Here is a 126,886-nt window from a genome sequence, read left to right as displayed (position 1 = left end):
CCCTACTCCATCCTTCAGCCCACCCAATTTTGCTGAGGGCACATTTTTAAAGGTTTGAATTTTCTGGATTTTGTTTTGGTTCTGTTCACATTGTGTCAAGGCTTTTTGGAGGGTTTTTAACAAGCTCCCTCCCTATAACTTCCAAAACCTGCCTTATTTAAATACCTTCCCATGGCAACTTTCATATCAAGTCCCAGCCCTATCTTACCAGGCACCATTCCTGGAACAACTCTGGAGTAACACTGGCATTCTCCGCATCCGCGCCATCTTTGAAAGGCCTCTGTGTACACAGGTGAGCACTGGCATTCCAAGCTTCCCTGCTTGTTGACTGGCAGAATCTGAGCATCTCAGAGATGGGCCTGATGGCGTCATGATTCTCTAACAGGGACCTGCAGGCCACGTCAAGGGATAGTGCAAAAGAGGGGTGTACTTTTCCTGAAGGACATGCAGAGGCGGTCATGCCACCGGACCCTGGTCGCCTGAGCTGAAGTTGCAACCACAGTCACTGCCATCACATGTGGAGGAACGTCCAGCAATGCCATAAGAAGGTTAATGACATTCTCCATTGCATCAGGTTAAGTGCCAGTGTAAGTCTTTTCTACCTCACACTCACTGTCTCTGTACCACTCCAGCCAGTATGGAAGAATTTAATAAATAATTCGTCATGAGCAAAAATGCTTTTTCTTTGCCACAGAAGTTAAAAAAAACAATAATTATGGTACCTGTGGTTAGGAATAATTTTGTGGAACAAAGGGGCTATAATGGTTGCTCAGCGGTTAGCACTGCTGCCTCACAGCACCAGGGACCTTGGTTCGATTCTAGTCTGGTGGCATGGTGGCTCAATGGTTAACACTGCTGCCTCACAGTACCAGGCACCCAGTTCAATTCCACCCTCAGGTGACTGTCTGTGTGGAGTTTGCACATTTTCCCTGTGTCTGTGTGGGTTTCTTTCAGGTGTTCCAGATTCCTCCCACAATCCAAAGACGTGCAGGCTAGGTGGATTGGCCATGCTAAATTGCCCGTAGTGATTAGGGAGGTGTAGATTAGAGGTTTGGGATAGGTGGGATGTTGCTGTGGATTGTTGGGCCAAAGGACCTGTTTCTACGCTATAGGGATTCCATGAAAAACAGAAATTGCTGGAAAAGCTCAGCAGGTCAGGCAGCATCTGTGGAGAGAAATCAGAGTTAACACTTCAGGTCCAGTGACCCTTCCTCAGAAATTTTGAGGTGTTGCCAGACCTGCTGAGGTTTTCCAGCAATCTCTGCTTTTGTTTCTGATTTCCAGCATCTGCAGTTATTTCGCTTTATGTACAGTTTTGTGGAGTCTTTATTATTCAAATATGACGGAATATTTTCAAGTAGTGTAAAAAGTAAACAGTGATGTGTCTTCAGTGATATTTCCAGTCAAAAAGTTCTGTTTTGTTTGTTGCCAGAAATCCAGCAATTATTCTATTCGTGCAAAATGTTTATAGTATATATCACAAAGCCAAGATTTTTCTTCACTGGAAACCACATTTTGAGATGTTCCATAATTCTTCTTGCCGCAGAAAACAATTTGAAACTTGCAATGTTCGGCTCCAGGCATTGCTAGCACAGCTTTCAAGTTGACAGAGACACTCCATCATTGTTGATGTCATTCAAATGTTATGTCTTTCTTCAATAGATGTGGCAAACAGGTAAGTACCAGTGCTGACATTTCGAACAAGCCTCCAAGAAAATCCATTCATGAAGATATATTTTTCACATTTTGTCCTAGGCACAGAAAAATCCAAACTAGCCCTTATTTTCACTTCTTTAGGTGCAACTTAGCCATGTCCCACAGTCTGGGTCAAATAAATCACTTTTGACAAATTCACTTTCAGCAAGATTTGTAACAAAATGGACTCTTTGTTGCTGATCAAGCAAGTCAGGTAAGACAACAGTAGAAAGAGCCCTGTCAACCTTACAAAGGCCTTGCGCCTAACATTTGGGGTCTAGTGCCAAAATTGGGAGAGCTGACTCACAAGTTAGTCACACAACAGCCGAACATAGTCATCGTCACAGAATCATACTTTACTATGTTCCAAACTCCACCATCACCATCCCTGGATATGTCCTGTCTCACTGGCACGACAGAGATAGCAGAGGTGGGAGAACAGTGGTATACAGTCAGGAGAGAATTGCCCTGGGAATCCTCAACATTGACCCTGGGCACTATGCAGCCTCATGGCTTCAGGTTAAACATGGTAAGGAAACGAGTTTTAAGATTTGTAGCTCAGGCTGAGGTTCTGGATGTGAGTTTGCTCGCTGAGCTGGAAGGTTAGTTTTCAGACGTTTCGTCACCATTCTAGGTAACATCATCAGTGAGCCTCCGACGAAGCACTGGTGTTATGTCCCGCTTTCTATTTATCTGGTTAGGTTTCCTTGGGTTGGTGATGTCATTTCCTGTTCTTTTTCTCAGGGGATGGTAGATTGACTTGGAGCCAATGTGTTTGTTGATGGAGTTCCAGTTGGAATGCCATGCTTCTAGGAATTCTCGTGCATGTCTCTGTTTGTCTTGTCTTAGGATGGATGTGTTGTCCCAATCAAAGTGGTGTCCTTCCTTATCTGTATGTCAGGATACGGGTGATAGTGGGTCATGTCGTTTTGTGGCTAGTTGATGTTCATGTATCCTGGTGGCTAGCTTCCTGCGAGTTTGTCCAATGTAGTGTTTGTCACAGTTTTTGCAAGGTATTTTGTAGATGACGTTCGTTTTATTTGTTGTCTGTATAAGGTCTTTTAAGTTCATTAGCTGCTGTTTTAGTGTGTTGGTGGGTTTGTGGGCTACCCTGATGCCAAGGGGTCCGAGTAGTCTGGCAGTCATTTCGGAAATGTCTTTGATGTAGGGGAGTGTGGTTATGGTTTCTGAGCCCATTTTGTCTGTTTGTTTGGGTTTGTTGCTGAGAAATCGGCGGACTGTGTTCATAGGGTACCCAACAGTGTGTGGTGGCTCGTTGGAATTACAGCACAAAGGGACTACGCAGAGCAGAGGAAAATCATCTATACAGCGTATTCAAAAAGAATGGGTACCCTTTGAACACAGTCCGCCGATTTCTCAGCAACAAACCCAAACAAACAGACAAAATGGGCTCAGAAACCATAACCACACTCCCCTACATCAAAGACATTTCCGAAATGACTGCCAGACTACTCGGACACCTTGGCATCAGAGTAGCCCACAAACCCACCAACACACTAAAACAGCAGCTAATGAACTTAAAAGACCCTATACAGACAACAAATAAAACGAACGTCATCTACAAAATACCTTGCAAGAACTGTGACAAACACTACATTGGACAAACTGGCAGGAAGCTAGCCACCAGGATACATGAACATCAACTAGCCGCAAAACGACATGACCCACTATCACTCGTATCCTGACATACAGATAAGGAAGGACACCACTTTGATTGGGACAACACATCCATCCTAGGACAAGCCAAACAGAGACATGCACGAGAATTCCTAGAAACATGGCATTCCAACCGGAACTCCATCAACAAACACATTGACTTGGAACCAATCTACCATCCCCTGAGAAAAAGAACAGGAAATGACATCACCAACCCAAGGAAACCTAACCAGATAAATAGAAAGCGGGACATAACACCAGCGCTTTGTCGGAGGCTCACTGATGATGTTACCTAGAATGGTGACGAAACGTCTGAAAACTAACCTTCCAGCTCAGCGAGCAAACTCACATCCATGGTAAGGAAACTTCCCACTTATTAATACGTATCATCCTCCCTCCACTATGGTGACATCATCAGTGGAACCTCCAATGAAGTAATGTTATTCTACTCGGCTTGGGATTTATACTGTCCGCTCAGTCCATTATGGTGAGCACTGTCATTGCAGGTTTTGATCTGTATGAGTTTGTTAATGGGGTCCAATTCTGTATGTTTGTTGACTGAAATATGGATACTGCTAGCTGTTGTTCATATATTCTGATAGCTCGTTTCATTCCTGTCTGTCCATTAGAATACATGAACAGCTTGCAGCAAAACGGGACGATGAACTCTCCTTATATCTGTACATTCAGACATTGAAGGCCATCAGTTTAACTGAAACAAAATAACTATAGTAGCCTAAGCCAAACATAGACACGCATGGGAATTCGTGTCTATGTTTGGCTTAGGCTACTATAACCCTATGGTTCCCCACCCATACTTCAGTCAACAAATATATAGAATTGGACCCCATATACAAACCAATACAAATCAAAACCAGAAATGACACCACTCACTATAACGGACCGGACAGTATAAATTCCAAGCAGAGTACAATAACATCGCTTCACTGAAGGCTCCACTGATGATGTCACCTGCATGGAATTTGTGAAATAATGACTTAACCTTAAGTAGTATTAAAAATATGTTCTCATGGTCAACTACTGATCTGCCTAATCCAACAATTAACCCTTACTTCAGCTGATGTGCTGCTTTCTCTTGCAAGATTTGATGGTTTGTTGGACCAGCCTAAGTCTGGCTTTGCCTGATATTAACAAAAGTATTCTTTTTACATCATTTAAGACTATTGGAGTGTCTCATGTACTATGTTTTCTGGTCATTTATTGAGCTGCCATGTGTACATTGTTTCTGTGTACAATTTGGCTGCTGTGTTTTCTGACTTAACATGAGTGGTTACACTTCAAAAGTACAGAATTGGCCGTAAAATATATTTGAGTGACCTGAGGTCACAAAGAGTGCAAATTCAATTTTTCAGAGAATTTAATTGCAGCAATTGTGCTATTACATAAGCCCAATAGCTTTGTGGTCATTGTTACTGCTATTACCTATTTCTAACTTGCACATTTTTTTGAAAAATACTGAATTCAGATTCTCCAACTGCAGTGTAGGATCTAAACTCATATTCTCTGGATTACAAGTCGAACCCAAGCAAATGCCCTTTTTTATTGTGGGGAATGAGTTTGTGTGGCTTAATTGTACCAGCCTTCCTCACTACCCCTGGCAGCTGATTCAGTATGTGCACCACCCTCTGTGTGAAAAAGTTGCCCTTTGATCCCTGTTAAATGTTTCCCCTCTCACCTTAAGCCTATGCCCTCTAGTTTTGGACTTGCCTTAAGGCTGTCCTTAAACTATTGATTCCTCTAACTGATAGTTCAACGTTATCAGCCTTTCCTGGACAGCTTTTCTCTCATTCCCACTTTAATTTGTAAGCCTAAAATTGTCATTCTAAAATTGTGTGAGCACTTCTACAAAGATGGCTTCTTCAAAACATTCTGTGCTTGCAATAGCACACTGATTGTCTGCAAATTCATATTTCCAGCCACAAGATAAAAGAGGAACCCAAATATTGTTAGAAATATTCAATGGGTGTTTACCAGCCTCACTGAAAAACACTAGACATCTCCAACAGATTGCGGTCTTAGTTGAGTTCAATTGCATCCAATCTTCTAACATTTCAAAAGGTTTGCAGATTGAATAAAGGCTTAAAAGGCCATGATTTTGCTCTTTCATTGTGTCAGCATCACAGAGTAATATCAATACTTGACTAACATTTATATAGGCAGTACGTACTGCAATTGTTATGGCCTACTGACTAATAGCACTAGTAATGAAAACTTTTAAATGGAAATAATCGCCTTAACTGATGGGCCTGTGACTATTTTCTTTGGTACTGTGCTCCATTGTGGAATTAACCTCAAGGTGAAAGATTGTTGATGCACTGACCTAGAAATGTACGACCTTTGCATTTTGCATAGATGACTACCCTCATTTTGTTGCTGCCAGAGAGCATCAGCTGCTAGTTTCTGCCGATTCCCACCAGTCCATTCCATTTGCTGTGAAACATGTTCAGTCTGTCTTTTCTTCTTTTGCTGAAGTGATTCCCATTCCCAATTTTTGGTCAAGGATGTGACATTGGTTTATCTCCCATGCTGATTGTGCACCAAAGCTTCGGGTCCTTTCAATTTTATTTATATCCTTCCTCAAATAAGGATCCTACGTGCAAACTTACATACTCCGGGACTCAAGGAGTAAATGTTTGGAAAGCTTTATCTCTGGCATTTTTATTGCAATATTATGATTTCTCCTCAAAGGAATTCTGTTTGGTTTGGGTGTTGACTGTTGAATGTGGAATCCCCAATGAAGATTATTTTAAGACATGCGAAGGCTGGTTCAATTGAGACATTCATGAGGGCATTGGGTAGTTACTTGTATAGAAATGGTGTGCAGAAATATGGAGAACAAGCATGAGCTTGACACTAGTAACTAAAGCAGCTGAGCTGAATGACCTCCTGTGCTGCAGCAAGTATGCGATTAAAAAGGTTTCTTAGGTGGATATGTATATATTATTTTTTTAAAATTGTTGGCACTACTCTGTAAAAGTGCAGGGCTGTTCTCCTCAAAGTTCATGACTCAATTAAAACCATTCAAGCCAAACGATCTGGTTGTCATATCATGCTGTGACCGTATAGAAGTTTATAAAATCATGGATAGGGTGAACAGACAAGGCCTTTCCCCTGGTGTGAGGAGGTCCAAGACTAGTGGACATAGGCTTAAGGTGAGAGTGGAAAGATTTAACAGGCATCTAAGGGGCAACTTTTTCACACAGAGGGTGGTGCACATATGGAATCAGCTGCCAGAGGAAGTTGGGAAGGCTGGTACAATTACAACATTTAAATGGCATATGGATGGGTACATGAATAGGAAGTGTTTAGAGGGATATGAGCCAAATGTTAGCAAATGGGACTAGATTCATTTAGGATATCTGGTCGGCATGGATGAGTTGGATAGAAAGACCTGTTTCCGTGCTGTACAACTTTGTGGACGTAGCCTTTTATCGAAAAACTGAAAGAATTGCAGGTACTGTACCCACCTATTGTGTTCTCCCTACCCGATCCCCCCATCCTAGCTTCTGCATATAAACCAACATTTTCCAAGCTACCAAATAAAAACCAAAAGAACTGCGGATGCTGTAAATCAGGAGCAAAAACAAAGTTGCTGGAAAAGCTCAGCAGGCCTGGCAGCATCTGTGGAGGAGAAGACAGAGTCTGTTTTCTCCTCCACAGGTGCTGCCAGATCTGCTGAGCTTTTCCAGCAACTTTGTTTTTATTTTCCAACCTACCATCAGTTCTGGCGAAGGGTCGCTGGTCCCAAAACATTATCTCTGATTTCTGTCCACAGATGCTTCTAGACCTGCTGAGCTTTTCCAACAATTTCTGTCTTTGTGTATGGTCTTTTATCTACCTGTTGGAAAATTTCATTACAGAACTTAAAGCTGTCTGCTACATATATTTTGTAAGTAATGTATATGACACAGTTAATTTTTTGGCAGTGGATACCATTACACAATGCCATTTTTGCAATTCCTGATCATCTTGCAACGAATTGATATGATATTGATTTTTCCAGATGCATAAACCGTGAAATCAAATGCAAACTGTCAAACCTGTTTTTAACTCTTTTGCAAAATCTACTTCCATGACCATAATCATCACTAAATTAGCTGATTGCATACATTTGTGGAATATAATGCCATGAGAAAGAGCGACCCACACTCATCAGACAGATGCGTCATACTGAACTTCAGCCAAAACTTCATTGTTTCATTTTTGAATGCTGCACATTACTCTTTCATAGAGAGGATTGCCTACACTTAATATTTTCTGTGTAAGAGAGTAGAAGGGGACAAACTGAGTGGAAAATTTCATTTTTTTTTATCAATGGTTACAGAGTATGTTAGAATAAACCTGAGGGCAAGCTACTCCTCCATCTTCCAGTTTCAGATATCATAAACTTTAAGAATCCAACACCAATATGATTTAATGCTATACTGCATCAAAATATAAAGTCTTTCTGTATGCGCTGTGGCACAGAGATTCATGTATATCACAATGATGCATTCATCACATGACTGACATCAGTAAGAAAGTACACACCATTCTGAAAAGAGTATAAAGAGGGAGGTCTTAGACACTCCACAAGAGATTTATATTGGATAACCTGCACTATATGAATGTAAACAAAGAGTCTTGCAATATAAAAGGTGTTGGAGAGCCTTATTTTGAAATAAGGAGTAAGCAGCCACGGGAACATCATATGTACAGACTTCATAAGCTGAGATTTTACAGACTAGCTTCTTACTGCTAATAACAGTATTGGCTTAAAGCATGAAACAAAACATATACATTTCTTCATGAACTTTTAACTGAGCTAATAATGCAAAGGCAAAAATTCATCAGTGTTAGCTACTTTCTAAAAGAATGCCCATTTTCATGACCCAAAGAGTATGGTGATAAGAAACTCTGGCTAAAGCAGCTCATAGTATTGTATTGTGGATGATGACTGAGTAAATATCCCAGAGAAGAACCCTAATAAGTATCATAGGTCAAGATCGTTTTGCCAAATATCTCAAGTTTTAAAATGTTGCATAAATTTAAGCGGGTAACCAGAAAGTAGGCAGAGGCTGCTAACAGCAATGTTTGACTAACAAAAAGACCACCACCAGGAAGATTGGTCTCACCTTGATATAGAAGGCTTTGAGTTCAGTCTGACCTAGTAAGCATTGATATTGCAATAATTCACATTCCCACCTGCTTGAATGCCAGAACCAATTACTGATCCATATATTTATGGAGCATTATCTCATGAAATGCCCCTTCACTCTCCTGTCTTGGTTCACAGAGCGTATCCAAGCAGTTCTTTTCAGATTCAGTTAAAAAAAAAGATTTGACAACTGCAACTTGCTTAAAGATGAACATTCATTGAATAATAATGAAAGATAAAAAGGAAAGGAACAATTATTAAGTAAATACAAAGAATGAAAAATACAGGAAAGAAACAATAAGCCTCGTGCCCTTCTGCACGACGGGCACTGTTCAGTCAGCGGCTGGTCTAGAAGCTGAGGTTGTTCCTGGCACCGTTCACAATCCTGGTCCAAGGTGAAGTCCAGTGACTTGGAACACAACTCCCTGTGTCTTGTACAGTGTAACAAACAGCCAGGCACAGAAAAAAACACTACCTGTCCCGAAACGTCAGCTTTCCTGCTCCTCTGTTGCTGCCTGGCCTACTGTGTTCCTCCAGCTCCACACTGCGTAACCGCTGACTCCAGCATTTGCAGTTCCTACTATCTCTACAGAAGACAAAACTGTGACCTAGTAGAGAAAACACAGTTACAGAAAAACAAGCTGCAGTGCTGTCTTCTACTCGTAAAAGAATGTTCACGGACTTGTTCAAGGTCGTGCAGCTTGTCGATTATCTTCATTAACTTTCCCAGCCTATTTTCCCATCCAAAACAATCTATTTACTCAAGCGGCTGTCAAATATCATTATTAACTTTTAGCCTGTTGGCCCATCCTATACACATTCAGTCGACTAACATTTTGTCAACCAGATTGCTGTTAAGTACAAACTCATAATATCTGGGAATTTGCTGAATGACAGGACTAACATTTTATTGCCTCTATCAATTATATTTAAAGGTTGAGAAAGAAATAGAGGCATGATGGAGAAGGAACCAGAGTGATTTAGGTGAAGTCAGATAGAAAAAGACAAATAAAGAGAGGATTAGACCAAAAAAACTGGGGGGTGGGGGAGAAAGAGTGAGGAAGGAAAGCTAATTTTAAAAATCTTGAATGACCTATTCACCTTCCTACCTGGATTTCACAGTTTAAACTCTTCCCTTTCTAAACCAAAGCAGTTGCATAGCATCAAAGGAGTATCATTAAAACATTATACATATTGTTAGGGAGCAGGCCAAAATAATTTGCAGCAAGTTTGTTTGGTAATTAATATACAAAAGCATCAATCTCATTAAATTCACAGTGATATTTGAGTGAGGACAACGGCAGATTTGTGCTAATCCACCAGAAATTTGTGTTGAATTCTGATTGACAACGTACCTCTTCCTCACATTGAAATATCAACAGTGGCAGTCTGCAGCATGGTCATGGCTAATCCTCCATCTCAGTGCCATATTCCTGCATTCTCCCCACATCTCTGATGACTTTAAAATCTAAAGAATTATTGATTTCTTTTGTGAATATATTCAGTTTCTTGGCCTCCATGGCCTTCTGTGTTAGAGAATTCCATAGGCTCACCACCCTCTGAGTAAAGAATGTTTTCCTCATCTCAGTTCTAAATAATAACTTGTATCCTGAGACTGTATTCCCTGGCTCTGGACTCTCTAATCAGGGAAAACATCATCTTTGCATGTGATCTATCCAGCCCTGATAGAATTTTATACATTTCAATCAGATCCCTCTCGTCCTTCTAAACTTCTGTCAATCCAGGCCCAATGGAACCAATCTCTTGTCATAGGACTGTCCTGCCTTCCTCAGCAACTCTACTGCACTCCCCCAGAAGTACATTCTTTCTTAGGTAGGGAGACCAAACAGCATGCAATAATCTAGAGTTAGTCTCACTAAAGCCCTACATAACTGCAGTAAGACATTCCAAGTTCGGAACACAAATCCTCATGCAATGACATCTTAAATGAATTCATCTTCCTAATTGCTTGCCACACCTGCCTATGTATTTTGTTCCCGTTGTGGCCTCCTCTACATCAGGGAAACCAAGCGGAGGCTTGGGGACCACTTTGTGGAATACTTACACTCAGCTTGCACTAAACAACTGCACCTCCCAGTCATGAACCATTTCAACTTCTCCTCCCATTCCTCAGATGACATGTACATCCTGGGCCTCCTGCAGTGTCACAACGATGTCACCCGAATGTTGCAGGAACAGCAACTCATATTTCACTTGGGAACCCTGCAGCCCGATGGCATCAATGTGGATTTCACAAGCTTCAAAATCTCCCAGCCCGCTACCACATTCCAAAACCAGCCCAGCTCATCCCCTCCTCCCTAACCTGTCCTTCCTCCCACCTATCCTCTCCTCCCATCTCAAGCCCCACCCCCATCTCCTACCTACCAGCTTCACCCCGCCCCATTGACCTGTCCGTCCTCCCTGGACTGACCTATCCTCTCCCTAACTCCCCAGATACACTCACCTTTACTGGCTCCATCTCTGCCTCTTTAACCTGTCTGTCTCCTCTGCACCTATCTTCTCCTCTATCCATCTTCTATCCGCCTCCCCCATCCCGTCCTATTTATTTCAGAAACCCCTTCGCCTCCCCCATTTCTGAAGAATGGTCTAGACCCGAAATGTCAGCTTCCCTGCTCCTCCGATGTGTTCATCCAGCTCTGCACCTTGTTATCTCTGTGTATTTTCATTGACTGGTGCACAAGGACAACTAGATCTCTTTGTACATTTGTATTTCCCAAAATACCATTTTTTAAATAATTCACATTTTTTCTGTTTTTCACAGCAGAGTGTATAACTTGACATTTAGCCATGTTGTACCTGCCATGCATTTGCCGCTCACTCAACTTGCCTAAAGTCTCCTGCATCTTCCTCATAACCTCACCTAGTTTTGTGTCAGAGATAATGGGAACTGCAGATGCTGGAGAATCCAAGATAACAAAGTGTGGGGCTGGATGAGATGAAGGGTCTAGGACTGAAACGTCAGCTTTTGTGCTCCTAATATGCTGCTTGGCCTGCTGTGTTATCCAGCCCCACACTTTGTTGTCTAGTTTTGTGTTATGCAGGTTTTTGTATAAGTTACACATTAGTAATAGTGAACACCATTTAAAGCAAGTATTAATTCTGTATTAAGGCTTAGGCTAATATATTAAATAGAGTCTGATATGTAAAAGACAAAGGCCTCTTGAAAGGAGCTTCAATGTTCTTTACTCCAAAGAAGGTGATGGTTAAACCTGGGAAACAGCCTTCTCAATTCAATTTGTTGAGCTCAAATGTACTCAGATATCATAGCAATGAAGCAGATCTCGTAAAAGACAGATGTTACACAGTTTTTAGAGATAATGGGAACTGCAGATGCTGGAGAATCCAAGATAACAAAGTGTGGGGCTGGATGAACGCAGCCGGCCAACTGTGCTCCTAAGATGCTGCTTAGCTTGCTGTGTTTATCCAGCCCCACACTTTGTTATCTTGTTACCCAGTTTTGCTGTTTTAATGTTGAGACGTATATTGAGTGTAAATTTAATATTGTTTTATATTTATTTTGTTTCTATTTAAAATTAACTCTTATGACAATGAACTGATAATTTAGCCTGAATTATATTTTTGAGTTTCATCGATCAGAAATAACAGAAGCACATGGTGAACAAATCACAAAGAACTTCAAACTGAAAAAAATTAGTAAAGTGGTCATTGTTAATTCTGCAGTATTCTAATCAACTCAGTTCACAAATAAAGTCAGATGTTTGTAACTATGTGAGGCCTGATGCCTTGTGATCTGGGCAGACAGTTAGAACAATCTGTAGCGATAACAGATCAATACATAAGAAGAAAAGTAACATGAAATAGAGTGAAGTGAAGATGGATGGACACTGATGTGGAGCTTAAACAGAAGCATGTAGTTGTTGGGCCCAATGACCTAATTCTCTTCTGTGATTAGATTTGTAGTGCATTGTAACACTGCTACAAACTTCCCAGCATGAAACAATATCTTAAGGAATAGAAAGGAGAATTACTATTAACATAACTAGTTCATTGCTGTAACCTTGTGTAAAAACCAGTGAAGACCTATTCTGCTGACTTACTGACTCACTGTAAATTCAATGCATTTCTATGATTGTTGAATATCAAATGGTTCATCGTTCATTCAACAAGAGATTCAGCAGATCAATTGTACCATTCCTGACTAGGTAAGAAAGCAGTTGCTAATTTATGGGGCAGGTTTATAAAACTCAGGCAGATGGAAGAAATTACCCTTCACAAAAGGAACACACCGATTAACTGTACAGCTTGTCACATAACAAGGATTCAGTGGAATCAAAATGGAAGTCTTTTTCCCTCCAAAACAAACATCAAATATTATCAGGGGAAACTGTTCAGTTTCAGAGTAAATCTTCCAAGATTCATTCTTTTTGCATGAGACTCATTTGTTTCTGTCCCTAAATATAGTGGATATATTCTCTTGTATCTCACATTGGTAGTATATTGGTAAAGAGGGGCAATGACTGCGCTGGGGAGGAAGAAAATAAAGAATACTGACAACCAGAAATAGTTTAGAATCTAGACCAGATTTATCTAACAAAAATTTCTATTCTCCACCCATGCTAATAAATTACTACAAAAAATATTTCCTGCAGCATTAACTCAATTCCTGATATGTTCGCACATTTCCCTTGCCATTAAGTCCTGTTTAAGTTTAACGAACTGAAACTGAAGTCCAAATCGACTTTGCATTTCAAGAGAAATAAAGTTCATGAATGAGATTTGAGCTATGGTTAGACACCTCTATTGCAGGACACATATTTTCAAAAAAAAATCCCCTGGTGCTAGGTAGCCTATGAAGGACCCCAGAAAGAAGGTGATGAAGTTTCCACAGTCAACAGACAGTATTAGTCTTGGCTCAATACTAGCTGTTTGGCCTCTGAGGTACAAGGCTGCGGTTTTCAGTCACATTCCAGAAGTTTGAGCACATAATAACATGGCATTTCAGGGCAGCACTAGGGAGTGTTACATTGCTAGAAGTAGCTTCAACTGACAGCTACTGCCTTTCGGACGCAACATTAAATTGTTTCATTGGGAATCTTCATGAGGATATGACTAAATCGAAGTAGTCTTGATAAGTTCTGGGACACTTGCCCACATAAAAATTTGCTTATGTAAACATTATCAAACACAAACAAGTAAAAGACAATGCCTTGTGGTGCAATGGTAATGTCCCTACCTATGTGCTAGGAGGTCCCACCTACTCGAGATGTGTCACCATGAACCATTGGTTGATTAAAAGCATCCAGAACAATGGCCAGGTGATTGTTTAAAAATATATTTTTATTTATTCCCATTTCTGTACGTGTGGCCTAATTGATTTTTTTAAAAATGCCCATACTTAATATTTATTTGAGACTGCATTTAGTTTCACTTTTGTTTAACTTGGTTGGCAATTCATACAAAAGAAAATTTCCTTGTTGATCATTATTTAAATGAAATGAAAACTGAGAGTGCTTCTGCAAGGTGGAAGAATGTAATATTTCAAGTAGATCACCTAGAACATTAACCCTATATTCCTCTTTCTGCAGAAACAGACTTTCCTACTGAATGTTTCCAGCTTATTGTTATTCATTCATTAAATGTGGGCATCGCTGCCTGAGCCAGCATTTATTGCCCATCCCGAGTTGCCCTTGAGATGGTGGTAGTGAGCTGCCTTCTTGGAACCGCTGTAGTCCATGTGCTGTAGGTAGACCCATGAAGTCCTTCAGGAAGGAGTTCAAGGATTTTGACCCATTGACTCAGTAGAAATGGTGATTTATTTCCAAGTCAGAATGTTGGGTGGCTTGGAGGGGCACTAGCACATGGTGGTGCTCCCATCTAGCTGCTGCCCTTGTCCTTGAGATGGGAGTGGCATTGGGTTTCAAAAGTGCTGTTGGAGAAACCTGCTGCAACTGAAGGTGGAGGGGGTGAGTGTGATGCCTATCAAGCAGGTTGCTTTGTCCTGATTAGTGTCAAGTATTGTTTGAGTTGCACTCATCCAGGCAAGTGGCGAGTTTTTCCATGTGTTAAAAAATCAAAATAATGTCGACAAGTGTGGGGCTGACCATGTGTAGAACAAGCATAGGGGATTGCAGTACTCCCTGTGTTGAGATTTCAAGCCATGAGTTTCTCCCTTGTGCTTCCACCTCAGAACTTGGCCGAAACACGGGTCACGTGATTTTCGGTAAAAGCTGACAGCTGCGGGCTTGGTGACCTCACAACACGTGTCGAAGGATGGGAGCGGGGGCGGGGGCGGGGCTGGGGCTGTGATCGACAGGCCGCGGATTTCCCGCCCACCCACAAGCCGCGGTCCACCAACAATATCGAACGGAGACAAGAGGGTATCGACCGTCATGGGGTTTGACGGGAAACTGGCAGAGGAATCTCTCGCTTTGGTGCTGCATTAATATTTGTGGAGGAAGCCGTTTGAATTTAGGGGGAAACGTTTTAAATATCGTCTGTCTCCGATGTAACGGGAGGTTTTTTTTCCCCCTCTCACGGAAATCAGGTAATAATAATAATGATGATGTTGGAGGGTGATGAGGAAGTGCAGTGCTTCACTGGGTGTTTGTGGGGACAGGCTCAGGTTTGTTTTGACCGTTTTGCAATGGTGTAAAGTTTTATTTTAATACACAGGTCACCTCTTAAAACTTGCCTGTGAAACGCCAAAGTGTCCAAAAGACAAAGGCCCAGGTGAACTTGATAACATTTCAGTATGAGTGACCCACAGGAAAGGGGTTCTATATTTATTGTTATTTCTGCCGGCCCTGGGAGGAAGAGCTGCTCGTAGGCTGCGCCGTCCAGAATGAAGTGATAAGATTGTCACAACATATTAGTTTATATGAAAGGGAAACAGTTTAAAGCCAGTGATAATAGGAACTGCAGATGCCGGAGAATCCAAGATAAAAAAGTGTGAAGCTGGATGAACACAGCAGGCCCAGCAGCATCTCAGGAGCACAAAAGCTGACGTTTCGGGCCTAGACCCTTCATCAGTTTAAAGCCATCCAGGATAACAGATCGAACACATCTTCAAACAAGTTTTGAGGCGCTATTAAACAACTTGACTATATCTTTTTCTTAGATCACAGCTTTTTCTACTACGGGTTCTTGTTTCTGTTTCTCTGCAACGTTCGGACCTGGCGTTGTTTTAACATACGTATATAAGATCAGAAGTCACACGACACCAGGTTATAGTCCAACAGGCTTATTTGAAAACACAAGCTTTCGGAGCCTTAGTCCTTCTGCAGGTGTTAATCTGAGTCTCCGAAAGCTTGTGTTTTCAAATAAACCTGATGGACTATAACCTGGCGTCGTGTGACTTTCTGACCGTGTCCACCCAAGTCCAACACCGGCACTTCCACATCATCCGGATATAGTCGGTGACTTGTATTTTACATAATGTCTTTCTTTATTTAAAAAATGCACAGAAGACGAATGATGGCCAAGCTGTAAGAGTTTGATCCCACTTAAAGATGTGAGTGGGAGGATACAAGATGGAGCTAAAATGTAAGAGTTCCAGAGTAGGACATGGCGATTGACATTGGTTGGAAGGTATGAAGTTGTGCAATATTAATAATTTTAAGGAAGCTATAGTTATGTTTGTCAAATGTGACTGAAAGTGCATTCTATTTTGAATTATGGCTCTCTCTTAATTGCAGCCCTGTTAGTTGACAGTTTGATACTGCAAATCAGGTAATTTAGTTGAATTTCCAATGGATTAGCTAGCAAGCATGCCAGCACTGAAAGGCATGCTTATAGTCAGCTCAGCCGTTGAGGTTTAGTTTAGGAATGTCTTGGTTCTTTATGAAGTAATAAAAGCACATCTTTAAAGTTAATTAGATTAATTGTGACAATTTAAGTGATGTGAAAGTCAACTTTTCAAATTAAAATGTTTATGTACAAATATTCTAGTTTGGAAATCCTTGACTCAGCAGCGTGAAGAGATTCTAGAAAATATAGCTTTCCTCAAATTTACACTTAAGTAAACTATATTTCCTTATAGCATCTAGCTCAAACTCCCTTGCTGACTTATCTTAAATTTATGTTCAGACCTGTTCATAATTATCATCCAATCCAACCATCCTCACGAATAATCCTGCTGTATTTCACTATGGCCAGCATGCTAAATAACAATCATGCTCAGGCAACAGCTATGTTTCTTCAAGTCTGTGAACGTTACCACCTAAAACAACTTGGGTAGCAGATCAACGCTCAGATGAAATGGGGGTGACAAGTGAATTCACCCCAAAATGCCTGAGAAAACTACAATCGCAAGGGACATCAGTCAGAGACCAACAGAATCAGTGAGGAGCTTCTCCAATCATGGACTAGTTCTCTCTTGCCTTTACTGATATGTTTTCTATGAAAGAAAATGGCAGAAATTATTTTGACCCATGCCACGGATGTGATCCCTGCACTTGCAAGTTCTGCTCCAAGCCATATGCCATCTTAGCTTCTAACTACGTGGCAATTCCTTCACTGTCAGTGGGTCAAAACACGAACTCGCTTCCTGACAACAATGTGGGTATACCTATTCACACAGGTGTCTGTTTACTTGGTTGTTTAAATGGCTGGTTTGCAACACTGATAACAGCATAGTTTTAAATCCTGCACTGCAAAGTCACTGAAGGTTCTGCCCCCTCGACCATGTCCCCTCACCATAGGTGCCTTTCTCACGCTCTTTTCCATGGCATGAGGGTGTCTCCAAATAGACAGAAAGGGCCCCACTCAGGAAAAGATCAGCGAAAGAGGCTAAAGACTTAAAAAAAAAAAGGAGCAAAAGTAATAGGAGAATTCCGAGCTGGTGCAGTTCCCGTGTGCCAAATAGCGCTTCAGCACTGTAACGATAACATGTTGAGGATTTTATTTATGAAGGCCAACTTTCAGAATTCAACAGTGCAATTTACTTGAAGAAAAACTATTTTCACCTCACAAAATATGCTGTTATTTAAAAACTGGTCAAGCTTTTAAGTTTAGTCAACTAGTGTCAAACCAGTCATCTTTCATCGAGTCTATTAGGTAAACCATGTTGAACACTGGAGAGAAATAGGGTATCTCTGTCAAAGGGGATCTTTGATTCTGTGCATCAGGAAAAAGTTGAATTCAAGGGGTTCCAAAAGGGAGTAACACTACACAGCAGGCAAGTAACAATTTTTTTTAAAACAGTGTGGCAAAGCAAATTTGAGTGGAGGATTGTTGTAAACGATAGGGAAAGGCCTCATATAGTATCCTTACCTTTATGAGCCAGGAGGCCCAGATTCAAGTCCCACCTGTAGCAGAGGTGTGTGATGACATCTTTGAGCAAATTAATTAGAACATATTCAGAGATAGTAAGAACTGCTGTTGCTGGCGGAAACAGAGCAGGAAAGTTGATGTTTCGGACCTGGACCACCTTCAGAAATGGAACTCAGGAATTAAATAGAGGAGGGGTGGGGCTGGGGAAGGTAGGTGAGAAGGTGATAGGTGAATGCAGATAGGCAATGATGGGGGTTGGTCAGGTGAGATGGGAGGAGCGGATAGGTGGGAGAGAAGATGGACAGGTTGTGTCAGGTCAAGGAGGTGGGGATGAGGTGGTCATGGTATGAGGCTGGGGGTTGGGACATTTTTTAACTGGTAAAGTTCACATTGGGCTGTTGGCTCCCAAGGCAGGATACGAGGTGCTGCTCCTCCAGTTTGTGGGTGGTGTCATTGTGACACTGGAGGAAGCCCAGGATGAATATGTCACCTAGGGAGTGGGAGGGGGAGTTGAAGTGTTTTGCGACTGGAAGGTGTTGTTGTTTGTCACAAACAGAACGCAAGTACTCTATAAGGTGGTCTCCGAGCCTCCGCTTAGTCTCACCGATGGCGAGCAGGTCACATCGGGAGCAGTGGATGCAGTAGACCATGTTGATGGATGTGCAGGTGAACCACTGTCTGATATAAACGTTTTGTTTGTGCCTTGGATGGAGGTGCAAAGGGAGGTGTAGGGGCAGGTGTAGCACTTCCTGCGGTTGCAGGGAAAGGTGTTGTGGGTGGTGGGGCCAGTGGGAAGTCTGGAGCAGACGAGGGAGTCGTGGAGAGAGCGGTCCCTACAAAAGGCAAATGGGAGGGGGGAGGGAAATGTATCTTTCGTTGTGGAGTCAGAATGTAGGTGGCGGAAGTGGCGGAGAATGGTACGCTGAATCTGGAGGTTAGAGGTGTGAGATGTGAGGGCAAGGGTGATTCTGCCTTGGATTTTGTTGGGGGGAGGGGGTGTGAGGACCGAGGTGTGGGAAACACAAGAGATGCAATCAAGATCATTTTCAACCACCGAATGGGGGGAATTTGCGGTCCTTGAAATAAAAGGACATCTGGGATGTTCGGGAGTGGAATGCGCCTTCTTGGGAGCAGACATTGTGTAGGCAGAGGAATTGGGAGTGGGGGATCGCATTCTTGCAGGAAGATGGGTGAGAGAAGGTGTAGTCCAGGTAGCTGTGGGGGAAAAGGTAGGAATGATGCATGCGGAGAGAATCATTAGAGGTGTCAAAGATAACATAGGTTAGCATTGCAGTTACTCCACCACCATGTTTTGTGTATGATGAGCTTTCATGAATACTTGATAATGAAAAGCAGTTGGTTGAAGCCTTCCTGTTAACCCTATCTGGAAATAGTCAGTTAATCCAGTGCCAAACTATTATAAAAGACTACAATAGGAAATGAAAATTCTGGCATGCTCAGAATGTTTGGGTTTAGGTTTTGAGGAAGGGTCACTGCACCCAAAACGTTAACTCTGTTTTTTCCTTCACAGATGATGCCAGACCCGTTGAGCTTTCCAGCAACTTTATTTTTGTTCCAGAATGTTTTGTTGTTGTGGTCAGTTCGATGTTCTACAGAGCAAGGTGTATACCTTATCCATGAATGTGCAGTTGAAGTTAATTATGATCTAATATAGTGCCTGAATTCTTGTAGTTAATCATGGGACTGAACTGTAGTTATTTGTTGAATAGTTACATTCTTACTACCATCACCAGATATTGAGTATATAAAGTTTATGTTTTCTTTCTTCTTTTCATATATGTGATGAGAGGGTCACTGGCAAAGCTACCATTTATTGGACATCTCTAAGTGCCCATAGAGTTAAGGATCAACTTTATTGCAGTGGATCATAGATCATAGAATCCCTACAGTGCGGAAACAGATCCTTCAGCCTAACAAGTCCACACCGACCCTTGGAGCATCCCACCCAGACCCATCCCGCTATAACCCCCAAACCCATGGACTATGGGCAATTTAGCATGGCCAATCCACCTAGCCTGCACATCTTTGGACTGTGGGAGGAAACTCACGCAGACATGGGAAGAATGTGCAAACTCCACACAGACATTCGCTCGAGGCTGGAATCGAACCAGGGTCCCTGGTGCTGTGAGGCTGCAGTGCTAACCACTGAGCCACCATGCCACCCCCAGCTGGATCTGGAGTCACATGTAGGCCTAAAGACAATGGTGAAACAGAATATTTTGGGGTTTTTTTTGGACAATGGATTCCTGGTCATTAAACTCTCAATTCAGGACTTTTATTGAATTCAAATTCCACCATTTGCCATGGTAAGATTTGAACCTGTGTCCCAAAAATGTTACTTAGATCTCTGGATTAACAGTCCAGTGATAACAGCGCTAGGCCATCACCTCCCATGATTCTGCTACGAAAACAAATTAAGAAGGATCTAAAAAATAAAGAAACTATCCAACGTATTATGCATAATCCCTTACTGCTCTGCTGTCAAATTTCTAATTGACGGATTGTCATGATTCAAGAAAATTTGTGACTTGACAGAAAGAGCTAACAAATTAATGCTTATCCATTGCAGCTGCTACTTCAGATATGGTAACTATATTTCACCGAGAGTAGTAAATGCAAAGTAGACCAAAGTTGAAGGAACTGTAACAAGAAACAGCCAGAAAATTTTGTACAAGTATCGGGTATTACATAATTTATTAGCTCAAAATCCTCAGATGCTGAACCAATCCATATTCTAATGTGGACAGTATCCAGACTTAGAGATAATGTGAACTGCAGACGCTGGAGAACCCAAGATAACAAAGTGTGAAGCTGGATGAACACAGCAGGCCAAGCAGCATCTCAGGAGCGCAAAAAGCTGATGTTTCGGGCCTAGACCCTTCATCAGGGAGGGTCTAAGCCCGAAATGTCAGCTTTTGTGCTCCTGAGATTCTGCTTAGCCTGCTGTGTTCATCCAGCTTCACACTTTGGTATCCAGACTTAGGCTAACAGTAATATTTACACTAGGCAATTGACAGGTAGTGAGCTTCTCCAATAAGAACAGGTCTAACCATCATATGTTGATATTCCATGTCATGACCATAGCTGAACCCCACCTCCCTACCCCCACCCCCAACAAACTTTCAACATCTGGGATTTCCCTTGACCATAAATTAAACTGGAAGAGCAAGATAAATATCCATGTGACTACAAAATCAGGTTGAAGTCTAAGAATTCTGCAGAACGTAAGTCAGCAGCTGACTTGTCAAAGCCTGTTTGCCATCTATAAGGCCCAAGTCATGATGGAATACTGCCCACTTCCCTGGATGAGTTTAGCCTCAAAACCATTGAAGACGTTTGTCACCATACATCATGAAGCAGCTTGTAGTATTGGCACACTATCTACCTCCATAACAACACACTGTATTAGCAATGAATACTCTATACAAAATCCACTGCAACAATTCAAGAAAGGTCCATAAAATAACTTCCAAAGCCATGATAAAAACCCGAAAGAACTGCGGATGCTGTAAATCAGGAACAAAAACAGAAGGTGCTGGAAAAGCTCAGCTGGCCTGGCAGCATCTGTGAAGGAACAAATTAGAGTTAACGTTTCGTGTCTGGTGACCCTTCCTCAAAAACCTCTGACATCAGAAGAACAAAGGTAGCGGATGCATGGAAATACCACCTGCAAGTTCTCCTCAAGCCGCACATCATCCTGACTTGGAACCAGATTGCTATGCCTTCTTTATCCCCAAGTCAAAGTCCTGGAACCCTCTTTTTCTAATGGTACTGTGACAGTAACAATTCAAAAAGGCCACTTTTTTCCTGGGGATGGGCAACGACTAGCGGAGCCGGTGATACTCTCATCCCGTCATAAAATTTTTTAAAAAGGCTTACTTGTCTGCACTTCGTTTAATTTGTTTCAGAAGGTGTAGAGCTTTCAGTATGTGAGGGAAATCTTTTGAGTTGTCACACTGGAAAGCTGCACCAAATTTTTTTTTATTCCTGATTGAAGTCATCCCATTCATATGGCAGGTTCATTAACCAATTTAATCAGGAAAGATTAGTTCACGTAGAAAATAAATTTCTGCTTCAAGAAGCTGGTTAATTTTGTTTTTTTAAATTTATATTTGCAGAGGACTATTCTTGGAACTCATACCTTTTAATTATATGATATAATCAATTACACTTTCTAATTTATTTCCTCAGGATGAATGAAGGAGAGTGCTAATGTTTTAATCAGCCACAATAATGTTTATACTATTGGGCCTGTTGTGTTTTCATCAAATTCTCAACACTGGTAAATATGCAATATTTCAATGTAAAATCATAACTGATATATTTTTTGGTTGCATAATTATCTCTACTTTGTAATTTTCCGGCCAAATACTTATTCAAGGATTTATATTTTTTCTCCTGGAACATGTATATATTGAAGTTAATATGTTCCATGTTTAGCTTGCAGAATAAATTCCGTTTCAAACTTAGCAGTATTTGCAAGCAAGCAATCTCAGTTTGTCCTTTTGACAAATTATGGGAAAAGTTGTTGATTTCATTTTGATCTTGAAATATTTCTACCTTGGATGTTACTGTTGGCTTGGTTGTAATGCTCCTGCGTCTGGGAGAGATCAGGGCTCAAATTCCTTCCAGAGATTTGAGACCTCTATGCATATCTTGGTGCTGTATTGTTAAAGGTACTGTTTTTTGCATGAGACTTTGAACCTTGGCCTTCATTCACCCTCACAAATGGACATGAAAAATAAAACTGTCCAAGAAAATATAGAGAAATTCTTCCAATTTTCAAAACCCAATATCGCTAAATTAGATTATCTGATTGTTAATTTTATGGTTTGTTAGTGATGCTGTTTTCTGCAAAATTGACTACCACCTTTCACTACAACGGTGACTGCACTTCAAATTAATGTGGTTGACTGTGGTGCACTTTGTGGTGGCTCTTTTCCTAATATTGTGACAGATGTGATAAAGATGCAAGCTCCTCTTACCATTTCTTCCTCCCCATCCTTTCTTAAAAGAACTACTCAGAATCATGTAACAGCATAGTTGAAAGAAATAGGTCTGTCAATTGCTTAAGCTCTGTCCATTGCTTATAATTATGAGCACTGATAATTTCTCAAGACATTAGCTGCGTCAAGCTGAAGGAAATGGTGTGCCACTCGGTTGAGAGGGGTTGTTGAAATGTTCGTAAAGCCAGCAGTTCCTGAAATTATTTTTGTGGTAGCAGTTCCATCCTGTGGAGAAACAGAAAATAGCAGCTATTATGTTTCAGATAATATATTTTGATGCATTGCTGTGCCTCCACCTTTCAGTGGTCCTTGCCTCTATCCATATTCCAGCTTCAGTTTCACTCTTTCGTCTTGCGCTAAAGCTCATGTGACACTACTAATGCCAAATAACCGTAAAATTATAGCTTCAAACTCAAGTCTTAGATTCTAGCTCCTAACCTTCACTGTAGTCCCAGAGGTGCACTGTATTTCTCAGAAATGCTGTCATTCTCCTGAGACGCTCCATTTAGACACTAGTTACCAACTTGGATGGCTGTTCGTTTTTAATCTTACAGCATTGTTCAGCATCGTTTAAAATTCAAAAATGCTGGAGAATCTCAGCAAACCTCTGAAGAGATAAACGGTTAATGTTTCAAGTCCGATGTGACTTCTTTACGACAGACCCAGTACTAACTCCAGCAGTGGACATTGGATCAGCTATTAATTTTTATTTTTTTTTTGTTTAGCAATCTCCGATATAAAATTATCTAAGGTATTAAAGGATGTGGGCTCAAGACAGGAATATGGATCAGCCATGATCTCATTGAATAGTCAAATAGGCTTGAGGACTGAAGGGTCTACACCTGTTCTTGCATCTCTGTGTCCCCCTATCTCTTACCTGTTTATCTCTCCATAGATGCTTGTAGACCAATTCAGTTTCTCCAATATTTTCTGTTACCTATCTGAAATATTTTGCTTTTAATGCCATTTAATTAACTCATTTGGGTTATTTTCCATTTACAGCTTATAGGATCTAGCTTCCCCCATCCCCCCAACCATATGTTCTCAATTTGCCTAAGTAACAGAAGAGTCAATACTATAAAAAGTTGAGGAACACTTGGAACATTCTGTTTCCATTTTTGTATAAATGATAGACTAATTTCCCCGCTAGAAGTTTGAAGTTAATTAATCAGATTACCCCAAGCATTCTGTTGGCATTTTGACCAGTCTTCAAGTCTTTTTAGTCTTTCTGTGCCACAACATGTACATTGAAAATTGTGTGTTGGAACTGCAGTCACGTAATAATGGAACGCGCTTTTTAAAAGCTAAGCAGCAAGTTAATATTTCAATCTGTTTGAAAGACAGTATTGTGCCTGTTTAAGCTATGTATCATTTTTATCCTCTTGCAAGACCACAGGCAACATTTTTTCCTTCCAGTTTTCATTTTGATTTTATTTTACTTCAAGTAATTCACTGCTGGAAATTTTGCAGTATATTTCCTATTATCTAATATCAAAATGAATCTGGTGGGACAGGTCAACGTATGTACTTCTAGCCGACAGTATTGTGCAGTCTTCTGGTGGCTGGCTAATGCATGTGTCTATCTGGTTGAATTTCCTGCAATGATACAGAAATAATCAAAATCAAAATGCAGGTAAATAAGGCTTTCTTGTTTTGATAACTAAACAATGTGCAAGATTTCACCCTGGGGAATAAAATTGAAAAGCATGAAGGTTTGCTAAATTTCAGTAGAACTTCGGTTAAAAATAGAGCAGTTACTTTTTCTCAATTGGATCCCAAAATTAGGGATCATTAATGTAAGATCACAAATAAATCCAGTAGATAACTCGGGAGCAACCTTTCTGCAGTATAGATTTTTTTTAGAAGAAGCTTGATGAGAATAGAAGCATGAGCTGACAGAGACAGATGAAGCATGAAAGCATGATCTGATGGGCTAAATTGCTTTGCATGCTGTAAATACCCATATGCTTTGTAATTGAAATAAATTATTAGTTCCACTAGTTATAACTAATTAAAAGCACACGGATGCTCAGCATTTACTATCTGATCACATTTGTCAGTATAGGGGAATTTGAGGCTTTTACACATAACTGATTTTACTTCTGACTTTTAAAATGTCATTTGATGCTTATTTGTTTAAATATTCCAGTTATTGCTGTATTGCCTCCACCTCTCAATCTGTCATATGAATCAGAAAACTACCATCATGTCTTGATGTGGGAATCAGGGATAAACCAGTCATTCCCTACACGCTACACGGTGGAATACATTGCTTTAAGGTTTGTATAATACTGGTTTCTTCTAATCTTTTCCTACAGTAATTTATAAATTGGAATAATTATTGTGAAAATTAACCTGTGAAAGTCAAATTGTGCATTTGGATGAATACTACAGTGGACCAGCTTTCAAAATGACTAGAAATGGATAAGGTATATTCAAAGCAAGGGAATAAAATTACTTCACTGTTTTTGTTAATGCTTCAATAATCAATTTAAAAGAACAAAACAGTCCCTTCCTGCTATTCCCTTTCAGATTTGACATCTTCAGCATTTTGGTCTTGCAAGTTAACTCTGTTTCCAACTTCTTACCCCCAGCAGTTCAAGCATTTTCTGTCTACCAAATCCATCTCCACTTTGCTGTAATTCCATGTTTAAAACTCCGCTGTTACTTCCCTACCGTTTCCACAGCATTAAAATCCGTCTAATTAAACAAATAACATATCATGAAAAACAGAAAATGCTGGGGATACTCAGCAACTTTGACAACTCAGCTCAAGAGGGAGAAACATAATCAATGTTTCAAGTCAATAATTTTTTTTTGACTAATTCTTTGGTCACCTTCTTAATATCTCCTTACGTGGTTTGCTGTCTTTTTTTATTTGCCTGACTCGGAAGTGAAATGTCATGGGGCTGTCTGAGTTGGAGTGACTTTTGAGTAAAACAGAAGCTACGACCTAAAAAGAAAAGATGAAATCCCACATTACGATAACAAGTCTTAAAGTATTTACATGATCACTGACATCTGACATTTGTATTAGTTTTCAAGAAATTAATTGACTGGCCTCAGTTGCTTCTGTTACTTGATGTGCAGATTTTCATTTGTGTTTGACCACAGTTTGTCTATTCATCGGGTTTACCTTGTTAATTCTGGAAGTTAGAGTATTGAGATGATGTTGACTGTTTAACTTACTGAATCTTCTACAGTAAAATGTCTTATGTTTGCTTAAGACTGTGGAAACTTGTAATTTTATTTTCTTAGTTAATAAGTGCAATTTCAAATTTTTTCCACAATCCAAAGTTACTGGTCCCCAGCTGGATCAGAATAAAATATACGGGGGTCTCATCTGGGCTCAAGGCAAATTTTAGGGTATCTGCTGGAATCATAAAAGAAGGCATCAAAAGCCAGAATTGCAAAAGCCTAGATAATTTGGAGGGTTGTGAAATCGGAAGGAAAGGCAATGCAGGAATTTGAAAATGAGGATTCGCATTGAGACATTTCATGATCAGGGTTTTGATGAAGGTCAGCAAATGCAAGGATGATAGAACAACGGGATATACTGAAAATTAAGACAGGGCAGCACCATAATAAATGATGTGTGACACAGCCAGGAGTGCCTTGATATGATTAGGTCTTAGAAGTAAAAGCCTGGATTTCAACAGCAAATGAGCTGAGACCACAACAAAGTCAAGCAAAGTTTTATAGTGCAGAAAATGGGTAATCTTAGTCCAGTAAAAATACGATGTTGGAAACTCATCTGAAGATAAGCATGCAAATATCATTTATTACAAATTTTTTTGTATTATAATATTGTTAAATTCTCATAACCTGAGATTAGATTAAAGTTTTCCAATGTGTTTGTAACCAAACTCTCTCTCTGTCCATGTACTGGAGAGAGTTAATAAACAGTGTAATCATGGTGCCATTGTTATCCTATAATAAACACTGAAGTGTTTAATAAATAGCAATTTATAGTATATAAATCTCTCTATTTTTCAAGAAATCACTACCTCTAAAATAAATTTCAGAACTAGGGGTTTATGGTGCCAAAATGTAATTTTGTTTTGATAAATCCTATTTGTAAATTTCAAAAGACACGAGCTTGGTGGGAACAACAAAATAATCACAAGGAAACAGTAGTAAAACTGCAGAAGGGCAAATAATCAGCAAATGAGGTTGAACACTGATAACTGAGAGGTTGGAAGAAGATAAAAGTTGCTGATTCCTTTGGCAATGCAAATCTAAGTGGGTACGAAAAGAAAGGAGCATAAAGGACAAATATATCCATCACTTGTTGTGTGCCACAAGTTAACAAGAACATTTCTTTACAAAAAAAACAAGCTAGCCTTTACCTCCATACTATTCAGTTCAGTCGAGATAATGTTAAACATTTACTGAATCTTGGTCATAAACTCTTAAGTGTTGCCTCGCTGCCATATTATTAGAAAAGATAGAGGTTCTGGAGAGCGTAAGTAATAGGTTTACAAGCGTAATGTCAGAATTGCACAGGTATACATATCAGGAAAGGTTTAACAAGCTGGGTTTCTTCCTTGAAGAAAGAATGCTGAGTGTTTGCATGAGAAGCATTTATTCACAATTATGAAAGGGTTGAATGCTTGCACGTATGAAAACTTCATATTTCAAGGCAATCAATGTATGACATTCACTCACCAAAAATCCAATATGGAAGTTAGAGCAAATTTCTTTGCTCAGACAGTTGTAAAATGTTGAATTTGATGCCACGACGAGTGGTTGAAATGAACAGCACACATTTATTTAAGGGGATGCAAGATAATATGAGGGAGAAGCAATAGCAGGTTACAGTGATAGATTCAGATGAGGAAAGATGAGGCTCAACTGAAGTGTAACCACCAGTATGGATTGCTTGGGTCAAATGGCCAGTGCCCTTTATCCTTAATATTATTGATGTGTTCTAGTATAAATTGGCTTATTACTTATTCCTCGTTGAACTAAAATAGGCAATAACATGATTTTAGTTTTACATATAACTATTTGAGACATAATAGCTAAAAACATCTGCAGAATATTGTTTTCATGTATCTCCCTTGTTTGTTTAAATGCTAAATAGCAAAGTTGGTGCAGAAGATGATTCACTGACCACAAACCAAAAAGATCATCGAGGTAATCCGTGGCTTGTTGTAGAAAACTGTTCACTGATCACAAGCCGAACATGTGATCTAACCAATGTCTTCACTGATGTATACGATTCTTACTTTACTCAAGTTAAAGCAGTCACAGAAATGGATGAATCTGATTGGTCTTTTTCAGTGGAGTTCCAACCATTTCGAGACAGTAAGTTTTTTTTATCTTTTTTTTACCTTGGATTGGCGCACAAGCATTTCTTTTGGCAATATTTTTGTTTGAATTATGGTTTTTTTTTGTTCAATATGTGCAAAATCTTTTTAACAAGTTCTGTTCACTTTCTTTGCACAAATTCTCTGATTTTCTGCCTGTTTTATAATTTTGTAGTTTGCAACCCCCCCTCCCCAGACTTGTGGAATCTACAGTAGGGAATGTTATTCAGATGTACATACTAACTATACACGTATGTGCATGTAAACATTTAAGTTCATTTATGCATAAATTAAGTTTTACAACTAACCCTTGTCATTCCCATGTCTAGTTGCTCATGATGAAGATGAAAGTAACCCTTAAAAATAAGTCAACTTATTTATTGATTAAATTTTAGCTTATTAAAATAAAAATCAGGTTTCAAGAATTGAATACAATGTTTTCAGGTCTGTTCATTTCTCAGACCAAAATACTTTGGTTTTTTTAAACCAAACAAGTTCAATCAAAGTTTCTTTCAATTTCAAGTGTTTGAATTTTAATAGTGTAATGTTAACTTGTAAATATTTTTACTTAACTTTAATTCACTTTTTTATTTTTCTTCTACAGCAAAGATAAGACCAGTTAATTTTCAAATCATGGAGAGCCCTGTTGGAGTCCTCAAAATTAATTTTGATTCTCCTGCGACCCCAGCCTGTATTTATAGATTAGGATTAAAATTTGTCATTGATCTCCATGCAACATTGGGGTATCACATTTCAGTATATAAAAATGGAGAGCTGGAAAAGGTATGATTAGACAAGATTAAATAACAATCACATGTTTTAGACTAAGACAATTTCAAAGAGTGTACTGGACATAATTTCTATGTTAGGTGACTGGATCATTGATTTTTATTCCTCACTTCTGATTGTTTTAAGTACTATGTCATTCTCTGGGAAACCTTCCCATGCAGCTCCAGTGAAATCATGGAAAACTTAACGTGATTGTAAAAGTGGCCCATTTTGAACATTCATCAATTGAATCTTTAATTTTTTAATAATTTGATCTTCTGTTACCAGTTTTCGTAAAGGAGGCTTTCAAGTTTAATTTAAAAATATTTGACAAAATAGCTAAATTAATTTATAAGATTGTGCGACTTAAACGTATCATGCTTCATCTCCTTTCTCAGTCAAAAGTTTGTTCACTCACCGCTACATGTTGGAGCTTTGAACTCACATTGTGAAATATTCAATTCCAAATTGTAACTACAATCTGTCCTTTTAACGAGTGGAATTGCTGAAACACCACCACAGCGGAACAGCAGTAGTTCCTCGGAGAATAAACCCGCCATCCTTTCTCAGGATCGCAACATTTTTACTCTTGGCGCCATTGTCACCAAGCCCAGACTGCTGCTGCTGTATGGAAGCAGTGCTATTCAAAATCAGACGTGCTTAAGGTTGACTTCCCAAGGGGCCATTTACGATCTTGCCACCTTGAAGGTATTGAACCAGGCTAGGTTAATTGACAAAGTTAGTTTAAAATGTCTATTTTTGTTTTTGCATTGTGTCCCAGATGATCGGTAAATAAGTACTGTAAGCACAAGTTGTGGTACTGTTCCTGGATTTGGGAGTTGGAGTTCACTGGCTCATCTGATTGTGATAGCAATCAGCCACAGCCTGACGGGAAGAGAACTATTTTGGTTGCCTTCTCCTTTTTTGACTCGTCAGCTATGGCTGTTCACTTTTTACAAGAGCAATCCCTTAATGGTGAGGGTGTGGTATTGTCAGAGGGCAATAAACCTTGAGAATTGCTTTGGAGAGTACTACAGTGTTTCTCCAGTGTGGTACAGGAAGCAAAATTGTCACTTGAACAATCTAGTCTACTAATGTGGCTCCAGTCAATAGCATACAGCACTATGTGGAAGCCTGCTTGCTCCATCCTTGACCCTGCACTGAAAGAGCAATTGTGACTGCAACAGTTGACTGATTTCTGTGAGGGCCTCCATGGGTGAGGTGAACAATTTCACATACCACTTTCTCAATGAGGAAGAGTAGGAGAATTTGCGCCATGTCAATCCTGGGTAGATATGTCCTGTGTTCGAGAAACTTGTTGTCCTTTGGTGTCATCTTTGCTCATTCTTCATGCCATACCAGAACAAAAGGAAACCGGCAAAATGGCAGCAGGGTAAGGCACTCCACTCCGTTTGTCAGTTCCCTTTCTTACCTACTGAAGGAGTCGTCAGGTCGCAACTGGGAACCATGTGGTGAGAGCTGAACACACAGCTGTGTCTTGCAGCTGTGGATCAAATATGGGCCAGAGTGATGTCGGCGGTGACAGTGGGCTGGTGAAGGGGCAACAGGCCCAGTGAGGCAGCGGTGACGGTCTCCTGGATGTCCTAGTGATTGAAGTAGTGCCATTGTGGAGATGGGTCTCTGAGATCTGGACATTTGTTTTGCTTGCTTACCTTTTGGCTCTGTTAAATCTTTTAATTCTACTTTTTGTAACCATGTGGGCACTAGTGAATGCAACTTTGTGCACTTTTCACTGTACTTACGTGTTCCTATACTTAGTGTATGTGACAAATCTGGATCTAGAATTGCTGCACACCCATGGCTGTGCAGAACCCTTGAAGTGGGATCCAAGGCCCTTATGTTCAACACCATTCCCTGTAGATTACACCAATTTTAAATAATAGTACCTCACAAGTTCTTGGGTAGCAGTCAGAAATTTATTAGCAACTAACAAAGCAGCTGATGAGCTCTTAACCTAGTGATGGTAAGTGATGAGAGATCTTGCTGTTGTTGAATGTGTGTTCAGTTGTGTGTGGTTAAGAGGGTGTTAGTTGGAATTCTTGGGTCACAAATCACTCTGGTATGTCAGATCGCTACTGAACACGATTTGCCTGTGCTGCATGTTTCCAGTGTAGGCTCCCAGTATTTTTCAGTAGTGACTACCTAAAATGGCACCCAAGAGCAGTCTGTACATGAAATGTACATGCACGTTGTAGCTGTCATCGTAGTAGTGAAAACATCATCCGTGGCACTGATAATATGAAAGTTGTGTATCCACAGTTTATGAACCTTACTCATGCAATTAATGCATAGCTTATAAAGTTACCACAACAATTTGTTGTTTTGAAAGTATTTTTAAAATAAATTATACTCCAGAGTTTTGAGTGATGTAGGTGGTATAATTACCATGTTAGTGAGGTAGGACTTAGGTTAAATCCACTTAGTTTCTTGTTGAATGGGTCCACAATTTAAAGCAGACAGCATTGCTCAGATATGTTTTCCTGGCCATCATGGAAATTGAAGGATTCACATTGATTCTGGTGTGACAGGTTGAGCAGAAAAGAGAGCTTTGATCTACAGCTGTTATGTGCTTACACTTGACTGAGGCTGGTGCTGGTGTGCTTCGATGGAGTGTACCATGTCATCTTATATTAAAGTCTCCTTCTCATGGGATGTATGGTGTTCATCATTCTATTTAAAGAAGAGGAGAGGACTTCGAGTAAATATTTATGGATAATTTAATTCTAAATTACCAATTAATGATTTTGATGCTGTATAAAATGTGAAAATTATAGCTACAGTCTTTGAACAAAACTCTAAGTTTGTAAATAGCCTGCTTTCATTACAAAGTGCGTAAATGTAGAGGTCAGGTTTGTGGCAAGAATTCAAGAACACCCAGATCCCTCTGCACAATCGTATTCTGCGCAGTCCATGAAAACAATACTCTGCTTTGTTCTCGCTGTCAGAGAGGACAGCCTTATGTTCTCCCACATAAGACTCCACCTGCCAAGTCTAACCAGTTTATATCCTTTGTAGCCTCCACACAACTTGCTTTCCTGCCTGTCTTTGCATTATAGCTAAATTTATTAATGACACAGTCCTTTCGTTCAAGTCACTGATAGTGGATTGAAAATGGTTGAGGACCCAACACTGGTTTTTCCTGAAAACTCTCTTTCCTGTTAGATCTGTCCATGCTAAAAGTCCTACTCCCAACTTATTGTAACACCATAAACTTTATCTTGTGTAGTAATTCTTTTATTAAATGCTATTTGGATTTCCAAATAATCTGCATCTTTGTAACATTGTACACCTTATCTTTGAATTCTGATGCCACCCCCAATCTCCTTAGTCACATACGGTGCACCTTTCTGGTATAACAAGGTGTAGAGCTGGATGAACACAGCAGGCCAAGCCCCATCTTAGGAGCAAGAAAGCTGATGTTTCGGGCCTAGGCCGAAAGGTCAGCTTTCCTGCTCCTTAGATGCTGCTTAGCCTGCTGTGTTCATCCAGCTCTACACCTTGTTATCTCGGATTCTCCAGCATCTGCAGTTCCTATTATCTCTGCATCTTTCTGGTAGTGGTTTCCTTTGTAAATGGAGAGATAAATGAAGTGATCCCAGCTGCTGGTGTTGGGGCTATATGTAAGTTGGGATTTCAAACTAAACTTTCTACATGTGTGAGCTGTTCAATTCTTTGTGGAGGCTTAAACTTGAATGGAGAAGAGAAAATTTCTAAAATTAGAACAAATTAGTACTGCTGATATGTGTACTGAAATTAAATTACGATTGCACACTACAAACTAGTCTTCAAACATTTGAATGCCATATTGTGTTAATCACCAGAAGATTGACTGACTAAGTTTGGAAGTTGAGCTACAATGCTACACTTGCCCCCACACCTCCTCCCTCACCCCTATCCCAGGCCCCAGGATGACTTTCCACATTGGCAGATGTGCAGGTGAACCTCTGCTTAATGTGGTATACTGCACCCACTGTACCCGGTGTGGCATCCTCTACATTGGGGAAACCAAGCGGAGGCTTGGGGACCGCTTTGCAGAACACCTCCGCTCGGTTCGCAATAAACAACTGCACCTCCCAGTTGCAAACCATTTCCACTCCCCCTCCCATTCTTTAGATGACATGTCCACCATGGGCCTCCTGCAGTGCCACAATGATGCCACCCGAAGGTTGCAGGAACAGCAACTCATATTCCGCTTGGGAACCCTGCAGCCCAATGGTATCAATGTGGACTTCACCAGCTTCAAAATCTCCCCTTCCCCCACCGCATCCCAAAACCAGCCCAGTTCGTCCCCTCCCCCCACTGCACCACACAACCAGCCCAGCTCTTCCCCTCCACCCACTGCATCCCAAAACCAGTCCAACCTGTCTCTGCCTCCCTAACCTGTTCTTCCTCTTACCCATCCCTTCCTCCCACCCCAAGCCGCACCTCCGTCTCCTACCCACTAACCTCATCCCGCCCCCTTGACCTGTCCATCCTCCCCAGACTGACCTATTCCCTCCCTACCTCCCCACCTATACTCTCCTCTCCACCTATCTTCTTTTCTCTCCATCTTCGGTCCGCCTCCCCCTCTCTCCCTATTTATTCCAGGACCTTCACCCCATCCCCCTCTCTGATGAAGGGTCTAGGCCCGAAACGTCAGCTTTTGTGCTCCTGAGATGCTGCTTGGCCTGCTGTGTTCATCCAGCCTCACACTTTATTATCTAAGTTTGGAAGTTGTTATCTTGTTGATTTGATTGTAATTCTGATCTGTTTCTTTCAACAGAATAGAGAAGTGTTAGGTAGTACAAGGGAAATTAGTGTTAAAGAAGAGGTTGACAACTTGCAACCTAACACACAATACTGTGTCTCAATAAAAATGTTTTCTTCTGAAGAAGATCATTCTGACCCCGTGGAATCAAAATGTGTACGCTCGCAACCCTTAAGGAAAAGTAAAGGTAAAGAATGACAACCCCAGCCCTTTTTGTTTGTTAAATTTTAAAACCTTCATGTGTGGTTAAGAGAGCCAATGTTTTCCATCTTTGTCATGTTTTTGTGATCTCCGGTAATTTTTGAGTGCTGGATGAGATTAAGACCTATCCCAGATAGTTAAAGTTGATATATGGTGACTGAAACTCAGGAGTAATCTTAATCTTACATTCCTGGCTAGAAACTAATTGGATTGAGTGGAATGCCGGTTTCATACTCAGTCAAATATTGCTCTCGATTAAATTCAGTTAACTAGTGCAAAACCAGCTTTAGTGCTGGTTTTGATCCCTTGTGCATGGAAATTTACTCAGCACACTTAGTAATATCTATGCACACAATCAGTCTTGTCTCTTGAAGTAAATAGTATCTTGCATTTTTATGGCAGTTTTCACATTCTCCAGCCCCCCTGAAGCAGTCACTGAAGAAATTGAGTCTGTCTGCTTAGACAGAGCAGTCCAAACCCACAATTACTGCCTCTAGGGAAACAGATACATACATGTTCTTCTCCAAGTCGCTCACCATCCTGACTTGAAAATATATTGCCTTTCCTTGAGTAAAATTCCTGGAACTCAGTCCATAATGGCATTGTGGACACACTTACACCCCACGATTTGCAGTGGTTCAAGAATGCTGCTCACCACCTCCTTGACCTCCAGGCCAATTAAAAGAGGTCATAAATATCAGATCAGCCAGCGACACTCATGTCTCCCGAATGATTTGATTTTAAAAAAAAATTATATCATAGGAAATGCAGCAACTATCACCCCACCACCTCCCACAAGTAGCTATAGGATTTTCTTCAAATCAGTCGGTTCAGAGATATTATGACACTCCTCTGGACGAGGTAGGACTCCAGATGGGGTCTCATCACTGCTTGTAGAGTTGCAGTAAGACTTCCCTACTCCAACCCCTTTTGAAATATGGACCAACATTCCTTTAGCTTGCCTGATTACCTGCTACACCTATGTGCCAGTTTTGTGTTTAGAGTACAAGTACTGCCCCCCCCCCCCCGTCCCTTTGTGTTTGCAGCTTTCTACAGTTTTCTCTATTTAAATGATACACTGTTCACCTTCCAAAATGAATTTCTCATTTTCCCACTTTACATTCTATTTGATCATTTTTTGCCCATCTACTTAACCTTTTGCAGTCATTTCCAAGCATCATCTACAAGTTCAAAATTGTAGCCCCTTTACACAGGTGCAATTGTCCTAAAACTGACCCCTGATGCATTTCACCGCATTCCTTAGTCTAAAATATCCATTCTCTACCCTCTGGCTTCTGCCTGTTGACTTGATAAATAGTCAAGTTATCATTGACCCTTTAATCCCCCATGTTTCCATTTTGCCACTAAACCAGTTCAAATTCCTTTTGAAAGTCCACATTTCTGCTCTTTGTTGAAGATCTCAAACCAGTTAGTCTGACCATTTTGTTTTTAACAATTCTATGCTAGCTGTAGTTTACTAATGCGTACTTCTTGAAGTAAATATTTTATCCCTGAATGGCTTCTAGGTATTTTCTCACCACTAGTATCAAATAACTGTGTGGTAATGATGAACAGGAACCTTGGATGTCCCTTCTGTCATTTGAACCAACACTTGCTAACTCTACACAGTCCTATTCTAATACTTATATTATCTGTGTTGCTCAGGGATTCACTGAGCATGTGGTTGAGAGAACTTGAGGTTGGGGTCAGCACAAAAAGAAGTTATAGTTGTAATTGGTCAATGCAGCCACAGAATTAAAGCCATGTTAAGCTGGAATCCCATTATAGTTGAGCTGATGCTTTTTCAACATGTGTAAATATCTGTCTTAAAAAGAAGTCTTATTCCTGGCCATGCAATCGAGGTTGTCACAATATACGTGGCTTTGCATAAAAACTACAAAACAGCAAAGTGGTTTGGTATGAAGAGGCTGATATGCTAAAACAATATTTGGCCAACTTTGCGCACAACTGTTAGTCACCAGTAATATTTCTTTGGTATTTTAACATAACAAAACATAATATAAAGAAAGGTTATCTCATGAACAAGCAATTCTGGAAAAAAAATGCCTTTATGTAATGAGTGCACATTTATATGAAATTCTCTACCACATAGAAGTAATTGAAGCAAATGACATAGATATGATGAATGGGAAGTTAGATAAACATGAAATAGAATGGACTAAATGACTGTGACAGATTTAGGTGAGGAAACATAGAAGGAGGCTCGAGTGGATCATAAAAGCCCACTTGGACAGGTTGGATCTCTTTCTGTACTAAGAGTAAAAAAAAGCTTGTAAAACTTAGATGCTGCCTGACTTGTTGAGAAACTAAGTTAAAAATTTCAGTTTGACCTTTTCAACAGATGTTCCGAAACATTAACTATTACAGTCAAATTTCCAACCACTTCCGTATTTTGCTTTTGTATTTGTGTGGCCTGTTTCATAGGATACACGTATCCTATGTAATGTGATGTAATATTCAAATTCTAATGTTAATAGTGTGTCTTCAGATAGTTTCTTCAGTCCACATCAGCTGAGTTTTTTTAGAAAAAAGTCAGATTACTTTTACAGGATTTAAATAAAGAAGTGAGACATGCGACTGGTTTAATTTGCATAGTCCCAAGAATGAGAAACTGGCATAAAAGAATGTTTCTGATATATCCTATTCTTTTGCAGTACATCACATTCTAATAGCTCTTTTGATCATCTTGGTGTTTGGCTTCGCCATTATCTTCTTTGTGCTATACAGCGGAGGTTTTCTTGGTTTTTTCAGTAAATATGGTCCACAAGCTCTGGTATGTAAATTGTCAATCAAATTATCAGATAGAAACTGCTGTTTTTGCATTAAAGTTATCATTTTTAGAAGTTGTGCACAATGTACAGTTTTAGATGATCAGTCCTCCATTTGTCCTAGAAAGAGAAGCAACCTTTGGATAATTTTGAGCTTTAACTTTGTTTTCAAGATGCCTGGTTGCTAATGATTCCTGATGTACTCGTAGGTTCTCATTGGTGCATGTGCTAATCAAGAAAGTTACTGACGTTTAGCCAGCTGAATTTATAAAACCATCAACAAATGAATTAAGTAATGGCCTGCATTAGAGATACAAATAAGAACAAGATCATGTTGCTTATGAAAGACACTTTATCTATGGTACTGTTTTGCAGGCTAGTTATCCAACTGGGGTGGAATACCTCTGGCTATCAGAGACTAGTGAGCTATGCAATAATGATATTTCCTGGGTACTGGGAATTTAAATTTTGCTTAAAAGTTGTGGGGAGTGAAGACATAAAGGTGACCTGATTAAATGAATTTAAAGCAAGTTGTTCATAGTTGCAAATAAAAACAAAGCTATATATTAAGATGGGATTGATCTTTGCATAAAGGGATAAAGCTGTTGAATATCACGGCTTACTAAGTATCCTATTTTGCAGATGCTGTTTTTAGACTGCGCTAGAATGACAGTAGTGTTTTATGACTTATTAAAACTTATTATTTGTTTTTAATGACTACATTTTGGTGGCACGGTGGCTTAGTGGTTCGCACTGCAGCCTCACAGCGCCAGGGACCCGGGTTCAATTCCCACCTCGGGCGACTGTCTGTGTGGAGTTTGCACATTCTCCCCGTGTCTGCGTGGGTTTCCTCCCGGGTGCTCCGGTTTCCTCCCACAGTCCAAAGATGTGCAGGTTAGGTGGATTGGTATCCCCAAGTCACTGTTTGTAACCATCTTGGTTGAAATACCTCCTTCAATGGATAAAAGTGCCTCGTGATGTCCCGTGTAATCATACAGTCAGAAGGGGACCAACATGATCTTTCCTGAAATTTGATGACCTTGACCAGATTTGCCAAATTATCATGAGGTTACTGTAATTAATTTAAAGTACCTAGAGTAAGTATTTAATGTTCCCGTTTCTGTGCAAATAAAAGGGAAGGCAATGGCCTCGTGGTATTCTTGCTGGGCTGTTAGTCAGAGACCCAGAAAATGTTCAGATCCTGCCTTGGCAGATGGTGGAATTTGAATTCACCTAAGAAAAGTCTGGAATTAGCTGGTCTACCAATGACCGTGAGTCCATTCCTGATTTTCATAAAAACCCATATGGAATCACTAGTGTCCTTTAGGGAAGGAACTGCCATTTCAGCTACATGTGACTCCAGACCCACAGCAATGGGGCAGCACAGTAGCTCAGTGGGTAGCACGGCTGCCTCACAGCGCCAGGGATCCAGGTTCGATTCCACCCTCGGGCAACTGTCTGTGTGGAGTTTGCACATTCTCCCCATGTCTGCCTGGGTTTCCTCCTAGGTACTCCGGTTTCCTCCCATTGTCCAAAGATGTGCAGGCTAGGTGATCGGGCATGCTAAATTACCCGTAGTGTTCACGGATGAGTAGCTTAGGTGGGCTATGGGGGTGAGTCGGGTGGGATGCTCTTAGGGTCAATGTGGACCTGTTGGGCAGAATGACCTGTTTTCACACTGTAGGGATTCTATATTTCAATGTGGTTGACTTCTAACTGACCTCTGGGTATCAGGGATGGGCAATAAATGCTGGCCTAGGCAGTGATGCCTACATCCTTTGAATGGATTTTTTTTTCAAAAAAACTGCTGAAATGAATATGTCAGGCAGAATTGGATATTTAGTAAGTGGGTGAAAATTCAGAATGTTCGAATATTCACATGTTTACATGGTAACATGTAAATTGAATGTGTCTTATTTGTTCTGTCTTATCAGAATAATTTGAAACACATCCGTCCTGTCTACACTTGTAATAATGTGCAAGAAAAGCTCAGCACTTTGGAACAAGGTTGTTTTAATGTAAAGAAAATTGACAATATTGAAGAAGACAGTGAAGAAGAGCTAATGAATAGTAGTGAAGAAGCTGGCTATGAAAGTAATGCACTGAATATACCTGTACACAGCACTCAGAGTTGTAGTGCATCTTCTAAAGCAGAAACAGATGATATCGACACGAAATTTTGTGATGATCAATGGTGTGATTCAATGCCTGAACATATTTTCACTAATTTCAATGAGTGTCAAGTTACTGCACCAGCTACAATGCAAACTGAATGCCCAGATGCGGAGTCCACGACGCAGATCACCCACAGCAGAAGGAACAGTTCAACGTCTGCAACAAGTAACATTTCTGATGTCCCATTGTGGTCTATCCAAATTCAAGATCCAGACTTTTGCTTTGAAAACTGCTCAAAAGAAAATTTGTATGATCAGAAGGCAGATGAATCTGATATTATGGAACATGATTTGAATGACTTGCTGTCTAAGGTTTCTGAAAATATGGTAATTTGTGAATATGAAAAGCCCAATGTCTCTTTTATACCAAGTAGTTCATCACTTCTCCAGGCTTTGAGTGCTGATATGAGATGTTGATATATATTTTTGCATGAGATGTGATAATTACTGCAAAATTGTTCAGAATATCCTCAGCTTGGAATGGCAAAAACATTGTTGCTTGGTGTCAGTGTCTTCAGCTGAACACTTTTCAAGTGATGGAACTTCCCTTTTGGATCTTCATATAACTGCCCAGAGCACTGAAAGCTGCTGTGAGGACTTCTAATATTTAATCCAGCTTAGCCAAACAAATAAATGTTGAGTATTGATTGTTTCATGCAACTCCATTGAACGTTTGATTTATTATTTCAATTTCAGCTTGGTACTGGCATATTTTATCCAGCTGTATGTTTTTAGTTGATCTGCTAAAGCTTGGGATCAGAAGGAAGAGATTATAAGTAACTTACACCTGGAAAGAAAAGTGTTCTTTAGATAAGTAATAAGCTGCTGCAAAGTAGTGAAAAGTATTGATGAGATGGACATGAGAAGACTATTTGTTATGATTGAATAATGAGTACCCTTGCACATGAAAATGATATGCATTGCAACATAGTCCGGCGATGGAATAGGACCTGGCTATCACAAATTTGTATTCCTTTTACCAATTGTCATCCTAAAATATGATGAAAAACAAAATAAAGGTTATCTGAAGCTGAGGAAATGAAATGAGAATTCCCTAAAACCAAAATAATTAAATGATCTGAAGTGACACTTTTATATTTGCATTTTCATGCATTGTAATTGAGTTGAATGGTCTTTCGCATCCCTGGATTTTCCTGTCTCTGTACATTCTGTATTTATTTACGGCAATCGAGAATATATTAAATACATTTTTAGTCATTTTTAAAAGGTTTCATTTTGACTTGTTCCTCTAAAATACGAAGATGCATAATGTTCGTTTTGCAGAAAGTTGATTTTCAAAATTTTGGATTTCTTTGCACTGGTATCATCGATTCCATCTTGGAAAATTGACAAATAGTTCATCATCTTCTCCAATGAAGTGTGTTTCTAAACTGAAACATAAACGTAAAATGCTGGAAAGGTGGCATCGTCCATGGTTGACGAAGGAAAAGTCAATGACTTTCTACTGTATGTTAATTTGAGTTTTAATGACATCAAATGTGGGACTTTTTGTTCCCTGCTGAAAAAGTAGCTTCATTCTAATTACCCTCTTTTATCTTGAATAAAGAAGTCTTCACTGTTTACTGCTGTTGGAGGACGGATGTGGTGTGGTACAAAGATTGAATCTTTGTATGGGGTTATACAATAGGCTTTGATATTTTTATAGACCAACTTGTGTGAAGTTTTATGTGATTTCACTTCAGAATTTGTAAACTGTTTTCAATTGAATTTAAATTCTATTAAATATGGAGGGGCACAAAGTACCTCGTGACGAGGTGGACCCTTTCCCTGTTGTGTCCTGACCATTCTCCTGTAGCTCTCAGCGTGAGGAAAAGTTTGCACTTGCAAATCCAGTTAGCCTGACAGTGGTTATGGGAAAAGAGCTGCAATCGATTGTTAAGGAAGCCCTAATGCCCGTAGAAATCATAAAACTATGCTGACTGTTCTATCGTATTATAAAAAGTAAATCATGTTTGACAAATTTACTCATGTTTCTGGGGATGTGACTAGGAAGTTAGGCATAAAGGAGCTTTCAGTACTCTTGGCTTTCCAAAAGGAATTCATTAAGGTGCCACACAAAGGGCTAATTGGAAGCTAAGGGCTTGTTGAGTTAGTGACAAAGGATTTACACAAATGAAAGGTTGGCTAGCAGGCCAGTTGGGAAAACAGGGCCATTTCATGCTGGCAGGCTGTGATTGGAGTGATGGAAGGATCCATACTAATGCATTGGCTGTTAGTGACTTAAGCAAATAGGCTAAGAGTTTGCCGCCTGGATGGAAATGTATGTGTGAGGATGTCAGTAAGAGTCTACAAACAGTCAATTTAATTCAATGGCTAACAAAGTGTATAATGTGGGTATGCATGAGGTAATTCACATTGCTCCTAAGAATAGAATAGTATTTTTCAAAAGGCATTAAACTTTGAAATGCTGATGTTCAGAAAAATTTGGGCGTACTCATGTAAAGTAGGCAGATGGGTACAGCATGCAGTTAGGAAAGCAAATGATATGTTGGTCTGCCTTTTATTACAAGTGAATGGAGTATTAGAATAAGGAAACTGTGCTAAACTTGTACCAGGCTTTGATGAGAATACTAGAGAATTGCAAGAATCAAAAACTCCATATCTAAGGAAGGATTTTGTTGCAAAGGAAGCAAAAGGCAAAAGTTCACTTAATCAGGTCCTGGGATGATAAGGTTATCCTGTAATGAAATGCTATGTAAATTGGCTTAGAGTTAAGAAAAATGAAATGTGAACTATTGAAACATAAGCCATTCTAAAGGAGCTTTGTCAAAAATTACATGACACTAGGTTATAGCCAAACAAGTTTGTTTGAAAACACAATCCTTCAGAGCCTCACGCATCCTTCACACGAAAGGAGTTTGACAGTGTAGACACTGGTAGTTTCCTGAGACTGGACAATTAATAGACTAAGGCATAGCTTCATTATAATGGTTTAATCGCTTTGAAGAAATTTCTCCTCATTCTCAATCTAACAGTGAATGTTTGGAATTGTTTACCCCAGAAGGCTATGGATGCTTTGGTGAAGCATGTTGAAGACAGATAGTTTTGTTCCCTTGCGAATAGAAGAATAAAGGAAATAGAACGTAGAAGATCAGCCACACCTTTGTTCAATCAACGGTGGAAGTACAAGAAGTTGTCTGATCGACTCTCAAAGAGATAAGAAATAAGGGAAGCAGAGCAGAAATGAGCATTCAGGTGTTGTTTGTCTCAGTGTGCTGCACAGTGGCAGATCGAGACATGGGGATATAGAAGTATTTGTCTTCACTGGCTCCCAAAGTTGTCATGCATCCTTAGTCACCTCAAGATCTGATAATAACTCAGTGGCTGGACAGAAATCGGGCCATACACAAGTCAATCCAAAATAAAAACCTGAAAGATCTGCTGATGCTGTAATTCAGAAACAAGAACAGAAATTGCTGGAAAAGCTCAGCAGGTCTGACAGCATCTGTGAAGAGAACTGAGGAAGGGTCACTGGACCTGAAACGTTAACTCTCTGATTTTTTTTTCACAGATGCTGCTAGACCTGCTATTCAGCCCAACAACTCCACACCACCCCTCTGAAGAGCATCCCACCCAGACCCATACCCCTACCACTGTGTCTCCCACTTAACCTAAAACATCCCTGGGCACAATGGGCAATTTAGCATAGCCAGTCCACCTACTCTGCACATCTTTGGACTGTGGGAGGAAACCAGAGCGCCCAGAGGAAACCCACACAGACATGGGGAGAATGTGCAAACTCCACACACAGTCACCTGAAGTTGGAATCAAAGCCGGGTCCCTGGCACTGACCACAGACCCACTGTGCTGCTAGTTAATGTGTTACAACCAAGTCAGAAGCATATGAGCAACAAACAAGAGTAGGCCATTTAGCCCTTTGGGCCTGCTTCAACATTCGATAAGATCATGTCTGATTCGAATTTAACCTCTATTCTAAATTCGTGTATATCCCTGATAATCTTTCATCCCCTTTACAATCTCAAACTTATCTACCTTTTTTAAAAATTTACAAATTCTGCATCCACTACCTTTTGAAGAAGGCAATATTAAAGACTCAACTCTTTTGCGGGGGTGGGATGAGTGGGGGGGGTGTAATTCCTCATCTCAGCTTAAAAATAAGCAGGTGGCCATTTAGGCAATAACCCCTGGTTCTAGATTCTCCCACAAGAGGAAACCCCCTTTCAACAGCAGTCATGTCCCCTTAGGATCTTGAATGTTTCAATTAAGTCACCACTGAGCCTTCTGAACTCCAGAGGGTGCAGGCCTGACTAGTGTAGCCTTTCCCCATAAGGTGCTGCATTTCAGGTATTAGTCGAGGATGGTGACCTGTATGGTACACAGTATTCCAGGTACAGTCTCACCAATTCCCTGTATGACTGTCTTGGATCACAGTTGTATCCAAGTGGTTCTTTCAAATTGGGTTAAATGTAGCTAAGAGAAAGCTTGACAACAGTGGTTTGCTTAAATATGAAAATTTATTACGTAATAATGAAAGAGGAACAAAAACAAAGGATTGAGTCTCACATCCTCCTGCCTTGATCGATGGTTGGTCTGGAGGCTTAGGTTGTTCCTGGCACTGATTGCAATCCTGGTCCAAGGCGAAGTCTGGCAACTTGAAACAAAACATTCTCTAATACAGAGCAACAAACAGTCAGGCACAGAAAAAACAACTACAGAAAAACACATTGCACTGGTTTCAGCACATACAGAAATGTTCACAGGACTCTAATGGTCGTGCAGCTATTGAATATTATCAAGTATAGCCCTCTAGCCCATTGTATACAAATAACTAAAACATCACATTCCTACTCATGCTTTCAATTTCCCTTGCAATGAACCATAAAATTCTAATAGGATAGCCAGATCTCTGTATAACCTTACAACACACAGATAATGTGCTTTTTTTTGTTCTGCCAAAATAGACAATTTCACACTTTCCCAGTTTGTACTGCACTTGCCAGATCTTTGCTGTCTCACTTAACCCATCTATATTCCTGTATCCTTTTCACAACTTACTTTCCAACCTAGCTTTGTGTCATCAGCAAATTTAGCTCCTGTACTTTGAATCTCTTCCTTCGTCCAAATCATTCGTATAAATTGTAAAGAGTTGAGGCTCCAGCAGTGACCCCTGCTGCATACCTTGTGACAACCTTGCAAGCTGAAAAAGACCCATATTCCTATTCTTGGCTTCTTGTTAGCAAGCCAATCTTCTATCAGTGCCAATATAACATCCCCTACACTGATTTTTTTTAATTTCTGCAGTATGTAACAGATGCAAACAGATTACTGTTCTTGTACCATTCCTCCACTGATCACACCAACGTTTCAATTTAAGAAGTGATTTTGTACACGTATCGTACATTAATCAATTCCATAAATGTGTCAGCCAGATTCCTTAAGTAACAAATTATGAACAAGATTTTGCAATTTATTTCAATCAAAGATGTAAAGATTATTAACAAAATGTTCAAATGATGCAAGTATATTTTTCCTCTTAATGCACAAAAACTCCCAACCTGTGAAAAAATATAAAACTGCAAAATGTTAAGTCAAATGTAATTTGCCCAAATAACTTTATATTCAGAGAAGAGTTCTTCACAATGATTGAAATGTTGGCCTGCTGAAGTCACTCTTCACACCAGTTGTTGGCTCTGGGATTTCTTCCTGGTTCAGTTCTGGCTGAATTGGCTTTTCACAGAGACAGAGGCAAATTTTGCTTCAAGAAGGACCCTTCACTAGTGTTGAGGTCTGACAGTAGGGTTTCAACTCAAACTTTGAGATGGATTTCAGAGAAAAGAGAAAGTAGACAATGTTGCTGTGTCTGCATTGAAAATTCAATTGTTTTGTTATTCCCATAAATTGGACCATGTAACCTCTCTGTGAAAGTATTGTTAATGCATCTTGTGTTCTTTGCAAATGCAGTTTTCTTTTCAGCAGCCAGACTCTCTTGCTTTTCAATGATTCATGTAATGTTTATGTACTGTTTTACAGATGATCGTAGAAACACAGAAAATAGGCGCAGCAAATAGGCCTTTCAAGACTAATCCACCATTCTGATCATCCAACTCACTACACTGTTCTTGCTTTCTCCCTATGCCCTTTAATGCCTTTCGCCTTAAGAGCTATATCAAACTCCTTCTTGAAAGCATTCCGTGTTCTGGCTTCAACCACATTCTGTGGAAGAGAATTCCACAGGCTCACCGTTCTCTAGGTGAAGAAATTTATCCCCTTCTCAATCTTAAATGTCAACACTCCATCCTTAGACTCTGACCCCGGTTCTAGATTCCCTGTCCGTCGGGAACATCCATCCTGCATTTATCCTGTTTAAACCTATTAGAATTTTATAAATTTGCAAAGAACAATACAGCATAGGAACAGGTCCTTCAGCTCTCCAAGTCTGCACCACCACATTTTGCCCTCCCATACCAAAATCATCTTCACTTACAGGATCCAGATCCCTCTATTCTCTTCCTATTCATGTATGCATCCAGGTGCTTCTTGAGTGCTGCTACTGTGTCTGCTTCTACCATTTCCTCTGGTAATGCCTTCCAGTACTCATCACCCTTGGTGTGAAAATCTTGCCTCGCACATCTCTTTTAAACTTACCCCCTCGACCTTGAACCTGTGTCCCCTAATAATTGACCCCTCTACCCTGCGGGGGGAAAGCCTCATATTTTCCACTCTATCCATGCCATTCACAATCTTATAAACTTTAATTAGGTTGCCCCTCAGCGTCCAGCATTCCAGTGAAAACAAACCCAGTCTATGCAACCTTTCTTCATAGCCAAAATCCCCCACACCAGGCAACAACTGGTAAAACTTTTCTGTACCCTCTCCAAAGCATCCACATCCTTCTGGTAATGTGGTGACCAGAACTGCACACAATATTCCAAGTGTGGTCTAACAAAATTTCTATAAAGTTGCAGCATAACTTGTCTATCCTTATAATCAAAGCCCTTTCCAATGAAGGTAAGAATGCCATTAGCCTTTTTTATTACTTATCTACCTGCGCTGCCACCTTCCGTGATCAATTCTCCAATGACTATAGTTCTAACCAATCCTGTTTATCTTCTGTTATAAAGTGGAAGTTGATCCCTCTCTGATAATTAATACTGAAACATGCAGAGAAGCTGACCTCACCTAATAATCTGTTCATGGAAGTGTAAAAAGTGGCATAACCCGCCTCTCACCCCCCAATCTGTTATACAGGAGAAGTTAAATGAAATAAGCTCCTAACACTCACTCTATAGTCAACATGTAACAATTTATTCATCTACCTCCAGTGAACAAATTAACAGAACTACTAACAAACCAAACAATTCACCCTTAACTACAAACTGTTCCCAAATAAAACAAAATTTAATTCTAATGGTGTGCTGTTCCAATCAATACAAGTCCGACGTATATAAACAAGATTTTAAAAAAAACTTAAAACTTAGTCTCTCAAAATTACAGCCAGGATGCATCTTCTGGAATGTTCAGTGCCTTCTCTGCTGTTCTTCAGTCAGGAATGCCTTTCTCTGTCAAATTCACATGTCAGGAATATAAGCTAACACTGTCACTGTACATTTAGTCAGATGATGGTTTTCTGAGAACTTAGAGAGTTCTGTGAGAACCAGTAATTTTCTCTCTAGGGCTGCTGGTTGTTATCTCTAGCGGATGGCATTTGTTCTCATACCAATTTTCAATTAACCTCTTCTTTTATACCCTTGATGACACATCAATTTCTTAAAATATGATTAGTCCTAGGTTGTTAAAACCATCAAATTTAAATTTAATTGGTTTTAATCTCCAAGTACCTGGTTTAAATTAATTGGTTGATATTCAAACTGATTGCCTTAATAACAAAACAAGATTACTGCCTCGGTTACTAACTACACAGCCTTTTGATAAAATGTTTTAATTTCAGGAACTCTCTGTGCCTCATACTGCCCGCAGATTTTTTTTTTAAACCTCTAAGTCTAGATAGAACATAGAACATAGAACATAGAACAGTACAGCACAGAACAGGCCCTTCAGCCCACAATGTTGTGCCGACCATTGATCCTCATGGATGCACCCTCAAATTTCTGTGACCATATGCATGTCCAGCAGTCTCTTAAATGACCCCAATGACCTTGCTTCCACAACTGCTGCTGGCAACGCATTCCATGCTCTCACAACTCTCTGCGTAAAGAACCTGCCTCTGACATCCCCTCTATACTTTCCACCAACCAGCTTAAAACTATGACCCCTCGTGCTAGCCATTTCTGCCCTGGGAAATAGTCTCTGGCTATCGACTCTATCTATGCCTCTCATTATCTTGTATACCTCAATTAGGTCCCCTCTCCTCCTCCTTTTCTCCAATGAAAAGAGACCGAGCTCAGTCAACCTCTCTTCATAAGATAAGCCCTCCAGTCCAGGCAGCATCCTGGTAAACCTCCTCTGAACCCTCTCCAAAGCATCCACATCTTTCCTATAATAGGGCGCCCAGAACTGGACGCAGTATTCCAAGTGCGGTCTAACCAAAGTTTTATAGAGCTGCAACAAGATCTCACGACTCTTAAACTCAATCCCCCTGTTAATGAAAGCCAAAACACCATATGCTTTCTTAACAACCCTGTCCACTTGGGTGGCCATTTTAAGGGATCTATGTATCTGCACACCAAGATCCCTCTGTTCCTCCACGCTGCCAAGAATCCTATCCTTAATCCTGTACTCAGCTTTCAAATTCGACCTTCCAAAATGCATCACCTCGCATTTATCCAGGTTGAACTCCATCTGCCACCTCTCAGCCCATCTCTGCATCCTGTCAATGTCCCGCTGCAGCCTACAACAGCCCTCTACACTGTCAACGACACCTCCGACCTTTGTGTCGTCTGCAAACTTGCTGACCCATCCTTCAATTCCCTCGTCCAAGTCATTAATAAAAATTACAAACAGTAGAGGCCCAAGGACAGAGCCCTGTGGAACCCCACTCACCACTGACTTCCAGGCAGAATATTTTCCTTCTACTACCACACGCTGTCTTCTGTTGGCCAGCCAATTCTGTATCCAAGCAGCTAAGTTCCCCTGTATCCCATTCCTCCTGACCTTCTGAATGAGCCTTCCATGGGGAACCTTATCAAATGCCTTACTGAAGTCCATATACACCACATCCACAGCTCGACCCTCATCAACCTTACTAGTCACATCCTCAAAAAACTCGATAAGGTTTGTAAGGCATGACCTACCCCTCACAAAGCCGTGTTGACTGTATTTGATCAAGCCATGCTCTTCCAGATGGTCATAAATCTTATCCCTCAGAATCCTTTCTAACACCTTGCAGACGACAGACGTGAGACTTACCGGTCTATAATTGCCGGGGATTTCCCTATTTCCTTTCTTGAAGAGAGGAATTACATTTGCCTCTCTCCAGTCCTCAGGTACGACTCCAGTGGAGAGCGAGGATGCAAAGATCTTCGCAAGTGGCAAAGCAATTGCATTTCTCGCTTCCCAAAGCAGCCGAGGACAAATCTGATCCGGGCCTGGCGACTTGTCAATCTTAATGTTTGACAAAATTTTCAGCACATCAGCTTCCTCTATCTCTATCCATTCCAGCATGCACACCTGCTCTTCAAAGGTTTCATTCACTACACAGTTCGATTCTTTCGTAAAGACAGAAGCAAAAAACTCATTTAGGGCTTCCCCTACCTCCTCAGGCTCCACACACAAGTTCCCTATGCTATCCCTGATCGGCCCTACTCTTTCTTTGACCATTCTCTTATTCCTCACGTAAGTGTAAAATGCCTTTGTGTTTTCCCGGATTCCTTCTGCCAAGCCTTTCTCGTGCCCCCTCCTGGCTCTCCTCAGACCATTTTTGAGCTCCTTCCTTGCCTGCATGTAATCCTCTCTAGCTGAACTTGACCCTAGCTTCCTCCACCTTATGTAAGCTACCTTCTTCCTTTTCACTAGAAGCTCCACCGCTCTCGTCATCCAAGGTTCCTTTATCTTACCCCTTCTTGCCTGTCTCAGAGGGACATATTTACTCATCACTCCCAACAACTGTTCCTTAAACCATCTCCACATGTCTATAGTTCCCTTACCATGGAACAACTGCTCCCAGTCCATGCTTCCTAACTCGTGTCTAATCGCATCATAGTTTCCTCTTCCCCAATTAAATATCCTCCCATTCTGCCTAATCCTCTCCTTCTCCATAGCTATGTAGAATGAGAGAGTGTTATGGTCACTATCACCAAAATGCTCTCCCACCACAAGATCTGATACCTGCCCCGGCTCGTTTCCGAGCACCAAGTCTAGAATGGCCTCTCCCCTCGTCGGCCTGTCAACGTACTGCGTTAGGAAACCCTCCTGAACACACCTTACAAAAACAGCTCCATTCAAATCTTCTGCTCGAAGGAGGTTCCAATCAATATTAGGAAAGTTAAAGTCACCCATTACAACAACCCTACTGCGTCCACACTTTTCCAAAATCTGTCGACCTATGCTTTCTACAATCTCCCTGTTGCTATTGGGGGGCCTGTAGTAAACCCCTAACGAGGTGACTACTCCCTTGCTGTTCCTAATTTCCACCCATACTGACTCAGTAGGCAGATCTTCCTCGACAATGGAAGCTTCTGTAGCTGTGATACTCTCTCTGATTAGTACTGCTACACCCCCTCCTCTTTTTCCCCCCTCCCTATTCTTTTTAAATGTTCTAAACCCTGGAACATCCAGCAACCATTCCTGCCCATGAGAAACCCATGTCTCTGTTATGGCCACAACATCATAGCACCAGGTACTGATCCATGCTCTAAGTTCATCACTTTTATTCCTGATACTCCTTGCATTAAAGCAAACACACTTTAACCGATCCCTTGGTTCCTTCCCAGGAAAATCCTTCCCACTAGCTGGTCTACCTCTTGCTACTGCCTCACCTGCATCAACGCTCACCTCTGGTATACAGCTCAGGTTCCCACCCCCCTGCCATACTAGTTTAAACCCTCTCGAACTACTCGAGCAAACCTTCCACCCAGGACATTGGTCCCCTTCCAGTTCAGATGCAACCCGTCCTTCTTGTACAGGTCCCACCTTCCCCAGAAGGCATCCCAATTATCAACATATCTGAAGCCCTCCCTCCTACACCAGCTGCGTAGCCACGTGTTCAGCTGCGCCCGCTCCCTGTTCCTCACCTCGCTATCTCGTGGCACCGGTAGTAAACCAGAGAACACTACTCTGTTCGTCCTGCTCTGCAGCTTCCATCCTAACTCCCTGAAATCACTTTTTATATCCTCAAACCTATTTCTGGCTATATCATTTGTGCCAATATGTAACACGATTTCTGGCTGTTCACCCTCCCCTTTCAGAACTTTATACACCCGATCGGAGACGTCCCGGACCCTGGCACCAGGGAGGCAACATACCTTCCGGGAATCCCGATCTTGCCCACAAAATCTCCTGTCGGTTCCCCTAACTATCGAGTCCCCTACCACGAGTACTTTTCTATTCTGCCCCCTTCCCTTCTTTGCCACAGTGTCAGGCTCAGTGCCAGAGAACTGACTACTATGGCTTTCCTCTGGTAGGTCAACCCCCCCAGCAGTATCCAAAACAGTATACTTATTGCTGAGGGGAATGCCCACAGGGGATCACAGGGGATCTTTATCTAGCACAGGGGGTGCTAGATAAAGCACATTGTCTTCTAAAGGGGTCATGCACTCTCGCCCCGCCCCCAACCCCCATCATTTTACAAACAAATTCTAACGCCCCACTAACCCAACTTTGCAACACTTCATACATCAGTCCTGCTTTCCCAGAACTCAGACTGGTAAATCTTTGCACTCCTTCAATAGCCAGAACATAGTTCCTCAGATAAGGAATATAAAACTGTGCAGAGTACTCCAGGTGTGATCTCACTCAGCCCTGTACAATTGTAGCAGGACATCCCTGCTCCAGTACCCTAATCCTCTTGATATGAAGGCCTTCATGGCCTGCTGTACTTGCATGTCATTGGTATACAAGGACACCCAGGTCTCATTGGACCTCCTCCTTTCCCAATCTATTACCATTCAGATAATCTGCCTTACTGTTTTTGCTGTCAATGTGGATAACCTTGCATTTGTCCAAAATATAGTTCACTTCCATGGATTTTCCCACTCACTCAACTTGTCTAAATCACAATGAAGCACCTTGGCATCCTCTTCATACCCTCCCACCCAGCTTTGTGTCAAGATATTATACTTAGTTCTATCATGTAAGTTAATAATACATATTGTGAATAGCTGGGGTTCAAGCACTGATCCCTGTGGTACCCCACTAGTCATTGCTTAACATTCAGAAAAAGATACCTTTATTCCTACTCTTTGTTACCTGTCTGGTAATCAGTTCTCCACGCATGTCAGTACTCGACTCCAATCCCGTGCATTTTAATTTTACACGCTAATCTAATATCAGAGACCTCATTGAAAGCCTTCAGAGAGTCCAAGTAAGCCATATCCATCGGTTCCTCCTATCAACTCTACGAGCTCCATTCTCTCAAAATTCCAGCAGATTCGTCACACGTGATTTCCCTGCTGTAAATTCATGCTGACTGATCCCATCACTGTTTTCCCAATGCTCTGTGATTAAACCTTTTGCAATGGGTTCTAGCATTTTCCACACGCCTAATATTAGGCTAATGGGACTATAATTCCCTGGTTTTTTTTTGGTCTACCTCTTTTTTAAATAGTGGAGTTATATTAATTACCTTCCAATCCATACGAACTGTTCCAGTGTCTGTAGGATCTTGAAAGATGGCCAACAATGCAACTATTATTTATTGGACCACTTCTTTGAGTATTTTGGCATGTTTTTTATTGGGGCCTTAGGATTTATTGGCCTTTAATCCCATCAATTTCCCCAACACATTTTCCCTACTAATGCTGATTTATGTGCTCCCTCTCACTAGACTCTGTGTTTCCCAACATTTTGGGAAGTTATTTAGTCTTCCTTTGTGAAGAAGAACCAAAGCATACATTTAATTGGTTTGCCATCTTTGTTCCCCATTGCAACTACCTCTACTTCTGACTATAAGGACCTAGATTTATCTTCAATCTTTTCCACTTCACGTACCTATAGAAGCTTTTTCAATCAAGATGTAAGCTTACTGTTGTGCTCTATTCCCCTACCTCACCAGCCTCCCACCAACTCTTTGTCCTCTTTTGCTGAATCTTAAATTGCTCCCAATCCTCAGGTTTGCTGGGGGGGGTTTTTTAGCCAATTTGAATATCTTTTCTTTCAATCTAATTCACCTCTAACTGATAGCCATGGCCACTTTCCAGTTTCATTTTTATATTGGATAGAAAAAAGCAATTCTTGCAATCAACATTAACAATTACGTAGCCTTACACAAATGGATAATAGACCATAGAAGTCTAATAATATGTTAAACATAAATAAAACTGAATTTGAATTGGTGAACATTAAAAAAAATGAATATCTTCTACAGTTATATGCAATTTTCCAAAATGTGTTCTGGTCGATATAACATCATTCCTAGGTCTGTCTGACCCATCATTGTAAAATGTTTGGCAGCTCTAATCTAGTCTCTAATCTAGTTTTAACATTTCCCACAGAATTGTTCCATTGAATCCCGGGTCTGTAATTGCAAACTGTTGCAATGTAGAAAATTAATGAAACTAAATGAGCCTTCCAGTTTTCAGCACTTTCCAAACCTGCAGTCTCTATCATCTGGAAGGGCAAAAGCAGCAGATGCATAGGAACACCAATTTTTGGTCAAAACTAAGAAAGGGAATTAGACTGCACAACCCAAGTCAGTTTGACCAGATAAAAATTACAAAAATAAGCTTTTCAGTCAGTGGTAGAGGAAACAAAAACTCGTTGCATAATAAATGAATCAAAAAGAAATGTATAAAACAAAACACAATAAATAGTACAGGCATTGAAAAAGTAGAGGAAAATTTTTTAAAAGTCGTAGAATTGTATAGGATGGCACGGTGGCTCAGTGGCTAGGACTGCTGCCTCACAGCGCCAGGGACCCAGGTTCAATTCTGCCCCACAGTGACTGTGTGTGGAGTTTGCATATTCTCCCTGTGTCAGCATGGATTTCCTTTCGGTGTACCGGTTTCCTCCCACAGTCCAAAGATGTGCAGGAGAGGTGGATTGACCATACTAAATTACCCGTAGTGTTCAGAGATGTGTAGATTAGGTGGGTTACAGTGGTATGGGTCTGGGTGGGATGCTTCAAAGGTCAGTGTGGGCTTGTTGGGCCAAAGGGCCTGTTTCCACACTGTAGGGATTCTATGATCTAACTGACACGGCTCAGAGGGTGACCAACTGGCTCATAACACAATGTCTACACCAGCTCTCCGCAGGAGCAATTTACTTTATGCCATTTCCTTCCTTCTCCACTGCTTCATCAGTGGAGGAAAAACAGAGTTAACATGACTTCTTCAGAACAAGTATTTGGAAAAAGAGTCATACTGGAATCAAAACATTAACTCTGTTTATCTCCACAGATGGTGCCAGATCTGCTGAGCTTCCCTGTTTCAGATTTCCCACACCTGCAGTATTTTGCGTTCATTCCAGACCCTAACCTCTCAGTGTGTGGGGTTATATTTTTGCATAGATGTACAAAGGAAAAGGAAACTAAAAGTCAAAAATATTAAAATTAGAATGGGAGATTGTGTTTATCACATCAAATCATCATGCATATCATACTTTTAAACTAAATAGCTAACCTAAATTTTTCAATCCCATGGCTCCTCATGACTTGTCCCTCACTTTTAAAATTATATCAAAAATGCACTGTCCATCTTATTTTGAAAACTTAAAGTTCTCAAAACAAATATTAAAACTCAAATTTGTTCCCCAGTAATATTTAATCAAGTGATACTCCTCACAGAACAAACAGAATTTATAGCAAAAAAGACAGACCCAGATTGATTCCACTTCTAAGTTCCTGTTTTATAGATCTGTTGCACATAGTAATAACATTTGAGACAGAAACAGTACAGTAGAAAAGTTCTAATTTAGTTTAAATATATGTGGAATCTGTTTTTAAGAATGTTTACAACAGAATTTTAAGAATTGTTAGTATTTGGAAAGAAACTTGTTATAACCTTCTGAAATAGTAAGAAATGCTGGTCCATGTGATCTGGTGACCCTTGGCATTGAAGCTGTACCAACTGGAAGGAAATTGAGGTACAAAAAGTCATATGACCAGGCTCAGAGAAACAAAAAAGTTACTGTTGTAAAAGACAAAGGAATTTAGCAAGCTAGAGAGCTGAAAGATGAAGCACCCAGACGCAGATGCCAATATAATAATAAAGCATACAGAAAGAGAAATCCAGAATTTGTGTGAGGAGAAGCCAACAAAGTACTTTGAAAGAGTATAAACTGGACAAATTCAATAGATCTGGCTGCATATATGGAGAGAACAACAGTGTTAACATTTTGAGTTAAATATGACACTTAAGTTCCATGAAAGGATTAGTTTACTGTGTGAGAGTAAGAATAAAAATAGAATTCCAGAAGCTCTTGGGGAGCTGATGAATGAGTGAGCTAAAAGAGACTGAATCTGAAAAATATGTTCAAATACTTAAGGTTTGTAAAAGATCTGACAGAAGACCAGGCTAAGAACCAACTGTTTTTGGTTATGTGACTGTAAAGGCATTCTGAAGAGCTCCACCAACAGGACTTTCTTGGCCTGAGGGAATACAGGATTCATTGAAATATGTCTTATCAATGATAATCTTACCAGTCAAACTCAGAGGTGAAAGTGTTAAAGTAGAAATACAGAGAGTGAAATCTTGGTGGTAATTTCTTTATCTGAGGTCATTTAGTAAAGTTAGTTATTTTAGTTTATGGCTCCTTGAAATTCTCCCTAAAAAGCATGTACAAAACTGTACACAATACTCCAACTATGACTCAACGAGTGTTTCTAATAGTTCCAGCAGAAGTTTCCAGTTCTACATGCTATAGAAAAGTATTCCCTAAGCTTAACTAAGAAAACATTTTATTAAAGCTTTTCACCCTACATTCTTTAGGACATTTCACAAGTATACAAATTTAAGGGGAATACCAACATTTACATCACATGAGAGGAGAGTGCTAATTGTTTGGCAGTAGACTCTGATTGGAGGCAGCATTACCATGGAGAATGCGTGCTGATTGACAGTTAACAGTCAAATTTGTTACATTTTAAACAAAGCATTTGACTATGATACATAAGGGCATTGCCCTATGAAAAAATAACACCAAATGGTTGTTAGAGATAATGGGAACTGCAGATGCTGGAGAATCCAAGATAACAAAGTGTGAAGCTGGATGAACACAGCAGGCCAAGCAGCATCTCAGGAGCACAAAAGCTGATGTTTCGGGCCTAGACCCTTCGTCAAATGGTTGTTACTTATTTTGTTCAGTTGAAACAGATGCAGCATACTTATATATTCTTTCCATCTGCAAAGAACAGGATTGTAAATATGAATTATTGTAGCTTCCAGCACCACACGGTGAGCCTAAACAACCAATCCTAAATTGATCATCAGCATAATTACTCACACTAACAAGATTTTCCAGTAAATGTTGTCCAGTTGCAGAATCAAATCTCATGTTAGGTACTGTGTTACAAGTTTTGCAAGCATAGATTAGTTGGGCGTGGTTAGTAACTTGCTTGTTGCAAACAGCCTAAAAAATATGCTGTTTGATATGATACACTAGTGTTTGGGACATAAGGGCCCATGTACTTGGCGTTACACTAGTAATAACATTCATATACCACATTACTCATCTGTGTGACAAGCCTCCCAAACAGCAAAGTATTACTTTTCTTTCAAGAAACCAGATTGCTTGTTCCTAGTTAGCTCTTTGCTATTAATAGTATATCCCTAATGGTTTCTCCTGATACCTATTTCTACATTGAGGTGAAACAAATAGGCTCAGAATTGTTGTTGCATTCTTCCAATGGTTATGGGTGTCCTAATTATCCTGGAACTGATGGTGATGAGCTGCCATCTTGAACTGCTGTAGTTCTTGAGGTGTAGGTATCCCCACAGTGCTGTTAGGAATTGAGTTCCAGGATTTTGACTCAGTGATAATGAGGGAACAGTAAAATACTTCCAAGTCAGGATGGTGCGTAACTTGTGAAGCCATTTGTGGTTTTGTATATGGTAGCCCCTGTAACATATGCCACAAAAGTCGGGTTCTTGAGAGACAGATGTCATGAATTTTATTTACAAAACTAGCTATTTATAATGATAAAATAATAATAAATCCAAAGATTAGAGAACTAATGGAAACTATCTGTGCCTGTACAGTATTTTAAGAAAACTGTATTTCCACAATATTGCAGACTGGCACACATCATCTAGTTTCTATGTTTACTGTTAGTCAGGAAAAAACACCTTTTTACAACTTTATGTTGTGCTGCCATCTTCCCAGCGTTTACTGTCCAATTACTACCATTAACTTCCTGTCATGACAAGCTTTTAGTACCCAATTGCTGCCACCATTATGCTATTATATATGTTAGCCATGTAATACATACCATAGAGAATCAGGTTCTTGTTAATCAGATGTGTTTTTTAAGTGATTGACAATGCTAACTATATTTACAAAGCGGCAATATCACAGCCTTACTGTCTTCATTTTGTAGTTAGTTGTCTTACTGCATGCTACACAGCTAATGGACTACACCATTATAAAGAAAAACTGCAGGTGAAGTGGGTAACTTTATACCAGAATGTCACATGTCATTACGTCATGTAACTGTCTTAAAGATACAGTCCTGTATAGTCTTGAATCTTTACAGTAATACAACAGGTTGGAAGGGAATCTACAGGAGTTGGTGTTTCCAGGCATTGCAGCTCTTCTCTTCCGAGGCGGTAGAGATTGTGGGTTTGGAAGGTGCTGTAAAAGGGGTTGATGTTTCTGGAGCATAAACAGTTTTTAGGAGACAGCATTAACATTTCATGTCTAGCAGCCCTTCACTGGAGCAGGATAATATTTTAGATGTAACAGATTCAATGCAGGTGCTGAAAAAGAGGCAGGGGGTGGACAATAACATGAGCCCACCTATACTGTGGCTGCAAACCCTTCCCATAGCTTTTGCAAGAAGTATGGGCATATACGTAAATAGCAAATGTTTAAGACTAATGGTAGAAAAGGGTTGAACAGAAAAAAATGTACATATTTCTTAAGACAGAAGGATAGAGCAATAATTTGTTAAACTAGGGCACTATTCCACCAAGGGATGATTACAATTTTTGAGTATAGGCTTACCACTATGTCTCCTAAATTAATTCTAAGACCCACATTTAAAATGTTGGGTATGAAATTTTATTTTAATGCATTTAACAGCAGCTTTTTCTGTTGTCTCTGATTATTCTACTCCTAACATGAAATACCATTAACATCACGACCATTTCAGCTTCCTTCCCAACAATTATTTATGTACATTTTGAAGATCCCCTAAATTAAGCTAAAGTAATAATAAATCCAAAGATTATTGTGAATTTAATCTGTTTGTGTCTGAATACTATTTTAAGAAATATGTTCAAATCGTATTCATTTCAGTTTTCCATTGGGAGCATGGGTTTAATTCCTGCACTACCTGATGTTACTACTAAAGTACTGCCTTCTCAATTTCAACCCTTGTTCCTTGCCAGGGGAGTCATGACCCTCAGATTAAACTCACTACCGGTCATCTACCTCATGAGAGAGCAGCCCCATTTCCTCTGAGATTATGGTGACTTTCCTTTTAACTTACATTGAGGGCATTTGATTATGAAATGAATCAAACTGAATTAGCTTTATTGTCCATGTCAGCTCTAAGGCAATGTAATTTACTTTGTCACCAGGCAAACAACAAATCTTTTCAGACTTGCATTCTCAGCTATAGAGAACAGCATCTATCCCTCCAACTATACTCTCCCTGACAACTGCTATATTTCTCTTTCTTCGCCCAATTTAAATTGCAATTTGTACCATGAACCTGTGGTTTCCACATTTTCCTGACCCTAATCCCTGGTCTTACCTTCAAGTACAAACAGAAAGTGCTGCAAATACTCAGCGTGTCTAGCAGCAACAATGGAAAGAGGAAGAGAGCCCATGCTTTGAGTTGAATATGATTCTTTTTCAGAGCTGCAGCACAAATGCCATGGCCAACAGGTGTAAGTGACAAGGTCAAAGTAAAATGGCAGAAAACAAAATATCACTTTGATAAAACTGCCAAATCATTACTGGAACTGAGCATTGGAGAGCCAGTTACAGTGCAAACATTATACACTTTCAATAGGAGCCATCCCAAATAGCAAATTGGAATCTTCATACAGCAGTGGTCACCTCAATCATACATGTAGAGTGTGAATAGACAGCTCTGTCATCACATGTTCAGACAATTACATGAAACAACAGAACCTGCACCTTCACTGAAGCCAGCTGATGAGCAAGGTGTGAGCCAGCAACTGCAGACAAAGCTGTCCCAGAGGTCCACCATTCTCCAACAATAGCAATGGATAAGCAACAATCGTTACCTTGGCAACAACATTTGGCACACAAATGGCATTCCCCAGTGAAAAACATCACTGCAGGAACTGCTTTAGAAGAAGTTCATAGAAGGTTCACTTGACTGGGTGACCACTTCCGTTGAAAAGTCTAAGTTTTGTCTGCAAAATTGATATCCACTACAAGCCCACCTATTCCCACAGTTACCTGGAGTGAATATCCTCACACCCTGCTTCCTGTAAAGACTCCATTCATTCTCTTTCTGACCCTGAGCTTCTGATTGCCCACCACTTTAACACACCACCATGTTCCCTGGCCAACAGCTCTGTCACAGGCTTGCTGCAGTACTTCAACAGAGATCAGTTCAAGCTGGAAGAACAGCATCTCATCCTAAAATTGGGGAACCCTCCAGCCTTCAGTACTCAAATCAAGTTCAATAATTTTACAGCCTGAACACCTGCTTTCATGTCTTTACCCCAACCCCCTCACACCAGACCCTGTCATCACATGGGCTGCTTTCAACACATCCAAACCATTTTCACCTTCTTATAGTTCATATGATTAGCTTTTCTTTCTCCCTGACATACTATCATCTGTCCCCTTGTCTGTCCAATTGCCATACTCTCTCTGGGCTCTGTCTCTGTCTATCCACTCACCCCTCCTCTCCCCACCCCCTGTCTTCAGCTTCCATAACACCTTCTCCTAGCTGTTATTAGTCCTGAAGAAGGAATCACTGACTCAAAATATTAACTCTGTCTTCTCTACACAGATGCTGCCAGACCTGCTGAGTTCCTCCAGCAATTTCCATTTTAGTTTCACATTTCCAGTATCTGCAGTTCTTTGGGTTCCAAAAGTAGGGAGGTTATGCTTCAGCTATACAAGCTATTAGTGAAACCACATCAGGAGGACTATGTGCTGTATTGGTCTCTTTAAATAAGGAAATAGTTAACTGTGATACAAGCAGATCAAATATGGTTTACTAGAGAAATACCTAGAATGACATTTGTCTTATGAGGAAATATTAGGCAGGATCAGCTTGTTTTCACTGGAGGTAGGAAGAATAACAGGTGACTTTATTGAAGTATAACAGATCTAGAGGGTCTTGATAGGGTGCCCTTGGGAGATTCTAAAATGTTTAAAAATAAGGGGTTTCTCATTTAGAAGGGAAATGTGGAGAAATATCTTCTCACAGGTTTTGAGTCTTTGGAACTCTCTTCCTCGAAAGGACATTGAAACAGTCTTTAAATCATTTTAGTGAAGAGTTAGGTAGATTCCTGATTTTTTTTAAAAATTGGTCTGGAAGGTTATCATGCATAGATGGGAATGTGGAATAATCAGATCAAACATGACTTGACCTTATTGAATAGCAGGACATGTTTAAGGGGTGAGTTCCTGCTCCTAATTTCTGTTTTCATTTCATCTTATTGAATGGTGAAGCAGACTCAAAGGGTGAAATAGCCTACACCTGTTCCCAAGTCCGATGTTTCTAAGAATGCACTGAAAGCAGTTAACAGTGTTCGTATATCATTAGGATACCTGCAGACTTGAAAGATACTTTTGCAATGCATGTGAAGGGACAGTCAAGTGTGAGAGGGAATAAGTGGAAAATACTTTATTTTCCATGAATGATAACTTTGTTGATTTACTATTCATAAGAGGTTACTTGTAATTATAAGTGATAGCGCAATTTATTTTGTGCAAAGGGAGATGTTCACAGAAAAGCCCAGCATAAGAAATGTTGATAAGTTGCACAACAGATCACCTGCAGATGTTCATAGCTACAAATTATGGAACTATCTTGGAGAGGGTGACCAACTGACCCATGTTTTTATTTTGACTCTTTGTCCCATACCTTTTGAGGAATGCATGTTGTCCCTCTCTTCTGTGTAGCCTGTGTTAAGTGATTTGTGCAGGCTGCCAGTTTGAGTCAATGTAGAAATGATAATGTCATAACTCTATGTGAAAAGGTGTATGCTCTGATTGCCTTAAAGAGCACGATGCACACTATCTCGCAGCCACACACCACAACCCCAACACACCACCCTCCCAGCCCCGCCACCACTTCCCAGCTGTTATGGGTACACCATCAGTAGGTCACCAGAAACCCATAGTTGAAGCTTATCTTTCTTTATTTCATAGGAGTTGGTCATGCCAGTACTGGGAGCCTCAAACAGGGAAATGTGTTTAAAATAAAAGCAGTGGATTAAAATATGATAAGTGTGAGGTCATCCATTTTGGTAGGAATAACAGCAAAATGGATGATGTTTTAAATGGTGAAAAATTGCAACACGCTGCTGTGCAGAGAGACTTGGGTGTCCTTGTGCATGAATCGCTAAAAGTAGGATTGCAGGTGCAGCAGGTAATTAAAAAGGCAAATGGAGTTTTGTCTGCCATTGCTAGAGGGATGGAGTTTAAAAAGAAGGAGGCTATGCTGCAGCTGTATAGGGTCCTGGTGAGGTCACACCTGGAGTACTGTTTTGGTCTCCTTACTTGAGAAGAGATATACTAGCACTGGAGGGGGTGCAGAGGAGATTCACTCGGTTGATTCCAGAGTTGAGAGGGTTGGATTATGAGGAGAGACTGAGTAGACTGGGATTATATTCATTGGAATTCAGAAGAATGAGGGGAGATCTTACAGAAACATATAAGATTATGAAGGGAATAGAATAAGGTGGAGGCAGGCAGGTTGTTTCCTCTAGCAGGTGAAACTAGGACTAGAGAGCATTGCCTCCACATAAAAGAAAGCAGATGTAGGACTGAGGTCAGGGGGAACCTCTTCACCCAAAGCGTTGTGAATCTGTGGAATTTCCTGCCCAGTGAAGCAGTTGAAGCTGCCTCACTGAATGTTTTTAAGGCAAAGCTAGATAAATTTTGAACAGTAATGGAATTAAGGATTATGGTGAGTGGGCAGGGAAGTGGAGCTGAGTCTCAAAAAGATCAGCCACGATATTAAATGGCGGGCTCGAGGAGCCAGGTGGCCTACTCCTGCTCCTAGTTCTTATGTTCTTATGTGGAAAGTGGTCAGTAGAACCATGGCCTGGATTTTTTTAAAAATCTGACGGAATCCTAATGGTACACAAGCACTGTTCGTCTGCTATCAGCTCATTTTTAAAAACATAGGGCTTGGGAACAGGAGGACGCCATTTGGCTCTTTCAGTCTACTTCACCATTCAATAAGATCATATGAAAACAGAAATTAGGAGCAGGTGCTCACTCCTTGGACCGGCCTTGCTATTCAATAAGGTCATGTTTGATCTAATTATTCCATATTCCCATCTATGCATGATAACCTTTCAGTCCCTTGTTTATCAAGAATCTACGTAACTCTTGGAGCAGTTCAGGGTCTATTCTGAGCTTCCTGTGGCATTGGATTTTCAGGGAGGGGTGTCGTAGGAACAAGGGTACTTCTCCCTGCATCTCATTGTTCCAATTAACGTAGGTTTGGACAACAGCATCAGACTTGACACCAAGGTCATGATTTACAATGCTGTGGTGCTACCCACCCTCCTAAATAGCTCTGAGATGTGGACTGTCCACAGCAGACACCTCAAGGCACTGGTGCAGTATCACCAATGCTACCTGAGTAAGGTCCTGCAAAACCACTGGGAAGGAAGACACACCAATTACCGGCTTCCTCGACAAGGCCAACATCCACAGCATCGAGGCACTGACCGTCCTTAATCGGCTACAGAGGCTGGGCACATCATCAGCAGGACTCCCCAAGCAGGTGCTCTACTCCCTGCTTCAAAACAGACGCCAAGTCCCCGGTGGACGGAGAAAGAACTTCAGTGATACCCTCAAGGCATTCCCACAGACACCCAGGAATCATAAGACCATAAGACATAGGAGTGGAAGTAAGGCCATTAGGCCCATCGCGTCCACTCCGCCATTTAATCTTGGCTGATGGGCATTTCAACTCCACTTCCCTGCACTCTCCCCATAGCCCTTGATTCCTTGTGCGATCAAGAATTTATCAATCTCCGCCTTGAAGACATTTAACGTCCTGGCCTCCACTGCACTCCGTGGCAATGAATTCCACAGGCCCACCACTGTCTGGCTGAAGAAATGTTTCCTCATTTCTGTTTTAAATGTACCCCCTCTAATTCTAAGGCTGTGTCCTCGGGTCCTAGTCTCCCCGCCTAACAGAAACAACTTCCCAGCGTCCACCCTTTCTGAGCCATGCATTATCTTGTAAGTTTCTATTAGATCTCCCCTTAACCTTCTAAACTCTAATGAATACAATCCCAGGATCCTCAGCCGTTCATTGTTCGTTAAACCTACCATTCCAGGGATCATCCGTGTGAATCTCCGCTGGACACACTCCAGCACCAGTATGTCCTTCCTGAGGTGTGGGGCCCAAAACTGGACACAGTATTCTAAATGGGGCCTAACTAGAGCCTTATAAAGTCTCAGAAGCACATCGCTGCTTTTATATTCCAACCCTCTTGAGATAAACGACAACATTACATTAGCTTTCTTAATCATGGACTCTACCTGCAAGTTAACCTTTAGAGAATCCTGGACCAATACTCCTAGATACCTTTGTACTTCTGCTTTATGAATTTTCTCACTGTTTAGAAAATAGTCCATGCCTGTGTTCTTTTTTCTAAAGTGCAAAACCTCACATTTAGTCACATTGCATTTCATCAGCCATTTCCTGGACCACTCTCCTAAAATGTCTAAATCTTTCTGCAGCCTCCCCACCTCCTCAGTACTACCTGCCCGTCCACCTATCTTCGTATCATCGGCAAACTTCGCCAGAATGCCTCGAGTCCCTTCATCCAGATCATTAATATATAAAGTGAACAGCTGCGGCCCAACACTGAACCCTGCGGGACACCACTTGTCACCGGTTGCCATTCCGAAAAAGAGCCTTTTATCCCAACTCTCTGCCTTCTGTCAGACAGCCAATCCTTAATCCATCTTATATAATTTTTACATAATTAATCCATCTAATATATAATTTTCCATCTTTTGTCTTGATCCTTTCTTAAACAAGGGGGTTACAACAGCAATTTTCCAATCATCTGGGACTTTCCCTGACTCCAGTAACTTTTGAAAGATCTCAACCAACGCCTCTGCTATTTCCTCAGCCACCTCCCTCAGAACTCGAGGATGTAGCCCATCAGGGCCAGGAGATTTATTAATTTTTAGACCTTTTAGCTTTTCTAGCACTTTCTCTTTTGTAATGCTTACCATACTCAACTCTGCCCCCGACTCTCCTTAATTGTTGGGATACTACTCACGCCTTCCACTGTGAAGACTGACGCAAAGTACTTATTAAGTTCTTCAGCTATTTCCTTATCTCCCATCACTAGCCTTCCAGCATTAATTTGGAGCGGCCCACTGAATCACAGTGAATCACTGGCCCCTAGACTAGCCAAAGTGGAGGAGGAGCATCTGGGAAAGCATTGGAGGTGCCACATGAACACCTTTTCCCATGACTGCCGCCTGCTCCAAGTGTAACAGAGCCTGCAAAAGCTGCATTGGTCTGTCGAGTCACCTACCGGATCACCCTAAGAGTAGAACAGGCCCATCATCATCCGCAAGAAACCACCAACGATAACGGTGAGGTTTGAACTGCAATAAACAATGTCAGTGACTAATATCATGGGCCCAGGTAAATATCTGTGTTTTTTTTATATTTGCTCCTGGGATGTGGGCCCTGCTGGCAAGCCCAGTATTTTTGGCCCAGCCTCCGTTTCTCTGCAGAATGGAACAATGAAGTCAGCTGTGTTTATAAAGGAGATAATACGCCGAGAGCGTTCTTCTTTGTTTCATATACCTGCACTTACGTCTTGCAGCAATTTGTCAACAACTACCTTGGTCCAAGGGTGAACACTGACCGCATATTTCTGGGAGGTGTCAGCGCTGACTGTTCCAGGAACTCTCCGCCCAGCACCGTAACCCTTGTTCCAGTTTTATTACCTGCCTTGTAAGAATGAGGAAACGCCGATGTCAGTAATCCAGTCAGCCTTTACGCAGTGACTGGAAGGAGAGACATGGCTGTGGACAAAACCTTGCTTCGTTCAGGGCTCACAGCAGCTTTAATATTTACAGGTTAGTCACCAAATGTATCGTTTAAAGGACTGTCAAGTGGTGTCATCTTCACGATAGAACCGTGAGTGACGATATTTGGGAAAATAATACAATCGGGGAATTATAATTTCAGTTTGTTGTCACTGTCCTTGCCGTCACTTTGGATGCATTGTGGATCTTGAGTTGTGGAAGCCGTTAAAATCCACAAACTCAACGTTGTGACCTGTTTACGGTTTCATGGTTTACTTCCCCATTTCCATTTTTAAACCAGATCCACGAGGAACCTCGTTAAATGGCCTGTCCGTGTGTTGGGAAAACTTACTGAAAGATTTTAATTGAAAAATGCATAATTATAATAGAGACCATCACGCAAACACGCTGTGATAGTACACGGAGAGTTGAGTTCTGACCCTCTGGATACAAATCAGTTTCTGACCGGATGTACAAATGATAAGACCATCAGATTCCCCATAACCATTCTTGCATCAATGGCTATCGCAGGATAGAGAGTGTCATTTTACATGGGAGGGGAAGGCTCCCAACGATTTAGAAGTGCAGTTACTGTTGCAGAGAAGTAGTTCACCAAAACATTTTGTTTAAAAGAGAAATTTTAGGCGATGGCCCAGATTATCCTGGGCCGATGGCAGGGAGTGGTAGGGGTGAGGGAGGGAGGCTGGTGGAATCAATCTACACCTGGAAGATGCATCTGTCCATTAAAGTAATGGCAGGAGTGACCACTACACAGTCCTTCTGAAGATGAAGGTGCCTCTACTGTATCGCCCCATCAGCCTCCTCTTGATCATCAGCAAAGTGACACAGAGGGTCATTGATATGACTGTTAAGCGGCACTTAGCAAGAACTTACTCATTGATAAGAAGGTGTAGAGCTGAATAAACACAGCAAGCCAAGCAGCATCAGAGGAGCAGGAAAGCTGACGTTTCAGGCCTAGACCCTTCTTCAGGCAATTTTCTGATGAAGGATCTAGGCCTGAAATGTCAGCCTTCCTGCTCCTCTGATGCTGCTTGGCTTGCTGTGTTTATTCAGCTCTACACCTGGTTATCTCAGATTCTCCTGCATCTGCAGTTCCTGGTATCTCTGAAACAACTTACTCATTGATACTCATTTTTCAAGTACAAGAGGAGGCCAGAAGCTCAGAGAACTGCGGCGAGTAACTCATCTCCTGACTCCTGAAAGCCTGTCCACCAACTACAAGGTGCAAGTCAGGAGTGTGATGAAATATTCCCCACTTGCCTGGATGAGTGCAGCCTCAACAACACTCGAGAAACTTGACTAAGCCGCCCACTAGTTTGGCACTACATCCACAAGCATCCACTCCTTCCACCACCAATGCTCAGTAGAAGCAGTGTGTACTATCTACAAGATGCACTGCAGAAATTCACCAAAGATCCCCAGACAGCACCTTCCAAACCCACAACCACTTCCATCTAGAAGGACAAGAGCAGCAGATATAGGGGATCACCACCACCTCCAAGTTTCCCTCCAAGTCACTCACCATCCTGACTTGGAAATACATCGCCATTCCTTCACTGTCGCTGGATCAAAATCCTGGAATTCCCTCCCTAATGGCATTGTGGGTCAACCCGCAGCAGGAGGACTGCAGCGGTTCAAGAAGGCAGCTCAGCACCACCTTCTTAATGGCAACTACGGATGGGCAAGAAATGGTGGCCAGCCAGCGACACCCACATCCCACAAAAATGAATAGAAGAACAAAATCCACCATAACCAGATAGCTATATAACCTGATTACAGCTTTAGTCCAAACATAGAATGAAAAGTTAAATTGAAGAGGTGAGGTCAGGTGGCATCAAGGAGCCCTAGCAAAACACGGGTCAGTAGAGATCAGGAAGCCAATCTTCCCTCTGAACTTCAGGTCTCTGCTGCTCATAGACCTTGGCATGGGCCTCACTAAGTCCCTCACCAATACATATCCTGATCTGTCTTAGAACGATATCACCATTCCCACACTGTTGCTGCGTAGTGAGTTTAGTCTGAGGGTCCCCGTGCCAGGGACTAAGGTGATAAGGCTGGACTTTCAAAGCAACAGGCTCAGATTAACATGCTTAAATGGTGTTTATTACAATTACTGTTGCACTCACAATAATGTTAACTCATTCTTTAATCCTAAATACAACATAAGCACTAACATAGGAAAATACTTTTTATCATATAACCATTGTTAATTGTAAAATCATCTGGTTCACTATTGTCCTTTAAGGGGTAAAGTCTGCCATGCTTACTTAATCTGCCTTATAACTGCCCTTTGAAGTAGCCTAGCAGGGCATTCAGTTCAAGAGCATTTAGGACAGGAAATAAAAGCCCCAGTCAATGACACCCGTGTGTCACCTGTAACTCCAATGAATGAATAAAAATGTTTATCTCTTCTTGTTTGTAATTGCAGTCTGAATGGTAATTGATTTTAAATTTTAATTGGGTTATTTCACTGTTACATTTTCACTTTCTTCACAGTTTTTAAATTGAGTCACCTAACACTCAAAACCCTATGTCATATGACCAAATTTTTACCACTTTACCATGCTTCTACCATGCTCACCAGAAAATGTCAGACCAGGACACTAATACTAAAATTAACATCAAAAATAGAAGTTGCTGCAATAGCTCAGCAGCTCTGGCATCATCTATGAAGAAAAAAATTCAGACTTAACGTTTAGGGTCCGGTGACCCTTCCTCAGAAGACAAATGCTAAAATTAACATTTTGAATTTTATCTGCAAGTACAGTATTAATCTGAAGCAAGAACATGCAGTAAGAATTTACTTATATAATATTCGACAAATTAAAAACTTCCTAAATGCTAAAAAGGGAGATGGTAAGGGAACAAAGATACGTTTAGATGAGATGTACATTGTAATAGCAGATACTCAACCATCAGTTCCTGCCTGAAAAGTAGGGGCAGAGATGTGACGTGTGATTGTTGAACTCTATGTTGGGCCTGGAAGGCAGTAAATTGCCAGTTTGAAAGATGAGTCATTGTCCATTGAGCTTACACAGAGACTGATTGAAACTGTGTGGGACAACAAGCGGGCTCAGAGTGGAAGCGCAATGGAGAATTGAAATGAAAACTCATTTATGCTTGTGGAGGAAACAAAGCCGCTCCATATAACAATCACTCAAATTTGTGTTTGCTTTCCTCAATATAGAGAGGAGGCTGTATTATGAGCTGTCGGCACAGAATATAAAATTGCAGAAAGTACAAGTAAATTACTGTTTGATTCAACTGTGTCTGGGGCCCTAGATTGTGGGAAGTGGGGAAGCAAAATTACAATTAGTATTTTCTGAGTTTACAAGGGAAAGTGCTTTGGTAAAGGAGATGGAAGTTGAGGACAGTTGAAGAGTGGAGAATGAAGTATTGAATGTAGAAGATGGTGAATTGGAAGATGAGGACAAGGGGAATGCTGTTATTCTTCTGGGAGGGAGGAGTAGAGATTAGAACAGTGGTGTGGGAAATAGAAGACACATCAGAAACATTGTTTTCACTGTCCCCTCAGAATTTCCCTTCTCTGACCTTGAACAGTCAATCTGCAGCATCCTTTCTTATGTAACCAGCATGTGAATTTTGAGATCAGGACAGTGAGAGATTTTTGTCTGTCTCCACTTCCTTGGTCAACTGCCCCATTCCTGCCTGCACAGCACCTGCTTTCAGAATTCCTGCTCTATGTGACCCGTCCCTCTGGCTTCTTATCCTCACTAGATCTTTTCCATCTGAGATTAATGACTTCTTAAGTCTGAAGTGGAACCTTTGCCTTTGCAACTCATCTATTCACATGTTAAACCAGCTGCAGTCCTATTTCTGATGACGGTATAAGGTTCAAGCAATCACTAATAGAATTTCACACCTCTGAATTTCAAAATTAAGGAATGAAACTTTGTGTAATATTCACCGTTACTTCATGAGTTATGTTTGACAACTTTTTAAAATGAAAATCTGAAGTATAGTTTGACTTTTGCCATCATTAAAAAATTAAAACACAGTCTAGAAAGCTTTCAAACATTACTTTTCACCTATTGCAGTTATTTTTGGAGTAAAGCCAAAGTAGTAAGGGCAGACTTTCTTAAGATACTTTCACACCAACTACATCCACTCAGTTTTGGTAATCTTACATTGGACTAATTTGTAATCTCTTGGTAGTGTCCTTACTCCTGAGCCAGGAGGCCTGGGTTCCAGTCCCAACTGCTCTAGATATGCGTTGTAATATCTCTGAGCAGGCTCATATAGCAAATATCTGCATTGCACTAACTATAAAATTAGCCTGAAGGTAAACCTGCAACCACTACCCATAGAAATAAACTGTGTTGTAAAACAGTTTATTACCTAAACCAGAAACAAGGACGTGGTTTGTGGATTGTTTCATGTCATTGATAGTATTGAGTCATCTCACTCTTAATTGTGAGCTCCTCTGAAATTGATGCGCCCTTGGAGTAATTCAGCATGAAAAGCAACTGGACTGTTTTTGCTGGGTTGAAGAATACTACAAATTAGAGAGGGGTTTTGTGGCCAGGAGTGAATTGCATGTCCCTAATGGGATTCACCTGATTTCCCATCATAAGATCATAACGTGCAGGAGCAGAAGTAGGCCATTCAGCCCATAGAGTCTCCTGTGCCATTCAGTCAGATCATGGCTGATCTATTTATCTGAATGTGTGAAAAATACCAGCATGGGTCTGTTATGGACATGCAATTGTTTCTGGTTTGGTTTGGTTTGGTTTCACTTTGAATAGTGCTTGGATTTCTCTTTGGAAAAATATGTGGCTCTTTGGGAAATTTCCCCTCTACATTTAGGTGACTTAGATTAAACCCTGGTATGCTTATTCAAAATTCCTGTCATTACATAACTGTACATTCCATACTGTAGGTACATATTTCCATCTCTCTTTTCTGACTCTTGCACAAGACTACCAAAGTCACCATTCCAACATATAGCAATCGCATTACCATCATACTATTAACCCAGTATTGTACACTTCCAATCCAGTTTTGTTTTCTGCATTTTTGGCAATCCTTTGTACCATAGACAATAATAGAAAACAGGTATTATAATGTCCATATTATATTGAGCACATCTCATGAATAAAGATCAAATATAGGCTTTCATTTTTATTGGAAAATCGACATTAACCATTTTCTCTTATTGAGGCATTCCACTCGTGGTGGAGTAGGTTAAATTTCAACAATCCTCTTCAGGACATAGTCTGATGGAACAGCTCAAAGGAAAGGGGAACATTACTTTGTCAATTAAAGTGTAGATTGATGGTACATATGAAATAATGTCAAATGTCACAGTGTGAAGTCACTTTAATTAATTGAGTCATATTAATCACGGTGTGAGTATTTGATCCCAGTCATCACCAGAAGTGGAAGCAAAGAAATTCCACATGAGGAGGAAATATAAACACATAACATCCCTGTGTGCCTCCCAACTGTTGTTTCCAGAAGTCAACTGAAAGAAACTGGGGCCACCCTAGTTTTCCTCTCAGTGGAGTGAGAGAGATTGAGGAAGATATTTTCTTTGGTTAAAATAAAGATTATGTATGACTTTATGCCAGTTCATCCAAAGCATACCTATAGAAGAACCTGGTGGAGTTGCAATCCAAAACAATATTCCTTTTTGGAAATATACACATATATATAAACTTTTGTTTTATCATAAATACAGTTTTTGGAAGGCTACCAGCGCCACAGAATGTGAGAATGCATTCCATCAATTTTAAAAATCTGCTTCAGTGGAACCCGGTCATCTTCCATAAAGGCAACATTCATTATTCAGTAGAGTATCAAAGGTGAGTGACAACAAGGGGACTGGAGATTATAATTACGATATCAATTGGTTATTCACTGCAAATTCAACTGCCTAGCAAGTGTGGAGTGGCTAGATAGAACAAATTAAAAAGATGCTTTCAGAATGCCCACTCTTTATATCAAAACTACAATGAAGCCAGACAACTGTCAATATTGAATGAAAGCATGCTAATTAATGTTCATCTATTGTTGCCTCTGTTTAAGTCTCAGCCTGTCTCTTTGGTCGCATTTTCACTCTGAATTAGAAGCTTGGAGTTCAGAGGCTTGATTATATAACTCTAGTTGACTCTCCAGTGTAGTACTGAGCAGACAGTATGCAATCAAAAGTGTTGTCTGCTGGATGAGAGACTAAAAAGATCCTGTTAGGTGTATATTAAAGATTCAACTAACTGTTTGAAGATCAAAGGTGTTATCTGTGGTGCACTGAACCATATTTAAGCAACTTCACAAAATTATCTGATCATTATTGGATTTATTCTTTGTGGGACCAGCTACGTGCAGATCCGCTGTCCTGTTTACTGACAATACAGCAGTTCCAATAACGACACTTCAACATTAATAAAAGCGCCAACTTGCATTTGTACAGTGACCTGAACATTATAAAACAATCCAAGGCACCTCTCAAGAGCATTATCAAACAAAATTTCTAAACAAGGAGTTATTAGATTAGATTGTTTAAAAAGGTGTGTTTTAAGAAGCATCAAAAAGCAAAAGAGAAAAGTTAAGAGATGGAAAGGTTTGGTCAAGAAATTCCAGGATCGTACAGCCTTGGCTGCTGAAGGCATTCTTAATTAATGTGGCACATTGAAAATCAGGGATTAGAATTGCATCTGGAGTTTGTACATATACAGAGAATAATATAAATAAATGAATTTATAAGTTAAGTATTAAATATTAGATGTGATCTAATGCCACATCTGTGAGATGGGCGGCAAGAAAGCTCAGTACTAAGAAAGCAAATCCATACCACAAAAAATTATATAAATGGGGAAAGAATAATTGTCATGTGCGTTTGTACACTGAGTGTTTTTACTGTACAGTATTCATCGGAAGAGAAGGTTGTGAGTGCTGTTGCGTCCAGCGTACCTTCAACACGTTACATATTCACTTAAAAAAAAGGTGAATATTGTAGTTGGCTCGCTGAGCTGGTTCACTGTTCTGCAGATGTTTTGTTACCCTGTTGGGTAACATCATCAGTGCAACCTCCGATGAAACGCTGTTGTGTTTTTCCACCTGTTATTTATACTCTGGAGTCCGTTGAGCTGGATTACCTCACTTCCGGTTTTCCTTAGCAGTGGAGTTTATTTAAGGCCTAGCTCTATTTGTTTAGCGATGACTTTCTTAGTGGAGAACCAGGCTTCCAAGAATTCCCATGACTGTCACTGCTTTGCGTGTCCCAGGATCCTCAGACCTTAGAGAAAGGTGAATAGTTTGTTCTCAATGATGTTATACATCAGGTTAGTAAAACTCAGTGATTGGTGGAAATGGGAGCAATCCAAATCCAGATCTATGATCTATGAAATATGTAATTTAAGTTATGAAAATAAGAATTCTTACTTCCATGATGTAACTTGCCTGCAATATTCATCAAGAACTTTAATGAATGCTTGCATTTGTATAGAAACACCCATGGCCATGGGACATCCCAATCATCAAATGCATTACTTTTGAAGTGTGGTCATTGTTGTGATGTAGGAACAGCAGCCAAGTTTCACCTAGCAAGATCTCACAACCAGCTACATAATAATAAGATAATTTGACTTTCTGATGTGATTGAGAGATAAAAAGAAACTGGGCAACATGGGAACTGCAGATGCTGGAGAATCCAAGATAACTTGGATTCTCCAGCATCTGCAGTTCCCATTATCTCTGATCACAATTTTAACCTCACTGTGAAGCCTCTTCCAGGGATGCCTAACCTGAAGAAGTTACCCTTCTCTCTCCGGACCAACCTCAGGGAATCTCTCTCGCACTGCAACTCTCTTGTCTTCTCCTCTATCCATCTTCAGTCCACCTCCCTCTCTCTCTCTATTTATTTCAGAACCCTCTCCCCATCCCCTTCTCTGATGAAGGGTCTAGGCCTGAAACGTCAGCTTTTGTGTTCCTGAGATGCTGGTTGGCTTGTTGTGTTTATCCAGCTCCACACTTTGTTATCTTGGATTCTCCAGCATCTGCAGTTCCCATTATCTCTGGGCAACATGGGAAAACTCTTTTCTCTTTCAAAATCACAGGAACAAGAGAAAAGCTCAAGTCTATTCCAACATTTAATGAGATCTTGATTGATCTGCAACCTAACTCCATAACTGCACACCAACTCATCTTTTCCCTTATCTCTCCATATCTTGGTTGAATAAAAATCTATTCAAGTTTTAAAATTAATCAAACATCAATTTGCACTTATGGTTCCAAATCTCTACCACCCTTTGCAGCACCTCCTGTAACACAGCATTACCTCAATGTCACCAAGGATAGCCAGTGTTGATTTTTGTGATTGAATCATGCAATGGAATGTGAGGCCAAACCCAGAGACAGGAGTTCATTCAAATGAGCTGCCACTGGCACACAGAAACAATGTACCTGATGATTTATTTTCCATTTTATTTTTAGCTATTATGACAAAGATTTTAAAAAACACACACATTTTAAGAAAGCCTGCACAAGCATCAGAATGACAGAATGTGACTTGTCCGTACTATCCATTATGGTTGGTTATTTCCTGCGTGTAAGGGCTGAATATGAAAATGAGACATCAGAATGGGCTGTTATCGATGAATTTGAACCTTCCATACACAGTAGGATGCCTTTTGCTTTTTCTGGTTTTTTTTCTACTTAATTTTCTTTGAAATTACCTATTTGTCATGATTTTCTAAATGGATTACTAATGTAAACTGCCTTTGTGACATAGCTGAAATTGGACCGCCTTCATCCGTGGTTGTGAAGCCAAGATTAGATATGCTCGATGTCAATATCATTGGGCCCATAAATGAGAATAATAATATATCTTTGCAAGAATATTTTCTCGACATGACTTACAAAGTGTCCTACTGGAAAGTTGGAGAGGAAGAAAAGGTAAGCTTCAAAGGAGTAGAAGAGAAGATTTTTTTTTCTTTTATTTATAGGTACAACTTCCTTGTAATTGAAAATTCTGATGAGCTAGAAAATCTTTAGTCATCTTACCAGCTCTTGGGGTCCAGCTCAACTGAAGTGTCAATTCTGGTGAGCATGCACAATATGCTCAATATGCCAATAATCATTTTGCCGTCAACTACAATTGTTTAATAAGTAGTTTATCAGAATCCATTGGTAAAAGTTCTTACTAGCTTATTAAATAACATACCCTTCCTGCAAGCATTTTTGCTACTCATATCCATCCTCACTGATGTTGTCTCACCCTTGCGAAACGCAATTTTCCGATAAGGATGTAATTGCAGGACACAATAATTATCTGAAGTTATAGCTGCAACTAAAGCCTGGTTCTACTTGTTTGTGAACTTTTCATTGCCAATTTCATAGAATTTAGTAAAGAACGAGGCCATTTGGCCCATTTTGTCCATAGTGGCTGTCTTCAAAAAGAAACTCATGCTTTGTGATTCTTTTCTGTTTGGATAATTATCCAGTTGCCTTTTGATAACCACAATTAAATTTTCTTCCATCACATGTCAATAGATTACATTCCAAATTCTTCCACTTACTTCTTGGAAATGTTTAGCGTCATGTGGTTTTTTTTTAGCCATTCATCCTTAAATTGGTGTTCTCTAGCATTCAAACATTGTGCCTGTGGGAACAGTTTCTTCCTATCTATGCTGTACAGGCACCTCCTGATTTTGAATGCCTTTGCAAAATCTCCCTTCAACCTTCCCTTAAAAGAACAGCTTTCCACATTACTTTTCTATTCATTCATGTGAATGTTGCTGGCAAGGTTAGAGTTTATTACCCCTCTGCAATTACCCATTAGGAGGTGGGTTGTGCCATCTTCTTGAAAGGCTACAGTACATATTATTTAGGTACACACTCAGAGATGGTAGGACGGGAGTTCCAACACTTTGACCAAGTAATGGTGATATAGTTCCAACACTGCATGATGTGTGACTTAAAGGAAGTCTGCATGAAGTTCCCATGAGTCACCTCATCAGGAAACTCAATCAAGGTGTAGTTTTCACAATTTATGATTTAATTACAATTACTTGATTGTATTACCATGTAGCAACTGGCTGACTGTTAGATATTGCTCTTTTATTACCTCTTGTTTAATTGGTTTATTGGTTTCACTGTTCACAAAAATGGAAAATCAAAGTGTTCAAAATAATGTCCAGTGAAGTCTGACTGTATGTTGTACATGGTGTTCCAGAACCTCTTGATATGCCCCTGTTCACTGCACATTGTCCTGAGTAGAATATATTGATGGTAAGAACGAGAGAAAGTACAACAAAAAGAAATGAAATTTATCAATGGAGGCTGCTCTTTTTAATTAATTACAAACAGTTTGCACTTTTGTCCCTATTGATAAAGGGAATTATTGACGGCTACAATTCTAATTCGAGGAAATTCTCAAAAGTGCTTTTTCTGTATCTCCAAAGATAATGGCACAAAAATTTATTAATTTGTGCAGTCTGAGCATTAAAATCTTTTAGACTAAATGCACAAATATCCAATATGTCAATTCTTAAACAGTACCACCTTGTGTAACAGTTTCAAAGCTGTGCACCAATGCAAAACTAGGATATAATTAAGAAAATTGTATTCTGTTCTGGTTGCGGTGGACTTATGAAACTGATCAACCCATTGAAACCATAGTTTCCATGGATTCAGCAGTAATATCAGTAAAGTACGTATATTGAAAAGAATTGTGCCTGTTGTATCAGTCTACAAGTAGCTTTATGAAAATACTGATGGTAATTCTTTGTAATGCTTCCATTAAGTATGTTTTATCTGACTTGCTTTGTCTATTTGGATTTTGCAACCATTTAATGGACCTTTCGAATTGTCATACAGATTGAGACTATTAACACTAATCAGATGATGACAACCCTCACAAATCTTGAAGCTTGGACCACCTACTGCCTGACAGTGGAACCTGTCTTTCATAACAGAAAGACACACCCGAGTTCAATTGTCTGCGGAACTACAAATGATAACGGTATTACTATGTTCTGCTATTTGCATCATTACAATATTTATGCTAGTACCGTCAACATTTAAAGGAATACAATGGGATAAAACCATACATCATTTGGGTGCATTTTCTCCTGTTCCGAAAAGCAGGGTCTTCTCGGCATTGCGAAATCATATATTACTAACCCCTAACGCTGCTGGACCCTCGGATTGGATTTTTTAACAATGTTGAGATTCTGTGGACTTTTAAAAAATGACAGATGGGATATGGAGGTTCCAGCAACTTCCAACAGATCCAAATTTTGCTGGTCAAGGAAGAGAAGCAGTACAGGAACTACTTAGACATGAAACCCAAACTCAGTTTATCACTTGTCTTATTCCACAGCATGGGAGTAATGATTTTGAGGAAGAAATGTAAGTATCCGTGAAGGACAGGTCAGGTCTATAGACTTGTAAAGTTACAAAGAAACTTGCCTATGCCAGTGTAAGTTGAGAAGACTCAAGACGCATAGCTATTTAATTCCTCAGCCTTTTAAAATTTGAAACTTAAAAGCCTATATGTGTCAATGAGAATTGAAAAAAAATCTATTCTAGTAACTACAATTGCTATTTGTTGACATTACCCCAAGAACCATAATTAAATTATTAGTAATGGCTGGCCGTTTTCCATATTAAGCAATTATTGCAACAGATAGATTTGTCACTCTCTGATGAAGGGTCTAGGCCCGAAACGTCAGCTTTTGTGCTCCTGAGATGCTGCTGGGCCTGCTGTGTTCATCCAGCCTCACATTTTGTTGTCTTGAGATAGATTTGTAAGATTACTTTTGTTTTAGCAGCTCAAAGATGTTATTAAAGAATTCAGTTTTTGAAGTGAGCTTACAATTATTGGTCTATTTGCTTTGATAAGGGATTGAGGACATGAGGAGCTTTTAAGGTTTTGAGTGGACTTTATTAGTGAAAGCTGTAATATATACTCAGATTGTTATTTTGCCCAATGTGTTCTGATGGCTTAGATTGGTAGATTTCTGAAAGCATTAGAAGAAAGAGTACAGGTGATTTATGTTCTAACCAAGGTTTACCCTTTGCCTATAAAGGGAAGAATTGAACGTCAATTCCATTGATTTTTACCGGGAACTTGCTGTGTGTAAAATGTGGTGTAAAACACCAGAAACAGAAACTGATAATAAATCCTGAGGCCCCTTGAAGATGTTCTGCCATCCTGTTTGATCTTGGCTCAGCCTCTTCATCACCTCCATTCTCCTATAAATTTCCCTCCATTATGCGTGCTACTCAAAAATCTAACAGTCTTAATCTGGAAGTTGTTCAATGGTTAAGCATGAACACATTTGGGAGTAGAGAATTACAAAAAAAAATCAGAACTCTTGCAATGAATTTTCTCAAGTCAGTTCTAATTGAGGAAATGGTTAGGTTAGGCCTGATTTGTTTTGTTTGTAACAGAGGCCGAGTGGATCTTTAATTGATGTGTATAAAATTATGAGACACCTAGAATGAGTGGACAAGAAGGACCTATTTCAATATCCAATAAAATTAATTTAAAGTAATCAACAGAAGGCAAATTGAGGAGGGATATTTTCACTGAGAAGGCCTGTAAATGTTTGCCTGAAAGGGTGGTACAGGCTGAAACAATAACTGAGACATACATTTGGATTGGATAGCTCTTGCTCAGCTGGCACAGACACAATGAGTCTTCTGTGCTGCGTATTTCCTTTGTTTAAATTTTATAAGGTGGTTGGTTCCCATGCCTTGGAAAAGATGTGAGATGCGGAACCCTCTCACAATTCCAAAAGGAAAGTCCACCTTAAAGAGCTACCTGCTAAGCAATAGCCGACACCTCCAGTGCAAACACTGAATACTGTTGAGACTACACTGTAGGCAGTCCCACCACTCCGAAAAGCCGAGGTAAGCACAAAGTGGAATGTTTAACTAAGAGGAGGGAAGAAGAGTTGAGTTCAAGATACCAAAGAGAGGGGAGTGAGGTTTACCTCTGTTGGGGCCTGGGGAACCTGGGTGGCCTGTTACCAATAAAACTCCAACAGTGGTAGGATGAGGCCATTAAGTGGCCTTCCCCACACTCAGTAAAGATTCAGGCATGTCAGGGTTAGCTTATCACATGATCTGTTTCCTCCAACTGAGGACGACAAAAAAGTGTGTGTAGGCCAAAATTGGTTTGATTGGCTGTTTGGAAGCAAATTTAGACAATATCCCATCCTCTAAGCGATTAGTCTTAATTACTGAGCTCCAATCTTGGATTATTGTACTTAATGCATTGCTAATAAGAGAGGAAAGTTCTTCACACTCCCCTAAAGAAATTGCCTTAGATGGTTTTGCAGGCATACTGTCTCCATTTCAATGAGATTCAAATATGGCATGTGCAATAACGTTAATTAGTTGGTCACCTTGGCTATGAACTTAAGTCACTTAGCCTTTGTGTTTCTTAAATTTTTGATTTATATGTTTAACTCATGTTTCCAGCTGAGGGATTATAATCATGACACAAAAAAAATAAAGAACTGTGGATGCTGGAAATCAGAAACAAGTTCATAAATTTACTGGGAAAACACAGCAGAGGGCAAGCAGAATTAAGGTTTTGGGTCCAGTAACTCTTCTTCAGAACTTTTGGTCACCAGACCTGTAACTCTAACTCTGATTAGTAATCATTTTTTAGTATAGTGTACATTTTCATGACACTGGTTACGTCCGTTTGCAATATCTTTGTATCCTTTTCACACATACTTTCTCATCTAGCAAATTTGGATATATGGCACTTTATAACAATCTAAGTCATTGATATAGATTGTAAATCATTGAGATTCAAGCAATGATTGCTGTGACACTCCAGTAGTTGCAACGTGTCAAGCCAAAAGTGATTTATTTCTTCCTAATTTCTATTTATGCCAGTCGACAATTCTTATTCTATATTAATGTATTATCTCTGATCTCCAGAACCTAGAACTGGATTTTTTCGTGGCATAAATGGCAGTCAAGCCTAGAAACTGAAGTCTTACAATGCACATGACGCTTCTGTTTTTCAGTGGGGTAGGAATGGGGTTAGATTGGGATTTATATATCCATGACTCACAGAGACAGCTGATTACCTAAATAATCAATTAATTCTCTGAATTATGCTAATCTTGAAGCTTGAAACCCAAAGTGTGCAAAGGTGGCCTGGTGACTCTAGAGATGCAAGAAGTGCATTTGGTCTCAACATACCACTGGGGTGGGTAATTGCCCTTTGGCGAAGATCAAATGTCCTAATGTGGAGGTCATATTCCCACTGGGGCAGGTCAGGTGAACAAGCATTGTAGCAATGCAGGGTAGCTGCATGGGGAAGCACGATGGCTCACTGATAACAAAGTGTGAAGCTGGATGAACACAGCAGGCCAAGCAGCATCTCAGGAGCACAAAAGCTGACATTTTGGGCCTAGACCCTTCTCAGTGGTTAGCACTGGTGCTTCACAGCACCAGGGACCTGGGTTAGATTTTAGTCTCGGGCGACTGTCCATATGCAGTGTCTGCACGGGTTTCCTCTGGATGCTCCCGTTTCCTCCCACAGTCCAAAGATGTGCAGGTTAGGAGGATTGGCCTTGCTAAATTGCTCATAGTGAGGAGGCATGTGTAAATTAGGTGGTTTGTAGAGATATGGATATGGGTATGGGTCTGGGTGGGCTGCGCCAAGGGTCAGTGTGGACTTGTTGAGCCAAAGGGCCTGTTTCCACATTGTAGGGATTCTATGATCTATGAAAACTTACACAGTGTTAATGTGCTGTTTGTTCAACAATTAATGCTGCTCTAATATAACTCTATCAGCTCGACACCTTGTTATGTCAGATTCTCCAGCATCGGCAGTTCCAACTATCTCTGAATGCTGTTCTAATGTTTCCTTCAGTAGATTCTGAAACCTTTGTCCTATGTTATCCATACATCAACATTAGCTCGTCAAGTAGAAAAGTACATTTTTTTAAAAAGTATCATTAAAGGATGGTGTTTTTCTGTTGCTTGTATTCATAGTGTGTTGTGTCTTTCATTTAAATTTCGAGATTCACGATATGAAGTCACGCACATCTTGATACTCTTTCCTCCCCTCTGCACTGATGGAAACCTAGAGCAGAACCAATTTATCAAGTGCAAAAAAATACACCTTGTGTCAACCAACTGGATCCATTTTTGCAACACAGTTAAAGTCTTGGACCTCTTGTATTTTGTCTTCATTGTGGTAGTTTCAGATTCCATCAGAAATAGCTTTTAAGTTGTGCGTCCAAATGATATTTTCTTACACATGTTCTCTCTTTTGTTTGTGCTCGCAGGTAGAGTTCCAGTTTGGCAAGTTATCGTGGCTCTTCTGGCATCAATTGTTGTTGTTTTTGGTGTGATAATGGGAATTTACTACTCATCACATTATATTTACAGGACTGTCAGACATAGTTTCTATCCTTCCTACAATCTCCCCGAGCACTTAAAAGAGGTATGTGTTATTCCAGTTATCTATCTCCATTCCTGAATAACAAACCACTAAATTTAAAACATAGCAACAGGAGTAGGCCATTTAGCCCATTGAGACTGCAACACTATTCCAGTTCGTGGTTAGTCATCTCATTAATGGCATTTGCTCACATCATCTCCATATTCCTCAAATGTCATCAGCTTCTAAAGTCTATCAACTTGTATCTTGAACTTACTCAATAGCTGAGCTTCCACAGGCCTCTGGGGTAGAGAATTCCAAAGATTTTCCACCATCTGAAGGAATTCCTCCTTACCTCAGTCTTAAAAGGCCTGTCCTTTAATCTGAGATTATGTTCCTGGTTTTAGAGTTGCCAGCCAGAGGTAGCATCCTATCTATATCTACCATGCCATGTCCTGAAAGAATTTTGTTAAGTGTCAACAGCATCAATGGAGACCAGTTATACATAATACTCTAGGTGAGATCTCACCAAATTTTTCTACAACGGCAGCAAGACATGAAAGCAGTTTGCCTTTCTAATTCCTTATCTCAGGTAATTTAGCAAAATGTAAGTAAATTCTAGCTATTTTTCACGAACATAAACAAAGTTGCTGGAAAAACTCAGCAGGTCAATAATTGAGTTCAATAATTTTCGGGCCTAAACTCTCCCATGTCCCAGCCCACCACCCCACACACCAGGCCTTGTTACCACATAACCTGCCACTACACATTCTCTGTTGTTAGTCACTAACAGTCCCCAATAACAACTACTGACCCTCCCAGCCCAATCGTTAGCAACTCCTTTGTCTGTCCAACTGTCTTTCTCTCTCTTTGGGCTCTATCCTATCGTTTACTCCCTACCCCACCCACCTCCCTGCTTTCTGCATGTCAACTGACATTTTCCCAGCCACCATCAGTTCTGAGGAAGGGTCACCAGGCCCAAAACGTTAACTCTGTTTTTTCTTCCAGAGGTGCTGCCAGACCTGCCCAGCAACTTTGTTTTTGTTCCTGATTTACAGCATCCACAGTTCTTTTGGTTTTTATCCAGCTATCTTTTTCTTGCTAGCTGCGAATAACTGTTATCTCTGTTTTAATAAGCCTTAAGTATGTGACATGAATGCAGTGTAAATGTTGTCACTGTTTCCATGATACACAGTGCTGGAATGCAACAGAATAGTTTTACAGACCATGTCAGCAGAGGGTCTCAATGTGAAGGGTTGCTAGAACTGACTGTAACAGAACAATTCTCATGAATGTGAATAGTTCAAACTAGCTATTCCTTACCAGACTCCAAACTGCTATTAGACTCGAGTCACAGCTGCCAACAATACATTGGGTAGTATTTCAGAGGTGGCAGGGATCTCATTCCCCTGGCAGGAGATCTGGCGAGAGCCCCACATCACTTCCATTAGGGAACACTCAATGTATCATGTGCTGTTCACATACCTGACAGGCCACATTCCCCTGGGATCAACAAATCCAGGCAGGAAAACTCCCAAAATAACAAAGTGTGGAGCTGGATGAACACAGCAGGCCAAGCAGCATCTCAGGAGCACAAAAGCTGACGTTTCGGGCCTGGACCCTTCATCAGAGAGGGGGGGTGGGGAGAGGGAGCTGGAATAAATAGGGAGAGAGGGGGAGGCGGACCGAAGATGGAGAGAAAACAAGATAGGTAGAGAGGAGAGTATAGGTGAGGAGGTAGGGAGGGGATAGGTCAGTCCAGGGAAGATGGACAGGTCAAGTAGGCGGGATGAGGTGGTAGGTAGGAAATGGAGGTGCGGCTTGAGGTGGGAGGAAGGGATGGGTGAGAGGAAGAACAGGTTAGGGAAGCAGAGACAGGCTGGGCTGGTTTTGGGATGCAGTGGGGGGAGGGGATGAGCTGGGCTGGTTTTGTGTTGCAGTGGGGGGAGGGAGGGAAGAACTGGGCTGGTTTTGCGACGCAGTGGGGGAAGGGGAGATTTTGAAGCTGGTGAAGTCCACATTGATGCCATTGGGCTGCAGGGTTCCCAAGCGGAATATGAGTTGCTGTTCCTGCAACCTTGGGGTGGCATCATTGTGGCACTGCAGGAAGCCCATGATTGAAATGTCGTCTGAGGAATAGGAGGGGAAGTTGAAATGGTTCGCGACTGGGAGGTGCAGTTGTTTGTTGCGAACCAAGCGGAGGTGTTCTGCAAAGCGGTCCCCAAGCCTCCGCTTGGTTTCCCCAATGTAGAGGAAGCCACACCGGGTGCAATGGATACAGTATACCACATTGGCAGATGTGTAGGTGAACATCTGCTTGATGTGGAAGGTCATCTTGGGGCCTGGGATGGGGGTGAGGGAGGAGGTGTGGGGGCAAGTGTAGCATTTCCTGTGGTTGCAGGGGAAGGTGCCGGGTGTGGTGGGGTTGGAGGGGAGTGTGGAGCGGACAAGGGTATCGCGGAGAGAGTGGTCTCTCCGGAAAGCAGACAAGGTTGGGGATGGAAAAATGGCTTGGGTGGTGGGGTTGGATTGTAGATGGCGGAAGTGTCGGAGGATGATGTGTTGTATCCGGAGGTTGGTGGGGTGGTGTGTGAGAACGAGGGGAATCCTCTTTGGGCGGTTGTGGCGGTGGCGGGGGGGTGAGGGATGTGTTGCGTGAAATGCGGGAGATGCGGTCAAGGGCGTTCTCGACCACTGCAGGGGGAAAGTAGGGGTCCTTGAAGAATGTGGACATCTGGGATGTGCGGGAGTGGAATGCCTCATCCTGGGAGCAGATGCGGCGGAGGCGGAGGAATTGGCAATAGAGGATGGAATTTTTGCAGGAGGGTGGGTGGGAGGAGGTGTATTCTAGGTAGCTGTGGGAGTCAGTGGGCTTGAAATGGACATCAGTTTCTAGCTGGTTAACTGAGATGGAGACTGAGAGGTCCAGGAAGGTGAGGGATGTGCTGGAGATGGCCCAGGTGAACTGAAGGTTAGGGTGGAAGGTGTTGGTGAAGTGGATGAACTGTTCGAGCTCCTCTGGGGAGCAAGAGGCGGCGCCGATGCAGTCATCAATGTAACGGAGGAAGAGGTGGGGTTTGGGGCCTGTGTAGATGCGGAAGAGGGATTGTTCCACGTAACCTACAAAGAGGCAGGCATAGCTTTGGCCCATGCGGGTACCAATGGCCACCCGCTTTGTCTGTAGAAAGCCTTCCGGAGAGACCACTCTCTCCGCAACTCCGTTGTCCGCTCCACACTCCCCTCCAACCCCACCACACCCGGCACCTTCCCCTGCAACCGCAGGAAGTGCTACACTTTGCCCCCACACCTCCTCCCTCACCCCTATCCCAGGCCCCAAGATGACCTTCCACATCAAGCAGATGTTCACCTGCACATCTGCCAATGTGGTATACTGTAACCATTGTACCCGGTGTGGCTTCCTCCATTGAGGAGACCAAGCGGAGGCTTGGGGACCGCTTTGCAGAACACCTCCACTCAGTTCGCAACAAACAACTGCACCTCCCAGTCGCGAACCATTTCAACTCCCCTTCCCAGTCCTCAGACAACATGTCCATCATGGGTCTCCTGCAGTGCCACAATGATGCCACCCGAAGGTTGCAGGAACAGCAACTCATATTCCGCTTGGGAACCCTGCAGCCCAATGGTATCAATGTGGACTTCACCAGTTTCAAAATCTCCCCTTCCCCCACCGCATCCCAAAACCAGCCCAGTTCATCCCCTCCCCCCACTGCACCACACAACCAGCCCAGCTCTTCCCCCCACCCACCGCATCCCAAAACCAGCCCAGTTCATCCCCTCCCCCCACTGCACCACACAACCAGCCCAGCTCTTCCTCTCAATCCACTGCATCCCAAAACCAGTCCAGCCTGTCTCTGCTTCCCTAACCTGTTCTTCCTCTCACCCATCCCTTCCTCCCACCTCAAGCCGCACCTCCATTTCCCACCTACCACCTCATCCCGCCTCCTTGACCTGTCCATCTTCCCTGGACTGACCTATCCCCTCCCGACCTCCCCACCTATACTCTCCTCTCTACCTATCTTGTTTTCTCTCCATCTTCGGTCCGCCTCCCCCTCTCTGATGAAGGGTCTAAGCCCGAAACGTCAGCTTTTGTGCTCCTGAGATGCTGCTTGGCCTGCTGTGTTCATCCGGCTCCACACTTTGTTATCTTGGGTTCTCCAGCATCTGCAGTTCCCATTATCTCTGATACATGGAAAACTCCCAACTTTGCTGAGAACTTCTACAAGGGTTTCTGATGAATAGCAACACTATGGGGAAGGTGGTGACTGCTGATGATGCAACACCTACGATAGTTAGTGGATCCCACACCACTGTGGAGGTACAGTTATGGGTTGGTGGGTGAGAAGTTGCGGTAGGAAGGGGAGGGGCAGATGCCAGATAATGGCTGTTGAGCTAGAAAGGGCATGGGATTGGCTGGTACCTTTGCGCAGAATCCCACACCTACCCTTCCGAAGTCCACCCACACATGTTTCCCACATGGTGAAACTCACTTGCCTGGCTAATGTCCATGAACTACTCACTTAAGGCACTCAATCTGTAAGGGCTTTGGAAGGCCTTCCTGCCCTGGATTTAATCAATGTGGTGGGATCCCCTCCTGCCTGACTAAATGACCACCCCTATCACCAAACTTGCCACAGGCGAGGGTATTAAATTCCACCCACTGTTGCTTTAAAGGCAAGCCCTCCACTTTTTAACTTCCAAATCATGACCTTTGGAGAATCAGCCCCCTAGATTTGTTCTTCAGGGGATTTTAAATTCCTCACGTGACTTTGTGCATTATCTTTTCTGTGGAAGCATACACAGAGGGATGGATTTTGGGTTTTGAGACAGCACCTCAATGTTGCGATCAAATGGTGATCCCTAATGGAACTTGTGTCGGGACTTCCTCCTGGCAGTGATTTTCTTGGATTTTCCTGATTGGAGTCAGAGCTGCCGTCTGGCCATTCATTCAAAGGCTGAGTTTGGGCTCTCAAAACTGGACTTCCAATAGGAGACTCTTCAGTAGAGAAGGTACTGTAGCCCGTCATTGCAGGTAAGGGCAGGTAAGGGTGCCTGCCATCATGAGGTGCCCTGTCTGCAGCTTTTAAAGCTTATCATTACAGAAAAAGGTCATGGCTGCTTGGGCATAGTTGTGGAGGCAGTGCTCCATCCTTGATCCTGCCTGTGAGAGCAAAGGTTTGAGGGCAGGATGATGCCTACTGTGATAGAGAATATATGCACATTAATTAATAAAACTATGCTTTGTGAAGATGAATATGAGGTAAATGTTTCATCTATTCTGTGCCAGCAACCTCTCACAAAACAAAGCAGATCCCTACTCCCTCCTTGATTTAACTCATTAAGTTCAAACAGAACTTTGTAAATAGGATCGAGACATGAGTAGATGAAAATTAAATAACAGCCACACAAATATTCCTTAAGTATATAGTATCCAATAATATTGAATATGCATGAACTTATGATTGTTTTCTGGACTCCAGACATTCTGTTTATTGTTAATGGCTTTGCTATTAGTTGATTCCAGAAAACTGAACACTGTACCTCAGTAAATGATCACAGAAGTGCAACACCAGTTATATTTTCGGGAATTGTGCTGATTTTTGCTTCATAGTGAATGATTAACCTTAAATGGTTTTGTCTTTATACAGTACCTTAAAGAACCTTCATTGAATTCTCAATTTTTACTGCCCCAGACTAACCCATGTGAAGAATCATTTGACAAACTCAGTATTATTTCAGACATCCAACAGAGTATTGATAACACAAACATTGACATGAATACAAATATGAAAATTGTTGGAAACAGCTATGAAGGACGACAGTCTGGCAATTGAGAATGGAGAGGAAATTGAAGTGATGCAAAATAATAGCAACTTCGATCTTTATGGAAGAATGCAGATGCTGCCAAATAGTGCTACTTGAGCGAGTCAAAACTGAAGATATATTGAAAGAAAATGTCATACATACAACTTACACTTCTGTGGAATCTTTGTGAAAACTTAGTTCTGTATATTTCCTTCAGTTGGACATGAAGTTAACATCCTGTGTGTCTGCATATTTTTTTTTCAGTTCCTCTTGGTGAACCACGGACATTTATCGCCAATCCCAGTAAATTTAGGAAAGTGTTATTCATTATATTTTATCAGTAACATGATGTTTTGAATGATATTTGGAAATGTTTTTGCTGTGATTTTTGCAACTTTTACATTTTGTTCAGTAACTTTTTCATGTTTTGTTAACGAGCATTCGTTTGGATTTAACGGGCTGCATTTTACCAAACATCAGTGAAGATGCGATTTTGGACAGTTTTGTGGAGGGTTTTTGAGGATTTTCCCATGTGATTCTACACTGTTCACCTTATTATGGATGCTCCATACTTCCAGGTTGCCCATTCCCACTATCCATTGCTCAGCATTGGCAAAAAACATTGCCAAAACTCTCGCAGATAATAAAGTGTGAAGCTGGATGAACACAGCAGGCCAAGCAGCATCTCAGGAGCACAAAATCTGACGTTTCGGGCCTAGACCCTTCATCAGAGAGGGGGATGGGGTGAGGGTTCTGGAATAAATAGGGAGAGAGGGGGAGGCGGACCGAAGATGGAGAGAAAGGAAGATAGGTGGAGAGGAGAGTATAGGTGGGGAGGTAGGGAGGGGATAGGTCAGTCCAGGGAAGACGGACAGGTCCAGGAGGTGGGATGAGGTTAGTCGGTAGGAAATGGAGGTGCGCCTGGGGGTGGGCAGAAGGGATGGGTGAGAGGAAGAACAGGTTAGGGAGGCAGTGACAGGCTGGACTGGTTTTGGGATGTAGTGGGTGGAGGGGAAGAGCTGAGCTGGTTGTGTGGTGCAGTGGGAGGAGGGGACGAACGGGTGGTTTTGCGATGCGGTGGGGGAAGGGGAGATTTTGAAGCTGGTGAAGTCCACATTGATACCATTGGGCTGCAGGGTTCCCAAGCTGAATATGAGTTGCTGTTCCTGCAACCTTCGGGTGGCATCATTGTGGCACTGCAGGAGGCCCATGATGGACATGTCGTCTAAAGAATGGGAGGGTGAGTTGAAATGGTTCACGACTGGGAGGTGCAGTTGTTTATTCCGAACCGAGCGGAGGTGTTCTGCAAAGCGGTCCCCAAGCCTCCGCTTGGTTTCCCCAATGTAGAGGAAGCCACACCGGGTACAATGGATCCAGTGTACCACATTGGCAGATGTGCAGGTGAACCTCTGCTTGATGTGGAAGGTCATCTTGGGGCCTGGGATAGGGGTGAGGGAGGAGGTGTGGGGGCAAGTGTAGCATTTCCTGCGGTTGCAGGGGAAGGTGCCAGGTTTGGTGGGGTTGGAGGGCAGTGTGGAGCAAACAAAGGAGTCATGAAGAGAGTGGTCTCTCCGGAAAGCAGACAAGGGTGGGGATGGAAAAATAGCTTGGGTGGTGGGGTTGGATTGTAGATGGCGGAAGTGGCAGAGGATGATGTGTTGTATCCGGAAGTTGGTGGGGTGGTGTGTGAGAACGAGGGGGATCCTCTTTGGGCGGTTGTGGCGGGGCCGTAGTGTGAGGGATGTGTTGCGGGAGACACAGTCAAGGGCGTTCTCAACCACTGTGGGGGGAAAGATGCGGTCCTTGAAGAACTTGGACATCTGGGATGTGCGGGAGTGGAATGCCTCATCGTGGGAGCAGATGCGGCAGAGCTGGAGGAATTGGGAATAGGGGATGAAATTTTTGCAGGAGCTTGGGTGGGAGGAGGTGTATTCTTGGTAGCTGTGGGAGTCGGTGGGCTTGAAATGGACATCAGTTACAAGCTGGTTGCCTGAGATGGAGACTGAGAGGTCCAGGAAGGTGAGGGATGTGACCTCCCACCCAAGCCTCCAACCTTATTATTCCCCAACCCCGCACGGCCCGTTTCTATCTCCTTCCCAAAATTCACAAACCTGCCTGCCCCGGTTGACCCATTGTCTCAGTCTGTTCCTACCCCACCAAACTCACCTCCACTTATCTGGACTCCATTTTCTCCCCTTTGGTCCAGAAACTCCCCACCTACGTCCGTGACACCACCCACGCCCTCCACCTCCTCCAGAACTTCCAATTCCCTGGCCCCCAACATCTCATTTTCACCATGGATGTCCAGTCCCTATACACCAGTATTCCGCATCAGATGGCCTCAAGGCCGTCCGCTTCTTCCTGTCCCACAGGCCCAACCAGCCCCCCTCCACCGACACCCTCATCCGCCTAGCCGAACTCGTCCTCACCCTTAACAACCTCTCTTTCGATTCCTCCCACTTCCTACAGACAAAGGGGGTGGTCATGGGCAACCGCATGGGCCCCAGCTATGCCTGCCTCTTTGTAGGTTACGTGGAACAATCCCTCTTCCGCACCTACACAGGCCACACCTTCCACCCCAACCTCATGTTCACCTGGGCCACCTCCAGCACATCCCTCACCTTCCTGGACCTCTCAGTCTCCATCTCAGGCAACCAGCTTGTAACTGATGTCCATTTCAAGCCCACCGACTCCCACAGCTACCTAGAATACACCTCTTCCCACCCACCCTCCTGCAAAAATTCCATCCCCTATTCCCAATTCCTCCACCTCTGCCGCATCTGCTCCCACGATGAGGCATTCCACTCCCGCACATCCCAGATGTCCAAGTTCTTCAAGGACTACAACTTTCCCCCCACAGTGATCGAGAACACCCTTGACCGCGTCTCCTGCATTTCTCGCAACACATCCCTCACACCCCACCCCCGCCACAACCGCCCAAAGAGGATCCCCCTCGTTCTCACACACCACCCCACCAACCTCCGGATACAACACATCATCCTCCACCACTTCCGCCATCTACAATCCGACCCCACCACCTAAGACATTTTTCCATCCCCACCCTTGTCTGCTTTCCGGAGAGACCACTCTCTCCATGATTCCTTTGTTCGCTCCACACTGCCCTCCAACCCCACCACACCCGGCACCTTCCCCTGCAACCGCAGGAAATGCTGCACTTGCCCCCACACCTCCTCCCTCACCCCTATGCCAGGCCCCAAGATGACCTTCCACATCAAGCAGAGGTTCACCTGCACATCTGCCAATGTGGTATACTGGATCCATTGTACCTGGTGTGGCTTCCTCTACATTGGGGAAACCAAGCGGAGGCTTGGGGACCGCTTTGCAGAACACCTCTGCTTGGTTCGCAATAAACAACTGCACCTCCCAGTCGTGAACCATTTCAACTCCCCCTCCCATTCTTTAGACGACATGTCCATCATGGGCCTCCTGCAGTGCCACCATGATGCCACCCGAAGGTTGCAGAACAGCAGCTCATATTCCGCTTGGGAACCCTGCAGCCCAATGGTATCAATGTGGACTTCACCAGCTTCAAAATCTCCCCTTCCCCCACCGCATCCCAAAACCAGACCAGTTCGTCCCCTCCCACCACTGCACCACACAACCAGCCCAGCTCTTCCCCTCCACCCACTGCATCCCAAAACCAGCCCAGCCTGTCTCTGCCTCCCTAACCTGTTCTTCCTCTCACCCATCCCTTCCTCCCACCCCAAGCCGCACCTCCATCTCCTACCTACTAAGCTCATCCCACCTCCTTGACCTGTCCATCTTCCCTGGACTGACCTATCCCCTCCCTACCTCCCCACCTATACTCTCCTCTCCACCTACCTTCTTTTCTCTCCATCTTCGGTCCGCCTCCCCCTCTCTCCCTATTTATTCCAGAACCCTCACCCCATCCCCCTCTCTGATGAAGGGTCTCGGCCCGAAACGTCAGCTTTTGTGCTCCTGAGATGCTGCTGGGCCTGCTGTGTTCATCCAGCTTCACACTTTATTATCTTGGATTCTCCAGCATCTGCAGTTCCCATTATCGCCAAAACTCTCGCAGTTGCCCATGCTGATGCCACATTAAAGCCCAGCTGTGCTCCAGGTGCTGCCAGCTAGAAAGTGTCCTTCACAGGTCACATAGTTCGAGGTGGACCTGTGACAGTTCAGTGCAAATGGAAACTCTTTATACCATTGCCAGTCTGAGTTGTCACTGTAACTGCAGTTACAAGAATCAAGCTATAGAAGAAGCAAACATTCCTTGATGTCACACAATATTAGAAGTGCTACTCTGCCTCCAAGACCCAGCAGAGCATAATATCTTATCCTTGTTCAATATGAATTGTGGCCCGATGGTGAGACTGTTAAGCTTGCCTGTGATTACATCTTCTTCACAGAACAGTGTGACAATGATCAATTTATAATGGCCAATGAAAATGGTCAAGATCGCTTTTGACCAGGATGGAGGCCAGGAGGAGTAGGTGGCGAGTTGGACTTGGTCACAACTGTGCTTGCTCTGTGTTTCAAGTCAGGAATTGTCGCCATCTAGTTTCTATCCAGTTTTTGGGAGAATACAAAACTGCAAATAAATTAGGCACAGCTTAGCTACTAACAAGAAATAGCAGGAACTGCCGATGTTGAAGTCTGAGATAACACGGTGTGAAGCTGGATGAACACAGCAGGCCAGGCAACATCAGAGGAGCAGGAAAGCTGACAGTTCAGGTCTGGACCCTTCTTCAGAAATGGGGGAGGGCAAGGGGGCTCTGAAATAAATAGAGAGAGGGAAAGGCAATGCTATAAGGTGAATAGAGGAGCAGATAGGTGAAGAGAAGGCATACAGGCCAACGAGGCAGGGACAATGAAGTCGGGGGTGGGGAGATTTTGAATCTTGAAAAGTACACATTGACAACATTGGGCTGCAGGGTTCCCAGGCAGAAAATGAGATGTTGTTCCTCCAGCCTTCAGATGGCATCATTGTGGCACTGGAGGAGGCCCAGGATGCACACGTTGTCCAAGGAGTGGGAAGGGGAGTTGAAGTCCTTCGCAACTCGGAGGTGTTGTAGTTTGTCACGAACCATGCAAAGGCACGCCACAAAGCGGTCTCCAAACCTCTGCTTGGTTTCCCCGATGTAGAGGAGGCACAATGGATACAATATAGCACATTAGGTACTAATGAGATGTTAATGGATGCAAATAGACCATTCCCTGCTCACTAACAAGATTCTTGTCTGGCCATTCAAACCTCTGGAACAAAATTTTTTATTTTCTTGATAAAATTACCTAGAAAGGAAAGGTTGCAACCTGAACCTGAAGCACAGAATGGAGAGGACATTGCTTAATCCTGTTGATTGCCACAACAGGCCATGCCACCAGACCTAGCCTGCCTAGACTGAGATAGTAGCCTGGGTGAGGACTGTATCACAGATTAAAAGGATGCACAGTAGAGCAGGAAGGAGATCAATGAACTTTTGGGCTCTGCAAGAGTAAGTACTAGCACGTCCCAACTCTTATCTCACATTCGCAGGGCTACAGTTCTAATTCTGCCAGTGCACTCTCACAGACAATCACACTCAACCATTGCAATTACCATGTCCACTCAATAGTTGACACCACCTCATCCTCCCAAAAAGCTAACCATTCTAGCCCTCTGTGCTTCCTACTCAATGGGGGATCCTCACCATCTATTCTCCTCCTGTATTACCACTAACATCTCTTACGTCCATTTCCGTCATGCTTAAACTCTCCCTTTTCCCCATTGCAGGAAAAGAATGATCCCCAAGAAAGCCAAGAACAGCTAAAGATGATGATGGTTGTGGAAGTGGCAGGGCTAGGGAGCTGATTGTATACTTCAGAGTCCTCACTCCATCACTCTATGTAGAGAGAATATTTTTGTGTTAGCTGGAGAAGAATGTAACTGTTCAGTGTCCAAGCAAGCCAGTATGCTGCAGCATGCAGTGCAGTGCTGCCCAGCCACTCTTGCCAGTACTAACTCAACTTATGCAATCCATTAATGTCTTTGACAATGAAATCCTTCTTTTTTGTGCACACAATAACAGAACCCAACCAACCCAGGTTGAAAAGCAGCAAGTGCCATACCCTCAGCTTCAACTCTAACAAGGAAAGCATTGCCCTCTGTAGCGTTAGGCTTAAAAATGGTATCTCCAAACCCAGATTGTTAAGGGTTAATCAACGGGCTAATTAGACATGGCAATAAGCAATTGAAGGGAAAATATGTGAAGAAGAGGCTTAATGTAAAAACAGCCAGTTTTGGCTGGAAGGTAACTGCAATGACCTTGGCTGGGTTTGAGAACAGACTGTTGTGCAAGAACCTCTACAACCGTATTTTTTTCAGAAAAGAATGCTTGGGAAAAGTACTCGGAAGGCAATGCAGTGCACAATATTAGATTCAGAATAGTATCAATACTGGGGATTTTTCCCAGCGTGGGGGAACTGTCACCATCGGATTCAAGTTCACAAGACTAGGTCTGTGGACTTTGACCATTGAACTGGGGTTCGTGGACAATTGCCATAGAAAATGAGATTGAGCTCCAAATGCTCCCCATTACCCAGGAGCCTACAAGGGGCATTAGGAAATAAGACTTGCTTGTTGAACGTGTTTAAAGTAGTTTAAGCTATTAGGTTTGCTCATTAGTTTACACATTTATACATTAGATTAAGCTGGATGTGAGTTTGCTCGCTGAGCTGGAAGGTTAGTTTTCAGACGTTTCGTCACCATTCTAGGTAACATCATCAGCGAGCCTCCGACGAAGCGCTGGTGTTATGTCCCGCTTTCTATTTATCTGGTTAGGTTTCCTTGGGCTGGTGATGTCATTTCCTGTTCTTTTTCTCAGGGGATGGTCGATTGGCTCCAAGTCAATGTGTTTGTTGATGGAATTCCGGTTGGAATGCCATGCTTCTAGGAATTCTCGTGCATGTCTCTGTTTGGCTTGTCCTAGGATGGATGTGTTGTCCCAATCAAAGTGGTGTCCTTCCTTATCTGTATGTAAGGATACGAGTGATAGTGGGTCATGTCGTTTTGTGGCTAGTTGATGTTCATGTATCCTGGTGGCTAGCTTCCTGCCAGTTTGTCCAATGTAGTGTTTGTCACAGTTCTTGCAAGGTATTTTGTAGATGACGTTCGTTTTATTTGTTGTCTGTATAGGGTCTTTGAAGTTCATTAGCTGCTGTTTTAGTGTGTTGGTGGGTTTGTGGGCTGCCCTGATGCCAAGGGGTCCGAGTAGTCTGGCAGTCATTTCGGAAATGTCTTTGATGTAGGGGAGCGTGGTTATGGTTTCTGAGCCCGTTTTGTCTGTTTGTTTGGGTTTGTTGCTGAGAAATCGGCGGACTGTGTTCATAGGGTACCCATTCTTTTTGAATACGCTGTATAGGTGATTTTCTTCTGCTGTTCGTAGTTCCTCTGTGCTGCAGTGTGTGGTGGCTCATTGGAATAATGTTCTAGTGCAGCTTCGTTTGTGGGTGTTGGGATGGTTGCTCCTGTAGTTCAGTATTTGGTCCGTATGTGTTGTTTTCCTGTAGACGCTGGTTTGAAGTTCCCCATTGGCTGTTCGCTCTACTGTGACATCTAGGAATGGCAGTTTGTTGTTGTTTTCCTCCTCTTTTGTGAATGTTATGCCAGTAAGGGTATTATTGATGGTCTTGAAGGTTTCCTCTAATTTGTTTTGTTTAGTGATAACAAAGGTGTCATCCACATAGCGGACCCAAAGTTTGGGTTGGATGATTGACAGAGCTGTTTGTTCGAGTCTCTGCATTACTGCCTCTGCTAAGAACCCTGATATCGGAGATCCCATGGGTGTACCGTTGGTTTGTCTGTAGGTTTTGTTATTGAAAGTGAAGTGGGTGGTGAGGCATAGGTCCACTCGCTTGATGATGTTGTCCTTGCTGATGAGGTTGGTGGTGTCTGGTGTATGTGTCTTCTGTTCTTCTAATAGTGTGGTCAGTGTTTCTTTGGCCAGGTTGATGTTGATGGATGTGAACAGGGCTGTTACGTCAAAGGAGACCATTATTTCATCCTCTTCTATCTTGGTGTCTTTGGTGTTTAGGAATTCTTGGGTGGAGCGAATGGAGTGGTGGGAGTCTTCTACTAGGTGTTTTAGTCTTTGGTGTAGTTCCTTGGCTAATCTGTACGTTGGTGTTCCAGGTAGCGACACTATGGGCCTGAGGGGGGTTTCTGGTTTGTGAATTTTTGGTAGTCCGTAGAAGCGATTAGATTAAGCGAATAATTTTTTTTGTATCAAAGTGCACATATCTTCTTGTATTCATTTTGTTCAGACTTTAAAGAGCCTGTTAGGCACTTTCAGACTAACAATACATTGTCAGAGGATGCAACTCTGTAACCTAATAAGCTTTCACCTTGATGGGTACCCATTATGATGCCAGCTTATGGTACTACTGAGCAAGTCAGAACCCAGACTGAAATCTGGTTTAATAGATCAAGTGTTTTTAGGTAACAAAATGGTTATTCCTTGAAAAAATTGGCACACAAAGCTGTAGATTTCCTTTAATACTGAAATGTGTTTATTGCACAAAAGTAAGAAAAGAAACCAAACTATATAAGTATAAAACACAATGTTAAAAAACTTAAAACATACAAAACAAAGTTTCATCTATTTCCCAAACTTTAAAAATGATAGAATATTCAGATAAGTCGCATACCTTTTATCCCAACTGTCTGATCCAAGATAGCATCGAAGCACAGTGACTCTTTGTGAGTTCTCTACACAGATCTTATTCTTACATATCATACAATCATTCTGTTCTTTAAAAGTTGTATTGTATTCCTCACTCTGTTCTATTACCCTCATGCACTTGGATGATCTGCACACAAAACATCACTTTTCACTGTACGTAGGTACATGTGACAATAATAAATCAAATCAAAAAATATCCTTGGATACATCTCACCCAACCCAATATGTTATCAACATTAGCTACCAAAACGTCATCCAATAACTTTCCCCTATCAATTTTAAAGCCTGCTAGTGACTGAGTTTCATTCTGTCAAACAGCCGTGGCAGCATCTGCTTCATAGGTAAAGACAGATGCAAAGTATTAATTTAACACTTCAGCTTGGCCTCCTGCCTCCATGTGTAAATTTCCTTTCTGGTCCATGTTGGGAAAATATATCAAAAAGCAGCCTTGAGTTCTGCGATCATTATTCAAGCTCTTTACGACACGTGCAGGTCAGGCCAGAGACTACTCCAAATCTGGATTTCACTTGGGCTCCAGTCGCCCTCATAAATCCAGCTCAGATCAGAAGGGAGGTCAATAACGCTATGATTTGAATATCGCATTTTTATACATTCTGCATTAAAATAATTTAATGCAACATTGTCATTGTTCCTTCCCTTTTAATCTATACATTCAATCCTGTGAAGCACCTGATCAATGATGGGCACCCCTATGGACAGTCCAGGTTCCCCATGGCCTCATGATGTTTACCAGACACCAAAATCATCAGGCCTTGGGATCATACAATGAGTCCTATTAAATCATTTGCCAATGTCAACAGTTTTACTCTTTATCAGACATTTCCCAGACTTGCTTATGTCGAAGGACTGCTTGAATTCTGTGATTCACTGTATTCATTGCTATCCGTATCAAATTCTGTTCCTCATCTTATTATCTTAATGACAGGAGATACAAAAGGAGGTTAGCTCTTACTAATTGCTATAAAATTCATAACATTAGTTCTAGCATAAAGTTATTTATGTGTAAAGGTGTAAGGTTAGACTTGTTGTTAGCATTCTTCAGCTAATGAATTGTGAGCAGTTTCTGTCCCAACTGATCTTTGAGGGTCAGGTAGACACTGCTCCTCTATCTTGCAGCTGCTCTATAATTCATTCTAGTCACATTCTGAGATGAAATTTACTGTTCCTTCTCTGGCTAACTCTTTTACCTAATAAGACAACATTTTTGTCATGACTAAGACGAAAACTCATTCACTTTCATAGCCCAATGAACTTGTCTGACCTCCTACGTTTATACAAGGCATAATCCCACCGTTATCATTTGTATCTGTATTGTGGGATACTACTTTTTTAATGCTTGCTACAGCTGTCTGTTCTCACACATCTCTTGTCGAACCGTCTCCTCCAGACATCTGCAGCTGTTATTTTTACAGAACTCCCTGTATATTAATTTATAGGATTGTTTGTTCAAAATAGACCCTATTACCTTAGGATAACTCCTTCTCAAAGCTGCCATTACGCTAATTTATGACTTCATTTTAATGCTGGATGAAACAATCTAATTCTGTTACTGCAGCCATATCTATGCCAACATACGACCATGTTATGTCACCTCCAGGGACTGCTCCAACAGTACCTAATCAGCTTGACCCCTCTTATCATTCTTTTGCTAATGATTTGCTTGTAGAAGAATTTGGTATTTCGTTTTATTTCAGCTGCCTCTTTTTAAATTTTCCTTTCATTCTTTTACTTTTTAACTTCCCTTCTGCACCCATTGTATTCAGTTTGGTTCTCAATTATGTTCACTGCCTGACATCTGCGATAAGCACACTTCTTTATATTTAAATTCATTTCTAAAAACTTTTGTTGTCAAGGGATTTTTTTAATATCACCTTTTTGTTTTGAGGGAATATGCCTTGACTGCGCCAAGCAATGTCCCCTTTAAAGTCCCCACAATTTCAGCTACTGCTTTTGCCGACAACCGTTTTGTTCCAGTCTATGTGGCCCAGGTGTATTCTTGTAACATTAGAGTCAGTTCGCTGGTTATTCCCTCTCTGGGCTGACCAATATCATTGATAACAAGGTGTAGAGCTGGATGAACACAGCAGGCCAAGCAGCATCAGAGGAGCAGGAAAGCTGATGTTTCAGGCCTAGAGCCTTCTTCAGAAATGGGGGAGGGGAAGGGTGTTCTGAAATAAATAGGGAGAGAGGGGGAGGCGGATAGAAGATGGACAGAGGAGAAAATAGGTGGAGAGGAGTCAGACCGGTCAAAGAGGCAAGGAAGGAACCAGGAAAGATGACTGTAGGTGGGGAGGCAGGGAGGAGATAGGTCACTCTAGGGAGGACGGACAGGTCAAGGGGGCGGGATGAGGTTAGTAGGTGTTGGGGGTGGGGCTCGAGGTGGGAGGAAGGACAGGTTAGGGAGGCAGGACAAGCTGGGCTGGTTGTGGGATACGGTAGGGGGAGGGGGGATTTCGAAGATTGTGAAGTCCGCATTGATACCATTGGGCTGCAGGGTTCCCAAGCGGAATATGAGTTGCTGTTCCTGCACCTTCAGGTGCCATTGTTGTGGGACTGCAGGAGGCCCAGGATGGACATGTCAACTGCAGAATAGGAGGGGGAGTTGTAGTGGTTCGTGAGTGGGAGGTGCAGTTGTTTAGTGCAAACCGAGTGTAGATGTTCTGCAAAGCGGTTCCCAAGCCTCTGCTTGGTTTTCCTGATGTAGAGGAGGACCCAACGGGAAGAGCGGATGCAGTGTACCACATTAGCAGATGTGCAGGTGAACATCTGCTTGATGTAGAAAGTCTTCTTGGGGCCTAGGATGGGGTGATTGGTGAGGTGTAGGGGCAGGTATAGCAGTTCCTGCAGTTGCAGGGTAAAGTGCCGGGTGTGATGGGGCTGGAGTGGGGTGTGGAGCAGACGAGGGAGTCACGGAGAGAGTGGTCCCTCCGGAAGGCAGATAAGGATGGGGAGGGAAAAATGTCTTTGGTGGTGGGGTCAGATTGCAGATGGTGGAAGTGTCGGAGGATGATGCGTTGGATCCGGAGGTTGGTGGGGTGGTACATGAGGATGAGGGAGATTCTGTTTTGGTTTTTATTGTGGGGAGAGGGTGTGAGGCATGAGTTGCAGGAAATATGGGAGACACAGTCGAGGGCGGTTCTTGACCACCGAGGGCAAGTTGTGGTCCTTGAAAAACAAGGGCACCTGAGATGTACGAGAGTGGAATGCCTCATCCTGGGACCAGATGCAGCAGAGGTTAAGGACTTGGGAATAGGGGATGGCATTTTTGCAGGAAGGTGGGTGGGAGGAGTTGTATTCTAGGTAGCTGTGGGAGTTGGTGAGCTTGAAATGGATATCGGTTTCTAGGTGGTTGTTGGAGATGGAGACTGAGAGGTCCAGGAAGGACAGAGAGGTATTCGAGATGGTCCAGGTGAACTTAAGGTTGGGGTGGAAGGAGTTGGTGAAGTGGATGAACTGTTTGAGGTCCTCTTGGGAGCACGAGGCGGCACTGATACAGTCATCAATGTAAAGGAGGAAGAGGTGGGGTTTAGGACAAGTGTAGGAACGGAAGAAGGATTGTTGACTGGTCTATCTCCTCTTCTCCTATCTTCTCCTCTATCCATCTTCTAACTGACTCGCCCCCTCCGTATTTATTTCAGAACCCCCTTCCCCTCCCCCATTTCTGAAGAAGGGTCCAGGCCCGAAACGTCAGCTTTCCTGCTCCTATATTGCTGCTTGGCCTGCTGTGTTCATCCAGCTCTACACCTTGTTATCTCAGACTCTCCAGCATCTGCAGTTCCTACTATCTCTGACCAGTATCATTTTTCGCCATCATCCTAAACCTTATGATACAATGATCACTGTTTTCTAAAGCTACCCTCACTATCGCTTGATTGACTTGGACCATGGTAATCCCAAGAACACTGCCCTCTTTCTGTTGGACTGGATACATTCTGCTGTCAGAAATTCTCTTGAACACAACGAGAATGCTGCTCCATAACCTACTATTAACCTTGTCTATACACGGACAACTACCGACCCCAATATAAAACTCCACTTGTAGATTTGTTCCTTTATATTCTTCACACCTGTTGATGGTCTTGAGGCTACACCCAGCTAAGTAATTACACCAAATGAAGCAGAAATTGGTGGAGAAACTCAGCAGGTACAGCAGCATCTGTGGCGGGAAAGCAGTGTTGACGTTTGGAGGTTGGATTGACCCCTCTTCAGAACTGGGTTTCTCCAAAACTTTTTTTTTATTTGTTTCGGATTTCAAATATCCACAGTTCTTTGTTTAATTTAATGTAATTACACCCGTCTTGCTCCTCAACTGTGGCCAAATCTATTCTGTTTTTGAACCCTCTGAAACATCCTCTTTCCCCATTACTGCAGTGCTGTCTGTAACAGCAATTGCCATCTCTCCATTCATTTTATCCTTCCCCATCATCTCCAAACACCTTGTGACCAGGAATATTTTACATCCAGACATGTCATTCCTTGAGCTAAGAGTCCGGTAATGACACCCCGCATGGCAGTTCGGCCTGTAACTCCGAAAACCTTGTTAACTATATTCTGTGTACTCACATTCATGCGGCGTAACCCTCATTCATTCATTCACTCACTCATTTTCTCTCCGGCTCCGTCAGTGTCAATGGTGCAGTGACTCAGCCGGGCCGCTGGAGGCAGTGCGTATGGGAGTGTGGGCGGCACTATATGTCAGCCGCCCCTCAGGGAGGTGGAGTCGGTGTGTTAGGTTTTTGGATGTTTGTGAGACGACCTCAGCGGTGAAGTCAGACTGTGGTACAATGTTTCCTGTAAATCACATGGAAACTGAGAGACAGTTTATTGAGACTGCGGAGCGACTGAAGACAGAAGGAGGAGAGTAGCATGGCTGTGGCGGCGCTGTGGGTATCTACAATGACAGTGTTAACACTCCAGGGTAAGATCTGGCTTTTCCTCCAACATTCCCCTTTGGGACTGTAGATGTGGGGTCAAATAATGCGCTTTCTTTACTGAAAAATCAAGTGAACACCCCTGTCTTTTATTTAACCGAACTGATGATTGCAATTTTATATTTTGTGCCCACCTGTCAAATAGAACGTGGTTTCATTTTTTTAAATTTCATTTGTACTTAAACGGAATATTGAACTATTGGGGAGGCAGTGGCCTAATGGTATTATCGCTGGACTGTTAATCCAGAGACCAGAATCTAATGATGACCACGAATCCATTGTCAATTGTTGTAAAAACCCATCAGGTTCACTAATGTCCTTTAAGGAAAGGAACCTGCCATCCTTATCTGGTCTGGACTACATGTGCCTCCAGACCCTTGGCAATGTGATTGATTCCGAACTGCCCTCTGGGCAATTAGGGATGAGCAATTAATGCTGCTTAGCTAGTGATGCCCTTGTCCTGTTAATGAATAAAAAAACACGCATCTGATTAGAAACAGAAAATGTAAGGTTCTTCATCGTCCCATTCTGTCATAAATGAAATATTTGTAGAAAGACCTTGGCATCAAACCTGATGAGCATTTCCAAACTTTTTTTGTTTGATTTCAGATTTCCAGTACTTGTAAATGTTTCTTGTAAATTGTAGATTTGCAGTGCTTGTTTGGAAATGATTGCTAGGCAGAGGTTTCTATTCTCTCGCCTACAGTGTTTCCATCTGTCCTAAAAGTGTTGTCAGTAATTTGATGATTCATTGAATTATGCACTGAATGTGTCGATGTAGAAGAGAGGGCATGGTAACTAAATTTACAAAGATAGCAACAAATGCAGGACTAAGTTACCTTGAATACAGAAGTGTCAATAGATAGATAAAAACTGGAAAACCATTTGGCGCATCTTAATTCCTTTTCTAAATATCAGCTCTGATTTTAATGGGGCATGGTACCTTGTGGTATGTGTCTTGGAATGTTTTCCTGCTCAAGAATTTTATCTGGAAGTTAAAGTGCAAGCTGAAAATAATGTAATGAAAGTTTATCTCCTCAACCAATGTGATTTAGGATTGAAACAGAAACAAGAACAAAAGGAAGGTAAATTTATAGTGGATTCAGGAGGGTTACTCTGGCATGGAAAGTGAGAGAGACAAAGAAAAATTGGGGAAAGAGAAATAAGAGAAAGGAAAAGTAATAAGACCATCATACAATTTTAGAGCTCCAACCTTATAGTTAAGCAGGTTCAGATCTTATGAAATAAATTATTAAAAATATTTCAGTTAAAATGATCATGAAGCTTAATGAGGGCAGATGTAAAATAGGGAGACCGTAATGTAAATAGGATGTGAATGATGTTGAAAGAGCACAAGAATTTAGTTGATACAATGTGAACCAACACAGTAGATCAATCAATAATTTTCATGATAGAGAAAATTAGGCTAGAATTGTGGAATACTATTCAGTTTTCATCAGGTTTACATAAGGAAACCATTAGAATCCTAACTTCAGAGAAGTGAAGTAACTGGAAACATTGGTAAAACTTCAGTTTTTCAGCTTTGGAAGTAAGTGTTTGAAGGTGCAAAGAGACATAATGATATTCACAATGGAAAAGACATGACAGTAAGACAATCGCACATGGATTCAGACTAATTAAAAGGCAAATTAAAAATATCATCCCAAATATTTGCAAATGGAATCAGCTTTTGCGGGTAGTAAAGACAAAAACTTTGGAATTTTTGTAAAACTACTGTTTTTAGTTGTTAATTTGGACCAAATGATCTTGCTCATTCTTATCTGCATTTGTCTGTCATTTTCGATTTAATGAAAAAAGCTCAGTCCTGCAATTGATGAAGGGTCTAGGCCCGAAACGTCAGCTTTTGTGCTCCTGAGATGCTGCTGGGCCTGCTGTGTTCATCCAGCCTCACATTTTATTATCTTCAGTCCTGCAATTGTTTGGTTTGTCTCATTTAGTCAATTTGGTCATACAGTGATCTAGAGCAGTTTGTGAGTAGAGATCTTAGTGTTAGAATTCTTTAAGGAAGTAACAAGCAATGTAGACAAAGGGGAGCCAGTGTATGTGGTCTGTTTGGATTTTCAAAAGGCCTTTGACAGGGTGCTGTGCAGGAGACTATGAAATAAGATAAGAGCCCCTGGTGCCATGGACAGAGGATTGCCTGACTGGTGAAAGCAATGAGTGAAGATAAAGGGGTCTCTTTCAGAATGGCAGCCGGTAACTAGTGGAGTTTCACGGGAGTCTGTGTTAAGACCACAAATATTCACATTACCTAACGTTTTAGAGTAGATTTGTAGCTCAGGTTGTGGATGTTGTGGTTTGGTTGGCTCATCAGGCTGGTTCGTTGTTCCGCAGACATTTCATTTCATCAGTGCAATCTCAGGTAAAGTGCCGCTGTGTTTTCCTGCCTGTTATTTCAAACTCTGGAGTCCGTTGAACTGGATTACCCCACTTCTGGTTTTCCTTCGCAGTGGAGTGTATATGGGGTCGTGCTCTGTGTTTGTTGATGGCTTTCTTCGTGGAGAACCAGGCTGTTAGAAATTCTCGCGCTCATCTCTGCTTTGCTCATTCCAGGATCTTGGTGTTGTCCCAGTCGAATTAGTGGTTCCCCTTATCCATGTCGATAGAGGTGAGTGAGTATTGGTCATGTCTTTTTGTAGCCAGTTGTAGCAAATGTAGCAAAAAGGCACAACTAATACTCACTAATCTCTATCCACATGGATAAGGGGAACCACTAATCCGACTGGGACAACACCAAGATCCTGGGACGAGCAAAGCAGAGATGAGCACGAGAATTTCTAGAAGCCTGGTACTCCACGAAGAAAGCATCAACAAACACAGAGTTCAACCCCATATACATTCCACTGCGAAGGAAAACCAGAAGTGGGGTAATCCAGCTCAACGGACTCCAGAGTTTAAATAGCAGGTGGGAAAAAACAACAGCATTTTATCGGAGGCTGCACTGATGATGTTGCCCAACAGAGTAGTGAACTATCTGCGGAACAACAATCCAGCTCAACGAGCCAACTAACCACAATACTCACACTACATATTAATGATTTGGATGAAGGAAATGAGGGCATTGTTGTGAAGTCTATACAAAGGTAGTTGGAGGGACAGGTAGTTTTAGGAAGTAAGCAGGCTGCAGAAAGACTTGGACAGGCTAGGAAAATGGACATAGAAGTGACAGGTGGAATACCACCTGGGAGAGTGTGCGGTCACTTTGGTAGGAAGAACAGAGGCGTAGAGTATTTTCTACATGGCGAGAGGCTTTAGAGCAATATTGCTGGGCCCCTTGCTAAGATATTTGTAGTATTGACAGCCATTGGTGAGGCACCAGAAGTCTGAAGGTTGGCTAGTGTGATGTTATTATTTTAAAAAAGGCTGTAAGAAAAAAGCCACAGAACTATAGATTGGTGAGCTTGACATCAGTGGTGGGTAAGTAGTTGAAGAAGATTTTGACGGACCGGATTTACATGCATTTGGAAAGGCACTGGCTAATTAGGGATAGTCAACATGGCTTTGTGTGTGGGGTATTGTGTTGACCTAACATGAGATTTTTGAAGAGGTGACAAAGATGACTGATGAAGACAAAGCAGTAGATGTCTGTGCAATTCAGCAAAGTGTTTGCCAAGGTTCCACACAGTAGATTGGTTAATAAGGTTAGATCACATGGGATCCAGGGGGAATTAGCCAATTGGATATAAAGTTGGCTCAAAGGTAGGAGGCAGAGAGTGGTGGTAGAGGTTTCTTATTGGTCTGGAGGCCTGTGGCCAACAATGTGCTACAAGGCTCAGTGCTGGATCCACTGCTTTTATATATTATTTATATAAGTGTTTTGAATATGAATATAGGAGGCATGGTAAGTTTTTACAGATGCCATCAAAACAGGTCGGATGGTGTGCAGTAAAGGAGATTATCTCACAGAGTACAATGGGACTTTGATCAGATGGACCAATCAGCCAAGCAATGGCAGATGGAATTTAATTTAGATAAATGTGAGGCATTGCACTGTGGTAAGGCAAACCAAGGCAGGACTTAGCACAGTTAATGTTAGGGCCCTGAGGAATGTTATTGAACAAAGAGATGTCGGGGTGCACAAGCGTAGTTCCTTGAAAGTGGAGTTTTGTGGACATGATGGTGAAGAAGCTGTTTGGTACTTTTACCTTCATTACTCATAACATATAAGAGTTGGGACATCATGTTGTAGCTGTACAGGACATTGATGAAGCCACTTTTAAAATACTGCATGTAATTCAGGTTGCCCTTCTGTAGGAAGGATGTTGTGAAACTTGAAAGGGTGCAGTAAAGATTTACAAGGATGTTGCCAAACCCGGAGGTTTTGAGTTATAAGGAGAGCCTGAATAGGATGGGGCTTTTTTTCCCCTAGAGTGTCACACCGAGGGGTGGCCTCATATGTGTTTATAAAATCATGAGGGGCATGGATAGATTGAATTGCCAACATCTTTCCCCAAGGGTAGGAGAACCCAAAACTCAGGGGCATAGATTTAAGTTGAGAGGGGAAAGATTTGAAAAGGACCTGACTGGCAACTTTTTCACACGGAGAGTGGTACGTATGTGGAACGAGCTGTCTGAGGAAGTAGTGAAGGCAGGTGCAATTACAACATTTAAAAGGCATCTGGATGGGTATATAGAGATAACAAGGTGTAGAGTTGGATGAACACAGTAGCCCAAGCAGCATCAGAGGAGCAGGAAGGCTAACGTTTCGGGCCTAGACCCTTATCAATGGGAAGAGTTTAGAGGGTATAGGGGCCAACTGCTGGAAACTGGAATTAGGTCAGATTGGGATCTTTAATCGACACAGTTGAGTTTCCGTGCTGTGTGACTCAATAAATCTGAAGTGTAAAGAGACTTTGGAGTCCTAGTTTGTGATTCTTTTCAGGTTAACATAGAGGTTCATTTGACAGTTAGCAATGCAAATGCAATGCTAGTATTCATTTCAAGAAGGCTAGAATACAAGAGCAGAGATATACTACTAAGGATTTATAAGGCAATGGTTGCACCAAATTTGCAATATTGTGAGCAGATTTGGTCCCCACACCTAAGTAAGGATGTGCTGGCACTGGAGGGGTTCCAGAAGCGTCTACAAGAATGAACCCGGAAATGAAGGGCTTGTCAAATGAGTAGCAGGTGTGGACTCTAGATCTGTACTCAATGGAATTTAGAAGGATGAGCGGGATTTCATTAAAACTTACAGAATACTGAAAGGCCTAAATAGACTAGGCACAGAGAAGATGCTTCCATAAGTAAGAGACACAAGGACCCTTGAGGGCATAGCTCAGAATGAATGGATGACTTGGTGGAAATAAGACGAGAGGGAATTTCTTCCACCAGAGGGTGGCTAATCTGCAGAACTCATTGCCGTAGAAGGGTGTGGAGGCCAAGTCACTTAGTGTATTAAAGACAGGTTTATGATTTGAAAGGGGATCAAGGATTATCAGGAGAAGTCAGGACATGAAGTTGAGAATAACATCAGCCATGATCATGGTGGAGCAGACTCAGTGAGCCGAATGGCATGATTTGGCTCCTATATCTTCTGGTTTGTGGCCTTAGAGTAAGCAGGTCTGCCTGTCACCACTGCAGAGAAACAGGTAGAGATGTTGTTCATCAGTAAATTGAAGTGAAAAGAGAAAATACTGGGCATGTACAATATGTTGATCTGAAAAATAGAGATTTTCTATGTAACCCTTGATCCATATTGATCTTGCAATTTTGGTTGAGAGTATATGAATTTTTCAGATGCTTTTCCAACATTACATATAAAAACAGATTTTCAGTGTGCTTTGATTTCTGCAATCAGGTGATTTATTCAGTTATGATAACTGAACTATCAGTGAACTGTAGTAGTGTAGTGAGCCTAACTTTGACTCCTATGTAACAAAATTCCTATTTCCCATACTACATACCGTTTAATAAGTGATATGTTTTGTTAAAAATAATATCTACTGTAAAGAGATGCTGATAATAGAGCTTCTACTGATGATATATAGCTGATATCTTCACTTCTGTGGTTTGTGGAATCAAAACAGCTTTAATTACTACTGTCATTCATTAAAGGTCACTGAGAGTTCTAGTTGAAATTTGTTCTGTATGGTACCAGTCAAGAATCATAAGTATTTATTCAGCCTGCTTGAAATGCTGAGTTTGACACTTTATCTTGTTTTCTGACATTCAGAGGTGGGAGTTCTGAGTTAAATTCTTTTTGAAGGAGCACTTTGTAAAAACGAAACTATATTTCTCTTAGTAATGAAATTGCAAGCACCTCACCTCCACTGTCTGCTTCAATTGTGTGCTTTCCCCATAAAAATATTTGCATAGAGAAGTCTTGCAAGGAACATCTCATTACACTGTCTACTAATCTTTTCTCTTTTGTAAATCATTCAAAGTTTACTTTCATTACTGATGTCCTACAGTACTTGTTTTCACTTCCGTGCCCAAAGAACTAGGCTTTCGTCCATGTAAAGACTAATGTATATAGCCTGTTTGTACGCTAATTTCAGTCCCATTCCCAGTTATCCTTTGTCCCAGCCGGTGATGATATGTCTACTGTAGGTTTCAGGAAGCATGATGCCTTTCTTTTCATTCTTTACTCGAGTAATTAACTTGGTCAGTTCTTCCATGTTGTAGGTGCTGGAGGTTATCTATTTAGTATTGAGCAGGGTGTTCAGAGTGTTCACTTACTGTAATTTTGTTCTAATGAGTGCTTTGTGAAAATTCAGTAATACAACATCAGGCACTTAGCAATGTAATATTTTGTCTGTTATTTCATGCTTGGAGTGTACATCAAGTCAAAATTCAGGCACATGGTCCAAAGTTTTGTGGTAGCAGTAATAATAAAACTATTTACTTGTGTAAAAGTTGATCCTGTAAAAGTCAACTCAATGATTTGTAAAATGCTAGCTTTTGGGGGATTAAAACAACAAAAAAAATCAGGACCAAACATTATTTGATAATGGGCGGTAGGAACTGTTACTTAAAATGGCTGAATTGCAGTTGCAAAGGCAAGGGCAAAATTAATGATATACTTCTCAATGTGAGCGATTTAATATTGAACAATAAAAGTTACGAAGAGATAATTGAAGTGATGCATTAGCAGTTGAGATTATAAATACTGTTTCTATTCTTAATAAGAGAATATTACCGGAAACTTAGCAGAGAGCAAGAGTGGATGGTGGACTCACTGATACCGCTGAAATAATTGCCTGGAGGAAAGAAGAATATTTTTGCGAAGTGCAGTACAACTGCAAGCGAGTTTTGAGAAGATTTGTAGCTCAGGTTGAGGTTCTGGATGTGAGTTTGCTCGCTGAGCTGGAAGGTTAGTTTTCAGATGTTTCGTCACCATTCTAGGTAACATCATCAGTGAGCCTCCGACGAAGCGCTGGTGTTATGTCCCGCTTTCTATTTATCTGGTTAGGTTTCCTTGGGTTGGTGATGTCATTTCCTGTTCTTTTTCTCAGGGGATGGTCGATTGGCTCCAAGTCAATGTGTTTGTTGATGGAATTCCTGTTGGAATGCCATGCTTCTAGGAATTCTCGTGCATGTCTCTGTTTGGCTTGTTCTAGGATGGATGTGTTGTCCCAATCAAAGTGGTGTCCTTCCTTATCTGTATGTAAGGATACGAGTGATAGTGGGTCATGTCGTTTTGTGGCTAGTTGATGTTCATGTATCCTGGTGGCTAGCTTCCTGCCAGTTTGTCCAATGTAGTGTTGCCCAATGTATATGCCCAAACTAAACTGTGACAAACACTTGAGACTGTTTGTGTGGGCATTGCCCACATACCAATACTGAATTTAAATAATGGCTGGAAACTCGGGAACTGGAACGCCAGGGTGAATACTACTTTATATAAATAGTTTAAATACAGAAAACTGAAATGCAAAGGGACAAGGGGATACTTGAAAGATAGAAACCAGCATACAGGTGCTGTGGGTAATCAGGAAGGCTAATGGGGGGGTGATAGTCCTTTCTTCAGTGGGGTCAGAGTATGTGTATGAGTAAGGAAGTCTTACTGTGAAGTACATGGTGAGACCACATCCAGAGAACTGTGAAAAGTTTTGGTCTTCTTATTTAAGAAAGTATATTATGGGAAGCCGTTCAGAAAGGGATGATCCCTCGTGGAGAGATTGTCTTATGAGCAGAGGCTAACAGGTTGGGTCTCTATAGGCAAGAATTTAGAAGAATGAATTATGATCTCATTGTAACCTATAGGATTCTCAAAGGGCTCAACCGGGTAAATGCCAAGAGAATGTTTCCTGCCATGGGACACTTTAGGACTGGAGGGCATCGTCTTAAATTGGCAGCTCTTAATTGAGTGAGTGAGATGAGGTAGAAATTCTTCTCAGAGGATTACGAGCCTATGGAACTCTTTGCCACAGAGAGCTAAGGTAGATTCTTGATCAGTAGGAGCGTCGAGGGTTACAAGAAAAAGACAGGAAAATGGCTGTGGGGAATGTCAGATCAGCCTAATCCTATCAAATGGTGAAACTGACTGAAGGAACTGCACAGCTTTCTCCTGTTCCTTTTTCAGTAATTAATATGACTATTAGTTCCACCAGTTTGATCCTTTCCTTTAGAAAAGGAGGAAAGGAATATTTTTACCTGAAAATCACGTTAATAAAACAGGTTAATGCTTGACAGTCAAGGCAGGTCATAACTGACTAATTTGATTGAGTTATTTGAAGAAGTGACACAGGCAGTGAAAGAGGCTATTGCAGTGCATGTTGTATATTTGGACTTTCAGAAAGCATTTGACATGGTGCCACGTGGCAGGTTGGCTAGCAAACTATAAATGCTTGGAATTGATGGGTCTTTGATAGCATGGATTAAAAGTGGACTCAAAAATAGGAAACAGAGGATAGGTATAGATAGGCATTTTTGAGATTGGAGATGAGTTGGAAGTAGTGCAGGGTCCGTGCTAGGACCTTGGTTTGTTTTTAACTGTATAAACAGTTTATATAAATGGAGATGGATGTAGAGGGCAAAATTTGCAGATGATATGAAGCTAGTGGGGAATAGTGAATTGTGAAGATGACACTGAGCAACTTATAGTGTCATAGAATCATACAGCACGTAAACATCCTTCAGTCCAACCAGTTCATACCCACCATGTTCCCAAACTAAACTAGTTCTACCTGTCTGCACTTGGCCCATAACCACCAAACATTTCCTATTCATGAATTTCTCTAAATGTCTTTTAAATGTTACCAGTGTATCTGCATCCACCGCCTCCTCTAATAGTTCATTGCACGCATGAAACACACTTCGTGTAAAAAGAAGGTTGCCCCTCATGCTTTTTAAATCTTTCTCCTCTCACCTTAAAAATATGCCCCCTACTTTTGAACTCAGCCACTCCAAGGAAAAGACCCTTGTCATAATCTGTGCCTCTCATGATTTTGTAAACCTTAGTAAGAGTCATCTGAATCTCCTTTGCTACAGTGGAAATATGTCCCAGCCATCCTAGTCTGTTTTTATATCTCAAACCCTCCATTCCTCGCAACATCCTGGTAAATCTTTTCTGGATCCTCTCCACTTTAATAATGTTCCTCCTATAACATGGTGACCAAAACTGCACACAGTACTCCAGAAGAGGCCTCTCCAAAGTCCTAGACAATGCTAGCACAACATCCCAACTCCTATAATCAAAGGTCTGAGCAACAAAGGCAAACATGCTAAATGCCATTTTAACTACCCTGTCTACCTGTGACACAACTTTCAAAGAATTATGTGCCTGAACCCTTCAGTCTCTCTGTTCTAACAACAGTACTCCAGGCCCAACGATTAATTGTCTAAGTCCTGCCCTTGTTTGTTTTACCAAAATGCAATACCTCACGTTTATCCAAATAGAACTTCACCTGCCACTTGTCAGCCCATTGACCCAATTGATCAAGATCTCTTTGTAATCTTAGATAACTTCGAAGGGACATTTGACAAATTGGCCAAATGGACAGACCCCTGGCAGATGAATTTCAAAGTGGGGAAATGTGAGGTAATGCATTTTGATAGGAGAAGCAATACAGATTCAGTGGTGTAACTTCGAGGGTAGTACAGGAGCAGAGGTAGCCTCGGATTCATGTGCATAATTCTCTGAAGGTGAAGTTAAAACAGGCTTATAAATAGTGGTATAATTTGTAAAAGCAAGGAAGTTATGCTACACCTTTACAAATCATTGGCCAGGCTACATTTGGAGTGTTGTGTTCAGTTGTGGCCACCTTATTTAAGGAAGGATGTTAAAGCCCTGGAGAGAGTGTAAAAGAGATTTACTAGAACGATCCAAGGAATGAGGGATTTTATATACAAGGAAAGATTAGAGAAATTATTCTTCTTGGGGCAGAGATGATTAAGAGGTGATTTTACTGAGGGATTCAAAACTATGACAATTTTGACCAGGTAAAGAAGGATATTTTGTTTCCACTAGTTGGTATTTCACTAACTAGTGTTTACAATTTTGTGACTGTCAACAAAAGAGCTAGGAATGAGATGAGGAAAAGCTTTTTTACTCCGAGAGTTGTTAGGATTTGTAATCTGCTGCCTGGGAGAATGGTGGAGACAGATTCCATATGAAATTTCAAAAGTGAGCCGAATATGTATTTGAAAGTGATGAATTTAGAAGGCTACAGAGTTACCTCTGGAGAATATGTGGCCAGGTAGCTGTTTCGGGAGCCGGTCCAGACATGATTGGTCGAAATAACCTCCTTCTGTACTGTAAATTCTATGATAAATGTCTCAACCTGTCCAGGAAAGGTTAAAACAATTGAAGTTTGTTTTGCTTTTACTATGAAGTATGTATGACATTCATTGCTTTGTATTTGTTTCTGGCAGTGTTTGGAGAAATACAGATGCCTACAAATTTACAGATTCATGCTTATAATCTAAAGTATGTGCTTAAATGGGATGATGTGCAACGCGATAATTACACAGTGAACTATACTGTACAGTGCAAAAGGTAAGCCAATAATTCTTCTATTTAAGCTTTCTAAAATAATCTCACATTTCTCAGTTCTCAGATACAAAAAATGATCTTGTCGCATTTCACACAGCAGAAGCAAAGGTGGAAACATGGAGCCGAGGAGAGGGAAGCAAAGCTGACTAGGAACCAATAGGATACTAAAGATGGGTTTTCCAGAGAAAATTTGAAAAGGGGGCTTCAGGTGTCACTGAATTAATGGAGGTCCTGTGTCAGCAAGAAATGTGAAGTAATTTTGTTTCGGAGAAGTGTGCGTCATGAACACATATGGCCTAATTATTCAAGATAACAAAGTGTGGAGCTGGATGACCACAGCAGGCCAAGCAGCATCTCAGGAGCACAAAGGCTGACGTTTTGGGCCTAGACCCTTCATCAGGCTCCTCTCTGATGGAGGGTCTAGGCCCGAAACGTCAGCTTTTGTGCTCCTGAGACGCTGCTTGGCCTGCTGTGTTCATCCAGCCCCACACTTTGTTATCTTGGATTCTCCAGCGTCTGCAGTTCCCATTGTCACTGGCCTAATTATTCAGTTTCATTTCTCTGCAGAATATGTGCATCATTGGCAAGACCAACATTTCTTACCTGTTCCATACAAAAAACTCCCTATCTATTCCAACTAAGTGGTTTTAGCAAGCTATTTTAGAAGACAGTTACAAGTCAACCACATTACATTGAGTTTGGAGTCACATGTAGGCTGGACCCCATAAAGGCAAAGATTTCCTCCCCCTAATGGAGATTATTCACAACTAGCTTGCAGTTTCGGGCTTTATTAATTGAATCTAAGTTCCACCAGCTGTCATGTGGAATTTGAACCCATGTATCCAGACAATTAGCCTGAACCTCTGGGTTATTACTGCAGTGACATTACTTCAACATTGTCATTCTCCCCTAGCAATGAGATTACTGGAAAATAATAAGAGGAAATCTTGAGAGATTTACTGGGACAAGGTGGCCAGTGGAGTTTGATCAAAATAAGAGGCCAGGAAGAAAGTGATTAGAGCAGTCAAACTTTGAGATTATAAAGATTTAGTGTTTTAACTGAGTGGGTAAATGAAAGCATTATATGTGATTTGATTTAATTAAAATTGTTTTTATCTCAAGGTAGTATCTTAATATCTAAATGACGTCAATTCTGTCCATTATAATGCATGATAATCTCTGTCATTTGTGGTGTTGTAATATCCGTGCTGCAAACTATTTCAGTTCTTTGACGATGCTAAGGATTGATAGACCTGCTTTGCAAGGGTACGTTTAGGTTAGCCCTGTGAAAGCAGTTTCAGGAAATCACTACAAAGCCCATGGAAGCACACAACCAAATTTTCGCACCAAGTCACTTTCCTGTTGAAATTATTGCTATTGTTTTCAGCTGTTACATCTTCATTAGTATTTATCTTAATATTCAGCACTAGACCTGTGTTTACTTTGCTGCAAATTGGTAAAACTAGAATGGAAATACTAGTTGACCAAAGACTGACACCTATTTGAATCTGGTAACAAGAAAAACAGAGTGCATTCTGATCTATGTTGAAGAAAATGTTATCTCTTTCTAACTCAGTTAAAACTGTTGATATCTTTCACATCCAGTGATTATAGGGGTTGCAGCTGATGTGTATGTGAAATTCTGCAATACTGATATAGCACAAATGTGGTGTTCAACATCATCCCCTGTTACTCATCACTAAGTACTCTTCTTGCGTTGGAGGGTGAAATTACTGTGAGAGATCATTCACTTCTTTGACTGTTTTGCACTTTATAACTCCACAGGGAGAATCAGTAATATAGTGGTTATATGCCAAAAGCAGTAATTGCTGCAGATTTAGCAGCATCTGTGGTCAACACTTGGTCCAGTGACCCTTCTTCAGAAGGACCTGATGAAGAATCACTGGATCTGAAACAATAACTCTGCTGTCAGACTTGCTGAGTTTCTCCAGCAATTTGTTTCTGTTTCAGATTTCCACCATCTACCGTTCTTAGTTTTATTTTAGTCGTAATGTAATTGGCCTAGTAGTTCAGAGACTTGGGTCAACCTTTTATGGGCATAGGTTGAAATCCCACTACAGCAGCTCATGGAATTTAATAAACTCTTATTATTAAAAATGCAGAATTGAAAGCAGGTCGTAGTTACAGTGATCATGAAACTGTCATGAGTTGTTATAGAAATCTACCTGTCCTTACCTTGTCTCGTCTACATATGATTCTAGACTTACAGCAATTTAGTTGACTCTTAACTGGCCTAGCATGTCACTCAGTTGTACAAAATAGTTTTAGAAAAATCAAAATGGAACACTTAGAGGTACTGTTGGGGTTAGAAAACCAGCTCATCATCACTTTCTTCAGGATGATTAGTGTGGCCAACAAATATAGCCATGCCAGCAATCCCCACATTCCAAGAAAGAAATTCTTTTTTAAAAAAAAAATCTGGATTCTGCTTTTTTTTTGCTAAAAGCTGTCAAGCTAATATCTAGATGTGTGTTAATTTCACTGATACCTTTTTTTATTAGTGAACCTCCCTATCTTTTCTATTCATTACTGTAAAAGCTTCACTTTAAAAAAATGCTTACAATTTATTTAAATTTGTATCCTCTGGTCTTACTAGAATTTGTGAAGCACAAGTAAACCACACGATGAACGTAAATACGTAAGTATGTGTGAAAAGGTGTGAACATACTAAAAATCATCATGGTAGAACTCACCTTTCATGCTAATGTGGGTATCATAATTACATTGCAATTTCAAAAACTAATTTGCATTAATGCTTTCTCTATGCCCTGTCCTTTTCTGTATTTGTAACCATAATTCCTGTTTTACTCTCCCATTGTAGTCAAAATGATCCTAATTTTCTGGGGTGGCATATTCTGGCTGTGCTTCTGACCAGCATCTGTACTATTTACCATGAGTAATGCGTGAATCGGCTTGTTGGTTGGCATGGCTATTTTGCACATCATTGATTTAAGCTACATTTGCCTTTATTATGTTAATTCACTTGTTTGAAATGAAAACCAGTGTTTGTATTAAATGTAATCAACTTTTATCATTTTGTTACAACGGTAGAATTCCAGAAAGAAATTTGAGTTATTTGACTAATCTAAAAGATCACACAAGATTTCAAGTCTTACATTATTTACTGCATTGAACAACATTGATTACACCATTTTAGGGGGCAATTTATGCTTTAAGCTACAAAACAAAACGTTTTCCTTTACTTATAATTCAACAAAAATCTCTCTGTCCACAGTTATTCTTCAATCTGTCCCTGAAGGAAACTTTTTCCAGAACGAATCCAAGGTCTTCCTTAACTCCTAAGGTTTACTCGCGTACTTTTCATTTGCCAACCTGGTAATATTAATCCAAGAAGGGTCTCGGCCCGAAATGTCAGCCTTCCTGCTCCTCTGATGCTGCTTGGCCTGCTGTGTTCATCCAGCTCTGCACCCTGTTATCTCAGTTTTAATCCCAAGTCAGTTTTTCATGGTCAGGTTTCTTCTGGAGATTTTCTCTCCAGCAGAAAGTAAGCATATCTTCCAGTCTAGTTTCAAACCCCCATTAATTTGGTTGTTTCAGTCGAGCATAAACTACCAACTGCATTCTCCTTTATGAAGTAGAGTCTTTCAACCTCTAGCTTTGTGCTCCCTCCCAATCCCATGTCTGAGTGTTTGCCAGGATATCTTAGAAATCCTTTCCACCTCCATATCAATGTGTCTTCTACCCTTGTATTGATTAGATCCCAACTGTATTTTATCTAATAAGTAAATGCATTTTATAGTATAATTGTTTACCTTAACACACTCAACTTTCCTAGGACTGGAAAGTGTGTAAGCCCAGATGCTATTATTACTGTCTCTAAGTATGAACACCTTGCACCTTCTTTCAGTGAAGCAACCAGGTCTCCTTGTAATCTTTAACAGCTGTACAACCCAGGCTTGTTGTTAGGCAGCCTTCAGAACAGGTTCATGACCCCGTTATTTTATCATTTGTTTAAAAGCACAGCCCTGAAATGTATTTTTATACCTCATACTTGTCGCAATTTTCTGATTGTTGTTAATTGTTTCTTCTTAGTAATGTTGGAAACTGGAGAGATGTGAAGGGTTGTAAAAACATCAACCGAACAATGTGTGATTTAACTTCAACAAACATCAATTTTTTTGGAAGCTATACATTCCGTCTACGTGCTCAGCAGGGGAATCAAACGTCAGCTTGGTTGGAATCGGTGTGCTTTGCACCCTATAAACACAGTAAGAAACATCTTGGAGATTAAAATCGAACAGTATTTCGCTCACGGGAGCTTTCCACCTTTAGCATGTGAATTCAATCCTAGATAATTCTGGTGGACTGAAAACCTTTCCGCTAGCTTTAAGGATCCTGCATCAAGTACATAATCAGTATAAGCCAATTTTTTAATTGCCTGTACAGTAACAGTGTCATTTGTGATACTTCCACAAAGACTTAGAAAAAAAATGTAACATAATACTTTGCAGCATGACAGCCTAGGTACAGTGTCTTAGTGGGTTCCATTTGTATATTCTCAAGCTGACCATGTAAGCAAATTATCCAATTCACAGTTTGTTGGCACGTGATAGATTGCTATGCCATGCTGTTTTTTTTTGACTGAATTCATTTTTGTAATGTGCTGTTTTAACCAGGAGGCCATTAGTTTAAATAAATTATGATTTAGGTGAAAACAAGATGTTTCCTCCATCTACGTCAACCTTTAAAAATACTGCAACAGCATATTTTTCCCAATTGCCCTCTCTGTTGTGACTTGTCTGATGCCAAATTAGGAGTACTTTCGGCCCATGCGTAACAGGAAATGGCTTGCATTCTTTCTTTATTTTACACTTGAAATCCTGAAGCCAAGAGACTAGCTGGAGAATTATGTGCTACATCAGAGGTTCCTTGCTGACTCGCGAGGAATTGACTTCATGGTGACTGAATTTAATCACTGACCCCCTCCATGAGGACCTAAGCTAAAAGTTGATCAAATGTAAACTCTTGTTTATTAGAGTCATACAGGACAGAAACAGACCCTCCATCCAATTTATCTACACCAGCCATAAATCCCAATCTGTTCAGTGTTTTCTTAAGTACTTGATGACTCCTGAGTTGAAGGAGCATAATTTTAAGTTGAAAGTGGGGATTTGAGGGAACAGTTTTTCACCCAACAGCTGATAGGGACCTGGATGCAGTGCCTGGGAGGGTAGTTGAGGCGGGAAAAATATTTAGATTATGAAATGTTGTAACCTTCAAGGTTATGGGCCAAAAGCTAGAAAGTGGGACTAGTGCAGATTTAGAGTAGTTTCTACCTCAGTGCAGACTTGATGGGCCAAAGGGTCTCTTCCATGTGGTATGATTCTATGATAATAGATTACTGAAAAGATGGAAGAGCATGGTCAAGATACATTAGCCTGAACAGCCCTTGACTGATTGTTCATTTCAACAGTTCTCAGTTACTGATCATCTTAACCACTTCTTCATTTCCACCCTTGCCGTTGCCCCTATAATAACCATTAATCTCACTCAACTTGGCTGTTGTTCCAATTTAGCTCTTATCACTAATCCCATAAGTTGAAAAGACATAGATTTAAATGGTTAGGACGACAACTGGTTTGATTTTCACTGCCAGGTTTGGCTATATCACATAAATCTTTATAGATTCCTGACTTCTCCTCATGTTCCTCATGTTAGCTGAAGACAGAGAACCATTAATAATATCAGGTATGTATGTAACATCTATAAATCCTCCATTAGCCTCTTCTCAACAAACCAACCCTTGATTCCATTGTCCTTTGAATACTCAACCTCACTTCCAACCTTGTTTTCCCAGCAAATCTTTCAACATCCTGTCTCTTTATACATCCGAACCTGCCTTTCACTGAAAAGTGTTTGAATCTTTCCAATCCAGTATTTACTCCACTGGAGTTCCTAAAGTCAAATGGCATCCTAAGTGAGTGTAACAAAGATAAACTCTGTATCCTTGTCCTTTCAACTTGTCTAGCTTTTGACACAGTTGACTGCACCATCCTCCAATGATTCTCTTCCATGTGGGATTACAGTTCCTGATTCTGTTAGCTATCACTGCCAGAAGCTATCGGTAACTATTTCTATCCTTGATGTCTCCTTTTATTTTTCACCTATATGCTGCTCTTCCAGCGATATTATCTATAAACTATCTAATTTTCACAATTATATTGTCGACATCCAAGTGTACGTCCCCATCCTGATTACTGGGAATTCAGAACAGAAAATTATGAAAATCCTTAATAGGTCATTAGCAGAGTATAGAATAGGTCAATAAACTTTCATCAAAGTAATTCTGACTGTGTATAGATCTAGAATTTTGAACTTCTGACTAAAATAGACAATTGGCCAGGATAAAATATATATACTAGACTTGTGAAAGCTTTGTAATGACATTCAGCATTATAGAACAGTTAAATTGTTCATGAAGTAGAAGTTTTTTTTAAAATTACCTGTGTAAGTCAATATCAATAGTAATTCTGCATTTAATCATTGATTTGAAACTTTTCTTTAAATTACAGATGAAATTGGTCCTCCATCAATACAAGTGGACACAAACGAAAATGCTCTCAATGTCTACATCTTGGACCCACAAACAGAAAATAGCACATCCATACAGAAAACTTACAAAGATATTAAATACAGGATAACTTTCTGGAAAAAATATTTAAATGAAACAATACATGTATGTTCTGTGAAGCGCATGTTTATAATGCATTATAACATGTTAGCCTATGTTAGAAACGTGAACCGTTCTCTCACATCCATTAGTGAAGCTATGGACCACACATAAAATTGCTTTATATTAAAAATACGTAAATGCATACTTGGCTGTATTTGAAATGTAGAGGTATCTTTGTTCAAGTTGTTTGCTTTGGGAAAAGCTGGCCAAGGCAGAGCAACAACAGTTCACAAATGTTGTATAGTACCTTTTATAATAGGAAGTCTCAAGGCTCTTCTCATGAGTTTGACATTTCACTGAATAAACAGGTTATGCACTGAATCAATTTTTATTTTTAAAAAATGTCCCATCAGAGAGGAGAGCTTTTAATGAGCATCCTAAAAAGTAGAAATAATGGCAGAGGTTTAAGGAAGAAATTCAATTTTTTGCGTATTGACAATTGATCGCATGACTGCCAATTACAATGGAATTGTAATGGAACTGAATGAAGTTGATGGTGCTAAAAAGTAGAATATTGGACTCCATTAGGAATTGTATTTTAGCAGGAACAAGGCAGCTGGGCCATCCAGTTAACAAAGCAACTTTCTAAATACTTGCAATGCTGTTTCTTGAGCAGCCGATTTAAAAGAAAGCTGTTTCAAAGTCAACAAGAAATTTTCCAGACAGCTCTAGGAGTTGTGATTGCCCATAACTTACTTCAATCACAACTAACAACATACGGAAGAATAATTCTCTTTGGCCGCTGTCTGAGGGTAAACTAAACAGTTCACAAACATGGTGTCCCACATGACTACTGTGAGCTTCTAATTTCATGTACACCCTGTTACAAATGCCGTTAATGATAAAAGTATAACATTAACTGCGGCAGGATGGACATGGGTAATCTATAGCAGAAACCATCATCTGTGTTTTTGTGATCACTAGTCATCACTGTTCCAATGTTTCCCCAATCGCCTATCATCTTTCATCTTATATAATCTTAAACTAACTTTTGCACCAACTTGCACTCAATTATCCATTTTACTCATAGAACTGTTGAATCCTTGTCTAGCAACACTTCTGTTACAATTCTGTCTTTTTGTTTTCAAATCACTCCTTCACCTTATCTATCATTATTTATATAAGCATTCCAACTTTGTAGCTCAGTGAATTAATGTATCAGAAAAGTATTTGGATTTTTAATTTTAAGGAAGAACAGCAAGTGCTGGAAACTCAGCAGGCGTAAAGCCGTGGTGAGAGTTAAATGGGACAGATTTTTAACAGCTTGTAAATGCATTGATTTTCAGTCAGTTTCAGGCTAATAGCCTCTGTGCATTGTCAAAGCTGAAAGTATTCAATTATGTCGTTTTTTAAAATTTAATCAAATGCTCTTGAAAGTGAGTAACCTCAACTCTTTGAACTTTTGAACCTATCCAAGTACTTCAAAGTTTAGATCATTCTGGTATCCCTCCTGTATCACCTGCCCAGAATCAATATCCTTCACTGTATAAGAATCAAAATTGGACACTGTGGTCCCATGTGCAAGTATTGACGAAGCCTTTTATAGTTTAATTATAATACTTCTGCTACTGTAGACTGTTTCAAGGAATAGAAACTAAACCATTGCTTTCCCTCTTTACAACTTGCATTGCTTATGGTAACTTTTAAAGAGGCTTTGATGCTCCCCGCCCCCATTTATTTCTTATGTATCCATTGCCTTTAAGATTTGCCATATTCATTTTGAAGTTGTGGTCACTGTTCTTGTGTTGTACAAGTGACTACAGTTTAAGAAGAGTATTTAGTTTGTTTTAAATCACTTTGAAATGTCCTTAAATTGTGAGAAATCTGTGGCTTTTTCATGGAACGTATGAGCTTCAAGTGCACTTGAACTTGGCTGCACTTAATTTCCACCAAGATTGCTCACGTTCAGCTCTACTGTGCTGACAACAGGATCAGACTGAGCAGTGTTATGCTATCAGATAACCAACCTTCATCCCTGTGGTTAAGAAAATGTCAGCATCCACTTTCTAGATAGTCATTTCTTCGGTTTTGTTTTGGCATATTTCCAGGCAGTTTTACTCATTGTCTGCATTACACCTCTGTTTTAATCACTGAAAAAATTGCCAAGCACTTGGTTGAACTGTTGCAAATTCATTTAACTTGAAAACTTTCAGCAATCAGGATATCAGAGTTAATTTTGTGATTGCTCTTCAAAATACCCTTTTTTTTTCCTACATGAATTAAATTTGATAATGTCAGTTTCTTTCTGAATCATGGATACACTGGATTACAATTACAATTTTATGTTTGCTGGCCATAGTCTACCATGGAAATATGGTTTCACTGTTAATCCTTCACTTTCAATACATACCTGATGTTATCTATAGAACATGGAACATTACAGCACAGTACAGGCCCTTCAGCCCTCGATGTTGTGCCGACCTGTCATACCGATCTCAAGCCCATCTAACCTGCACTATTCCATGTACGTCCATATGCTTGTCCAATGACGACTTAAATGTACCTAAAATTGGCGAATCTATAGAAAAATGCTAACTAGTTAGAATACAATAGACTTTGTAGAATCAAATGCTTTCAATCTGTATACTGTGTTAAGTAAATCCTTTGGTGCGGTAAAATGTATCAAATTGAACAAAATGTTAATTTGGTTTATAATTCTGTATTAACTTAATTATTTAAATTACAGGTGAAAAACAGCTCAAGTAAACTCGTGTCACTGGAACTTGAACCTTGGACTACATACTGTCTGCATGTTCAGGTTTTCAGCTCTACGTTTAGAGTGGAAGGACAGCTTAGTGAGGTTGTTTGCAAAATGATTAAAGGTATGCTTTCAGTTATCTCCTTAAAAATATCAGTGATTGGTTGTATTGCAAAACCAAAAATCACACCCCCCTACCTCCAATTACCAACACCTACTATCCACAGCTATAATTTATTCTTTAACTTCCCTTGCTTCCACAGCGCGTGCTTTTCCCTGGCCAGGTGATTGAGCAGGCCATTGTTGAACTTGCGCAGTAATTTAATACTTTGTCTTGTCTCTGCTCCTGTTTGGGGTGGAATCTTGAAAACAATGAGTGGAGCAGTCTTTCTGACTGAACTATATTGTCTCAGTCGAAGGGCAGTTTTGCTGGGGGCGCTGACAAAAGATGGTCTGGCATCGCAAGCATTTCAGTTCCAAAGGATTGGCACTCTTAGTTCACTCAATCTCAGTCACACTGTCAGCTGAAGGTGTAGAGAGAGTCTAATGTGATAGGGGAAAAAGGTGATTATGTTTCAGCCCCTTATTTACCCAACCTGTTGGCAGATTACCATGTTAGTGTTCACGCCTCTATTAGTTTATCTGCTGCCTACACATGCATGCTTTCCATTCTGAGAAAAACCTGGCATGATGCATTATCTATCCAGTGGCAGTAAGGTGTTTTGTTGCTTGTGAGTGATTTGATTTAATTATTTTGCTTCATATTGATGCCACCAGTAAGTCTGCCAATCCACCTGTGACATCACACAACTTCTCCCTGTCTAAACTCATCTGTTGCTGAAATCCTCATTTATGTTTGTTACCTCTAGACTTTAGTGCGTCAGTCCATGCAAGTCAATCCATTGCTGATCTCCCTTATTGTACTTTCCATAAATTTAGGACAAGAGGACATAATTTCAAAATATGGCACTAAGCAGGAAATTAATTTAAATAGACTTGCCAGATGCCTTCTACTTAATCCTGTATTAAACTAATTCTGTGAAGAGATTAAATGGAATAAACTGAGTCCTGTGTTAAATTGAATATTTTATTCTGTAGACTCTTGGTCAAGCAACATTGTGATTTTAAAGTTCTTCTGCTTGTTTGAAATCTCTCCTTGGCCTTGTCAATCCCTGTCTTTGCAATCTCTTCCGCTCCCACAATGCTCAGGATATCTGCATTCCCTTAATTGTGGCCTCATGAGCATCCCCAGTTTTAATCGCAATACAGTTGATGACTGCACCTTCCATTATCTAGGCCCTGAGTTATTGAATATTCTCTTCACCCCTCTACCTCATTTCGTCTTTTAAGACAGTATTTTAATACCACCGCTTTGACTAAGCTTTAAGTCACCTGGCCCAGTGTTTTCTTAATTGGTCTCGTACCATAGTTCATAATGTTGCTGTGATGTGACTTGGAATGTTTAATTGCATTTTATGTATTCTTTAAATACATGTTATGAAATTATTCACAAGAAATAGCATCCATTCGGAATTGTTCATGTTTCTTATTTTTTGTATAGGTGCTATTCCACTGTGGCAGATAGGTGTAACCTTTATCGTCTCACTGGTGGTTGTTTTTGGTGTGACATTAGGATGCTTATTCTGTATATATTGCATGTACCGATGCATAAAATATGCCTTCTTTCCACCACACATTTTGCCAGAGCATTTACAAGAGGTATGTGTTCTCTTGCAAATTTGAGTGTTAAATTTTTTTCAGAACAAAACTTTTTTAATAAAAAATGATGATGGCAGACATTTGAATCATGCTGCAAGCTGTTCAGAAATTGATTATAAGGTGACATATGACATTATTTTATTTTGATTAATAATTATGTTTGCGTTTTGAGGACTTCTTGAAAGCTAGGCTCTTGCCTTAACTTGAGTGTCAATACCTATCTTAAAATGAAATATGGCAACTTTACAATCAAGATATTAAGCCTTTTCAGTATTTATAGGTTTATAGGGAATTAGTAGACAGTTTTCAGCTATCTTTTGAAGGTGAAAACTCCCATGAAAAATATTCCTTAAGTAGTGGAAAATGATCTCTACGAAGATTGTCAATTCCAAGGTTTACGTTCAAAACTATTTCCCATATATTTTGTCGATATCTCTCCAGGTGTTTGGGATAGAGTTTCTGGAGATAAATTTGTGAATCAATAGTGACCTTGTATGCCAGTGGCTGCCCCAGGATCTTCATCTGCAACTTAGTCATATCTAATTAGTGGTGAAAGAAGGAAGGCACTTCACAACTTTGAGGGGAATCTACTTATCTATAAACTGTTGGTTTTGATTTCGTGGTTGCATTTTTATTTCTAAATCTGAATGTTGTAGGGTCGAGCCACATTCCAAAGGCTTGAGCAATTTAATCTGGTCAGTAAACAGAAACCATTTGGTGGATCACTGAAGAATGACTATACTATTGCAGGTGCATTTTTCAGCCAAAATATTAAACTCAAACATCCGTTTGCCCTTCATTAGGAATAAAAGATTGTAAGTAAGAGCACTGTGAAATCCTGCAGTTCTAGCCAGTATATCTCCCAGTTGTTGGTCTTATGGAGCTGTTTATGGGTCTTTCCTGAGTGCAGATTAATATTTCCCCACATCATAGCACTGACAATGCTGTAAAATATATTTTCTTGCTGGTAATGGACTTTAATTTCTTGGGTTTAGGAAAGACACAACACCTGGAAACCTTTTTTATAAATCGATACAGTTCAGCTCTGCATAAATAATTTGCAAATGATTACAGTTCTACTTAGCACCCTCTTTCCTTTTGTTTACTGTTTGCAGTATTTCAGTGAACCTACCCAGAATGCCTTCCTTGCACTAACACCAGAGGAAGATGCTGAAGAGTGCTGTGATCAACTCAAAGTCATTTTTGAAACGGAAAACCTGAGTACATACTCCAGTTCTTTAACTTCACCAAATACTGGAAATGAGATAATTGATGACAGTGGTCAAACCAGTACAGATTCTGGACAGTTTTCTAATGAAGAAAGTTCCAACAGTAACAGTACTGAAGAATCGGGGGAAAGCGTATTAACAAAGCTAGATCTGCAGATATCGACTATGTCCTTTTATGATTAAAAGTTCCATTGATCTCCAACATTTCAGGGAAACAGTTGCTCAAGCTGCCATATTGCAAGTATGATTGTGGAAAAATAATTGTCTCGTTGCTTTGGATGTGCAGACCATGTGTAATATTTCCAGATTAGCTGACGGAACAAAACAAGAAGAAAATGTTAATTGTAAGAAGAATGTCCAAGATGCTTCAAGTGAATTTTAAACTGGCTGAGTGAGGAGGGAAGAATGTGGCAGATGAAACATAATATGAAAAGGTGTGGAATTATCAACTTTGGTAAGAAAAACAGAAACAAAGTTTCTCTTAAATGGTGAGAGATTGGGAAGTGTTGATGTCCAAAAGGAGCTGAGTGGTCTAGTTCATAACTATCACTGAAAATTGATATTGTTATGATCCCAGCTGATAATACTACTGGAGAAGTCAGATCCCAGAATGAATTCTAGCCTGATTGATTAATTTTTTTTAAAATTTAATTAATGTGGTCATTGACAGAAACATTGTCACCTAAGGCTGCAATGTTTCTGTAACATTCGAACAGACTTTTAATACAAAAAGGCGAAAGCACAAAAGAAAAGCTGTTGAGATCCAATATAGTTGGAAAAAAACTTAAAATGTATAGCAAAACAAAGTGACATCTATTCTCTGACATCACTTCACAGTGATTTCAATTTCATAGAAATTACTTTTATATATCTAATTACCAGGTTTGGCTTAACTGATCTTTGTCAGTTCTTACCTGTGAAATGTGAAGTCATTTTACATGAGTCCTCACAAAATAACAGTTTAAATTTTCTCAATATCTGGTAGTCTGCAGATTTCTAACCAGATACTCCTGGTTTGGATGTTACAAAAACTAAATTTTGCTACTGAGGTAGAGGTGCTTTCCCCAAAATGATCTATTCTCCTCGTTTGGAGAGAAACTATACTCGATTTTACGCCAGCCAAGTGTCCTCCAAATTGTCCAATAGTTTCTGATCTCTGGATTATCAAATAAACAATCAAGCTTTGAATATCCTGAACCAAAAAAGACTAGCTCATGGCCCTAAGTGTTTACCCACATTCGTAAACCAGCACATTTAAAAACAATCCTCCATTAACTCTCTGAGCGTTCCATGCTCTCTGACAGATACTGGATTGGGTCACCGCTCCAGAAAGACTGTTTGACCTAGATATTTCTTTTAAAAATTCTTCAAAGAAGTAACCACAACCCCATTTGCCACTGTTCTAAAATCCCTTTGATAAAAATGATACATATATAAATATAGAGAGTGTGATACATTTCATCACAAATGCAGGTACATTAAGCAGTTAGGAAGACAAAAGATATATTAAGCTTTTGTTACTAGAGAATTTGAATACAGGAGTAAAGAGTCTTTTAAAGAACTAACTGACTAGAAGTGGGAAACTAAAAGCGAACATTTGAGAGGGATATCATGGTACTCTTGGTGAGATGAATAGCACTAGCATGGAGAATATAAAATCATTGGGTGAATTCAGAGTCAGGCAGCAAGCAATAAAGTCTAAATCAGGCTGTATATATGTGAGAAGATGAAATACGGTAAATAAGTTGGAGGGTTACAGGTTCAAATTGCCATATGGGATTATGATGTGACAATAATTGACCTATCTCAAGAAATGACAGGACAGGTTGTTCAGATGCTGGAGAATCCAAGATAATAAAGTGTGAAGCTGGATGAACACAGCAGGCCCAGCAGCATCTCAGGAGCACAAAAGCTGATGTTTCTGGCCTAGACCCTTCTTCAGGTTGTTCAGTATTCCTGGTTGCAAGGTGTTCAGAAAAGATGGGGAAGGAGAAGGGAAAAAGTAGGAAACAAATCCAGAGCTGACTTGATGATAAAAGAGAGAACAAGTTAAAGAGGAAAAAAATGTGCATGTGACTGGCATTTGGTAGTAAATATATCTGAGAATTAAACTGAATATCGAGTTCGAAAGGGAAATGACAAAGCAAATAAGAGCCAGAGGGTTATGAGAAAAGACAGACAGTTAATATGAGGGGGAATACCAATGTCGTCTTCAGGCACATAAATAAAAGGGGGGGGGTGTCAAAGGAGAAGAAAGATACCCAGAAAGGAGATTTACCCGTGAAGGCAAGAGGCATGATTGAGTGTTAAATGAATACCCTGTACCTGCTTTTACCTTCAATGCACATACTGCCCAAAGCATGGTGACAGAAAGAAAGTGGGTGACAAGGCCTTAAAATGACACTGCAGAAGGTTTGGATAGCTTGTTTATGCTTTAAAGTTGATCATTCATCTCGGAGCAAATGAGATGCATTTCAAGGATGTTGAAGGAAGTGCAAGGTGAATTTGTAGAAGCACTGGCGATGATCTTCTCTGGATTCAGGTGGTGCCAGAGGACTAAGTGTAGAATCGGACTTGCAGAATTCCATTTCATGGAACCTCCTTATCAAAACTGCACATTATGTGGCTTGAAGAAAAATTAAAACTAAAGGAAAGCTTTCAAACAGTATGTTTAATAATGTAAGTAGTTATCAGTGCACAATCCAATGTAATTGATCAACAACTTCCATTAAACGGGTGTGCAAGAATGACCTGTAGAATTTCCACTGCGTTTCAAACTTCTAATTTTTTAGACCACGTAGATTTAAATCTTTGAGATTTCTCTGTCCATCATGTGTAGTCTCCTCACCAAGAGGGGAGAAAATCTAAATTTGGAGAGCTATCATTGGTCAGGTTCTTTTCATATTAGCGATCTGTTAGAATATCTAACAGACCAAGTGTACTACATTCTCCATGCATGGGTTTTCCCTTCAGCTGTCCTGACTATTACTTGTTGTTCTCGCTGCCATCTTTGATTTAACTGGATTAAGAATCTGGATGTTTTTCTTCACTTTGTCCCTTATAATTGTGAATTTGGAAGTGGTGTTCTCCAGTGTTCAGTGATAATGGGAACTGCAGATGCTGGAGAATCCAAGATAACAAAGTGTGGAGCTGGATGAACACAGCAGGCCAAGCAGCATCTCAGGAGCACAAAAGCTGACGTTTTGGGCCTAGACCCTTCATCAGAGGGCTCCTGAGATGCTGCTTGGCCTGCTGTGTTCATCCAGCTCCACACTGTGTTCTCCAGTGTTTTCTTTTTCTGATTTACATAAATGATTTGCAGATGGGTGTTGAGGACAAAATGTCTAATTTTGCAGATGATCCTATGCTAAGTATAGTGAATTGTGAGAATGACACTGAGTGACTTCAGAGGTACATGCACAAGTTCTTCAAATGAGCAGATATCTGGCAGATGAATTGCAGTACAGAGAAATGTGAGGCCATGCATTTTGGTTGAAGTACTGAGAGACAGACAGTACAGTCTCAATGGTACAACTTTGAGGGGAATTTAAAAACATAGGGACCTCACAGTTCACTGCATAATTCTCTGAAGGTGGCTAGGCAAGTTGAACTAGTTGTTAAGGAAGCTTATAGGGTTCTTGGGTTTACAAATAGAGGCATACTGTATAAAGGCAAGAAAGTAGTGCTACACCTCTACAAATCATTGCTCAGACCACATTTGGAGTGTTGTGTTCAGTTCTGGGCATCTTATTTAAGGGAGGATGTTAAAGTCCTGAAGAGAGTGCAAGGGGGGGTTTACTGGAATAATTTCAGAAATGAACGATTTTAGATGCAAGGAAAGATTAGCGCAATAGGGTGTATTCTCCTTGGAGCAGGGAAGATTAAGATGTGACCTTATTAAGGTATTCAGAATGATGAACAATTTTGACAAGACAAAGAAGGATATTCTGTTTCCGCCAGTTGGTTTGTCAGCACTTGGGGTCACAATTTCAAGCTCATGACCCAGAACTGCCAGGTACCTGCCACTTCAGCACACCACCATTCCCTGGCCAACATCTCTGAGCTTCGCTGGAACACTGCAGCAAGCCCGAGACAGTGTGTGCTGGAAGATCGTCACCTGAATTTGCTGTTTAGGAACTCTGCAGCTTTCTGGGCTCAGTTGAGTTCAACAATTTTAGGGTTTAAGCACCTTCTCCTAAGTCTTTACCCTAACCCTCCACACTTCACATGGGCCACTACCACAAACAAGCTATTATTGGTGCCCATTAATAGCTATTCATTTTCCCAGGCTGATCTTTACCTGTTCCTTTATCTGCCTAACTGAGTTTCTCTCCCTCAGGGCTCAATATCCAATGATTATTTAGTCCTCACCCTACCCC

General features: G+C 41.0%; 2 protein-coding genes across 6 annotated transcripts; both read left to right on the top strand.

Moving 5' to 3' along the window:
- The first annotated feature begins 14,848 nt into the window (after positions 1-14,848).
- LOC125456865 (interferon alpha/beta receptor 2-like) lies at positions 14,849-40,048 on the top strand. Of its 5 annotated transcripts, XM_048540337.2 has the most exons (10): positions 14,849-15,056; positions 15,976-16,099; positions 19,314-19,404; positions 21,995-22,085; positions 24,959-25,088; positions 27,896-28,119; positions 28,726-28,904; positions 33,673-33,844; positions 36,534-36,652; positions 38,582-40,048. In XM_048540337.2, exons 4-10 carry the CDS (start codon positions 22,037-22,039, stop codon positions 39,236-39,238), a joined length of 1,530 nt encoding a protein of 509 aa, XP_048396294.1. In that variant the 5' UTR covers positions 14,849-15,056; positions 15,976-16,099; positions 19,314-19,404; positions 21,995-22,036; the 3' UTR covers positions 39,239-40,048. The 5 variants fall into 5 exon arrangements, with proteins under 5 accessions (XP_048396294.1, XP_048396297.1, XP_048396295.1 ...); XM_048540340.2 differs by lacking the exon at positions 15,976-16,099; XM_048540338.2 differs by lacking the exon at positions 19,314-19,404.
- Positions 40,049-63,750: 23,702 nt separating this feature from the next.
- On the top strand, positions 63,751-125,254 carry LOC125457024 (uncharacterized). The gene is given in 16 exon segments (XM_059649994.1): positions 63,751-63,920; positions 64,105-64,360; positions 70,032-70,155; positions 72,782-72,966; positions 73,080-73,243; positions 75,167-75,311; positions 79,612-79,769; positions 85,373-85,521; positions 85,523-85,635; positions 110,026-110,149; positions 112,764-112,805; positions 114,221-114,396; positions 116,701-116,864; positions 119,548-119,683; positions 121,121-121,278; positions 122,394-125,254. Coding segments are annotated over 15 exon segments (2,193 nt in total). The 5' UTR covers positions 63,751-63,920; positions 64,105-64,302; the 3' UTR covers positions 122,691-125,254.
- Positions 125,255-126,886: the final 1,632 nt, after the last annotated feature.

The sequence above is a fragment of the Stegostoma tigrinum genome, chromosome 12 (genome assembly GCF_030684315.1).
Source record: "Stegostoma tigrinum isolate sSteTig4 chromosome 12, sSteTig4.hap1, whole genome shotgun sequence".
NCBI lineage: Eukaryota > Metazoa > Chordata > Chondrichthyes > Orectolobiformes > Stegostomatidae > Stegostoma > Stegostoma tigrinum.
The sequence above is the reverse complement of the archived record's forward strand: the minus strand, read 5'-3'. Positions and strand labels throughout refer to the sequence as shown.

What these genes read in the sequence shown, in the direction of transcription:
- LOC125456865 (XM_048540341.2), top strand. Translation starts at nt 22,037, where the DNA reads ATGTTTATACTATTGGGCCTGTTGTGTTTTCATCAAATTCTCAACACT. An exon ending in GTGGAATACATTGCTTTAAG is followed by an intron (nt 25,089 to 27,895) that starts GTTTGTATAATA and finishes AATGCTAAATAG; the next exon opens with CAAAGTTGGTGCAGAAGATG. An exon ending in ACCCTTAAGGAAAAGTAAAG is followed by an intron (nt 33,845 to 36,533) that starts GTAAAGAATGAC and finishes ATTCTTTTGCAG; the next exon opens with TACATCACATTCTAATAGCT.